This window comes from Budorcas taxicolor, chromosome 3 (genome assembly GCF_023091745.1).
Source record: "Budorcas taxicolor isolate Tak-1 chromosome 3, Takin1.1, whole genome shotgun sequence".
Taxonomy (NCBI): Eukaryota; Metazoa; Chordata; class Mammalia; order Artiodactyla; family Bovidae; genus Budorcas; species Budorcas taxicolor.
Window position 1 is genome coordinate 34,602,075 of NC_068912.1, and position 124,201 is coordinate 34,726,275.

Consider the following 124,201-nt stretch of genomic DNA (forward strand, 5'->3'; position numbering starts at 1 on the left):
GAACTGAACAGGAAGTTATTGATATTTCTCCTAGCAGTCTTGATTCCAGCTTGTGCTTCTTCGAGCCCAGCGTTTCTCATGATGTACTCTGTATATAAGTTAAATAAGCAGGGTGACAAGATACAGCCTTGACGTACTCCTTTTCTTATTTGGAACCAGTCTGTTGTTCCATGTCCAGTTCTAACTGTTGTTTCCTGACCTGCATATAGGTTTCTCAAGAGGCTGGTCACGTGGTCCGGTATTGCACTCTTTCAGAATTTTCCACTGAACTGAACAGGAAGTTGCTGTTGCTGTACTTGTGCAACAAGGAAGAACCATTTAAAAATGGTCAGGGAGGGCTGCCTGGACATGGGGAACTTTGACCCTGCCTCTCCCTTGTTCAAACTGGAGCGAGGTGTCAACTCTCCCGTCACTGTGTATCATCCCTGTGCTCAGTCGCTCAGTCCTGTCTGACTCCTTGCGACCCCATGGACTGTAGCCTGCTGGGCTCCTCTATCATGGGATTTTCCAGGCAACAATACTGGAGACGGTTGCCATTTCCTCCTCCAGGGGATCTTCCCGACCCAGGGATCAAACCCACGTCTCTTGTGTCTCTTTCATTTGCAGGCAGATTCTTTATCACTGCACCACCTGGGAAGCCCCCGTATCAAATTGAGAAAGCCTCAATTTCTCTGTTTCTCCAATACCCGTTGAGGCTCTGTGGTTCTTAATTAAATGTCTTCTTTAAGTATTAGACCAAGTCCTTAGTATCTTCTTGCCTGGTTACCGGACAATGTGTTTCACTTCACACATTCACCCCTTCCACTCCTCCAGTCCCAGTTTCAAGCTTGGTCATGTTACTGCTTATTTGATACCCTGGGACCCAGTACAGTATATGGCTGAATTCATGTCAGTGAACTGCAGCACTCCCGTGTAATTATTTATTCACTATTGCATCCCAGTGGGTGAGTCAGGGAGGGTTTCACAGTGGAGTTACTTTGAAAACTGGATGGGGGTCTATCAGGTGAAAAGGAAAGCAAAAGCAGAGGCATATGTCAAGGCAGGGAAGTAGGCCAGAGCTTATGACTGAGGAGCAGTGGAAAATGCAGTGTGGTTAGAGAGGCATATGTCAAGGCTGGGAGGTACGACAGCGCTTGTAACTGAGGAACAGTGAAAATTTCAATGTGGTTAGAGTGTATGGTGTAGAATAGGTGATGCTAGTGGTAAAGAACCCGCCTGCCAGTGCAGGAGATGTAAGAGATGCTGGTTCCATCCCTGGGTTGGGAAGATACCCTGGAGCAGGGGATGTCAACCCACTCCAATATCCTTCCCTAGAGAATCCCATGGATAGAGGAGCCTGGCAGGCTATAGTCCATAGGGTCACAAAGAGTCAGACACGACTTAAGGGCCTTAGCACAAGCACACACAGAGTATAAGTGTGTACAGTTAGGGACCATGTATACCATATTACTAAATCTGTTCCTCACCTATTATAGTGGGGCTAGTGCCTGCCTCTAGGCCTGTTCTGAGAACCAGGTGGGCAATGTTATGAAAGAACTTAGTTCAGGCTTGATACGTAGAGATGTCTAATTTATGCGCGTTTCCTTTCCTATTTTCCTTCTTAGTTTAGATTTTGGACTTCCCTTGTGATTCAGTGGTTAAGAATTTCCCTGCCAATGCAGGGGACATGGGTTCAATCCAGGAAGAGTCCACATGCCGCAGAGCAAGTAAGGCTGTGAGCCACGACGGCTGAGCCCATGAGCCCTAGACCCCGTGCTCTGCAACAAAGCAGCCACTGCGGGAAGAAACCTGAGTTCACCAGCTGGAGAGTAGACCCTGCTCCCTGCAACTAGAGGAGGCCTGCATGCAGTAGTGAAGACCCAGTGCAGCCAAAAATGAATGCAATTTAAGAGTTTAGATGTTATCCCATAAGCAGGGGTAACATTTAAAATATTTAAATATTTAGGGAATTCCCTGGCAGTCCGGTGATTAAGACTTCCTTACTCTCACTGCCAAGGGCCTGGGTCTGATCCCTGAGTGGGGAACTAAGATCCCACAGGCTGCATGGTGTAGCAAAATTTAATTAACTAGCTAGCCACCTGTATAACCCAGGTTTCCCTGGTAGCTCAGTGGTAAAGAATCCACCTGCAATGCCAGACGGAGGAGGCAATGGCACCCCACTCCAGTACTCTTGCCTGGAAAATCCCATGGACAGAGGAGCCTGGTGAGCTGTAGTCCATGGGGTTGCACAAAGTCGGACACAACTGAAGAGACTTAGCAGCAGCAGCAGCAGCAATGCCGGAGACAAGGGTTTGATCCCTGGGTTAGGAAGATCCCATGCAGTAGGAAATGGCAACCCACTCCAGTATTCTTGCCTGGAAAATCCCATGGAGAGAGGAGCCCGTAGGGCTATACAGTCCATGGGGTCACAAAGAGTCAGGCATGACTTAGTGACTAAACAATAACAATACCCAGGTACCACCCAGTCAAAACAAATGTGGGTCACAACCAACCAACTGAGGGAATTCTTTCTAGGGACTAAGTGCCCTCAACTGGAGTAAAGGAAAGCACGGAAGCAGGAAAATCCAGCTGCACTGGGAAATGGTGGGTCCTTGATGTCCTCTAGGATTTTATCCACATCTAGTCCATGATAATCAATATCATACCCAAATAAGCTAATTTCACCTGTCTTTGTAGGCACATTGCTATGTGGCTGGCCTCAGTGCCACCCAAGAGAAAACTGAACTGGAGGGGAATGGAACTGACATGCTCAGCGTTCCATGTTAACTCTCTTTTCGATCCTCACCCAGTCTTGGGAGGTAAGGCATTCTCAAGTGTGTTTTATTGTTGTGGAAACTGAGGCTTTGATGGGTGGCTGATTCCTCAGCAGGTGGTGAGGTGCTTGTAGCAGAGGTCCCTCTTGCTCCCAAGTGTGCTCTCTTCTCTGTCACTCTGGGGTTCCAGAGTCCTCCTTTTCAGCTTAAGTTTTAAGGGCATTTACCATTTCTCACTCACTCATCCAGCCATCAAACCTGTTTAAGAAAAACAACTGAAAGGTATATTTTTATTTCACAAAAAAAGTGTGATGCGTGATACCCATCCTCTAACAAACTACAAACTTTTGGAATACAGAGTAAAAAGGAGATCCAATCAGTCTTGATGAGATAAAAATTTGGTTTCACAAAGTTGAAAAATCCATTACAAAGTCTCTGTTGTATAAATATAGTCTGTCTTGTCTTCAACGTAGAGTGAGACCAAAAAAAAAAAAGTTTTGTTGGCATAAGAAATCCCCTGGTCCTTTAATACACCAGTCTTCATTTGTACTCTCAGCCAAATACAAGTGACATCTACATGATAAGAGTTACATGTGTATTCTTGGACTCTAGGTAACTAAATGGAATTTAATATTTTATCTCCTGAGCCCACTCTCCCTCCCCTAAAAGCTTGTGCAAAACACTATAGTCTTGGTTTACTAAAGATTTTTCCCGTGTAAAATAACATGTGTGTGTTCTAAATTTGACTATGGGAATAGGTGTACAATTCTGTGAGTATACTAAAATCTGTTGAATTGTATGTTTTAAATGAGTGAATTGCATGGAATTTGAATTATACCTCAATAGAGCTATTAAAAAATATCTATCATTTCTAAGTTGCTAAGGGAGCAACAGATGACCATTATAGCATATCTCAGGAGTTCCTGGCAGGATGCAGGGAATATTTGCAGAATCGGTACACTAAGGGATATAGAAAGGAGATTTTTGAAGTATTATGATTAAGCCAGTGGAGTTTGAGGTTGCTCTAGGATCACTCGGTTTCAAGATGTCAGAATAAGGAAATCAATGGGGTAGGTATTTTTTTCTGATTGATTCTAGCACAGTCTGTGTACCTTCTGTGGCCTTTGTCACAAAATAAAAGCAGATGCCCGGGGCATTGTTGAGACTCTGGAAAACTTTAGGCTGGCACGCAGAAGCTGACTATCTGCCTCCATTGAGAGAAATTCCACCATGGCCACAGGTTCTGAGAGCCTGAGTCCCACAGGAGGAGGAAGAAATTAGATACCAAAGAAAAGCTTCTAGATTTATTGACTCAAAGGGACTGCCTGCATTCGGTGATGCTGTTTCTGGCCAGAAGTCACAGCAGGGTTCCAGTTCTCACAGACCCTTCTATAAGACCATTGCCAGGGCAGCAGGGGCGGGTCATTGTGCAGCAGACAAACCATTTACAAGTGTCATCTCCAAGCTGGTCACCAAATGGCCATTTGAAGACAGGCACAAACCATGGGCAACTGGGCCCTTGAACCAGGACGTCATTCTAGCCAAATAGTGAGGGGAGGAGAATTGCCATTGGTCGAAAGAAAAAGAGAACTGAAACTCTTGCTCTGGTTTTACCATTCTAGTTGAAGTTCATCACTTACACTTGTTGTGAAAGTCGAGAAAAGGGGCAAAGAGGCCATTCACTTTACTCACCTGTAAGAACGATGCTAGCAGAAGGTGGGGCCAGAAGTCATTTTCATTTTTTAGCACACAAAGCAAAGGAGAACACAAGCAGGAAAGACAGGGGCTTGAAAGTGCGAGGGTTCCCAGTTTGGTGAACACCTTGTTTAACTCCTCCAGCGTTTCCTCCTTGAAAACTGATCTGGATTTACTTACTGCTGGGGCACAGGCTAGAAGTCCATGCCTTCTTGGCCAGCCTACAGGTTGTTTGTTCTGTGGCCGAGCAGATGAACTAAGCTTAGAAGCAGGCACCATGGCCGCCCCAGGTCCAGCCCATTGTGGGCTGGTTTTCCAGTGTGGCCCCATTAAAACCTTGACCTGCTTGTGTTCTTCCAAAATATAATATGCGTGTTCCCTAATATGGTCCAAGCCTTTAGGTATGGGGTGCTCAAGGATGAGGAATTTTCCCCACTGGCAATGTTGTCATTTTTGGGTAAAAGCAAATAGAGAATAAAGCTAGAACATCTGAGGTTGGGGCTTACCTGGTTCCCTTTAGTGTCATATGGAGATGGTGGGAGGTTTAAAATATGAAAAACAAAAAGGCAGTGCTAGGGGGAGAAGAGATCCATCAGGGCTTTGGGCATTTTCTCGACAAACTTTTTCCTTTGGCTCCAGTGAGAACAGTTAGAGCTTACTCAAGAAAAGGGAATGAAGTACCCAGTTTAAAAAACAAAATAAAACCTTCCTTTATTGCCTCTTTGTGCTTATCAGGCCTTTTCTTACCCAGGGCTTACTCATCTGGCCCCCAGCCTGTCCATTATACCAGTTGGAGCCAGTTATCCAGGAGAGATGAATCCAGGCAACCAGGAAGATGGATGGTCCATCAGGGGATGCCAATACCCTCCTCACCCAGCCTCTCTCCCAAAGAGATCATGAGCTGAGGGCAATGATCAGGAGAAACTCCTGGCTGCTTCTGCCCTGAAATAAGAAGACAGCGGGAGCCATTTCTATACGTAAAAAGAGAGGAATACTTTTGTCCCAGAGCAATAAGAAATATGAGCAGATGAAGCTATGGCTCTGGCGGCTGGTCCATTTTGGGAAACAAGATGCAAGCAAGGGAGTAATATATAAACAAAGTGTGGGTATATTTGGCAGGTTTGAGGCAAGCAGAAAGGAAGGTTTGGATACTCTATAAAAAGAAAACAAAGATCTGGAATTCAAACTTCTTCTGATAAGGCCACGACGAAGAGATTTCCAGCAGTGGGTGCTGCAGGAGGGTGGCACCCACGTTGCCACAGGCTTGCAAGGTGATGTGCCCAGGTGAGGAGGCAGGTGAGGCAGGGCAGTGTCCCTCACAGGTCCATGTCTGGGCCTCCTGAGGATGTCTTCAGTGGCACCGAGTCAAACCCATCAGGAGTCCTCTGAAAGAGAGATGGTGACAGGAGCTGGCTGCTGCACATGGGCAAGTTTGGGGAACAAAGGAGAGAAATGGAAGAGGCAACAGAAAGAACCCTCCTGAAATTCCTGCTTTCAGTGGCTCCGTGGAAACAGGAACATAAGATAGCCTCTATTCCTCTTGCTCCCTTCAGTCAGTCAGAGGATGAGAAATATCTTTAAACCCCTTGTTTTGCATCTTTGTTGAATTCTAGAAGTTCCAGAAAGACCTAAGCGTCCCAGGGTAAACTATTCTCCCATTGGTTAAACAAAAAGCATTCAAGGTCTAAGGAGGCCAAGGGAGTTACCCTGGAAGGTCAGCACAAAGGGAATGAGATTCGGCCAAGTAAACACCTACCCACCTTCCTTTCCTTTTCTGTTGCCACCCTCTCCACCCAGGTTGGATAAATTGGTCAGGGCAGCAGTGAACTGTGGGTGCTGGCAGAGTGGGGCTGCAGAGGGCGATGACGCTGGAGGAATTACTCGAATGCTCTCTGCTTGCCCCAGGCCCAGCGACACTGTGGTCTGTCTTATGTTTATGAGCTTCAGACTCATTCAGCCACACATACAGAGTCAGCTCTCCCAGTTCAGAACTGTTCAAGAGTGAACAACTTAGATGAAGCTGTAACTCAGCCTCCAAAGGACAGGGGCCTGACACCCAGGAGACAGGACCCTCCATTGGCCAAAGGAGAGCCTCACTTCTACCAGAAGTTGACCCTAGAGGTCATCCCTTCCCCTCCCTCCAAAATACAAAAAGGTTTTTGGTTTATTGTTTTGTTTTGGTTTGGGGGGGATGGAGGGTGATTCTGAACCGCATGGGTGGTTCAGTACTCCTTCTGGAAGTTAAAAGGCCCAAACAGCCCATCCACTGGAGTGCATGTTGGCAGAGAAGGAGCCTTGTGCAGAGCAGTCCTGGGCCTCAGGGGAAAAAAGTATTTGTGTGAAAATACAGAAGACAGAAGCCAGGATTCTCAAGGCGGGAGGATAGAAGAGTATGGAGGGTAGAGAGCAGAACAGTGGTCCCTAAACAGTCGGGGGTCTCAGTGCCCTAGGACTGATGTCTTCTCCTGGCCTCCAAGGTGACCTCAGTGCACTGGCCACCCTCCCTACCTTGGAGGTAAATGATTTGATCTTCCCAAAGAGTGACTTTTTGCTGGTAAAGATGAGGTCATCCTCCACATCCTCGCCTTCCATGATGGCACAGCTGTCAGCGGCTGGCAGGTCACAGTCCTTGAGGGTAGCATTCATCACCAGCTTGGAGTACTTGTACTCTAGCCTATGAAACAAGCGAATGGGGAAGACAAGACACCAAACTGTAATAAAAGGAAAAGGAGAAAAGTTGGGCTAAAAGGAGATATTTCCTTGCCATGGGTGATGGAACTGAAACATAGCAAAATGGTGGTAGGCTGGGGATTTGGCTAGGAAATCTGATTCCCAAGTCAGGGATCTTTTCCCTTAAGTCTAGGTGTTTCTATGATTTCAAAGCTGAACAGAAACCAGGAAACGGTAAAAGCATTTTTATCATTAATAATAGCAAATTAAGAATTTTCTTTGCATTTCTTTTGAGATCTAACAGCTTTTCATAGACTGCCATGTGGTACCATCCCTGTTTAGGAGTTAAGATGCATACGTGTGTGCTGAGTCACTTCAGTTGTGTCTGACTCTTTGTGACCCCATGGACTGTAGACCATCAGGCTCCCTTGTCCATGGGATTCTCCAGGCAAGAATCCTGGAGTGGGTTGCCATGCCCTCCTCCAGGGGATCTTCCTGGAGGAACTGAACCCATGTCTCCTGCATAGCAGGCAGATTCTTTACTGCTGAGCCACTGCGGAAGCCCTGAGGAGTCACCATAACCAAGGCACATACTGGATGAGCGGCTCAACAAGCCTCTGGCCAGAGTCACAGGGACTGTAAGGTGAGGTGAAGTCACTCAGTCATGTCCGACTCTTTGTGACCTCGTGGACTGTAACCTACTAGGCTCCTCCGTCCATGGGATTCTCCAGGCAAGAATACTGGAGTGGGTTGCCATTTTCTTCTCCAGGGGATCTTCCCGACCCAGGGATCAAACCCGGGTCTCCCGCATTGCAGGCAGATGCTTTAACCTCTGAGCCACCAGGGACCAAAGAGCAGCCCTGTGAATTTATACTCTCAGATACTCTCCTCCCAGCTCAACAATCCAGCCTTGGCCATCCCCAAACCCATCACGTACTTTTGATTCTTTTTCCAAAAGTAGCAGGTCAAGACGGTGAGCAGGATGGCGGTGCAGGTGCCTGCGGAGATGCCCACTTTCAGCCAGAAGTCTATTGTTTTGCAGATGGTGACTCTCTGCTCAGGCAGGGAGATGCCACCAGAGCACAGCTTTGGTTCTCGCCACACGTAAGTAGTCTTCTGTTGGGGAGAAAAACGAGGAACTCAGATATCACACTCACCTGTCTTCTGGGAAGTCCCCAAGCAGAGACACCTACCTGGATGCCAGCCACGCAGCTGCTGACGATAGCATGGTAATCGGCAGTTGAGCAGAGGGGGCAAGCGGCCACGCTCTCCCACAGGAAGTGGAAGTTACAGCCATCACAGGTCCCATCGGAGCACTTGCTAACAGAGCAGAAAGGAGACTTGAGCGCGTGCGCTGGACCAACAGTCTAATAACAGGAAGATCTGGCTGGAGTCCTATCATTTCATAAATTGCCTGATCCGTCTTCTCCTTGTCAGACTGTCAGTTCCATCGTGACCCTTCAAACTAGTTCTTCGCCTTCGTTTTGCTCTCTGATTTCCCTGATGATAAGAGGCCTTTCCAGCCTTCATCGGGGCCCCCACCCTCTGCCCGTATGTTTCTCCCAACATCAGATGAGAACTCATGTAAGCTGTCTGAGCTCTAGCACAGCTGCCCAACTAACCCCTCAGAAGCTCCTGTTCTCCCCATGGACATGGGACATTTTGCAAAAGTCACTTTTTTCTTTCATTTTAAAGTTTTTATTTTCTACTGGGGTATAGCTGATTAACAATGTTGTGAGAGTTTCCGGTGAACAGTGAAGGGACTCAGCCATACATGTACGTGTATCCATTCTCCCCCAAACTCCATCCAGGCTGCCACATAACATTGAGCAGAGTTCCCTGTGCTGTGCAGTAGGACCTTGTTGTTTATCCATTTTAAATACAGCAGTGTGTAGAGCTTCCTGTGGAGGGTTGGGTGTGAGGGGCCAGTGTTTGGGAATGAACTTCAGGTCACTGCTGCCTGCAATGTACTTTACTGTAATGTTTGCAACAAGAGTAGTGACCATACATTTTAACACCACTGCTGGGTCACAGTGTGCCCCTTGGCTCCCCATCTCCCTGATCAGCATTGCCTAGCACAGCATTTTCCAAACCATCTTCCTTAAGACATGGGTACCCTCAAGATGTCAGTGTTAAGTGAAAAGAGGAAGGTAGGGGGGAAGGTGGTGGTTGTTGTTTAGTTGATAAGTCATGTCTGATTCTATCACAACCCCATGGACTGTGGCCCACTAGTCTCCTCTCTCCATGGGGTATCCCAGGCAAGAGTACTGCAGTGTGTTGCCATTTCCTTCTCCAGGGGATCTTCCTGGAGGATAGAACTCTCATCTCCTTCATTGGCAGGCAGATTCTTTACCACTGAGCCACGAGGGAAGCCTGGGGCTTCCTGTAATCAAATTAGTTCAAGAGTCCTTGATTTAGTGCCCTTGGCTATTAAATTCAAAATTGGGTCTTTCAGCTGTAGATTCTTAGGATTCCCTAAACTTTACTAATTTGATAATAAGAAGGATCTCTTATCTCATTGAAGAAAGTAGGGAAAACCACTAGATCATTCAGGTATGACCTAAATCAAATTCCATATGATTATACAGTGGAAGTGAGAAATAGATTTAAGGGACTAGATCTGATAGATAGAGTGTCTGATGAACTATGGATGGAGGTTCGTGACATTGTACAGGAGACGGGGATCAAGACCATCCCCAAGAAAAAGAAATGCAAAAAAGCAAAATGGCTGTCTGGGGAGGCCATATAAGTAGCTGTGAAAAGAAGAGAGGCGAAAAGCAAAGGAGAAAAGGAAAGATATAAGGATCTGAATGGAGAGTTCCAAAGAATAGCAAGGAGAGATAAGAAAGCCTTCCTCAGCAGTCAATGCAAAGAAATAGAGGAAAACAACAGAATGGGAAAGACTAGAGATCTCTTCAAGAAAATTAGAGATACCAAGGGAACACTTCATGCAAAGATGGGCTCGATAAAGGACAGAAATGGTATGGACCTAATAGAAGCAGAAGATATTAAGAAGAGGTGGCAAGAATACATAGAAGAACTGCACAAAAAAGATCTTCATGACCCAGATAATCATGATGGTGTGATCACTCACCTAGAGCCAGACATCCTGGAGTGTGAAGTCAAGTGGGCCTTAGAAAGCATCACTATGAACAAAGCTAGTGGAGGTGATGGAATGCCATTGAGCTATTTCAAATCCTGAAAGATGATGCTGTGAAAGTGCTGCACTCAATATGCCAGCAAATTTGGAAAACTCAGCAGTGGCCACAGGACTGGAAAAGGTCAGTTTTCATTCCAATCCCAAAGAAAGGCGATGCCAAAGAATGCTCAAACTACTGCACAATTGCACTCATCTCACATGCTAGTAAAGTAATGCTCAAAATTCTCCAAGCTAGGCTTCAGCAATACATGAACCGTGAACTTCCAGATGTTCAAGATGGTTTTAGAAAAGGCAGAGGAACCAGAGATCAAATTGCCAACATCCGCTGGATCATGGAAAAAGCAAGAGAGTTCCAGAAAAACATCTATTTCTGCTTTATTGACTATGCCAAAGCCTTTGACTGTGTGGATCACAATAAACTGTGGAAAATTCTGAAAGAGATGGGAATACCGGACCACCTGACCTCCCTCTTGAGAAATCTGTATGCAGTTCAGGAAGCAACAGTTAGAACTGGACATGGAACAACAGACTGGTTCCAAATAGGAAAAGGAGGATATCAAGGCTGTATATTGTCACCTGCTTATTTAACTTACATGCAGAGTACATCATGAGAAACGCTGGGCTGGAAAAAGCACAAGCTGGAATCAAGATTGCTGGGAGAAATATCACTAACCTCAGATATGCAGATGACACCACCCTTATGGCAGAAAGTGAAGAGGAGCTAAAAAGCCTCTTGATGAAAGTGAAAGAAGAGAGTGAAAAAGTTGGCTTAAAGCTCAACATTCAGAAAACGAAGATCATGGCATCTGGTCCCATCACTTCTTGGGAAATAGATGGGGAAACAGTGGAAACAGTGTCAGACTTTATTTTTGGGGGCTCCAAAATCATTGCAGATGGTGACTGCAGCCATGAAATTAAAAGACGCTTATTCCTTGGGATAAAAGTTATGACCAACCTAGATAGCTATTCAAAAGCAGAGACATTACTTTGCCAACAAAGGTCTGTCTAGTCAAGGCTATGGTTTTTCCAGTGGTATGGATGTATGGATGTGAGAGTTGGACTGTGAAGAAAGCTGAGTGCTGAGGAACTGATGCTTTTGAACTGTGGTGTTGGAGAAGACTCTTGAGAGTCCCTTGGACTGCAAGGAGATCCAACCAGTCCATTCTGAAGGAGATCAGTCCTGGGTGTTCTTTGGAAGGACTGATGCTGAGGCTGAAACTCCAATACTTTGGCCACCTCATGCAAAGATCTGACTCATTGGAAAAGACTCTGATGCTGGGAGGGATTGGGGGCAGGAGGAGAAGGGGACAAGAGGATGAGATGGCTGGATGGCATCACTGACTCGATGGACATGAGTTTGAGTGAACTCTGGGAGCTGGTGATGGACAGGGAGGCTTGGCGTGCTGCAATTCATGGGGTTGCAAAGAGTCGGACACGACTGAATGACTGAACTGAACTGAACTGATTATCTCATTGAGCTTCCCTGGTGGCTCAGATGGTAAAGCACCCGGCTGCAGTGTGCGAGACCCTGCCGGGGTCCATCCCTGAGTTGGGAAGATCCTTTGGAGGAGGGTATGCCAACCCACTCAAGTATTCTTGCCTGGAGAGTCCCCATGGACAGAAGAGCCTGGTGGGCTACAGTCCATGGGGTCACAAAGAGTGACTGAGCAACTAAACACATTATCTCATTATCTCCAGTCTCATTACCTCATTTAATCCTCATAACAACCCCCTGAAGGAATTTATTATCATCCTCATTTTGCAAATAAAGAAGAGGCCTAGAGAAGATAAGAACTATGTCCATAACAGAGCCGGCAAGTATAGGAGGGGAATTGAATCTGGCCCTCAGCCCTAGCCGTTAGTCACTCTGCTACACAGCTGCCCACACACTCTAGACAGTGAGGATAGCTTCTGCTCTTCTGCTCCTTCCTTGACATCTAAAGATCGAGTGTTTGGAACCACGACTGTGTCCCCAAGAGCCCATTAATGGAGCGCAGACGATTTTCTCTTTTGCTCGTCTTCGGTAATCTCTGTTTGGTCCTTGGGATGGAGTGATGCCAAGGAAGGGAGGCTGTATCACATCCCTTTACCTTGGCAGTGACAGACTTCCAGGAGCAGGCTTGAGGGGGCTGCATCTGACTCGGATGGTGGTTGACCTCCCAGAGCTGCAAGACTGGGTCACATCATTGGACCTGCAGAGCAAACAGCCCCCATGGGGGAAAGAGTCACTCACTGGTGCCGTTGGAGAGCTGCTAAGTGAAGTTAGCATGGAGCAGATGCCTGGCTGGGGAAGTCTGGTCTGACACATAGGAGAGAGTGGGGGTCAGGTAGATCTGGTCAAGGGGAAATGCACTGGTCTAGGAAACGCCGTGCTGTGCTCAGTTGCTCAGTCATGTCTGACTCTTTAGCGACCTCATGGACTATTGCCCATCAGGCTCCTCTGTCCATGGGATTTCCCAGGCAAGAGGACTGGAGTGGGTTGCCATGCCCTCCTCCAGGGCATCTTCCCCACCCCGGGATCAAACCTGTTGTCTTCTGTGTCTCCTGCATTGCAGGTGGACTGTTTGCCACTGAGCCACCGGGGAAGCACTAGGAAAGGCTAGCAGATGCATTAAGATTGGAATCTCCTTAGGCGGGAGGGGTTGTCCACCCCAGATCATCCAATATTCCTCACTGCCACCAGGGGCACACCTGCCCCAGTAATACCCAAGTAGCTGGGCTGGGGAACTCTCAGCCTTTAGAGCTCTCTGCTGGGCGGGTCTGCTAGACCTTGTTCTGGCTTGATAAGCAGTAGGTGGCTAAAGACGGAGGGACGCCACAGAGATTGTGGAGAAGCCCTGGGTTTCACTTGCATTAGCCTGGCCTCTCATTTTCACCTATAAAAGAAGATCACGTCCGGTATTCCCAGGGACTCCGGGTGGAAAAGTTCAGCTGGGGAGGTGATGCCATCCAGAATCATATCTGTTGTCACCCCTGCCAAATTAGAGCTCCTAATTAGTTCTCACTAGTAGCACTTAGCTGGCAACCACTTTAGTTCTTCCAATACCTGTTCACATCCCACCTTCCTTCATCTCATCACATCCCTGAGTGGCTCAGGAGAGGGCAAACCAAAGGTTTATCAGTGGCCCCAGGGGCCCTTGGTACCCCCGGATGGAGTAGGAAACAGAGGTCAGGAGGTTGGGCCCCTCACCTGGGGCCTTTTAGCTTAGAGTCTGGGAGCCTCACTCACTCTTCACACAGACACACACTCAAACAGGTGAGAAAGATGGAGGTACTCACCGATAAGCCGGTCTGCGAGGCTGACAGGCTGCGAGGACACCCCGGCCTTGTAGCCTGTCACCTCTGGGGGAATGATGACCGCCTGGCACACGTAGGCTGTGATGGGTTTGGAGAAACCGGACTCACCCTCGGGGATCCGGAGGTCGGTGACATTGTCAGTGCACACAGACATTTTCTTACCCTGGGCAGGGGGGTGCAGGAGGAAGTGGGAGGGAATGTGTGGTCACAGAAGAAATCCCTAAAGGGAACAGGGAACAGTTTCTCCACGTTTAAAACTTTAGCCTTCTAAGAGCATGCTGCAGTGGAATGATTCATCCCCGTGCTAATTACAAGACAGATTTTAAAAGATAAAAAAAGCTAAGAATAAGGCCTGGGTGTCCTCGTTTCTGGAACTCTGGCCCAGAGATCCCCAGTCTTTTATTTCCTTGGAATCACCTGGAGCCCCTTATGAGCAGTGTTGGGATGGTGGCAAACTGATTGGCAGATCTAATCTAGCAGCCTACCAGTTAAGGGCTTTCCTTATCCTAGTCAGATTTCTAGGCAGATCCTGAAATGTGTAACTGATCTCATGAAATTGATTTGGGCATCTGGCCTGCTTCCCATTCACTCTCCGTGTCTTCCATGGAGCTGTGATTCTACCATACTTATCTTGGGAGAGGAAATGGCAACCCACTCCAGCATTGTTGCCTGGAAAATTCCATGGACAGAGGAGCCTGGTGGGCTACAGTCCATGGGGTCACAAAGAGTCAGATAAGACTGAGTGACTAACACTTTCTTTTCTTATCTTGGGAGGACTTTCCAGAGTGTCCTGGGGGTTAAAACAAACCCCATAACCAGCCCTCTTCCTGCCTTGAGGTAGAACATCTTAGGACCAATTGGAACCTATTCTATTTAAAAATATTTATCAGCAGAAGAAAGACTGCTTCTCCGCCAGTCCGTAACAACGCAAACTCTATAGAGTAGAACTCAGGAGAACAGTGGGAACTGGACTCCTTGTTTGAGAGTTTGTAATAGAAGAAATATTGAGATATTTTTCCTTCAAAATCCTTTAAATTTATAGATGAATTATAATTTGTTTGCTAATATAAGGTCACTTGTTCAATATTTTAAATTGAAGTGGACTAAGCATTATAATGCAGGATTTTCAAAATGATAAATTTAATTAGAAATAGACCCAAGTTGCTAAATCTGGTGTCTTACTTCCTTTTCAAGATTGTAAGAATCAGAAAAGGAACATGAGAACAGAAAGGTATCTTTACATTATATAAGAATAAGCAAAGAAAATAAAACTCACAGACTCTCCAAATTTCCATCTTTTCTCTCCCAACTCACCCAACGAAACTTTTGCTACATGGGGCTTGCTTTAATTAGTCTCCAGTTCCCAAGTTATCACTAACTGTCACTTCAGAGCCTTTCTTTTAACTTCTTCAAAGACTTTTTAAAAACAGGACAGAGACATTTGTCTCTAATCTTTCACAGATAGTTTATTTCTTGGCATGTTCTCTCTATAAACACAAACCAGCTATTTTGCATGTTGCAGAAGATGGGTAGAAGCTGTGTGGTGTAAAGGCCTTACCTCTACATAGAGTCACAGATTAAATGTTCAAGATGCTGTTTATTTTGCAACATTTGAAACTAACTTTCCAACCTCTGAACATGGCTTGTTAGTAATTTAGTCAAGTGCAGTGGTGGTGTGATTACCCTTTACAAATATTTCCTCCTTTTAAATTTGTATCCAGAATATTTGCGGCATCTTGAAATGCTAATGGTAACATGTAGTGTCAGCAAAGATACATGTAGATGAAATTATGAGTAGTTTATTTTATCCAGCTTCTAGAAAACAAAAGACAGGTGTCATGATTTCTGAAGACTACTTTTTTAAGGAAAAAAATCTCCTGCATAGTTTTTTTTTTAATTGAAGTATCGTTGATGTATGAGTATAGTTTTTATATAATCATTTTATATAATGGAATAAAGGTCATTTTATATATATTTTATATATCATTTTATATATATTTTATATATCATTTTATATAAGGGAATAAGGTCAGGGAGGAGTTAATGTACACCTTATTCTACTTTATTTAAGTAATTAACTTATTTTGGCTGTGCTGTGCGGCTTGTGGGATCTTAGTTCCCTGACCAGGGACCAAACCCAGGCCCCAGCAGGAAACACACCAAGTCTTACCCACTGGACCGCCAGGGAATTCCCCACACATTATTTAATTTAATTTATTTCTTAATTCCCCTCATCTGATTTCAAATACGTTCATTTTCCTAAATGTTTATAATCCAAATGATCTGATTTTAGAGGAGAAAGTCCTCAGGAAGAATAATAACCATTTGAAAATCTCTGAATCTGCCCCATCCGCTGCTATCTGAACCTCCTATGTCCTCTGGCCTCTGATTCGCTGGCGCCCCCCTTTCTGTTCTCACGCTGTCTGTCCTATACAGCTTACCTGATTTCCGCAGAGACTGAGGGTAAAGTGGTGGAAGTATTTCAGTCCTTTGGAAGTGAAGCTTGGCCCTCCAGCCAGAGAGATGGTCTTTTCCAAAGCCGAGAAGTTGTACTCGAAAGTCCTGGTTGGAGTGCTGACTGAGAAGGTGCAGTCGCTGTAGCACAGAGAGTGTATCTGAGGGGAGAGGGGCCATCAGGCTGGCAGGGCCTCGAAGGGGCCCTGGAGAGCGGTGCTAGTCACCCCAGCCTGGTCCAGCCCAGGCAGGGTGAGAGAAGAGGAAGCGTGGATTAGGGGTGGGCATTGAAAGATGCGAAAGAGGAGCGAGGGAGGCTGTGTACATCTTGCCATGCCAGTATTAGCACATATATGATGTATGAACCTCTCATTTTCCAGTGGGTAGTCGGATCAGATTCTGTACCTTGTTCCTATGCCTAGATTATAAAACTCCCTCAAGAAACAAGATAGCCCTTCTTATGTTTAAGCAGAAACTCACCTAGAGCCAGACATCCTGGGATGTGAAGTCAAGTGGGCCTTAGAAAGCATCACTATGAACAAAGCTAGTGGAGGTGATGGAATTCCAGTGGAGCTATTTCAAATCCTAAAAGATGATGCTGTGAAAGTGCTGCACTCAATATGCCAGCAAATTTAGAAAACTGAGCAGTGGCCACAGGACTGGAAAAGGTCAGTTTTCATTCCAATCCCAAAGTTAGGCAAAGCGAAAGAATGCTCAAACTACTGCACAATTGCACTCATCTCACACACTAGCAAAGTAATGCTCAAAATTCTCCAAGCCAGGCTTCAGCAATACATGAACTGTGAACTTCCAGATGTTCAAGGTGGTTTTAGAAAAGGCAGAGGAACCAGAGATCAAATTGTCAACATCCACTGGATCATCAAAAAAGCAAGAGAATTTCAGAAAAACATCTATTTCTGTTTTATTGACTGTGCCAAAGCCTTTGACTGTGTGGATCACAATAAACTGTGGAAAATTCTGAAAGAGATGGGAATACCAGGCCACCTGACCTGCCTCTTGAGAAATCTGTATGCAGTTCAGGAAGCAACAGTTAGAACTGGACATGGAACAACAGACTGGTTCCAAATAAGAAAAAGAGTATGTCAAGGCTGTATATTGTCACCTAGCTTATTTAACTTACATGCAGAGTACATCATGAGAAATGCTGGGCTGGATGAAGCACAAGCTGGAATCAAGATTGCTGGGACAAATATCACTAACTTCAGATATGCAGATGACACCATCCTTATGGCAGAAAGTGAAGAACTAAAGAGCCTCTTGATGAAAGTGAAAGAGGAGAGTGAAAAAGTTGGCTTAAAGCTCAACATTCAGAAAACGAAGATCATGGCATCTGGTCCCATCACTTCATGGGAAACAGATGGGGAAACAGTGGAAACAGTGTCAGACTTTAATTTTTTGGGCTCCAAAATCACTGCAGACAGTGACTGTAGCCATGAAATTAAAAGACGCTTATTCCTTGGGAGAAAAGTTATGACCAACCTAGACAGCATATTAAAAAGCAGAGACATTACTTTGCCAACAAAGGTCTGTCTAGTCAAGGCTATGGTTTTTCCTGTGGTCATGTATGGATGTGAGAGTTGGACAATAAAGAAAGCTGAACACCGAAGAATTGATGCTTCTGAACTGTGGTGTTGGAGAAGACTCTTGAGAGTCCCTTGGACTGCAAGGAGATCCAACCAGTCCATCTTAAAGGAAATCAGTCCTGTATATTCATTGGAAGGACTGATGTTGAAACCGAAACTCCAATACTTTGGCCACCTGATGCAAAGAGCTAACTCATTTGAAAAGACCTTGATGCTGGGAAAGATTGAAGGTGGGAGGAGAAGGGGACGAGAGAGGATGAGGTGGTTGGATGGCATCACTGACTCAATGGACATGAGTTTGAATAACTCCAGGAGTTGGTGAACTCCTTCCCTAGTGGCTCAGAGGGTAAAGCGTCCGCCTGCAATGCGGGAGACCTGGGTTCGATTCCTGGGTCGGGAAGATCCCCTGGAGAAGGAAATGGCAATCCACTCCAGTACTATTGCCTGGAAAATCCCATGGACAGAGGAGCCTGGTAGGCTACAGTCCATGGGGTCGCAAAGATTTGGACACAACTGAGCGACTTCACTTTCCAGGAGTTGGTGATGGACAGGGAGGCCCAGGAGTGCTGCAGTCCCTGGGGTAGCAAAGAGTCGGATACGACTGAGTGACTGAACTGAACTGAACTGAACTGAAGTGAAGTGGAAGAAGGGTGCCCAGGATAGCAGAAGAGAAACTACAAGTCTGTCCACCCTCCCCCACTTAAAATTCACTGACCTCCAGATTCCTTTTTCCAAGTCTCTTTATAGGAAACTGAAACATAAACCCCTTTCTTGGTCATTTTAAGGTCAATCCCTCCCTTTACAGCAGAAGAGGCTGCGGGGAGGAAGTCTGTGGCAAGAGTCCAGGGTGTCCCAGTAAGGTTGCCTGAGATCTGCAGAACGGCTGCACTTGCTGCACAGCTAAACTGAGCAACGTCTGCAGACTGCGTAGTGTCTTACAAATGTGTGGTCACAGGGTTGTGATCAGTAAAATACAAGCTCACTGAAAAGCATTAATGTATAACTAAGAACTTCTGGTCATAGGATTCACTTTCTCAGATTCAGAAAATGCATGGGCCAACAGCACTGCTGTTTCACTTTAGAAGAAAGCCCTGGGAGAGGAGGCAGCAATGACAGGTAACTACATGTCCCAGCAAAGGTGGGTTACCATTCCAAGAAGGGGGGCAAATTCCCTCGATAACAAGCTGGAATGAAGTAGGCTGAATTTGAGCCACAAGTCCCAAGACTGCTTCCCTTTCGGTCTCTGCACAGATGCTAAATAACCCTCTGGACCAGAGGGCCACAGATTTCCATTACCCATCACCTGAAGATGAGACTTGTCGATGACTGAGACCCAGACCCTGAAAACCAACCAGTACAAGCTGAGAACTCTCCATCTATGGTCACAAACTGGATGGGTTTCCTCTGGGACTCTAACCTGGGAGTGTACTAGGGGGAGTTTGGATATCAGCCCCTTAGGAACGCCACCCAGGACCTGGCACTATCTGAGCTGGCCCATTCAGAGACGCAAAGTTAGGCTCCTTAGCCAACTACTGGCACCTTGTTGCTCCTGGTCCCTGGACCACAGGGCATGCAGGCCTGAGCACCATAAGGCTGGTGGGCTTTCAGGATCGTGTTAGGAGGACAGGAGTGGCAAGTTCCTGAATCCCGATCAATATAGTAGCCAGCAGGACAAGAGGTGCATGAGGAGCCCATGTCAGAGGCTTCCAGGGCACACGGACGGCAGTAGGAAGCCACCCCGTCCATGACATTGGTGACGTTGATGGAGTAGATCTTGGCGACATCACTGGTATACTTTCTTCCCTGGAAACAAAGACACAAGAGGAGAGTGAGCTTGGCCTGCCTTGGCCTGAGAAGGAGCAATTGAGTGCTCTGGAAATAACAGAATATGACTTAATCTTTTTTATCCTGTGATACTTGAGAAAAATCTTTAGAAGCACCCTGTTCTTTTTACTCACCTAACATCATGAGAAACGCTGGACTAGAAGAAACACAAGCTGGAATCAAGATTGCCGGGAGAAATATCAATAACCTCAGATATGCAGATGGCACCACCCTTATGGCAGAAAGTGAAGAGGAACTAAAAAGCCTCTTGATGAAAGTGAAAGAGGAGAGTGAAAAAGTTGGCTTAAAGCTCAACATTCAGAAAACAAAGATCATGGCATCCAGTCCCATCACTTCATGGGAAGTAGATGGGGAAACAGTGGAAACAGTATCAGACTTTATTTTTTGGGGCTCCAAAATCACTGCAGATGGTGACTGCAGCCATGAAATTAAAAGATGCTTACTCCTTGGAAGAAAAGTTATGACCATCCTAGATAGTGTATTAAAAAGCAGAGACATTACTTTGCCGACTAAGGTCCGTCTAGTCAAGGCTATGGTTTGTCCTGTGGTCATGTATGGATGTGAGAGTTGGACTGTGAAGAAGGCTGAGCACCGAAGAATTGATGCTTTTGAACTGTGGTGTTGGAGAAGACTCTTGAGAGTCCCTTGGACTGCAAGGAGATCCAACCAGTCCATTCTGAAGGAGATCAGCCCTGGGATTTCTTTGGACGGAATGATGCTAAAGCTGAAACTCCAGTACTTTGGCCACCTCATGTGAAGAGTTGACTCATTGGAAAAGACTTTGATGCTGGGAGGGATTGGGGGCAGGAGGAGAAGGGGACGACAGAGGATGAGATGGCTGGATGGCATCACTGACTTGATGGACGTGAGTCTGAGTGAACTCCAGGAGTTGGTGATGGACAAGGAGGCCTGGCGTGCTGCGATTCATGGGGTTGCAAAGAGTCGGACACGACTGAGCGACTGAACTGAACTGAACAGTATCTTTTAATGTGCATTTTTTGCCATTTTAAAGTAAGGACTGAACAATTTAGATGATGTATAAAAATATTCAGTACATGGGGAAATATGTAGTAGGTATTTATATTTTTTAAAAAGCAGATTTTTTCCCCTTATAAAAGAAAAAAAAGTATTTATAGTGAAATAAAGATGGTATAGAAGACACTCCATATGCTAACTATGTTATCTCTGAGCAGTGGGATTATGGGTGGTTTTCTTCTTTTTGCTTTTTTTTTTTTTTTGCTTATTTCTAAGTTTTCTTCCAGTGAACTTACATTACTTTGAGTTAAGATAAAACCAGAGTTATTATTATTAAAGCAAGAATAGGACTGAACAGGGTACACCAGGTCAGGTACCACATATATCCTATCCTCAGGATAGGTCTGAGGAGGGACAGGTGATTTTAGGAGTTTCCAGGGTCATTTGGACAAGGCTGGATGCTCCTCAGGGGCTGGCACAGGCAGTCCTCTGCTTGACTCCTTACAAGTCTTCTAATCACTGGATTCTGAAACTTGACCACATGCTTAAGCTAAGGTAGGAATTGTTCCAGGTTAGGAGGTCTCTCTGGGTGCTGAGCACTGAGGAAGGGGAGGAGCTTACTGTCTCATGGAAAGTTGTCCTCTGGAAGGCCCAGGTGAAGCTCATGGTAGCATTCTCCTCGATGATGTAGGTATAGGACTGTTTGCCTTTAGAACCTTTCCACGTCTCCACGGGACTGTTGGTCCTAGAATTCACACCCTGAACCCAAGACAGACAAATGAAGAAGGCATGATGGCTGGGCAACTGTGGGGAGAGGGTGCCCATACCACTGTTATCCTGGGGGCCATCACAGTGGCCTAGACCCATATTAAATGGTGCAATCCCTGACAAATAGTTGGGCTCCTTGTCTGCAAAATCACTGTAAGCAGGGGTGTCAGTTATGTTGATGCATCAACAGGGCAGAGGGGCCAACCTTCCTGGAAGCCCCAAAGCAGACAAAGGAAGGAAAACATACCACCATGAAGTAGAGCTCGCAGTTCACAGAACAGATGGTCTCAAAGACAAACGTGATCCTGGCCACCTCTTTGTTCTCTGTGTCTGCCATCACTGACTGTGGAGGTCTGTGGGGCAGAAATCAAAAGTCGGTTCCAGGGGCCAGACAGTGCTTAGTGAAGAGAGCAGATGGCAGCAAAGGGTCTGCTGGGGGACAGGACTAAGTTCTGAGTATGTTGGAAAGAACATGAATTAAATCCAATCCTATCATCCTAGCTGTCTGACCTTGATCTAGCCAAACTGTTATCTTTCTTATCTGTAAAAAGGTGATAATATCTTTCCTATTTACCTCCCATCATTATGCGTGCTAAGTCGCTTCAGTCATGTTCGACTCTTTGTGACGCTATGGACTGTAGCCTGCCAGGCTCCTCTGTCCATGGGATTCTCTAGGCAAGATACTGGAGTGGGTTGCCATGCCCTCCTTCAGGGGATCTTCCCAACCCAGGGATTGAAGGTCTCGCATTTCCTGCATTGGCAGGTGGGTTCTTTACCACTAGTGCCATTGGGAAGCCCATCACTGTGGTGTGATCCAAAGGCATAACAGATGTGGAAGTACTTTCTAAAATGCTGAATAGCCTCCCTAGCAGAGTGTGGGCTCCAGACCCACTGAATTAGAATCTGCAGCTTAACGCGATCCCCAGGTGATCCATGTGCATATTAGTGTTGAAGAAGGACCACCAGCATAAGACATCAATTGTCTACACTCACTCAGCAGTTCAAACCCCCTCCCCATCCCCACCTGAACTGTGGGGGTTTTGCCCTGGTCAAATGAGCAGGTACTTCGATTCATAGCTTTTTTAGCAAAGTTCTCAGTCTGGTCCTTCTTTGGGGAAAGAGACAGCCATGTCTGATAGGTGGGGATGGCAGGGTGGGGCGAGTGGGGTTAGAAAGTGCTTTACTGCTATAACCATATTTGCAAATTGGAAAGTATTTTGGTGAGTGTTATCTCCCAAAAGTCTAAGAAGTTTGCTTCCCTCAGAAACATAAGATATAGCTGTTCAGCTCTGAGAAATGTAAAGGAAGGGAAGGGAAACTATTACCTTTCAAGCAAGTACTGTGGCTGAGCACTGTGCCCAGGATAGAAGGAGGGAGCTTGAAGGAGGGAATGGAAAAGCCAGATTGGCGATAGGGATGCTGATTCAGTGGTTCCCCCTCATCTTTAAAGCACATACAGGCAGAAGAGTTCACTTGGGCTTTGAAAACCCATTTGTAGCTTTCTTTTTGGCTTTGGGCATGTGATTGACTTCTGAGGACCTCCAGTTCCCAGCTACTGTCCACTCGGTGGTGTGAACTGATGGGCTGGAGTTAGGCCAGAGTCACAGACTGTCAATCCCTTTCTTTTACAGACAAGGAGCCCAAAGCCTAAAGGGGCACAGTGGCTTTCCCAAGTTCACCAAGCCAGTAAGTGGCAAAATTCAAGTGTCCTGTCTTTAGTCCAGTTTTCATTACACTGTACCACTCTGCCTGTAGTGGCTTTTTAAATGGCAAACAAATCGCTCATTATCCTAAGTGTTCTTGGGAGGTGGGGATAAAGGCCATGGTTTTTCCAGTGGTCATGTATGGATGTGAGAGTTGGACTGTGAAGAAAGCTGTGCGCCGAAGAATTGATGCTATTGAACTGTGGTGTTGGAGAAGACTCTTGAGAGTCCCTTGGACTGCAAGGAGATCCAACCAGTCCATTCTGAAGGAGATCAGCCCTGGGATTTCTCTGGAAGGAATGATGCTAAAGCTGAAACTCCAGTACTTTGGACACCTCATGCGAAGAGTTGACTCATTGGAAAAGACTCTGATGCTGGGACGGATTTGGGGCAGGAGGAGAAGGGGACGACAGAGGATGAGATGGCTGGATGGCATCATGGACTCGATGGACGTGAGTTTGAGTGAACTCCGGGAGTTGGTGATGGACAGGGAGGCCTGGCGTGCTGCGATTCATGGAGTTGCAGAGAGTCGGACACGACTGAGCGACTGAAATGACTGACTGATAACAATAAAAGCCATCCCTCCCAGGGACTTCACTGGTGGTCCAGTGGTTAAGAATCCACCTTGCAATACAGGGGACACAGTTAGGTCTTTGGGAACTAAGATCCCACGTATTGTGGAGCCACTGAGCCCACATGCTGCAGCGACTGGAGCCCAGGCGCCTCAGCCAGAGAGTCTGTGCACCAGAATGAGAGATCCCACGTGCTGCAACTAAGACCCAATGCAGCCAAACCAATCAATCAATAAAACCAGTCTTCTTGTCCCATTGAAAGATGAACTATCTATGGGCATTTCTGGCCCTATTTTTTTTGCTTTACAGGTTTTAAAATCTTATTTGATGCTTTGAGGAGGAAGAATTTGAATAGAATGTGGCCAAATGGTAGGAAAAGCTAGAAGGTATGGCAGAGCAGTAGGTAATCAATGTGGGCAGCAACTAAGAATGTGTCAGCATTCAGGTTAACTTGATCAGACCATTACTGTGGTCTCCTCTGTTCTTTTCTTGTTTTTTAGACTGTTTCTTTTTATTTTTAATTTTTAAAATTTTTATTTGTTTATTAATTTTGGCTGGACCTTACAGCATGTGGGATCTTAGTTCCCTAACCAGGGAATTGAACCTGTATCCCCTGCATTGGAAATGCAGAGTCTTAACCACTGGACCCCCAGGAAGTCTTGTTCCGTTCTCTGTTCTGGACTGACACTTCTGCACACCAGAAGCCCTCTCATCTACAACACTCCAAGCTATGGGGGACTTGGATGTGGCCAAGGGTGGCGTGGTTTCCCCTTAGCTTTGTGCTCCTCACCTGAATCCTGGCACGACCAGGGTGAGAATCATGAAGTCATTGTCTGAAGCTCCAACAGCTGAATAAATGTGATCACCGGCCACCTCCCAGCCTGGAAAAGGAGAAGGATATGAGTTAGTGTCCAGTGGTCTCAAGTGCAGGGCAAATGTGCACCCAGATGACACTCTGGAAGAAAAATAACACCATCCTTTGAGGCATCCAGAACCATCACCCAACACAAACCATGTTACTTATCAGGCTGCTGCTGCTGCTGCTAAGTCACTTCAGTCGAGTCCGACTCTGTGCGACCCCATAGACTGCAGCCCACTAGGCTCCTCTGTCTCTGGGATTCTCCAGGCAAGAACACTGGAGTGGGTTGCCATTTCCTTCTCCAATGCATGAAAGTGAAAAGCGAAAGTGAAGTCGCTCAGTCGTGTGCGACTCTTAGTGACCCCATGGACTGCAGCCCACCAGGCTCCTCCGTCCGTGGGATTCTCCAGGCAAGAGTACTGGAGGGGGGTGCCATTGCCTTCTCCGACTTATCAGGCTACTTTGGTCAAAAACTCTGAAACTCTCAGAGCAAGACCTCTGCAGGTGTGTATTGTTTCTAGTTCTGTCTCTAAAGCTAAAGTTTGCAGAATATATGTTCTTTGTCCATGGGGAGTGGAGCATTCAAGGGAGTGTGAGCACGATCAGCTCATTTTTTCTCTAGACACCACTGTTATGAAGAACTGTGAGCTAGGAAGAACCCCTTTGGCAGGGCAGCTAGCTGAGAGCTCATGGTGGGGGGAGGTAGTTACCTGTCATGCCCTTGTACTCAAAGTTGATCCCGCTGAGGACGGTCGTCTCCATGTTCGTGGGCAGCGTGTTCCACCATTTGTATTCAAATCCCACAGCAGGTTCGGTCCCTGCTGGGCAGTGGCTACAATCTGGGGGAGCCGCAAGATCCACGCATTCAGCAGAAAGGCTGCAGCCACCCTGACTGGAGCTGTTGTTGCACAGACAAGTGGCAACAGTGGTGGGCAGCCCCCCAGAGGTGTTGCTGAGCACAGTGAACAGCAACCTGACTCAAAAACATTCTGACAATGTGTTTAGCAAACTTGGGGTGTAAAGGCTGACCCTTCATTCCATATCCCAGTACCCTACCTGCCCATCAGATTATTAATTTCAAAGCTTAAGTGTATCTTCGAGTCTAATACATAGAGTTCGTATTATTTGTCACACTGTCATCAGCAAATGCCTTCACATTAATAGGTATATAGATCCCCCCAGCTCCTCTCCTGCAAATTCTGATTGTGTCAAGGTGGCCATCCCAGCTCCCCAAACCTTCTAGCTATCATCCCTGCCACATGCTGGAAGCCTCTGCTGTGAGGAGTGTGCCCCTTCAGGCTTGAGTCACATTCGCAGTTGGAATGAGGAGGGAGGCAGGCAGTTCTCAGGTGGACCCACAGGCAGGGCCCGTGCCGACCTCTGTTCTGAATATGGTCCTCAGAGGTGGCCTGGCCCTTATTGCCTCCCTCGGAAGGACATGGTGTGAGTTCAGCTGACATGCTGGGTGCCCATGTGGCCCACCCGTATGTGTGGCATGGGAATGGAGTGGGGCAGGGAGAGGGATGGGAGAGGGGCTACCGGAGCCGTTGGAGTAAGAGCCATAAGGACAGGGCTCGCAGGTGCTACTGTTGGTCTTGAAGAAGCCTGGGTTGCAGGGTGGGCAGCTGGTCTTCATGCCAGAGGCGGGCAGCTTCACTGCGCCCTCCAGATCCTCGCCGCAGATTTTTGGCTGGGCCCATTTGTACATGAGCTGCGTCTGCAGAAACAGAGCCTGTCTCAGCCTGCTGTGTGGCATTAGCACATCTTTAGGAAGTTGCCTTGAGGATGGGGGGATTCTGGGTGCTAATGAAAGCTCCAGCAGGGTGGGGAACTTGGTTTGGGTCACCAGTGTATCCTAGGCACATTGCTTAGCACCTGGCACATGGTCATGCTCAGTAAATATCTGCTGAACGAATGGACTGGGATGAAGAGAGATAGGCCTGTGTGTTGGATGGGAAGAGGAGACCAGTTTCCTCCAGAGAAAGCCCTAATTCCAGTGTAGAATCTTGTTATTAATACTAAAATGTCACAGGAAAAGCAGCTGGTGAAAATCCCAGAACACAAAAAGGCATGGAGTGGAAGTGGCTTAGGTAACCCCTAGGGGAATAGAGGACGGCTCAGGTGTCCCAATTTGTCTTCGAAGTACTTTCTTTGCTTTTTCACTTATTCAGTAGACATCTATAGAAAGTCTAATAAAACATGTGACTCAGAGATGAAGGACGTGGCCTGTGCCCTCAGGGAGCTAGCTCACCGTCTAGCAAGGGCATTGCACTGCATTGCATGCGTGCCCAGTCGTGTCCAGCTCTTTGTGACACCATGGCCTGTAGCCCACCAGGCTCCTCTGTCCGTGGGATTTGCCAGGCAAGAATACTGCAGTGGGTTGCCATTTCCTTCTCAAGGGGATTTTCCTGACCCAGGGATTGAACCCAAGTCAAGAATCTGCACTGCAGGCAGATTCTTTACTGCTTGAGCCACTGGGGAAGTACCCTAGCAAGGGCACCGTAATACCAATCCCCCAAGGGGGTATGAACCCTGTGTTCTCTGGGACATAGAGGCAAGAGCAATGAGGCTGGTTAAAGAGTACAAACTTCCAGTTATAAGATCAAAAAATTCTGGGGATCTAAGGTACAGGTGATTAGAGTTAGCATGATGATTAGAGTTAATAATGCTGTATTATATACTTGAGAGCTATTAAGAGAGTAGACATTAAACATTCTCACCACAAAAAAGAAATGGTAATTATGTGCCCTGATGGTAGTTAGCTAGCTCTATGTTGGTTATCATCTTGCATTACATAAGTGTATCAAATCAACTGGTACACCTTAAACTTCCACAATGATATGTGTCAATTATATCTCAAAAAACCTGAGGGAAAAAGGCAAGAGAACTGATCAGCCTCCAAGTCAGTGAACAAGAGAAGCACTGTATCTGTCACTTACTAGGACCATCCCTAGTCTTTCGATGGAGGCATTAGCTAGAGAAGAGCAGATGAACTGCAGGAGGCCCCTGGTGAGTCAGGGGTGAGGTTGGGCAATGTCAGGCTTCCTGTGTAGTCCTTGGGCAAGAGACAAAAGGATTGCATTGAGGTGATGATGCAAATGCGCTATGTATAGTACCATATATGTAAGAAGTTGGGTGAACAAGGCATCAGTCCATTTTATTCAGGATAAGGTCTTGACAATGTCTTGAAAGGGCCTCATGTTGCCTTCATTGAAGACGAGCCCTGGGCTGTCCTTGTGTCCCTGCTCAGCTCAGCCTTTCTCTGTGCAAAGAGCAGTCAGTGACCAGAGACCCAGACTAGTGACCCAACTTCATCTCACCCAGCTCGTCTCCTTGAGTCTTGTAGAGAGAAGGGTCTGGGGAGCTGGACGATTTGGGCCACCTCCTGGAGCCGCACACTCAGCAGCCCCAGTGGATCAGCGATCCCAGTCCCCGAGAAACCACTGAGGCACCGCAAAGGCCATAAAGGCAATCACAGGAGTCCTTTGATTTTAAAATACAGCTTAAGAAACAAAGTGAAATTCCGAGACTGAGCAGAACCAGCGTGGGCCTGCGGGCCGACACTTCCATAAGACACCCCCGGTGACCATGTCTACTGCAGGGTTCCTCCCTGAGCTGTGCTGTGGCTGGGCTGCAAGGTGGGAGCACCGGCTCTGGTCCCACTCATCTATAGGCCCCCAAGGCGATCAGGGAATGGCAGACACCCAGGCTTGCAAGCATCAGAGCACACTGTGGATCTAGAAGTCCTTTGCCTGTACCAGGAGGGAAAAGAATGGGGCAGAAGAAGCAAAGACAGCCACAATCAACCACATATCCTGGAGGGAGAAGATGAGCAGGATTGTCCTCTTAATTAGTGGGTCAACTGAGACCAAGAAAATGACAGTAATTCCTTACAAGGTCATGAAGAACACCAGACACTTCAGAACTGGGACTAAGGTACACCTGATAGGATTAATCATTTTGCTTGGCTGCTGGGGAAGGGGATTTTGCTCAAAAAATGAGAATGGGGCCAGCCAGTACACAGGCGGTAAGAGATAACTATAAGAACAATCGCCATTAAGGACCAGACTTCATCCCACACTTCATTAGCAGAAAGAGAATTCAGCCAGCCGTCCAGCCAGCAAACACGTATGCATCCTAATAGCCAACCACATGCTTAGTGCTGAATGATGCAGAATTCCCCACTCCTGTCTTCTTGGGAGGTTCTAGTTCAGGGATACAGACAGGACAGTTCATCCAGAATTGCTGATCTAAGGCAGACCCCACCACTTGCGCCCCTGAGCCATCCCTGCTCACTTCCTCAAAGTTTCCAGGCACTTGCCTGCCTCCTCCACACCTGCTGCATTCCCTGCCTGGGGAGCAGTCTGGCTCTTCTCCACCTGACTCAGGTCTCTGCTTAGAGAGGTCATCCTTACCCTCTCTAAGCAGAAATAGAGACCGAGATGCAGAGAAGCAGAGAGCAAGTGTATGCATACCAAGGGGGAAAGAGAAGAGGGGAAGAATTGAAAGTGTGGGATTTACATATGCATCCTACTGATACTATGTATACAATAGATCACTAATGAGAACAGACTGTATAGCTCAAGGACCTCCACTCAGTGCTCTGTGATGACCTAAGTGGGAAGGTAATCCAAAAAAGAGGGATTCTTTATCTGTTTCTGGTTTATCTGTTGTCTCTCCCCTCACTCGCTCCCCGACAGAAATTAAGTGCCCTGAGAGTGGATGTTTCCTCGGCTCTGTGAACTGCTGCATACCTAGTGCCCAGCACAGGACCTGGCTGTACACAGGAACTAATGACCTCCTCTGAAAGACCTGCCTTGGCCCCACCCTCCAACCTGGTCACTCCTCTTCCTGGTTCCCCCAGTGCCCTGCATACAGTCAGGCCCATCTTTCTCCTCCCCACCATTTCTCTTCCCCATCAGCTTTCTCCTCCCCACCATCTTTCTCCTCTCCTCCTCAGGGCAGAAGCCCATCTTATTCATCTTGGGTTCCCTGACTGGAGTACAGGGCAACAGCTGATACTCAGAAATGCCCGCTGACTCACTGGTGGAGCAGAGTACAAAGGAAAGTCTTTCTGAGGCAGAAAGCCTGCGGGGGAGAGACAGAATAAATCAGGCGGTTCTCCGGTGAGCCAGGAAGCAGGAATCACCCCCTATACCAGCATACAAGAGCAGCGCCGAGGGGACAAGTCTGATGAGAAAGAAGAAATAAGTACGTATGGACAGGCAGTCATTGCCCAGGGAATGAAGCGAATGGAAGAAACCAAGCAAAATGAAAGCATTTTTAAAAAGCAGAACATATGTGAGTGAGCAGTGGAACAAAGGTAGCAAAAACAGTTCCTGGCCTGAAAATGAGTGAGGCCGTGTTATTTTGCCTCCCCACTGGCCCCGGGGTCACTGCAGAGGTCTGGGGGGTTTTCTCAGGTGACAGCTTCACTGACTGCAGAGCTGCAAATCTGGCAAAGCACAAGGGGCAGGCAAAGGGGTCCCAAGACCGTGCTACCCACCTCTCCATTGGCATCACAGGCCGTGTGAGTGTAGAAGTAATCTTTATCTGTGCAGGCTGGCCGTGCTTTGCAGGTGGAGGATCCTTTCTCTAAATGGCAGAAGCAAGGACAAATATTTGAAGTGAAGAAAGCAGAGCTCTTGACCACTTGCACATGATGCTATAACACCCCAGACCCCGGGGTGAAGCACAGCACAGATCTTGCAGAAAGTAGACGGTGCTGCACACACACCTTCCCTTTGCCCGAGTGGCTTCATTTCCAGTCCCTGAAGACCTGTTCAGATATCTGCTTTGCTTCCCTCCCTGATGCTGATGAGAAACCAGTGGGCCCGCACTGTGGAGCAGGGCAGGGGAGGCGGGCTGGCCAGAGGACCAGTGAGGGGGAAGGTGGCCAGAAGGAGCATCTGCAGATTTCTTACCACCAGCCCTGTTCCCTGGAACCTGCCATCTTCCAGGTGCCTCAGAACCCTGACTGTGTGGGTGGTTTTTCTACTCCTAAAGGGTTGAAGCAAAACATAGGAAAGCTTAGGACAGTGTCTCTGAATTTTCTCTTAATGTGTGCCTAGAATGAAGGCCCCCCACGGCTGCATCTCCCCTTCTCCATTCAACCATCCTACACAAATAAAGTGATGGTTTAATCCCACTCTTTCCACTTTCTTCACATCGCTCTCTTTAAGCCTTGACCTGGACTTAATGAAAAATGTTATGAACTATCATTTTATTTACTTTACTTTCTGTGTGTTCTCATATCTAGGTTGGTTTTGCTTTAACCCTATGAACCCTCGGATTGAAACAACTGTTTCAATGAATCCCTCTTTATTTTTTAAATGGTGATGGTAAACTTTATTTTAAAATATTATTTATTATTTGGTTGTGCCAAGTCTTAGCTGTGGCACGCAGGATCTTTAGTTGCGGCATGTGGGATCTAGTTCCCTGACCGGGGATCGAACCCAGGCCTCCTGCATTTCGAGCACAGAGTCTTAGACACTCGACCACTAGAGAAGTCCCTGAATCCCTCTTTAAATCAATGGATTTTACCTTTTCTTGAATTACAAATACTATTCAGAGTTTGAAAAAAAAGAACTGCTTTCCTGTATCCTAAATATACCTAATTCATACAATTTTTTAAATTAATTAATTTTAATTGGAGGCTAATTACTTTACAATATTGTAGTGGTTTGTGCCATACATTCACATGAATCAGCCATGGGTGTACATATGTTCCCCATCCTGACCCCCCCTCTCACCTCCCTCCCCAACCCATCCCTCAGGGTCATCCCAGTGCACCGGCCCTGAGCACCTTGTCTCACGCATTAAACCTGGACTGGCGATCTATTTCACATATGATAATATACATGTTTCAGTGCTATTCTGTCAAATCATCCCACCCTCGCCCTCTCCCACAGAGCCCCAAAGTCTGTTCTTTACATCTGTGTCTCTTTTGCTGTCTCGCATATAGGGTCATTGTTACCACCTTTCTAAATTCCATATATATGCGTTAATATACTGTATTGGTGTTTTTCTTTCTGACTTACTTCACTCTGTATAATAGGCTCCAGTTTCATCCACCTCATTAGAACTGATTCAAATGCATTCTTTTTAATGGCTGAGTAGTACTCCATTGTGTACATGTACCACAGCTTTCTTATCCATTCATCTGCTGATGGACATCTAGGTTGCTTCCGTGTCCTGGCTATTATAAACAGTGCTGCAATGAACTGGGGTACACGTGTCTCCTTCAATTCTGGTTTCCTCAGTATGTTTGCCCAGCAGTGGGACTGCTGGGCTGTATGGCAGCTCTATTTCCAGTTTTTCGAGGAATCTCTACACTGTTCTCCATAGTGGCTGTACTAGTTTGCATTCCTACCAACAGTGTAAGAAGGTTCCCTTTTCTCCGCATCCTCTAATTCATACAATTTTTAAAAGATTTCCAGGGAATTCACTTTCTCCAGAGTGAAAACCACTGCTTTGTAGAGTGCCAGGACAATATTGCTCTGACTGCTACTGTCCCTGGTATGACTGCTGTGTCGCCTGCAGGTAAGCAGGTGACAATGGTGAGACCTTCCCTCTATATATTGCTTGACGAGCATTTTAGTAGAATGGAATGAGATTTTTAAGTCAGACAGATCTGGATTTGGATCCTGCGTAATCACTTAGTAGCTGTATCACTTCTGGCAAGTTACTTAACCTCTTTGAACCTTTATGCTCTCAACCTGTACAGCAAGAGTAACATCTGTCTTGCTGGAATCAGCATATACCTGACACATTGTAAGAAGGAACTTGCTAAATGCTGGTAACTATTATCACCTGGATTTATAAGAAGTTTTTTATTTGGTAACCATCATGGGACTTTTAATAAGGATTGAAGTTTCCCTTCTTTCCAGTTAAGGCTTATTTCTCAACTGGCCCTTTCTTCCCAAGGCAACAAATGAGTTGCTAGATCTGAGAATCTCCTATTACTATGTCATTGGTCTGCACTGGGGCCTCTTCTGTCCCCGTCTTGTTATACTGAGTGAGAGGAAGCTACTGGCTGAGAAGCAGCTGGGGTCTTCTGAGCTCATTTACTCGGTTAATAAGCAAGGGCCTATTTCAACATAAGGGGATCCAGGGACTCCTGGTTTTGACAGACCCGGCCAGGAGAAATTTGGGGGGAGATGCTGAAAACAAATCAGTTCCCAGGACCTTGCAAATTAGATTTAACAAATTGCAAGTTACATGTTAGAAAGTGTGTTCCACATAAGCACCTTTCTCTGCTTGTCAAATATTTATTCAAACTGACACCCCAGCTCCAGGTTTCAGCAAAAATGGTCCAGCTGTTTACACATTGACAACTGCTAGACTGGTTTTAATAAATGATTAACCCAAATGCTGAGCCGGACCTCACTTTTCTAGCTCAGGTTTCATCAAAGTGTTAAAACTGGGGACTGGTCAAGTTTGAAAGATTGGCCTAGATGTTTGGTGAGGAAATGAAAAGTGATTCCTGTAGGATTGCTACTGCTAAGTTACTTCAGTCGTGTCCGACTCTGTGCGACCCCACAGACAGCAGCCCACCAGGCTCCCCTCGTCCCTGGGATTCTCCAGGCAAGAACACTGGAGTGGGTTCCTGTAGGATTGGCCCTGGGCAAAACTGTATGAAGATAAAGTTTATTTTGGGGGGCTTCACCTGCTCTTTTTGCATCTTCTTCCCTCCTCCAGAAGTACAACCTTCTCATTCTGATCCTTTTTATCCAAAGAAAACATTTCCCCTGACCATTTAAGTACCTAATGAACACAAAACTCAGCTCTGACCCCAGCACAGACTCTGGGCAAATCCCTAACCTCTCTATTGTTGTTTAGTTGCTAAGTCATGTTTGACTCTTTGCGACCCCATTGACGGTAGCCTGCCAGGCTCCTCTGTCCATGGGATTTTCTAGGCAAGAATAGTGGAATAGGTTGCCATTTCCTTCTCCAGGGGATCTTCTGACTCAGGGATCAAACCTGAGTTTCCTGAATTGGCAGGCAGTTTCTTTAGCATTGGACTTCCCTGGTGGCTCAGACAGTAAAGCATCTGTCTACAATGCGGGAGAGCCGGGTTCGATCCCTGGGTTGGGAAGATCCCCTGGAGAAGGAAATGGCAATCCACTCCAGGACTATTGCCTGGAAAATCCCATGGACAGAGGAGCCTGGTAGGCTACAGCCCATGGGGTCACAAAGAGTCAGACACGACTGAGCGACTTCACTTTCACTTTCTTTACCACGGAGCCACCAGGGAACCTTTCTGAGCTTCTGTTTATTCATTTGTAAATGAGGAAGTCATTCCTGCACTGTGCTATGAGTAATAAATGAGATCGTTTTGTAAACTGTAAAGTGCTGTACCAGTGACTTATTATTGTTACCTATACCCAGAGTGTTGTCACAGTAGAAGACTGCTGGGACAGGCCTTAATGCAAATGAATAAATAAAACTAGTTCTTACTACATGCCAGACAGTGTTCTAAATTCTTTGCTTTCACCAATCCACAGAATGACACTATGAGGCAGATACAATTATTATCATTCCCATTCTAGAGGTGAGAAAACTGAGGCTCAGGCAAGTGACTTGCCCAAGGTGGCACAGCTAGTAAGTGGTGGAGCAGGGATTTGGCCTGTAATGATTTTGTTCTTGGAGCCCATGCTCTGAAACACTATGTTATTCTACTAGGAAATGAGTCCCTAGTATTGAACATAACACAAAGGAATTAACCCTAGTTATGAAATTTAAGCTATCAGTAACAAAGACACTTTTCATCAAAGCTTTGTCCTTGACATCTCCACCCCCATCCACTCCTCCTCACTCTAGGTCCTGGATATGGCCAATGGCGCCTGCTGAAAGAAATCTGATTGTGTTCTCTGTCTCCAGCTTTTCCTTTCCTCATAGCTTTTCCAAATGGCAACCAGTGTGGACTTCAAAAGTACAAGCCAGATTATGTCATTCTCCAGTTTTAAGTTCTTTAATGTCTTCCACTGCTGATAGGATTCTGTGGCAGTGGCACAGAAGGGTTCATCCATAACCTGTTCCCTGCCTCCCTATTAGCCTTCGATGCTAATTCTCTCCAAGTAAGCTCCAGTGATGCTGAGTTACTCCTGGATCCCTGAGCCTTCTGGCCGTGGCTCCTTCCAGAACATCCTGCCTCCATCAAATCACCAACTCATCTTTCAAAACAGTTATCTTTCGAGGCCACACCTAATGCAGCCTTTCCTCCCTCCCCAGAGAGGACTGACTTCTCCCCTTTTGCTTCCACCACACATTACACTTAACACTCCTATTTCAGCACCTCCTGTACCGAGGAATTACTATACTTAGTGTTTTTTTTCAACCACGTTTCCATTTTTGACATAAGCTGGAGGGCAGGTTCCAGCTCTAACCCCAGCCCAAGCCCTGAGCACTCGGAATATATTTACAAATGAAAGACTAGCTGGTCACAGGGCCTCCTGTCACTCCCTTCATGCACATTCCACCATAGGCTCTCATCATACTCTACATTTTTGAAATCTCCCACTGACTCTGTATTCTGGAAGAATCAAGTCCCCAAGAAATTCAGTGCTCTTTGTACCCCTGAGTTGGACATATTCTTCATAGTAAAAACTCACTTTCCAGTCAAAGGGGTAGATTGAGAAATCAATGGCAAAAGAAGACTAGATGGCACGAATATAAACTCCCAAAGTCATACTTTCATAACAGCTCTGTGGATACACATCCATTTACATAGCATTGATCAAAACACCCATAGGCATTTTTTCTAGAACCACCTTGCCCTTCAAATCCTGTACCACAGTGGGGCTGGAAAGGGAGCTGGAAAAAATGACTAACAAAGGCTGCTATTGTCAGAGCAGGGAAGAGAAATAAGAAATTCAAGTGAAAAAACAGGAATTTAGACTTAAAGATAAAAACTTCCCCTAAGAGCTAAATATCTCTGTTGTTGCTGAAACCTACACTCATTGGGCAAGATCTGAGTAGATAAATAGGACTTTTGTTTTAGGATTGGTGTAGAAATAAGCAGTTCACAAGGTCAGTGGCTGGTCTTGGCTGAGCAAACATGTACTGTAATGCATGTGTGAAGGGTGGGTGTGTCTGTGTAAAGACGGGGGGAGGTCTGCTTACGAGAGGGCCTTGAGCTCAGTTTATGTATATTGTTTAGTTCCTAAGATGTGTCTGACTCTTTTGCCACCCCATGGACAATAGCCCACCAGGCTCCTCTGTCCATGGGATTTCCCAGGCAAGAAGACTGGAGTGGGTTGCCATTTCCTTCTCCAGGGGATCTGCCCAAGCCAGGGATCAAACCTGCATCTCCTGCCTTGGCAGACAGGTTCTTTACCACTGAGCCATCAGGGGAGCCTGGATTTGTATATAGTTCTGTGTGAAAAAGGAAAACTGGAATAGTTATGAGCATTTGCAGGGGAAGGGAGAGGACTCTTTCTCTCTCCCTATCTGTTTTGTTTCAGAACCTGCCTTGGAGATTGGTCCCTGGGCTATTGTCTGAGCACAGGGCCCTCTGGGGACACTGCCCATCTTATACCAGATCCCTGCTGCTCCCAAGATCCTCTCAAGTAGCCAGGTTCTATTTCTCAAGTTGGGCTGCTTCAGGAAGTTATCCAGGGACTGCAGAAATAGGCTGCTATTCGCTGTCATCTTATCTTCCTTAAGAGGAGTGGTTTTCAAACTATGTTCCAAGGAACCCTGGATTTTTTGACAAGGCCCGCTTTAAATTCAGCGGATGCTTTGAGTTCAGTGGATAAAAGATTATAGCTTCTTGCTTTCAAAATGTTTTACACATCAATACAACCTCATGGCTCTTCTAAATTAACTGATAATAATTGTTATAAATTTAAAAACATAAATTTATACCTCTTTATCTACTGTATATAATATTTATAATCTTATTTAAGGTTTTATTAAAAAACAAAAAACAATTGCAACCCCTTTCCCTAGCTTTTCTAATTCCTCTAATTCTGAGCTGCTTTTTCTTTTTGCTATGGTACCCTGCACTTTTTGCTGTCTAATATATAATACACTTTATTACATACTTATTATTTAGTTATTATAGTTATTACTTATTCCATTTACATTCCAGGATGTAAATTCTATGAAGACAGAAAGTGAAAATGTTAGTCGCTCATTTGTGTCCGACTCTTTGCGACCCCATGGACTATAGCCTGCCAGGCTCCTTGTCCATGTAATTCTCCGAAAGAATACTGGAGTGGGCTGCCATTCCCTTCTCCAGAGGCTCTTCCTGACCCAGGAATCGAACCCAGGTCTCCTGCATTGCAAGCAGATACTTTACTAACTGAGCTACCAGGGAAGAGCATGAAGACAGGGATCCTTGTCTAATTTGTTTACTGATGTATTCCAAACACCCAGAATAAGGCCTGGCAGATAGTAGTGGCTTGATAAATACTTATTGAATGATTTCATTTCAAGAGTAATTGGTGGATTAGCCAGGCCCTTCCAGGGCCCAGAAAGCAAGGGCTCTAGAAGAATCATCTTCAGCTTGGCCGAAAGGATGGCTCCACTTCCTGTTCACCTCTGTATATATGTTGGTACCTCCCCCCGACTCCACCCTACCCCACTCCCCCCACGCCCCGACTCCCCCTACCCCAACCCCCCAATGCTCCCGAAACACCAAACTCTTCCTGCCCTCACCTGAATATTTGTCAGGGTCACACTGGTGGCAGGAAGTTTCTCCCTTATTGGAATAAAAATTGGCTGGGCATAGTTTGCAGGAAGAGGAGCCCTGCTGGTCTGCGTACGTGCCAGGTTTGCAGGGGAAGCATTCTGAAGTGTAGGCCACCCCTGGGGAGGAAGAACAACATAGAAAGGCAAGGATTGAGCCTGGAGACTGAGGGCCGTGGGGACTAACCCCACCCTCCCTGCAGAAGTCAGCATCAGACCCCAGACCCAATCCTACCATCTACAATCCGTACCTGTTATGGCAATGTTTCTCACCAGCACGGGCTTGGAGACTTTGGACCACACTGAGAAGGCTGTGGTTCTCCAGTAGAGGACGTTGTTGCCTCGATTTAGCTCGACCTAAAAACCACAAACAGCAGAGTTCCCTCACAGAGACAGATGCTGCTGGTCCATTGCATCAGCCTCCTGGGGGGACCCCTCCTGTTGCAGCCTGCAAGGCAGCTCCTGTTCTGCTCCTCTCCCTCCGCCTCCTCAGCATTGCCTTTCTGCCCCCTTGGCTCAGTTCCTCTCTCCTTCGAAGCCTCCTCCTCCAACTCTCTCAATGTCCTCTCTCTTGAACCCTCAATCACATATATCATGAGCATTTCTGCGGTGAGATCAACGAAGGGACCTGAACATACTGACAACAGCAAGGCGGAATCTCCCTCCTTTTTCTTCTCTGGTTCTGTTTATCCATGCCCAGCCCCAGGAAACTGGGCCCTTTAAACCTGCAGAGCTCTGGTCCTTGGGGTCAAGCCAGAGGAGCAAGTCAGTTCACATCCATATTATGCCAACTCATGAGAAGAGAAACTACAGCATCCTCATGTTGTCAGGCTCCTGCCCTCCAAGGACAGAAGGGTGGAGGCCCAGACTGGGAGGAAGAGGCCTTTGTCCTTGGTCCCTTTTCTGGGGTCTCTAGGGAGAGGCCCTTGGTCCCTTTTCTAGGGTCTCTAGGAAGAAGGCTGCTCTGATACTCACACTGTGAAATTCCCATCCTCTCTCTGTGGTTTTCATCCACCTGGAGTCATCTGCATTGGGCTGGCACTGGTCATTCTGAACCTGAGGCAGCAGGAATTTGAGATCAGAGTCTTAGCTTTCTAAGGAAACAAGTGTCTTACCCCCCAAAGCACCAGCCTTCCACAGGGCCCCTCTTATGGGAGAAAGACAGCTCAGAACTCATGAGCCTTGAAGTAGGGCAGGAGCTAGTTACACACACAGGATGTCAGTACATTGACACTAAAGAAATTTTGCAGAACTCAGAGCTATTTTCATGCCAGAACACAGGAAAGCACCTAGGACTCTCCCAGATTGTACTGTTCCCCACCAGGGTCCTCTGACTTCCATCTTTTCTTTAACTCTTGAAGCTTCAGCTCATTTTGACTGCAGTTCTCTCCAGAGGGAAAAACGACTGTGAAAATTTCCCAAGCAGGACTGTGTGTGATTTCTGTAAATGCATCTGAGCCTTATAGGGTCTTTACCTCCCACCTTCCCACCTCCCCCCACCTCCCTGCCCCCCAGCCAGGGGCTTACAAAAAACTCGAAGATGATGCTGGAGTCTGGGTAGTAGTATTCAAAGTTAACAGTGCCAGACTGCTTCAGGTTGACGGCATACATCAGCGTGGCCGTGCACTCGTCTGTGTTGGAGGCGATATAGTCTCCCAGTGGAACCCACTTGGACCTGTGAGGAAATAGGAGCCAAGGTCACAGTCAGGAGGCCAGCCCACCAGGGCTTGCGCGATCTCAGATCTCATGTCCTGCTAGGTCTCTGCAGAATTTCAGACCGGTGATTCATAAGCAGAAGCTTACACGTGAAAATGCTCAGTGAAGCATGACCTCTAGGTCAAGGAGCCTGGAGGTACAGCCAAGAGGAAGTCAGGTAGGTGCACTCCCGCATTATACGGAACTACCCAGAAGATAGACGGCGGGCAATATTGTTCAGGTGAGGAGTGGGGGGTGTGGGGGTAGATAACATTTATTGGTTGCTTATTATCTCCCAGATGATGAACTACATATTTTGTGTTCATGATTTCTTTTTATCAGTAAGAGGAAGTGCAATTTTGTCCCCATTTAATGGATATAAATCTGAGGCTTGTTGAGTGTCTTGCCCAATATAACACAGCCACCAAGTGACAGGGCTGAGATTCAAACCCAGGTCTGCCTAATTCAAAGTTGTCAAAGAAAGTAGATAAAGCTGTTTTGTAGAATTCAGAAATCTATCCAGTCTAATCCATCTGTGTTTTGTTTGTTTGGGTTGTTTGTTTGTTTGTTTTTAATGTCCACTTTTAGATGCTACTAGGAGAAGGCAATGGCACCCCACTCCAGTACTCTTGCCTGGAAAACCCCATGGACGGAGGAGCCTGGTAGGGCTGCAGTCCATGGGGTCGCTAAGAGTCAGACACGACTGAGCGACTTCACTTTCACTTTTCACTTTCATGCATTGGAGAAGAAAATGGCAACCCACTCCAGTATTTTTGACTGGAGAATCCCAGGGATGGGGGAGCCTGGTGGGCTGCCGTCTATGGGGTCGTACAGAGTTGGACACGACTGAAGCGACTTAGCAGCAGCAGCAGCAGCAGGAACTGGTTTTATGGGAAGGGGGAAGGGAGAAGGCATGTTGATTTTATTTTCTAAGTATCTCTATTCTGTCTACCCTACCCAAGGGCTCTTTGTTTTCTCCCCCACATACCCTTCAGCTATGAATCAATCCCAGCCCACCTCCTGGCATCGTCTTGCCTCCTCCAGTCCCTTCTCTACAATGTGGCTGGAGGGAGCGTCCAGAACGAAAATCAGCCCATATCACTCCCCTGCCTGACACTGTGGCTGTGTTGCCCCTGGCTGCACTCAGTCTGTGGCTCCCTGTTGCCCTCGGGATAGTTTACAAACCCCTCACCCACTCGCTATACTCACCCTACAGAATTTCTTTCAATTGCTCTGTGAAATTTTCTCTCACCTCTGGGTCTTCCCATGCACTGTTCTCTCCTTCTACAAACTTCCTCCTCCCTCCACCTATTGAATTCCTCCTCATGTCTCAAAATAAATGTCACCTAATCTGAGAAGTCCTCCTTGACCTGCCTGTGCTACGTGTGCACTCAGCTCTTACTGCTTCCCTCTCATGATCACAGTTCAGTTCAGTTCAGTCGCTCAGTCGTGTCCGACTCTTTGCCACCCCATGAACCACAGCACACCAGGCCTCCCTGTCCATCACCAACTCCCGGAGTCCACCCAAACCCATGTCCATTGAGTCGGTGATGCCATCCAGCCATCTCATCCTCTGTTGTCCCCTTCTCTTCCTGTCTTCGATCTTTCTCAGCATCAGGGTCTTTTCCAACGAGTCAGCTCTTCGCATCAGGTGGCCAAAGTATTGGAGTTTCAGCTTCAACATCAGTCCTTCCAATGAACACCCAGGACTGATCTCCTTTAGGATGGACTGGTTGGATCTCCTTGCAGTCCAAGGGACTCTCAAGAGTCTTCTCCAGCACCACAGTTCAAAAGCATCAATTCTTTGGTGCTCAGCTTTCTTCACAGTCCAACTCTCACATCCATACATGACCACTGGAAAAACCATAGCCTTGACTAGATGGACCTTTGTTGACAAAGTAATGTCTCTGCTTTTTAATATGCTGTCTAGGTTGGTCATAACTTTCCTTCCACGGAGTAAAATCCTATTGTATTTTATTTAAATATGTGAAATATCCAAGACCTGCCACCTTGCTTAAGAAATGCAACACAGGGATTTCTCTGGTGGTCCAGTGGTTAAGAATTCACCTCCCAATGCAGGTGATATGGGTTGGATCCCTGGTCAGGGAACTAAGATCCCACATGCTGCAGAGCAACTAAGCCCATACTCCACAACTACTGAGCCCATGAGCTCTGGAGCCCTTGCGCCACAACTAGAGAGTCAGTGGGGCACAATGAAAGATCCCACATGACCCAGTGAAGATTCTGTGTGCCACATCTAAGACCCAATGCAGCCAAATAAACAAACAAGTATTTTTAAAAAGAAATAAAGGCAACACGGTGGAAGCCTTCATGTTCCCCTAGCTAGTGTCAACCCCATCTACGCGTCACACAAGCTTTTTCCAATGCAAAGTAACCACTTTCTGGAATTTGGTGCTTAATAGCCCCATGTAGTTCTCTGCCCTTTACTAATCGTGTATGTATCTCTCGACAACATACAGTATGATATTGCTTTGCATATTTTTAAACTTGTGTAAATGGTATCATACTCATGGATTCTGAAACTTGCTTTTCTTTTTTTTTTTTGAAACTTGCTTTTCTTTCTTCAACATGTATAGTGATCATGGGATTCATCGATATTCACACATGAATAAAAGCTCTTCCTTCAGTTTCACTAGTACATAAGATTGCTTTCTATGGTTCACCCACATTTATTTATGTGCTACTTGTTGATGGGCACTTAGGTTGTTTCCAAATTTTTGCTTTGTGCACACTTTTAGGAACATTCTTGCTGGTCTCCTCCTACACGTGTCTGAGTAGAAAGCCTGGTGGAGGGGAGGGTCAGGGGTAGAACCACTGGGTCACAGGGTTTGTGAACCTCCAACTTTACCAGCTACAGTGTGTGATGCCCCAGAGTAGCTGTTATCAACTACACCCACCTGCAGAAAACTCCTGCAACCTCCCCACATTTAGAATGGTCAGATTTTACATGTTGCTAGTATGATATGATAGAACATGGTGTCTCCCTGGGCTTTAAATCTTCTTTCCTTGATTGTTAATGAGGTTGAACATTTTATCTCATCTCTTCGGATCACACTTTAATTCTTCTTGAATTGCTTATCTTTCTGCCTGGCTTGTCAATGCTGTGAGGGCAGAGACCAAACTTCATTTGCTCACTTCTGTGTCATTAGCACCAAGCTATGGATCTGGCACGAGAGAGGGACTCAGGGCATTAAACAGATGAGTGTAAGAGATGGTGATCAAAGACAACTGTGCCACTTCACCATTCTGCCTGAGACCAAACCTGGTCGCCAATGACTAACAATGACCAGTTGAGGTTCCCAGTCCTCATCACCAACTCAATGGGCATGAGTCTGAGCAAGCTTCAGGAGATGGTGAAGGACAGGGAAGCCTGGCGGGCTGCAGTCCATGGGGTCGCAAAAAGTCGGACATGACTGAGTGACTGAACAATGACAAGGGAACCTCAGATTAGTTCACTGTTTTCCCCCCGTGTTTGTCAGAATAATATGGTACTTCCAGCTCTTCAACAGTTAGTGTTATTCTCAAGTGAAGACATATCCAAAATGCCTCAGCTGAGCTCATTCAAGATACCCAGCTAGCCTAACGGTATTGATTTCTCCTTGTTAAAAGAGACAGCACTTAAAGCTGATGTGCTCCATGGCATCAGCTATAAATAACTCCTGAAGGTGGATGAATAATTAAAAGGATGCCATAAATGGGTTACATTTGCAAAATGCATTACAATTCTGACTTTTGTCAGAGCTGTTCCTAGTGAAGATCATTTCATGTTTAATAATAACAATCTGTCTTGATTGATTTCTAATGCCAGGAATTGCTCCAAATCTTTCCAAGTATCATCTCATTTCCGCCTTGCATGCATACATGCTAAGTTACTTCAGTCGTGTCTGACTCTGTGATGCTATGGACTATAGTCCACCAGGCTCCTCTGTCCATGGGACTTCCCAGGCAAGAATACTGGAGTAGGTTGCCATTTCCTCCTCCAGGGGATTTTCCCAACCAAGAGACTGAACGACGTGTCTTCTTGTGTCTCCTGCATTGTAGACTTATCCTTTACCATTGACCCATTGGGGAAGCCCTCTGACTCGTAATACTGAACCCTAAAATAACATAAACATTGGGCTGTTAAAAGACCTGCTGCCTGGCTCAGACAATGGTGTTTCTAGGATATTTAAGTATAGGAATGGGAGACATTGCTCTAACCTTTAAAAATTCAGGTGTAATACAGTTAATTTTTTTTATCCTTTTGATTGGGTATGAGAGAAACTTTCATGTACTTTTCTCCTATATTCTTTGTCAATATTTAACAAAGAGTAGTGGGCGATTGTCTTTTAATTCCATGCAACACCCACCCCCCCCACTTTTCCTCTCTAAGACCTAAGGATTGTCTTGAACACACTAAATGTTATTTGAAAGCGGCAGCATGGGGCAGTGGAAAGCTTGGGACTGAGGATGAATTCTAGTCTCCCCAGTTGTAAGCTGGATAACAAAGGACAAGTCAGTTAACTTCTCTGAGCCTCCAGTTCCAAATCTGTGTAATGGGGACAACAAAACCTGTTTCACCCTCACAAGGGTTCTCGTAAGGATTAGAAAAAATAATGTATGCAAAGCATCTAGAATAGTGCCTGAACCAAGGTACATCATTTCTTATCCTTAGAGTTAAATATGTAAAGGATAAGGATAAGGGCAGCTCACACATTCTGTAAGCACCTTGGGTTGAGTTTTTCAATTACTGAAAAGATCCTCTTCTGAGTTGGAAAATTCTCTGGTCACCAGGGTCTCAAAGGGTTTGGAACATCTCAGCCATGACTGACCAAAGCTCTGGTCCTACTTTATCTCCCCAAACTCGTAAACTCAGGATTAGGAGACCAGATTTAGAAGTTGACACCAAAGCCAGGAAGATACTCGAGGCTTTGCACATCGTGTTGCAATCAAATTAAGGAAGTGTTTTGGCTGATCCAAAATTCCATGGTAGAATTGGATTTTGTCCTAAACAGACTGGGCCATATGACCCTTGTCCATCTTATCAATGTCTATTTCCTGGTGGTTTTCACCTGTCACAAGTGCTTATCAGTTGCTGGTAAGCTTAGGGCAGTAAGGCTGGGCTGAGGTGGGCATCACACATCCAGCAGTCCAGTCCTGCTCCAGTCCTCACCCCAAGGAGAAGGAGAGGAGGCTGTGGAGTGCTCTCTGCAGCCCCTTCCCCAGCATGGGGAGCAGGGAGGTAAAGGAGGTGAGGGGCTAAGGGGGAGGAGCAGGGGGAGAGGGGCGACTCACAAAGTACAGTTTTCGGTGGACTCCAAGGTGCTGTCCTCAATCTCCATGTTGGTTGACAGGCTGGCAAAGCCATGGGGCAGTTCATCCCACTCATCGAACCGGATGCCTGTGCCAAGGGAGTAGCGGCCCTCAGCACACGGCTTACACGACTGGTCCTTCATGTCCAGAAACTCCCCGGCTTTGCAAGAGAAGGCTGGAACACAACAGCGGGGACAAGGGCAGGTGGTGAGGCTGTTGCCACCTAGAAGTGGGCGGGTGTGGGCATCCTAGAGGGAGGAGCAGAGGATGGAGACCCAAGGGTTTCACACACTGACTTAGAGCCATGGTGCATCGTCTATGACCCCACTTGTATGGACTGTCCAGAACAGGCAAATCCATGGAGACAGAAAGTAGATCTGGGGCACCAGGGACTTGGGGGAAGGGCATGGGGAGAGACGGCTAATGGATATGAAGTTTCTTTCTGGGGTGATAAAAATATTCTGAGATTAGATAGTGGCGATAATTATGTAATTCTGTGAATATTCTAAAAACCACCGAATTTTAAAACTTACAGGGGTGAATCATCATCACCCCATACAGGGGTGATTTATCTATTGGCTGTGCCATATGGCTTAGTTTCTCCACCAGGGATTGAACCTGGGGCATGGCAATGAAGGAATGGAGTCCTAACCACTGGGCTGCCAAGGAATTCCAAAAGCCGTTATTAACGACAACAGAAAAGATGAAGGACCTTGTTGCAGGACTTCGGGCCGTTATTCTCATTTCCTGAGGGGTACCCTCTGCCATTTTGAGAGCTCTCCAGTAAAAGAGGGTACTAGAGTCTCTCGCTCTAACCTCTCTGAAGGGTGCCTGGCCTTTCGGCCTTGGATGTCCTGTTGTCTCTGGCCTCTGTCTTCTCCTTTCTGGTCCCACTGCCACCATGCTAGTTGGGATTATTGTGATCTGTTAGGTGAGCTCAACCACTGCAATGTCCTCCTAACTAATTGCCTATTGCTTGTTTTTGCTCATTCTGTGGTCAGAAGTACCTTTCTAAAATACTGATACATACTTATTTCTTTTTAAAATTTATTTATGTTTGGCTGCACTGGGTCTTTATCTCTTTGGCCATGAGCCGGGCCAACTCTTCTAGTTGTGGTGCATGGATTCTCATTACAGTGGCTTCTCTTGTTGCAGAGCATGGGGTCCAGGCAAGCAGACTTCAGTAGTTGAAGTGCAAGGGCTCGGTAGTTGGGGTGTACAGGCTTAGTTGCCTTGCAGCATGTGGGATCTTCCCAGTCCAGGAACTGAACCCATGACCCCTGCTTTGGCAGGTGGATTCCTAACCACTGAACCACCAGAGAAGCCCATACTATTATTTCTGTTATTTAAAAGATAATCAGGCACCACCCACCAACTTTTGGTTATAGACTTAAGCTCTCAACCTGGCATTCAAAGTCTTTTACAATTTTCCCCCAACCTAACCCCAACTGGCTTAATCTCGCACCCCAGACCCTTCTCCCCCGACTCCCATCCATCCCCTCCCTGTGTTGTCTCCACCTCAGGCCACATGCTCTTCTCTGAATGTGTCTGATGTTCTCCCAACTCCAGGCTTTTGCTTGAGTGGTTCTCCCAGCTGTTTCTGATCCCTAAGCATCCATAAGGCCCATTCTTTTCACCTCATATAACACATCATATTGATGTGTGCCTCCTACCAGGCTCTGAGCTCCTCCAGGCATGGTGGCTCAGCAACCAGCCACAGCAGGACCTCCACTAAGGTTTGCTGAAAAAATGAATGGATAAACGGATATCTGCTCCTCCCACCAGACTGTATGCTTCTGAAGGCAGAGGCTGTGCCTTATTTATCTTTGTGATGCACATCGCAGGTGCACATATTAAGAACATTGGCCAAGTTTACTGAAGATGGCCCATTTGTTTCTGTTAGTCACACCTCTGTTCTACTCAGATCTTAGCAATATCCATTCACTGATTTAACAAGTATTTATTTGCTTACCCACTGAATCAGGCACTAGGCTAAGGATATTTTAGATTTTAAAAGCCCTCAATCTCCTTTCCAAATCTTCAAAGATTCCTCGATTCTAGTCAAAGATTTCTTGATCCTTTATTGTTAAAAATAAAAAATATTTTGGTTTTGCCTTTTCTAAAAGGAACGGCACAGGGGAAATAGCTGCTAGGGATAGGAAAGTTGTAGCTACAGAGTCCTAGAGGAGGGAATGGGAGCTGCAGGCAAGTCACTGCCTTTCCGGTTGCATGGTCAGCTCCCCAGTCAGGGAACATTCTTGTTCCCTGAAGTGATGCCCAGTGCATTTTAAAGATCTGTCTCTGCAGAAATTTATCTTTTCTGGCTTCCTTTTCAAGAACAACTGCAAATCACAATCTTTCCTAATGAGTGACTGTGGCTGGAGAGTGTAGGCTGGAGAGAAATGCACAGACCAGAAAAGAAGATGTATGCAGAGAAAAGTATCTACGTGACACACAGCCGGCATGATTTTTACTTTATACTGTGATGGCATTTACATTTGAAAAGAAAAAGAAACTGAGATTCCCATCCATGAAATAGCACTTCTGCACCGAATCTCGGGATTTGGTGGATGGAGAGGCAGGGGTGGGGAGATCTGATTCCTCGAGGCAGCCGCACTGTCAGGAGGGGCCTAGCTCGGATGGTAGGAGGCTTGGGGCAGAGGCCAAAGCTGAGAGGCAGGACTGCTTACAGCACTCGGTGCCCTTGACGGGGTCGGGGAGGCTGGTACACAGGCCTGGGGTGTGCGGCACGGCGACCCTCCACCTGGAACCTGTGCTGTCACACGCGGTGTACTCATAGTGGTACTCAGACTGCAGGGGAGAGAAGGGGCAGAGCATGCGTTAGCATCCGTCAGGCATGAACAGCTTCCCACCTGCTTCCTGTCCAGCACAAAGGCTACTGACACTCACCATCACTGTAATGGGCCCTGGGCCCCAGGGGAGGGGGTTGCAGCAGGGAGGGGCAAGGCATTGTGGAGCTGAAATGATCCTTATCAAGAACAGACAGGACCTATATGGCCATGTGGATCCTTCCTCTCCACCGGCCATGGTCTAGTCCCTAGAACTGCGCCCCCCGAGCCCCGCTTTTCCATGTCTCTCTGCTGCTGTGTATAAATAATGTCCTGTTAGGCCAGAGCAGTGTGAGAAGGCGACTAAAGAACAGGCTAGAAACAGGGGGATTTTTCCTTGTCCCAAACTGCAGAATTTACAAACAGGAACTGGCCCATGAAAAATTACAAAGGATTGTCACAAAAGCTGTATTTCTATTTCCCTGCATTCTTCATGCTGTCTTTTGCCCTGAAAAAACTATGAATTCCTGCCTCAAATTTTATGAAAACATCATATTTAGCCCAGGCAGATGATGGGTTCTCATCACATCAGCCTGCTGCTGCTGCTGCTAAGTTGCTTCAGTCGTGTCCGACTCTGTGCGACCCCATAGACGGCAGCCCACCAGGCTCCCCCATCCCTGGGATTCTCCAGGCAAGAATACTGGAGTGGGTTGCCATTTCCTTCTCCAATGCATGAAAGTGAAAAGTGAAAGTGAAGTCGCTCAGTCATGTCTGACTCTTTGCGACCCCATGGACTGTATTCACACCTAATTTCTCTGTGCAGTGAAAACTCATAGTTCACCTAATCTAAGAATAAACTGAGTAACAACAACAACACAGCCAAATCAAGCATGTTAAATAAAACAAGAAGCACCGCAACAAAAATCACAGAAAGCACTACTTGGGAAAAGAAAGCACAATAGCTGTGGCAAATACTCAAAACATTTCTTACTCTTTTAAATCTTGTCACAAACAACAGGCCACAAAATTAATGTGATTTTGGCTTTGACAAGCATTTCACAATCCTCACTTAACCCAAAACTATATTCAAGCCCTAAAGTACTTTGTATTATTGTATCCATAAGAAAAATAGAATTAATGTCCTCCTTCTACCCATATGGAAGGATGATTGCACATAAATGCAATGTAGGGAGTGGAGCTGGGGCTAAAACTGAGACAGTTTGAAGTGGGCCAACCTAAGAATTCATCAGAATCAAAAGGAGAAATCTGTACTTTTTGGAAGGGGTAAATAGACTGCATTTCATCTCTTCTAAGATGCATATTTCTTTCACATTTTAACACCTATGAAATCAAGTCGTGGCTTATACCCAACACAATAAGGAAGCACTGTGTCATGTTTTGATTGATGGGGTTTTCCTTTCTTTTTGGGACATAAAAACTGGTGTGCCTTACAAGCTATGTTACTCCAGACTTGTGGATATGTGGTAAACATTGCATTTGACCTGTACTGTAAGAAACTTAGGGTAATGAGAGAAACATTTTAGAGCTCCATTTCTATTGTCTTCTATTATAAATATTTACCAAATATCTATTGTCTGCCCAGCGCTTAGAGGTACTAGAGGTTGTGCCCAGCATGACTCAGGACAGCAAAGTGTAAACCGGGCATTTTTATCCAGAGGGAGAAGATGCAAAGGAGAAGGAGGAGCTGGGGGAATTGCGAGTCTAATTTAGGATGAGAAGCTTTGACTTTAGATTAGATGTCAGTGTCATCTAGGAAAGAAAGAACACCTGGGTGGGAATTCTTTTTGCCCTTGGGCTACCATCACTCTGAGTCTCTTTTTTCTTTTAATTCCACTCTTTTCTTTATCCCAGAGGACTCTGAGGATGAATAAGGAAACTACACATTTTCAATTTCAGGTCTAAAAATGATATTCTCCAAAGGATTTTGCTGCAAGAAGAGGGGTAAGATCCACAGTATGTAAATTACATAGAATTGAGTGAACCAGGGAGAAAAGATTCGATGTTCTGCCTGTGAACGTAATTATGCCTGTCATTTGCATAGTGCTTTTACACCATTTCATTTGATCTTCAAACTCCCCAGAAGGCAAGCAGAGCAGGGGGTGTTTCCTCCATTGCACAGATGACAAAACACTCCCCATGGGGTGAAATGGCTTGTCCAAGGTCACACAGAGCTAGAACCCAGGCCTTCCTACCAGGAATCCTTCACTCTCGGGGTCCCATCAAACACAGTCTCGCGCTGGGCCAAATTTAACAGCCAAATCTAAAAATTAAATAAGACAGTATTGGTTGTCTGCCAGCAGCCAGGCTCTCTTCTGAGGCCTGATAATTAGTGTTAAAACATCGAATCTGTTCGAGCAGATCATTTCAGTCACTCTGACTGCTTCTGGCCTGTTGGAGACTGGAGAGCCACGTCTGCCTCCGCGTCGTCTTTCATTTGGTGTCCCTTGTGTCCCACTCGGGTGGGAGGTTTGCTGGGAAAATGGTGGTTCTGGGCCTTAGAAAATTTCCCTTCAATATGTGCTAATTTACTTCATGTCCCTTGGGGATATTCACACCATCCAACGCAGGTGGCTCTGCTGCAGCTGTTTCAGATCTGCGCTATAGTTGATCTCACCATCCAAGACGTCGGCTTAGATGGAGATATAATTGGCAGGACTCCTCAATTATATTCAGAGTTTTATGAACAAATCAATTCCCCAACACAACCTCAGTTTACCTAGTGACCTGACTTGGAAAGCATACGGTCTGCATAGTATGCAGATTCACAAAGGAGACACATGCATACATTTTTTAAAACATAGAATTTAATCTTTCTTTTCTTAATTTGGCTTTTTAGAAAAAAATCATTTAAAAATTAAAAATTTTATTTTATATTTGGCAGCACTGCAGAGCATGTGGGATCTTAGTTCCTCGACCAGGGAGCAAATCCACGCTCCCTGCAGTGGAGGCACTGAGTCTTAACCTCTGGACCACCAGGGAGTTACCAGGAGACACTCAAATAGATCTCATTCGTACATCCAGCATATAATTCTTTGCTCTCCCTAGGCACAATGACATGACATGTCCCCAAGTCACAATTTTAAATGGGACACAGGAGGAACATATGACCTAGCTGCCTAGAAGTAACCTTTGCCAAAGCAGAGCTGAAAAGACAGAGATGGCCAGCTACAACTGTCTGAGGGACAAGCTCTAGGTGATTAGGGGGTGGCGAGGTCTAGTGTTTCACTGGCCTTTCTGACAGGGAATTTCTCCATCCGGACTGGCTGAGGACACTGGCAACAGCTGGCCCAGATTAACTAGAGAATCCAAGGACTGCTCCCCAAACAGGCCTCCAGGGGTTAACATCGGGGGTACAGCCCAGGCTGTTAAGGTCCTGGGGCCATGAGAGCTCAGTGAGCTGCTAAAACAAGCAGTCAGAGAGACTAAGAACAAACGGCTCAGCTGGACATTCGACGCTCTGGGCCTCAGTCTTCTCATTTGTAAAATGAGGAAGTTGGACTTAGGTGATTTCAAACTTCTAAGATTCCTTCCAGTTCCAACACCTTATTATTTCACAGTTGCTATGTGTATGAAAATCTGTTTTTCTTTCCATCTTTCCTGCTCTTCCTTCAAAATGGCACGTCTCAGTTTTTAAAGTAATTATCAAAGTAAGAAATGTTAATTGTAGAAACTATGAAAATACAGGCTAGAATTAAAAAGAGAATTAAAATCTTCCATAAGCCTACCAAGCAGAGATCAATACTTCTAATGTTTTATTACATTTCTTTACAGATTTTTTTTTAATATGTGCACATGCATTTATTGGGGCTTCCCAGGTGGAGCTAGTGGTAAAGAACCCGCCTGCCAGTGCGGGTAGATGTAACAGACACGGGTTCGATCCCTGGGTCAGGAAGATCCCCTGGAGAAGGAAATGGCAACCCACTCCAGTATTCTTGCCTGGAGAATCCCATGGACTGACAGCCTGGTAGGCTACAGTCCATGCGGTCTCAAGAGTTGGGCATGACCTAGCAATTAAGCCACCATAGCTGAAATCATACAATATATGCATTTACTGATTTGCCTGCTTTTGGCTGTGCTGAGTCTTCGTCGCTTTGCATAGGCTTTCTCCAGCTGTGGCGAGCAGGGACTGCTCTTCATTGCGGCATGAGCGTTTCTCCTGCTGTGGCACACGGGCTTGAGGACCTGTGGGCTTCAGCAGTTGCTGCACACAGATTAGCTGCTCTGCAGCACATGGAATCTTCCCGAAACAAGGACTGAACCTGTATGCCCTGCATCGACAGGCGATTCTTATCCACTGAGCCACCAGGGAAGTCCATGCATATGCATTTTTAAAACAAAATGAAGATCCCATGATATGTAGTTTCTTCCTCTGACTTTTTTTTTTTTTTGACATTTTAGGTCACGAGCATGCTCTTGTGTCTTTAAGGTTGCACCACAGTTGCTCTAACCATTCTCCTGTTGTGGGTCATTGAGTTTTGTCCAATTTTTCCTTACTTTAGATAGCACTACAATGAAGCTTTATGTGTATCTTTGATTATTTCCTTTGGAGAGATTCCCAGAAGTGGAATTACTAGGGTAAAGAGTATGAGTTTCTTTAAGGTTTTTGACCAGGGAGGGAGATTTCTAAGTCTTTTTTAATTTCTTCACTTCTTATTATAATAAAATTCAAATGTATATTTTAAAAAGACAGAATATGATGACCCCCAGGTACCTACCACCCAGCTTCTGTACTTATAGTTTCTGCTGTTCCTGTTTATTTACTTTCACCCACTCTTCCCCACTGAAAGTTGTTGTTAGTTTTTCTAGCTTTATTTATTTTTAGGGAAAAATTATATACATTGAAGTGTACAAATCTTGTTCAGTTTGGATAAATGGATCCACTTGAGTAAAACAATGACAAGCTAAGAATCACTGCCCAGAGACTGCTGGCCAGAAAGGTAACCACTTGGCCACTGCCCCTGCCTTACACCCCAACCCCCTCACTGCCCAGAGACAGGACAGCCAGAGCCAAGCGGAGTCTCAGATCCTGAGTCTTAAGGTCACTGAGCCTGTGCTACACAAAGTCACAGCCACCAAGGAAGCAGGGAATCAACATGACTTGGGTTTGTCTTGGCTGGGACAGGGCCTGAGTCAAGAAACAGGTTCTTAAGTAAACCTGGATTCTGACTTGGGGTCTGGAAGAGGCCCCTCCCCTTCTTCCGCCAGCTGCAGGTTCAGCCCCTTCTCTTCTCAGCATCCCTGAAAGGCAGATACTTTGGGGGAGAATGTCAAGATGGGGGCGGGGTGCCCCAGGCAAACACCTGAGCTGGTACAGTGGGGTCAATAGGTATTTGTTGGTACAGTGCAAATGCCTCTTTGCTGAGAAAGCCTGTGATGCGGACAGGAGCAGATCCCATTAAACAATCCTGACTGCCGAGGAGAGACCAGCCCTTCCCTGGAAGGGAGGAGAGAGCTCTGCTTAGCACAGCACGAGGAGATCGTGGTGAAATGTCAGAACTGAACAGCAGTGCCCCCAAAGAGACTTTCTCTGTGGCCCAGCCCCAGCTGAATGGCTTCCAGAACTGTTTGTTCTTTCTGCTCTGGAGTGCTCTCATTCAGATTCTGGGTGGAAGGTCTGCTAACACTCAGGGACTCAGCGACCTTGACCTTGTAGGACCTTTTCGATTGTTCTCTGTCAGACTGGAGAGACTCCCTCTTTGCTCCTTTCTCTCCCTCCTTCCCACCCTCTTAAGACTGCTGGCTCAGTAGCAGTGTCTCCTGGGTCCTCAAGTGTGAAAGTGATAGTCGCTCAGCTGTGTCTGACTCTTTGAGACCCCATGGACTGTAGCCTCTGTCCATGGAATTCTTCAGGCAAGAATACTGGAGTGGGTAGCCATTCCCTTCTCCAGGGGATTGAACTTGGGTCTCCCTGGGTCTCCTGCATTGCAAGCAAATTCTTTACCTTCTGAACCACCAAGAAAGCCCTGGGTCCTAAAAAAGAAGTGAAAGTGTTAGTCACTCAGTCATGTCCGACTCTTTTCGACCACATGGACTGTACTGTAGCCCACCAGGCTCCTCTGTCCATGGATCCAGTTTGGAGTAGGTTGCCATTTCCTTCTCCAGGGGATCTTCCCAACCCAAAGATCGAACCTGGGTCTCCCACATCACAGGCAGATTCTTTACCATCTGAGCCTAAAGGTCTAGACATATCCAGCCCTCGACCTCTGGTGGCTGATCCGTCAAATCATCACAACCACCTGAAGATTATGTTAAAAATACAGATTCCTAAAAAAAACAAAAACAAACAAAAACAGATTCCTGGGCTGTACTCTAAAGATTCTGATTCTCCGCTAAATCCTTTTCTCCTTTCAACTCACTCTTCTATGGAGACTTAAAAAATTATCTCATCAGGAAGCAAATCATATAAGTACATCTCATACAAGATGGGAGAGGTCCCTTAATCTAGGATCCTGGACTATTTTCCCTATACAACCAGATTCAGAATTTTAGATATATGCATTTTTCTGGATATAGTTTTCATCAGATCCTCTAAGGAGTCTGTTATTCATCCTTGCACACACAGAAAAAATCATTAAAATCTGTAATAATGCAATCATAGCTTTTAAATGGCTTAATATTTTACCCCCAAAACAAGCTGTTCACTTTTTAAATACCTTAACCCAGGGACTTTCAAATTCTGCTCCAGAATCTAGGGGTGTAGAGAGCCAGACCCTTCAGAAGTGAGTGAGGATTCCTCACTTTAAGAGAACAAAGTTTTATTTAAAATCTCTTTTACATGTTTATTCTTCTCAGTTAAGTTTTTTAAGTTAGACTGTCAATTTTTATTAAAAGAAATTCTCCTAGAATTTTGAGCAGAATTGCATTGAACCTATAGGTAAATTTTGGGAGGTTTGATATCTTGACTATATTGAGTTTTCCAGACCATGAACACAGTATATCTATTCATTTATTTAATTTTTCTCAGCAGTATTTTGTCGTTTTCCATTTATTGATCTTGCAACTATTTTGTTAAATTTATTCCTAAGTAATTTAAGGTTTTGTTTAAATTAAAATTTCCACATCCCAAAAAGTTTTACACCAGTCTTTACTTGAAAGAGCAAATCCCTGAAGGTGAAACTGCATGCATGAAGCAGAGTTTCACTGAGTTAAGGCTGCATTTTGGTCTTCCTTTAATCACCTTATGCAGTCAGTGGTTTCCTCTTACCTACAAGCAATACCCTCTCTCTCCCAGAGCAGGCACCAGCTGACAGACCCCAAGCAGGCTGACCCCTGCCCACTGTCCTCAATCCATGTGCTGTTGCCTAGCAACATGATGCCAGGAGCCCCGGGACTCCCAGGAGTATGGGGGAGCCCTGGCCTTATGCTGCCCCTTCTTTCAGCACTTTCTATTCAACTCTGGATTTATAGAGTCCATTTTGATCAAAAACAGCAGAGATGGTGCTTGATCTCTCCAATGCGACCTGCCTTGCTGGTTTGGCCATGGACACATCACAGAAAGCATACACGGGGTCTCTACACCCAGCTGGGGCACTTTGTGGCACCATGCTCTAGGCCAGACAGGCCTCTGACCTCACCATCTAACCTGTCTGTTACTAAGCTGCCTGTCCACTTTGGGCACAGCCTTGGTCTGGAGCTCTTGGGAGACAGGACTGGTATGGTGCTAACAGCTGCCACAGGTATGAGCACCCACGCACCAGGCTCTGGGCTGAGCACTTTACATGCATCTTCCTTTTAGTCCCCACAAGCCCCCAATACTACCCCTACTGCCTCAACCTCCCTGTTCACAATTATAATTCAGTCCCACTGATCCTCAAAGCCTGAATGACTTGTGCTTCCATAGTACATATCACCTTCAAACACACGTTATAACTTACAGTTATGCATTATGTTCATTGTCATTTCTGCCCCTGCCCTCACTCCAGATCAGATGTAAACTCCGGAAGAACCGGGATCTCTGTTTTTGTTCACTGATGTAGCCCGAGAGCCCAGAAGAGTTCCTGATGCATAGCAGCTACCAATAAGTATTTGTTGAGCGATTGAATTGAGGGCAAAAAGCATGCCTTGAGAGCAGCTGTGGAGCTAGGCAGGCACTCAAGATCACAATCAAAAGATCTAGACTCTCTGCTTGCCACCCCACACTAAACAATTATGACTAGTTATTAAGTCTCCACATACCACAGGTCCCTCCCAAAATAGAACAGGGATGCCAACACTCTGCTTAGATGACTAACGGAATCCCCCTAAACTGAGTAACATCAAACTGTCAAGACAACTAGGAGATCAGGTTCAGGAACACTTTTTGTAAACTGGTTAAAAAAGAAGCAGCAGCCAGCTACTGCTATGACCTAGCTTGGAGGGGGCATATGGAAGGGGCAGCCAGGCCCTCCTCTGCTCTTTCTGGCAACAGGACAGGGAGAAAGGAGTCAGGTCACATTTCTAGCCTAATAGCTATGTGTCAGCAGCAGTTAGATTCTCCTCTGTTCTGCTGATGTTTACCACCTGCCCTGACTCACCCTCTTCTCTGATCCCAGTCTACTCGTACATATGAAACAACATCTGTCCTTTTTCCACTTTTTCTCCCCAGAAACTTCCCCAAAGCTAATCTCCAAGAGAAAGGCTGGCCATTGACATTTATGACACTTAGTAACTGTGGCCAGTCCATCAGCTGCAGCAGGCTTTTCATATGGCTGGTGAATATCCCTAGGATTGAAATGGCTTTGTAGCCGGGAAACAAAATGTCCCTTTATAAATTCTAATCCCTTTCTGGTAAGTGAGAGTTTGGTACACACATCTGTCTACAAAGTAGGGCTTTATGAGATTGTATTTTCAAAGGTGTACCTTTCTTGGTTTTTAATGAGGTCAAAGTGTTCCATTAAATGTTTTCACCTGAGCTTTTAATCACACATGAAAAAATCAGGTCAACTAGGTCCTGGCCTGTGCAAAACTCTCCAAGGACAGCTTGGTGTTTGGATGTGCTAGCTGGTTAGGACGGAGAGCTTGAACCTGGAGGACGGACCTCTAGCCTAGAGAACAAGGCCAACAGACAAGGCTTCTGTAACTCCAGTGGAAGAAATATATGTGAGCAACAGCACAATCTCCTAGTACACTGTTTCTCAAACTCTTACTCATTAGCCATTAGTCATCACCTTCCTTATCCCCAGCCCTTGGTAACTACAAATCTACTTTCTATCTTTCTGGATTTACCTATTCTGGACATTTCCTACAAGTGGAATCATACAATATGTGGCCTTTTCTATCTGACTTCTTCTACTTAGCATAACGTTTCCAAGATTCATCCATGTTGTAGGGTGTATCAGTACTTAATATTATGGTTCAATAATGTTCCATTATATGGATATGCCACATTTTCTTTACCCATTCATCAGTTGATGAATATTTGTATTGTTTCTACTTTTGGTGGCTAGGTGATAAAGAATCTGCCTGCAATGCAGGAGATGTGGGCAGATGTGAGTTCGATCCCTGGGTCAGGAAGATATCCTGGCAAAAGTAGATGGTAACCCACTCCAGCATTCCTGCCTAGAAAATCCCAATTCATGAGGTTGCAAAAGAACTGGACACAACTGGGCAACTTAACAACAACAATGCTGTTAGGAATATTCATGAATAAGTTTTTGTGTGCACGTATGTTTTCAATCACTTGGGAACATACTTAGCAGTGGAGTTGCTGGGTCAAATGGTAACTCTATGCCTAACTTTTTGATGAATTACCAAACTGTCTTCCACAGTGGTTGCATCATTTAATAGTCCCCCTAGAAGTGTATGACGGAGAAGGCAATGGCAACCCACTCCAGTACTCTTGCCTAGAAAATCCCAAGGGCAGAGGAGTCTGGTAGGCTGCAGTCCATGGGGTCGCTGGGAGTCGGACACGACTGAACAACTTCCCTTTCATTTTTCCCTTTCATTCATTGGAGAAGGAAATGGCAACCCACTCCAGTGTTCTTGCCTGGAGAATCCCAGGGACGGAGGAGCCTGGTGGGCTGCCGTCTATGGGGTCTCACAGAGTCGGACACGACTGAAGCGACTTAGCAGCAGCAGAAGTGTATGAAGGTTCATAGCCACACCAGTGGCACTGTGGCCACACCAGAAGCTTCATGGCCACATCAGTGGCTCACTTTCTCTTTTAGGTGGATCCTCCACTACCGCCTGACAATCCTATTTCCATCTGGACCACATCCAGCTGTGTGCTAGAGTTCGTCTGAGCTCATGAGAACTGACTAGGCTCATCTCTTCCCAACTCCACTCTTCCCAACTCCATGCCCAGTGACACTGGTAACTTGAAACTGGCTATGATGAGAGTATTCATACCACTGCAGTCAGCAAACACTAAAAAGTAGGACTGCCCTTCCCTCCCTAGAGAGTCAGTTGTTAAATATTTACCAGCACACCACTAACAGCATCCACTTATTCCAAACTCCATAGCTTTCTCTGACTTGCTCTTATCTTCAGTTTGTAAATCCACCCATCCCTACACATCCTCTACTTCAATTAAAATCCTAGCCTTTTCTAAGGTTCAGTTCAACTCTCTTACATAAAGCTATTTATGTAGTTTCAGTTGCCTTCATGGACTGATGACTCCAAGTTTTTATCTAGAGCTCAGCTCTTACGCTTGGGCTCCCAATCCTTATTTGTAACCGCTTATGCAGGATTCCTCAGGGACATCAGATCCAACTTTTATTTTTTTAATTAATTAATTTATTTTAATTGGAGGCTAATTACTTTACAATATTGTAGTGGTTTTTGCCATACATTGACCTGAATCAGCCATGGGTGTACATGTGTTCCCCATCCTGAACCCCCCTCCTACCTCCCTCCCCATCCCATCCCTCTGGGTCATCCCAGTGCACCAGCCCTGAGCACCCTGTCTCATGCACCGAACCTGAACTGGCGAGATCCAACTTTTTTTTTTTCCCAGCTGTTATTTTATTTTTTATTTTATTTATTTATTTAAAATTTAAAAATATAAATTTATTTATTTTAATTGAAGGTTAATTACTTTACAATATTGTACTGGTTTTGTCATACATCAACATGAATCCGCCACAGGTATACACGTGTTCCCCATCCTGAACCCCCCTCCCTCCTCCATCCCCGTACCATCCCTCTGGGTCATCTCAGTGCACCAGCTCCAAGCATCCAGTATCATGCATCGAACCTGGACTGGCGACTCGTTTCATATATGATATTATACATGTTTCAATGCCATTCTCCCAAATCATCCCACCCTCGCCCTCTCCCGCAGAGTCCAAAAGTCTGTTCTATACGTCTGTGTCTCTTTTGCTGTCTCACATACAGGGTTATCATTACCATCTTTCTAAATTCCATATATATGTGTTAGTATACTGTATTGGTGTTTTTCTTTCTGGCTTACTTCACTCTGGATAATAGGCTCCAGTTTCATCCACCTCATTAGCACTGATTCAAATGTATTCTTTTTAATGGCTGAGTAATACTCCATTGTGTACATGTACCACAGCTCTCTTATCCATTCACCTGCTGATGGACATCTAGGTTGCTTCCGTGTCCTGGCTATTATAAACAGGGCTGCGATGAACACTGGGGTATGCGTGTCTCTTTCAATTCTGGTTTCCTCGGTGTGTATGGCCGGCAGTGGGATTGCTGGGTCATAGAGATCCATCTGTTAAAAACAGTTCTCAGACGCTCTCCCCACTGCTGCTCTGTATCTAACTGAATTATACTATCATCTGCTTCGTGGTGGCAATACTGATCTTCAGCATGTTGTTGTTGTTGTTAAATTAATTTTTATTGGAGCATGGTTGATTTACAGTTATGTTTCTTCTGTACAGCAAGCGAATCAGTTATATACATCTACTCTTTTTAGATTCTTTTCCTGTGTAGATCATTACAGAGTACTGAGTAGAATTCCCCGTGCTATAGAGTGCTTATTATCTATTTTATATATGGTACTGTGTATATATCAATCCCAATCTCCCAATTTATCCCTCTCCCCTTTCCCCTTGGTAACCATACATTTGTTTTCTACATCTGTGACTCTATGTCTTTTTGTAAATATGTCCATACCTTAGGTCCCACGTATAAGCAATATCATATGATGCTTGTCTTTCTCTGACTTGCTTCGTTCAGTATGACTAACTCTAGGTCCATCCATGTTGCTGCAAATGGCATTATTTTGTTTGTTTTCATCCCTGTGTAATATTTCATAGTGTATTTATGCACCACATCTTTATCCATTCCTCTGTCAATGGGCATTTAGGTTGATTCCATGTTCTGGCTATTGTAAACTGCTGCAATGAACATTGAGGTGCATGTATCTTTTCAAATTATGATTTTCTCCAGATACACGCCAAGGAGTGGGATTGCTGGATCATTAGGAAGCTCTATTTTTAGTTTTTTAAGGGACCACTATACTGTTCTCCATAGTCACTGTACCAATTTACATTCCCACCAACAATGTAGGAGGGTTCTCTTTTTTCCCACACCCTCTCCAGCATTCACTGTTTGTAGATTTTTTGATGATGGCCATTCTGACCGGTATGGGGTGACATCTCATTGCTGTTATATTTGCATTTCTCTAATGATTAGTGATGCTGGGCATCTCTTCATGTGCTTGTTGGCCATCTGTATATCTTCTTTGGAGAAATGTCTATTTAGAAATGCCATTTTTTGGATTGGGTTGTTTGATATTGATTGGGTTGTTTTTTTGATATTGAGCTGCATAAACTGTTGTATATTTTGAAGATTAATCCTAGGTTGGTAACTTCATTTGCAAATATTTTCTCCCATTCTATGTGTTGTCTTTTCATCTTGTTTATGGTTTCCTTTGCTGTGCAAAACCTTTTTAGCTTAATTAGCTCCCATTTGTTTATTTTTGTTATTTTTAATACTCTAGGAGTTGGGTCAAAAAAGATCCTGCTGCGATTTATGTCAGGGAGTGTTCTGCCTATGTTTTCCTCTAAGAGTTTCAGAATGTCCAGTCTTACATTTAGATCTTTAATCTATTTTGAGTTTATTTTTGTGTATGATGTTAGAAAATGTCCTAATTTGATTCTTTTGCGTGTAGCTGTCCAGTTTTCCCGGCACTACCTATTGAAGAAATTGTCTTTTATCCATTGTATATTCTTGCCTTCTTTGTCACAGATTAGGTGACTATAGGTGCATAGGTTTATCTCTGGACTCTTTAGGATTTTTTGAATAACACTTTCTCTTCATTCATTTTATCTAGCTAGCAATTTATATTAGATTGATAAGTAATGTTTATATATTTATAAATATACATTTTACCTGATGTGTTATAGAAAGTATACTTGAACAGCTTAAATATTTAGTTTTGCTTATTTCTTTAAAATATTTGAACAAATATTTCTTTAAAAAATTAAATACCCATCTTGGCACGATCCTTTTGCTCTCATATTGACGCTGTTACATTCAGCATCTCTTCAAGCCAGGAACCATGTCCTTGACACCTTTTTCTCTCAGGTCCTGTGTATAATCACTGACACCCTATCTATTTTCTGCCTCCAAAATATTTCTTGAATCAGTTCCCCTGTCTCCACCCACACTGCTGCTCAGGGAAGTGAACTTCTTGCCTAGAGGAGCCTCCTCATTGCTCTCCCAGGCTTTGCTCCCTCCTCTTCTTCAAGCCACCATCTAGACTACAGCCAGAGTGACCCATCTGAAATGCAAATCAGATTGAATCATTGCCCCAGTGTTGCCCTCAGAGTTGGCCCCAGATTCTTTGCCAGGTTTACAAGGGCCTTCACTTCCAGGCCCCTGCTTACTTCTCCAACCATCTCTCTCCTTATACTGCCATAACACTTTGAGATGGAGCCTTCCTTACCTGAAAGTAATTCGATTAAAAATATTCACTACGAATATGGTGAAGGGATACAAACATCATCAAGGCAGTCCTGGCATTTACAGGGACCACTGCATCCGGCTGAGTGAGTTGTGCGCTGCACAACCCCAGGCAATGCTGTTCACAGGACAGTCTGCTAAGGAACTAGAGAATAAAATACGTGCACCAAAGTAAGAATACTATACATATATACAGACATATGGTGTCAGGGAGAAAGCGACAGCTGAGAAATAGCGTGCTCTAAGAATCTAAAACAGAAAGCGACAGCTGAGAAATAGCATGCTCTAAGAATCTAAAACAGAAGTGCCTTCTTCAGTGCTTCCTAGCTTTCTTTTTACCTCCAATCCATGTCTCTAATCTGGTTTATAGTATCTGGCATTCAGTCCCAATCTGAATAATTAAAATGAAAGGAACCCCATCATAACTTGCATGTGATACTCTGATTTTGTGACCAGCATGGGCTGTGAGCCTTCTCCTGCTTCTGATTTGATCCTCTTAGACTCAGGTTTGCCTTTGTGTCCTTTGTGTGCCCCCGTGCTACAGGCTACCCCAGGAGTGCAAATTAACTTCAGCAGCAAGTCTGAAGGGAGCAGGGATCACTTCCTGGCAGGAGAACTAGGTGGTGGGAGTCAGGGGGGCGAGGGACATTAACTCTTTATTCTGTATCCCTTTCTAACTTCTTGAGTGGACTACCATGTGGATGAATGACCTACTCAAAAAATTAAATCCAGTTTTTTGTTGGTTTGTTTGTTTTTACGTTAACGCCTCCCTTTGAGAGACGTTGGGTTTTTTGTTGTTGTTTTGGTTTTTGACAGGATTCTTAGAATGGAGATGTAGGGAGGACTTGGCAGGGGAGGCTGAGGCCACATTTTCCCACCTGGGCAGGGGCTGACGCTGTAATTGTGTTTCTCAGATGACTCTGACCCGTAGGAAAATGTTCTTTAGAGGTAAAATTAGGAAATCAGGAAGTCTCAGCCCGCAGGCGGAGGGAGGGTGACAGAAGCAGTTTCTCTTATGTTTGACGTGTTTGGTGTGTCTTACCCAAGGGTCTTAGCAGCTATGGGCACTGTGAGTGCTGAGAACCAGAGAGGCTGGTGAAGTCTTAAAGTTAAGCACTGGACCACAAGGAAAGCCCTTGGGCAGGTGGTTTTAGAAAAGACTGCCAGCAGTTGACCAAGTTTCTGCCCCCACAGACTTCAGTCCCTGTCACATTAAGCTGGAATCAAGTCACCCCAGGCCTCCATTAACTTAATCTTCATTCTAGAAATAACTGCTGCTGTTGCTGCTGCTGCTGCTGCTAAGTCGCTTCAATCGTGCCCAACTCTATGCGACCCCAGAGACGGCCGCCCACCGGGCTCCCCCATCCCTGGGATTCTCCAGGCAAGAATACTGGAGTGGGTTGCCATTTCCTTTTCCAGTGCATGAAAGTGAAAAGTGAAAGTGAAGTCGCTCAGTCGTGTCCGACTCTTAGTGACCCCATGGACTGCAGCCCACCAGGCTCCTCCGTCCATTGGATTTTCCAGGCAAGAGTACTAAGAAATCAGAAAAGTCTGTTCACATGTGAAGGGAGAGAATGCAGATCTTTCTTGGGTGTCCTTAAGAGCTTTTGAATTGCTATTTATGTGGCTGTATTACCTGTTCAGAAAAATAAATTAAAAAAAATTTTTTAGTGGATCACCCTGCTATTGTCACTGACTCCTTCAGAGTGGCCTGGGTTTATAATTGATCCCCAAGTAAAAGGGTCAGAAGAGAGCCTTGTACTGTCTCCTCTGATCCCTCAGAATGCCCTGCCTCACCTTATTCACCACACCCATCCCTCCAGTCCAGGAAGCACCCTTTCCCAGGCCTTCAGGAGACAATCTCGATCCCTCTAAGAAGTGAGACCTCCACTCTTCATACCCCTTATGGGGCAATGATCGTCAGTTGCCTTGTTCTGTTGTTACTTCTCAGTTCTCCAGTCCCAAGTGGAAGGTAAATTCTCTGACTCATTTCTGTGTGACAATCCCTAAATAACTGTGTTTTGCCTGCAACAGACACTCCACAGGTACTTTGGAAAATGTCATGTTGTTGTAACTTGAAGTGAAGTGTGCTAATCCAGACTCCAAGCTGGGGGGGACATCTCTGATTGCCCTGAGAGATGGTTAGAGCAGTTGGTTAACAGAGATTCGAAAGACCTGGAGGCGGAGGTATGTACTCTTCAAATTATTTAGCAATAATTATACTAAAATCATTACTTTATTTTATTTAGTTTAAAAACCTTTTATTATTAGCATGTGTATTTAAACATTCAAATAAGGAGCTTCTCTGGTGGTCCAGTGGTGAATAATCTGACTTCCAATGCAGGGGACTCAGGTTCACTGCCTTGTCAGGGAACTAAGACTCCCACATGCCTCAGGACGGTTAAGCCCACACTCCACAACTAGAGAAAACCTGTGCGTGGCAACAAAGATCCTGTGTGCCAAAGAAGATCCAGTATGCTGAAACTAAGATCCGATGCAGCCCATCAATAAACATTTTTAGAAAAATAAGAATTCGAGTAAAGATGTGTGGGATAGAAAGTAAACGCCCTCCTCGCCTTTTCTCACTGCACCCACGAATGCTGCCATTTGTCCTTCACCTGTGTCAGTCTGCTGGGGCTACTGTAACAAGGCACCCCTAGTGGTGTGGCTGAAACCACAGAGATCCATTCTCTCACAGCTCTAGAGGCTAGAAGCCGGAAATCAAGGTGGCAGCAGGGTTGATTCCTTCCAAGTTGAGAGGGAGACCCTGTTCTGAGCCTCTCCCGCCAGCAGTCGTCGGAGTTCTTCGGTTCATGGCAGCAGAACCCCAGTCTTCATGTAGTGTTCTCCCTGTGTGTGTCTGAGTCCAAATTTCCTCTTTTCATAAGGACATCAGTCATATTGGATTAGGGCCCAACCTAAATGACCTCATCTGAGCTTTACATCTGCAAAGACCCTATTTCCAAATAAGTTATATTGTGAGGTGATAAGGCTTCCCTGGTGGCTCAGATGGTAAAGAATCTGCCTGCAATGAAGGAGAGCCAGGTTCGATCCCTGGGTTGGAAAGATTCCCTGGAGGAGGAAATGGCAACCCACTCCAGTATTCTTGCCATGGACAGAGGAGCCTAGCACGCTACAGTCCATGGGGCTGCAAAGATTCCGGGGGTTGCAAAGAGCTCAGACACAACTGAGCAACTAATACTTTCACTTTTCACTTTCAGAGTACTCAGGAGGTGCTCTAAGGTACATATGGATTTTTGGAGGACACCAGTCAACTCACAACAGTGCCCATACTTCACATGTTCCATCTAGACAAGGAAAAACTCACAGCTCTAGGTTCCATGTTATGAAATTTGAGAAATTTCCCTTTTTGGACAAAAAAAAGTAGAAGCAGAATTATGTTGCCCCTTGCAAGGGATATAAAATTAATGCTTACTATGCTTCTCTCATGGTCCTCAGATTTTGTGAATTTCTCTCTTTAATCTTCACAACCACTCAAAATTCCTTGACATCAAAGACTGTCCCATCTGAAGTCATGTCCCCACTGTGCAGCTTAGAATCTGGTGCTGCAGCAGTCGTAAACAAATATTTGTTGAGTCAGTGAACTCTGTGGGGTAGATGTTACTGCTTCCATTTTAAGGATGAAGAGCCCAGTGCAAAGATCTCAAGTACATCCCCCAAAGTCACACAGCTGATAAGGAAGCTGAAGGTTTAGACTCAAGCCCAAGCCAGCCTTTCTTCGAAGCTCTTGTCACTTCCATTAAACTTAAGCCATTAGTTCTTTAAGTATATTTGTAGGATTGGCAGCCCCAGCAGCACCTGGGAACTTTTTTTTTTTGAAAGTCGCTCAGTTGTGTCTGACTCCTTGTGATCCCATGGCCTATATAGTCCATGGAATTCTCCAGGCCAGAATACTGGAGTGGGTAGACATTCCCTTCTCCAGGGGATCTTCCCAACCCAGGGATTGAACCCAGGTCTCCTGCATTGCAAGCAGATTGTTTACCAGCTGAGCCACAAGGGAACTTGCTAGAAATGCTAATTCTTAGGCCTTATCACAGAATCACAACCTCATGGATGGGGCCAGCAACCTGGGTTTTAGCAAGCTCTCCAGGTGACCCATTGCAGTTTGGCAGCCTCTGCACTAAACCAGGAAGTGGCTTAGAGAAGTCAAGAGTGGGTGTGGACTTAGAGATTGACTTGGTCTTTTTTTTTTTTTTGAGTCACCGAAGCAGTTCCAGGATTTCCAGAAACCTGGCCTTCAATTCCAACCATTGTTATTTTTTGATGCTGAAAAATTACTTTATGCCACTATTTTTAGAAAGGAAGGAGGAGAGAGAGAAGAATGCCCAGAGGTAAGTATTCAAATCTGAACTCTTTCTTCCAATTCCTTTCCTCTGCTGGAAATGATGAGACACCCTGGGAGAAGTTCAGATGAAAACACCAGGAGAACTCTCAAGTTCATTTCAGCTCTTCCACCCAGAAAAGAGCCCTGACATCTCGAGCATAAAGCTGGTAAGATGCTTTGAAAGCTGCCAAAGGACTTCCAAGTTGGAATGAAGTAATGATGAAGGTGGAATCAGCTCAGCTTTGTAGAATTCATCCGCACAGTCGTGAAAGAAGAGACCAGAGCAGCAGGTGCGGTTTCTGGCTGAGCAGACATCCATTTCTTATCAGTAAACTAACAGGAGAGGGTCATAAAAGCCAGGTGTTCACTGGGCAGAGGATCGGGACTCAGGAACGCTTTGCAAGAATGACCTTGTTCTTAAAGAATGGCATTTTTCTTCTTGAGGGGCTTGATGGCAGAAGGAGGTGGCAGCCAGATGGCAATGGGAGGGGAAAGGCCTGGGGCTCTGTGAGGTGAAGGCCTGTGTAAGGACCACACCAGGGTTCTGGCGCTGGGCTGTGCCTGGAGAAGGTTCGGGGGCTTTGCGGCTAAAGCAAGAGGAGGGAACAGCGCTCCTGCCTCACCAGTTCTCTTCTCCTTTGGGAAAATGTAATTCTATCCACCATGAAAATGGGAGGTGGGTTGGGGGGAGGGGAGCTGGAGGAAAGGACAGGATCTAAAGCAGAAGGCTCAACTTCAAGCCTTTTGCCTAAGTTCACTTTCTTGGGTGGCTTCTGCTACAAGGTAGAAAATGAAATGCTCCTTGACGTGCTACTAAGATTGAGATGAGCATTCCTCTGGCGCCTCCCACAGTGCCCCCACCCCAGGGCCAGGCATCTGACGAGCCAGAGGCTCTGTTACACAGTCATTTCCAAAGGCTCCCCTGGGCCAGCCTGGGGCACCACCACGGGGAACAGAGTCCACGTCACCACCTCTTGCTTTGCCAAAGCAGAAATGGCCCGAGTCCAAGAGTGAAATTTGGTGGAAGAAATTAAGGCATTTCAGGAAGACCTCAGATGATCCTTCTGCTTTTTTAGCAGTCACAGGAGGAAATAGGACAAATCTTCCAACTTCTTTATTTTTAGACCTACTGATAAACAAACTGTCTCACTTTTTCTTCCACTCTGAGCTGTGCCAAGTTCTCTAATGGTTAATAGATAGTAATTAAACATCAAGTTCCCTGCTATTTCAATTTGAGACCAAAAGAAATTATTCTGGCTTAAAAGCTAAGATTCTCATTCTCTCTCTCTTCCTGCTCAAGTCAAACCCCCTAATACGTGCTGTCATTACAACACGTACCTTTCCTTGGTACCACCTGTAATTTTATCTCTGTGATGATTTCATATATTTATCAATATGTACAATATAAGGGATTTCTATTTCATATATCCATGCTTTGTGTTGCACCACGTGCTCAGTCACGTCCGATTCCCTGTGACCCCACAGGCTGTAGCTCACCAGGCTCCTCTGTCCATAGGATTCTCCAGGCAAGAATACTGAGTGGGTTGCCATTTCCTTCTCCAGGGGATCTTCCTGACCCAGGGATTGAACCGAAGTACCCTATGTCTCCTGCATTGCAGGCGAGTTCTTTACCTGCTGAGCCATCAGGGAAGCCCATTTATATATATATATATATATATATATATATATATATATATATATATATACATATACATATAAACAGTACCTGCCACATAGTGAATCTGTGATAAAATTTGTTGAAGGGCTGAATGCACTGAATGAATGAGTTCATACATACATACAACTCTTTTCTCTGGTTCAGTTTTTTTCTGTTTTCCAAAACATATATCTAAGCATATTACTATGCTGCTCGAAAGATTTCTCCAGTGTATTCAGAATCAAGTTCAATCTTTTTCCTTAACACAATCTTATTCCATAAAAGCCTTCAAGACTGGCCTCAATCTGCCTTCCCATTCCCTTTCCTCTTCCTTCCACTAAAGCCACCTTAGATAACCTGAAATTCCCCCATACAAGCCCTGCACATTCCCACCTCCTGGCCTCAGATGCTCTTCCCCACGATCTGCCAAAGATCTACTCTATACTGGGAGGGTGGGGGTGGGCTAAGCTTTGAGATGGTCCCTCAGATGCCACCAGTATTCCCTTAAAGCCTTTTCTGATTTCTTCTATTTCCTTCTGATAGTGCAAACACAAAGCTCTTTGTTTATATTCAGTTCTGTCTCTTATATATGTGCATCCTATTTACGGACATATTCTCTCTTTCCCACTAAACTGTAAACTCCATGAGGGCAAGCACCGGCCACTTCATTCCACATTCCTAGCTGCAAGCACACTGCCTGACACATTGGGAGTACTCAAAATGATTACTGTATTAATAAGTAATAATAATAATATGTAGATTTTAGAACATTAAATGTAGGAACAGCTAATGGAATGAATGATTTCATGATATACTGTGATGTGGCAGTTTTAAAATATGTCCACATATTCTCTGATGTTTCTCCCTTCAAGAGGAAGGCAGAGCTTAATTCTCCTCCCCTGGGTACGGGCTGGACCCGGTGACTTGCTTCTAATAAACAGAAGATGGCAAAAGGGATGGTATATGACTTGTGATATTAAGTCATAAGGGGTGTTGTGGCTTCTTCCTTGTTCTCTCTCTGATTACCTGCTCTGGCAGATGCTGGCTGCCCTGTCATAAGGCACTCAAGCAGCCCTATGGAGGGATCCATGTGCAAGGAACTGACTCCTGCCGATAGGCCCTTGAGTGACTCATCTTGGAAGCTTATCTTTAAGTTCCAAACTAGCTCTTAGGTGACTGCAACCCTGGTCGAGATCTTGATGGTAACCTCATGACAGACTCTGAGTCAGAATCTCCTGCTAAGCTGTTCCAAAATTCCTGACCCACAGAAACTGTGAGAATAAATGTTTGTTATTTTAAGCCACGAAATTTTGGGATAGGGGCTTCCCTGTGGCTCGGTGGTAAAGAATCTGCATGCCGATACAGGAGACATGGGTTCAACCCCTTATCTGTGAAGATTCCGCATCCTGTGGAGCAACTAAGCCCGTGCACCACAGCTTCTGAGCCTGTACCCTAGTGCCAGGAACCGCAGCTACTGCAGCCCAGGCACCCTAGAGCCTGTGCTCCTCAACGAGAGAAGCCACCGCAGTGAGATGCCCATGCACTGCAACTAGAGAGTAGCCCCCGATTGCTGCAACCAGAGAAAAGCCTGGGTAGCAACAAGAGCCAGCACAGCCAAAGTAAGTAAATAACCAAATAGCATTTAAATAAAGAACTTTAGGGTAACTTATTATAAGGCTATTGCTTGATAATAGATAACAGATACTATATGTACTTATCCATCCCCCCCCACCAAAAAAGATTATGGTTTTTAATTCTTGTTGGATCAAAGGAGCTTCCTGATTTTACAAGGTTAATGTAAAACCTTGAGCACTCCCAATGTGTAAGGCACTATGTGAAAATACTGACACGCTGTTCTCTCCACTGATAGACCCTACTACATCTTCAGTTCTTACCTAATTTTACCACATCTTTGAAGCACTCCTTGATTCTCTCACTGCTTTTGTGAAGTTCTCCTTAATCACTCCAGCCCGCATTGAAATAACCTGTTTATACTTTGGCCCTTGATAAGCACTCGAATTCCCACCTGTGGAGTCCCTACTATGTGCTAGTGTACCAGGCTGAATGGTGTCCCTTCAAAATTTGTATCTATCTGAAGCCTCAGGATGTGTAAATCTCTTTTAAAAAGTTTATTTGGCCACAGTGGGTCTTTGTTGCTGCATGCGGGCTTTCTCTAGTTGCAGCAAGTGGGGGCTACTTTCTTGCTGGGGGGCGTGGGCTCTAGGTCACATGGGCTCAGTAGTTATGGCATACGGGCTTAGTTCCCCTGAGGCATGTGGAATCTTCCCAAACCAGGGACTGAACCTGTGTCCTCTGCATTGGCAGGTGGATTCTCAACCGCTGGACCACCAGGGAAGTCCAGAATAGTATCTTGTTTAAATATAGTCTTTGCAGGTATAATTATTAATAGATCAGATGAGGCCATATGAGATTAGCAGTAGTTTAGTCACTAAGTCATGTCTGACTCTTGTGACCCCGTGGACTGTAGCCTGCCAGGCTCCTCTGTTCATGGGCTTCTCCAGGCAAGAATACTGGAGTGGGTTGCCATGCCCTCCTCCAGGTGATCTTCCCAACCCAGGGACTGAATCCAGGTCTCCTGCATTGCAGGCAGATTCTTTACCAACTAAGCTACAAGGGAAGCCCATTATTGTATTAGGGTGGGCCCTAAATTCAATGCTGCTGCTGCTGCTAAGTCGCTTCAGTCGTATCCGACTCTGTGTGACCCCATAGATGGCAGTCCATCAGGCTCTCCCGTCCCTGGGATTCTCCAGGCAAGAACACTGGAGTGGGTTGCCATTTCCTTCTCCAATGCATGAAAGTGAAAAGTGAAAGTGAAGTCGCTCAGTTGTGTCCGACTCTTAGCGACCCCATGGACTGCAGCCTACTAGGCTCCTCCGTCCATGGGATTTTCCAGGCAAGAGTACTGGAGTGAGTCGCCAGTGCCTTCTCTGTCAATTCAATGACTGATGTCCTTATAAGAAGGCCTTGTGAAGACAGAGAGAGTCACGCAGGGAGAAGGCCATGTGATGATTCAGGCAAAGACTGGTGGGATGCAGCTGCAAAGTCATGGCCCGCCAAGGATTTCTGGAAACCACCAACAGCTGGGAAGGGGCAAGGCAAAACTGTGCCCTAGAGCCATCCAAGAGAGCATGGCGCAGCTGACTCTCTGATTTCAGACTTCTAGCCTCCAGAACTGTGAGGAAATACATTTCAGCTGGTTTAAAGCATCCAGCGTGAGACTTCCCAGGTGGTTAAGACTCCATGTTCCCAATGCAGGGGGTCCAGGTTTGATCCCTGGTCAGGGAACTAGATCCTGCATGCAACTAAGACCTGGAACAGTCAAATAAATAAATATTTTTTAAAAAATAAAACATTCAGCATGTGGTACTTTGTTACTGCAGCCCTAGCAAACTAACACAGTTAGTTAATGTTCAAATCTTCTTTTCTCATTTTCACAACAATCCTTCATGTTAAATACGATTAGCTTCTTTAATGAACGAGTCCCATCGCCATGAAAATTTCACCTGGGCTATGAACCTGTGCTCTGCCCACTGTTCCGTCTTACGTGGCCTCCCTCCATCATGCACTAGATATCTATTTGTAATCGCTTGTTACTTTAAAGGTTGTATGTGTGTCAACGTGAGCCTCATATCGTATAATACGTCTACATCTCTTTTTTAGTCCATTATGTCCAATAAATTTGATGAACACATTATTTTAGATTTCAGTAGGTTGAAATTTTAAATACAAGAGAAAAGAATAAGTCTTTGGTGTGGAAAGCATGACAATGACCTCCTCTTTCACTTTCATCAAGAGGCTTTTTAGTTCCTCTGCACTTTCTGCCATAAGGGTGGTATCATCTGCATATCTGAAGTTAGTGATATTTCTCCCGGCAATCTTGATTCCAGCTTGTGTTTCTTCCAGTCCAGCGTTTCTCATGATGTACTCTGCATATAAGTTAAATAAGCAAGATGACAATATACAGCCTTGACGTCCTCCTTTTCCTATTTAGAACCAGTCTGTTGTTCCATGTCCAGTTCTAACTGTTGCTTCCTGACCCACATACAGGTTTCTCAAGAGGCAGGTCAGGTGGTCTGGTATTCCCATCTCTTTCAGAATTTTCCACAGTTTCTTGTGATCCACACAGTCAAAGGCTTTGGCATAGTCAATAAAGCAGAAATAGATGTTTTTCTGGAACTCTCTTGCTTTTTCCACGATCCAGCAGATGTTGGCAATTTGATCTCTGGTTCCTCTGCCTTTTCTAAAACCAGCTTGAACATCTGGAAGTTCACAGTTCAAGTATTGCTAAAGCCTGGCTTGGAGAATTTTGAGACTTACTTTACTAGCATGTGAGATGAGTGCAATTGTGTGGTAGTTTGAGCATTCTTTGGCGTTGCCTTTCTTTAGGATTGGAATGAAAACTGACCTTTTCTAGTCCTGTGGCCACTGCTGAGTTTTCCAAATTTGCTGGCATATTGAGTGCAGCACTTTCACAGCATCAACTTTCAGGCTTTGAAATAGCTCCACTGGAATTCCATCACCTCCACTAGCTTTGTTCGTAGTGATACTTTCTAAGGCCCACTTGACTTCACACTCCAGGATGTCTGGCTCTAGGTGAGTGATCACACCATCATGATTATCTGGGTCGTGAAGCTCTTTTTTGTACAGTTTTTCTGTGTATTCTTGCCACCTCCTCTTAATATCTTCTGCTTCTGTTAGGTCCATACCATTTCTGTCCTTTATCGAGCCCAGCTTTGCATGAAATGTTCCCTTGGTATCTTGAATTTTCTTGAAGAGATCTCTAGTCTTTCCCATTCTGTTGTTTTCCTCTTTCTTTGAGTTGATCGCTGAGGCTTTCTTATCTCTCCTTGCTATTCTTTGAAACTCTGCATTCAGATCCTTATATCTTTCCTTTTCTCCTTCGCTTTTTGCTTCTCTTCTTTTCACAGCTATTTGTAAGGCCTCCCCAGACAGCCATTTTGCTTTTTTGCATTTCTTTTTCTTGGGAATGGTCTTGATCCTTGTCTCCTGTACAATGTCACAAACCTCTGTCCATAGTTCATCAGGCACTCTGTCTATCAGATCTAGTCCCTTAAATCTATTTCTCACTTCCACTGTATAATCATAAGGGATTTGATTTAGGTCATACCTGAATGGTCTAGTGGTCCCTACTTTCCTCAATTTAAGTCTGAATTTGGCAATAAGGAGTTCATGATCTGAGCCACAGTCAGCTCCTGGTCTTGTTTTTGCTGACTATATAGAGCTTCTCCATCTTTGGCTGCAAAGAATATATCCAGTCTGATTTTGGTGTTGACCATCTGGTGATGTCCATGTGTAGAGTCTTCTCTTGTGTTGTTGAAAGAGGGTGTTTGCTATGACCAATGCGTTCTCTTGGCAAAACTCTTATTAGCCTTTGCCCTGCTTCATTCCATACTCCAAGGCCAAATTTGCCTGTTACTCCAGGTGTTTCTTGACTTCCTACTTTTGCATTCCAGTCCCCTATAATGAAACGGACATCTTTTTTGGGTGTTAGTTCTAAAAGGTCTTGTAGGTCTTCATAGAACCATTCAACTTCAGCTTCTTCAGCATTACTGGTTGGGGCATAGGCTTGGATTACCGTGATATTGAATGGTCATGTGTGGATGTGAGAGTTGGACTGTGAAGAAAGCTGAGCACTGAAGAATTGATGCTTTTGAACTGTGGTGTTGGAGAAGACTCTGGAGACTCCCTTGGACTGCAAGGAGATCCAACCAGTCCATTCTAAAGGAGATCAGTCCTGGGTGTTCTTTGGAAGGAATGATGCTAAAGCTGAAACTCCAGTACTTTGGCCACCTCATGTGAAGAGTTGACTCACTGGAAAAAACCCTGATGCTGGGAGGGATTGGGGGCAGGAGGAGAAGGGGACGACAGAGGATGAGATGGCTGGATGGCATCACTGACTCAATGGACGTGAGTTTGAGTGAACTCCGGGAGTTGGTGATGGACAGGGAGGCCTGGTGTGCTGCGATTCATGGGGTCGCAAAGAGTCAGACACAACTGAGCGACTGAATTGAACTGAAGGGTGTCACCTTTATCTGCTCATGCTCATTTATGTCCCTGTCCTTCAGTTACTCATCTCACCAACATGAGAATGTATAAGCAATTTCTGTATTAAAGAGATAATCATACATAAATATGTCTCTACATGGGAAAAATGAGCTGGTGAATGCAAGAATCAGGAGTAGTCTCTTAGATAATCCAGGTCTAAAACCCTGTCTGTTCTTTTTAAAATATGACCTTTCCTCCCACAGTTCTTGGTTTTCTTCTGATGTTCTGCTAACCTGTTATTTATTTTCTGTTTAGGCACAGCTCCTTCTTTTTACAGATGATTTACACAGCTGAATTAATATTTGTAAGTGAGGCTCTGGCCCTAATCTTTTAAAATTTCTTTACAAGGAAAATAAGTTGATCCATTAACTGAAAATGTAAGGAGTATGGGGTGGAAGGTGGGAGGAAGGTTCAAGAGGGAGGGGACACATGTATAGCTATAGATGATACATGTTGATGTATGACAGAAACCAACACAATATTGTAAGGTGATTATCCTTCAATTAAAAATAAATAAATGCACTGAACATCTAGTCTGTGGGTAGCACAGGGCTTAACATGCTGACTTTTCCCAAGTGCTATCCTGAGCCAAGGGCTTCCCTGGTGGCTTGGTGGTAAAGAATCTGCCTGCAATGCCAGAGACGTTTGATCCCTGGGTTGAGAAGATCCCCTGGAGAAAAAAATGGTAACCTACTCCAGTATGCTTGCCTGGATAATCCCAGGACAGAGGAGACTGGTGGGCTACAGTCCATGGGGTCACAAAGAGTCGGACACGACTTAGCGACTAAACAACGCCAATCCGGAGCCAGAGCCATCCTTACGAGAATTTGAACAAAGTCAGATGAACAGATACAACTCATCCTCCCTTTATCTTTTCTCTTAGCGGCTAATTAGCCACTCTTATTGTCAGATGATTGGAGCTGGAGGGCGAGGTAATCAATTTCAAGCATAAAATTAGCCAATTTCAGTTTTCTTTTGAACTCAGAAACAGCTTTCCTTTATTGTTCAACACGGGGTAAGAAGAGGGATGCTCCAGTTAGCATGCAGGCTTATTATATTAAAGTCTGATCATTTTTTTTTGTATTTTATTTTGTATCATCAGTAAGAATCAGATAATCGCAACCAGTTAATCAGGCCTATGAAACGCAATTTATTCATTTATTTTTCGTGCTGCATAGTTCTATGGGTCTTTTAAAAAGTGCCTTTAATGGTACATGACAAATTGAAGAAGAAAAATAGGTGATAAAGGAATTTGAACAGTGGAGAGCCTAGAAAGTATGAAAAATATATTTTCTTTCAGCGGCTGTCAAGCGCTAAGTATAATTATCTGTTCTGTGCTTTATCTGCTGTCACATAGAAGGAAAGCTTAAGAAGAAATGTGACAAATGGAACAACTTTTATCACTTACTGGAGGTACAATACAGACTGAGAAAAAGCTATGAGTTGGATCAACTTCTTTTCAGGAGATTTGGCAAAATTAGCATCAGGCCCGGCTGTGCTGCCCAGGACCAGCTGCCAGCTTGGTGAGGCCAATAGGCTCTCCAGCAGGGCCCTCCAGGTGTCTGTGATTCCCGGGTGAGAATGAACTCTGACTGCCTTCCTCACAGCCAAAGCCTCCCTCCTCCTCCATCAGCTGCAGATGGAGGAGCCTCATGCTCTTTGAAAATCCATGCTGCCAACTTGACACACATCAGTCGAAGTGTTAAAACACTTGGACTATTTGAACCATGATTTCTACTTTTAAGAATTTATCTACCAACAGACTCAAACAAGTATGCATCAGGAGGATGTTCACCGCAGCACTCTTGCCACAGACGCAGCTGGAATCAACCTATTCACCAAGTTTCTGTTTCAATAAATCACGATACACACATACAATGAATCACAGTAGAACTACAGTGATGAAAACAGTAAAATAAAGAATAAGACAAATATTTTGATCTGATTTGTACAGAAAGGGCAAAAGAGAAGCCAGATGTGCTTGAATAGGCGAAAAACATTTTGAGAAGAATATATTTAAGCAAGTGTTGACAGAGGTGAGCCTTTGGGGATTTGCAGGTGGGAGGGGAAGCTTGGACTTCTTAGCTTATAGCCACAGCACAATTTGGATTGTTAGCTAGGACAGGCAGGGAATAGCAATGGTGATTAAGAGCTCAGCCGCCGAATTCCTGCTCTTTTAGGACAGCAGCCAAGTCACCTTGGGCAGGCTACCCTCTCTATGCCTTAGTTTCATCATCTGTAAAATGGGGATTCATTCAGGAAACTTTTTGAGTATTTACTACATGGCAGGCACTGGAAATATAGAAGTGAATAAAATATACAGGAGGAACTTCCCTAGTAGTCTAGTGGTTAAGAACTCACCTGTTAGTGCAGGGGCCACAGGTTTGATCCCTGGTCTGGGAAGATCCCATGTGCTGCAGGCAACTAAAGCCCCTGTGCCACACCTAAGCCCCTGTGCCAGAACTGCTGGGGGCAGTGCACCAGAGCCCGAGCTCCACAACAAGAGAAGCCCCCGCAATGTGAAGCCCACTCACCACCGTGAAGGGTAACCTCTACTCTGCACAACTAGAGAAAGCCCGAGTACAACCAAAAATAAACCCCAAATGATACCAAGAATAAAATAAACAAGACATACAAGAATATCAGCCCTCATAGACTTCACATCTTGTCAAAAGAAATGGACAATTAAAATACATATATGTATGTATATGCACAGCTTCCCAGGTGGAGCAGCAGTAAAGAATCCTCTTGCCAATGCAGGAGATGCAAGAGACGCAGGTTCTACCCCTGGGTCAGTAAGATCCACTGGAGGAGGAAATGGCAACCCACTCCCGTTTTCTTGCTTGGAGAACTCCACGGACAAAGGAGCCTGGTGGGCTACAGCCCACAGCGTTGCAAAGAGTCAGACACGACTGAGCAGGCATGTACACATGTATATGCACACATACATATATAAGTAAAATATCTGTGAGATAGTAAAGAGTGCTCTGGAGAAAAATAAAGCAGGAAAGAGGAGATAAATAAACGTGTGGGGGAGGGGGAAGGGGTAGAGTGTTAATATGACCTACCTCATAGAGACTCAGTGAGTTAGTGAATGTCGGTCACTTACAACACTCAATAAGTGTGAATTGGTATTATTGTTATGAGCATATATTACTTTAACTTGTAAAAGTGAAAGGGTTGACAATAGGGATTAGCCAAGGTAGGTAGTTCATTCAATTCCTCATTAAAATGATGCCATTCAAGACCATCTAATGATTTAGAATAATGTTCCCATTATGTTTTTTAAAAGCAGATCATAAAACAGTAAGAAGCCATAGGGACAGAGTAAAGGGATAACATAGGTGATTATATAGTTAATCCCACTAGGGGATTGTCAGTGGAGAAAATATGGGAGACCCCTGTTAGTTAACGATTACTCAAGAGATTAACCACAAAACCAGGCAGGCTTAGTAACAAAACCATGCAATGGAAGCAGGAGGCGAGCTGCAAACAATAAGACGATGGCGGCATGAGAGCCGCATCTGCCCAGGAGCTCACTAAGTTCACGGTCCCGAGGACATGCTCTCTGCACACATGGAAGACAGTAACGTGTGGACCTAGCTTGACCACGAGGGACAAGAAGACTCCCCTGCTCAATCTGGAGGAAAAGCTGGTGATGGAGGCATGACATCTACTCAAGAAAGGCAAAGAAGTTCTTCTCTCCCTCCCCACTTTTCCTTTGATTATAAAACTGTAGCCCAGTAAGTTCCTGGGGTGTGGCATCTCTCGCCTACCTGCTTGTAAGCCTCACAAGCATCCTATTCTAATAAATCACTTCTTATCTATCACTTTGCCTCTCATTGAATTCTTTTCTGCACTGAGACATAAATTGTGGTATGGAAGTTCTTTAGAGCCCCTGAAACAATGCCAAACGGTTTCAGAAGCACAACATTTACTAAGCACTTACTCTATGCTATGCCTTTTGTAAAGCACTTTAAGCATTATCTTGCCTAATCCTCCCACCAACCCACTCAACTCCTTTGATCAGTTGCCAAATTCTCTAACCTTTACCTTCAGCATGTTTTTCATATCTATGTCTTTCTTTTTTTTTAATTATTATTTTAAACTTTTTATTTTGTATTGGGGTATAGCCGATTAACAATGTTGTGAGAGTTTCATGTGGATAACGAAGGGATTCAGCCATTCATATACATGTATCCATTCTTCCCCAAACTCCCCTCCCACCCAGGCTGCCACATAACTGAGCAGAGTTCCCTGTGCTTTACAATAGGTCCTTGTTGGTTATCCATTTTAAATACAGCAGTGTGTACATGTTGATCTCAAATTCCCTAGCTATCCCTTCTCCCTGTCCTTCTACTCCCTCAACCATACGTCTGTTCTCTAAGTCTATGAGTCTATTTCTGTTTTGTAAGTAAGTTCATTTGTATCATATCTTTTTATATTCTGCATATAAGGGATCTCATAGGATGTTTCTGCATCTCTAACTTACTCCACTCAGCATGACAATCTCTAGGTCCATCCAAGTTGCTGAAAATGGTATTATTCCATTCTTTTTGATGGGTGAGTAATATTCCATTGTACATATATACTGCATCTTCTTTACCCATTCCTCTGTTGATGGACATTAAGATGCTTCCATGTCTTGACTACTGTAAATAGTACTACAATGAACATCTATGTCTTTCTATTTATCCCACTGCCCCCATCCTAGTTCAGTTCCTTTGTTAGCTCCTCCTTGACCTTTGCAAGAGTTTTTGAATTAGTCTCCTTGCTCATATCTCTCTGCTCTCACTTTTTGGCTTACCTCAACCTTGCTTTATTTAATTTATTTTTTTTTTAAGATTTATGGACCATTTTAAAAAGTCTTTATTGAACTTGTTACAATAGTGCTTCTGTTTTATGTTTTGGCTTTTTAGCCACAAGGCAAGTGGGATCTTAGCTCCCTCATCAGGGATCAAATCCATACCCCTGCAATGGAAGGTGAAGTCTTAACCACTGGACCACCAGGGAAGCCCCAACCTTATTTGCTTTATACTCAAGCTAATCCACTATCTCTGCTAGAAATCAATTCTTCACTTAGTGTCCCAGTTTCCAGCTTTGAGTTCTATCGTACCCCGTACCTACTCCACCTTTCAGCCACGTGGTTTACTTGCAATTCTCAGGATCTTTTCCTCCGACCCTTCTATCTAAAAAGCACTCTCTCCCTCTCTCTCTCCATCTCTGCCCGCTGACATTCTACTGATTATTTCAGAAGCAGGTCAAGTGCCAGCTGTTCAAATATGCTTTTTTTCTTTTCCTGTAAAACTCTAGATTGCCACCCCTGCATTGCTCACCACATGTTGACCCCATGTCGTCATTTATATGCCATTGCTTGCGGGCTTACCTGTCTTGCCAATCAATATTTCTGAAGTACCTATGACACGTCAAGGGTATACACTAGGCATTTTATATGTGTTGTCCTATTTAATCCTCACAACAGCCTTGTGAGATACCTGCTACCGTCTTGATTTTAGAGATCAGGAATCTGAAGCTGTCAGAAGTTAATTAACTTGCTTGAAGTAGCATCCTCACTAAGTGGCAGACTCATCACCATCCATTTACCAAAGTTTATTTCAATCTGCGTCTGCCAGATTCCGAAGCCCTGTGGGCTCTTCAACACAGAATGGGAAATCCCTTTGGGGGCAATTAGCACTGAAGCCTCAGGACAAGACCGATCTGGGAAAGGCAGCTTTCTCCTCCTCTCTCATTTGATTTAGATTCATTGTGCTATAGGAAATGCTCTTTTGGCTCTCAGTGCTGAGACCAGGCTAGCACCGGGCTGAAAAATGATTCATGAGGACAAACAGCACCCAGGATGTTTAGTTCCACTGGTGACCCTGGTTCTTTTAAAATTGTGAAAGGAACACCAAGCCCCAGCACATGTATAGCAACCTAGCACTCCCAGCTCTCTGCTGCCTCAGTTGAGGCTTTACACTCAACCTCTTTATTCCCTGATTCAGTCCAGATGGATGCCTCGAGTTTCAGAAACAGCATTGTTGTCATTGGACTTGGCCTTGGCTGGTAAGAGTACTTGACTCACAATAAATTCACACGAAGATTAAGAACAGGGAAGAGTTAGTCTACCCTGAATTGGTTTTTCACCATTTAGGATTGGAAGCCCCCAAAACTTGTTGGGTCAGTTCATACTGTCAAACAAAGAACATTATAATAATGGGTTTATTCCCTTCCTTATGGTTTTGGAGTCGAGGGTGTTCAGCAGCCACTGTTTGCTCAAGAAGAGTGTAAACAAGACTTGCTGACGCCTGTGGCCAATGAACGGGACTCCTAAGCCACTTTCACTCCGGCATGGGGTGTGGATCTAATGGTAAAGAAGCTGAATGGGAAAGGGGGTTAGGTAACTTGAATTTGTGTTTTAACTCTATTTTCTCTTTCAGTCCTCAAAGCAATCTTTTTTGAGTTGGGCGTTACTGAAATACCCATTCTACAGATCTAAAAACTGGGTAGTAAGTAACAGGCAGGAACTGGAACCTGCCTGTTGAGTATGTTGAGCTCCATAGCTTTCCACTGCCCTCAGTTTATGCTCTTGGCAAGGCTTTTTGCTTAGGCAAATGTCAATCATTTTAAAAGGACTAAAGGCAAAATTTGTACACAAGTTAGAGCTCTCAGATATCTGTATTCTTCCCTCCCTATGAAGCAAGATGATACAATGTGTTTAATTTCTTAAATGTCTCATATTTTCCAAAGATCTCAACAGGAAGTGGTAGTTGAACTGTAAGATTCTTACCTTCCACTCAGGGGACTCCAATGTTGGATTCTTAGGCAAGTGACTTTGTTGGTGGAACTGGTTATCTTGATTGGTTAGACCACAGATCACCAAGGCCAGTAAGCCACATTCACTGACAAAATCATCCTGTTCCCAGCCATCTTTAAAACAGGTCATGAAGCAGCTGAGTGAAATATGGATGATCCAGGGCAGGACATTGCCGGGACTGACACAAGTTACCAAAATTTCCATTGGTAAATTTTGGAGTGACTGGAGTCACTCATTCACATTCATGAGTAAAGTCAAGTATATTTATTCACACAAAAAAACCTCTTTCCCCACCCTCGCATTTCTTCATGATCTGTTGTGTTGGAGATAGCCTAATAGAATGTTGTTGTTTAGTCACTAAGTTGTGTCCAACTCTTTGCAACCCCATGGACTGTAGCCCACCAGACGCCTCTGTCCATAGGCTTTCCCAGGCAAGAATACTGGAGTGGGTTGCCATTTCTTTCTCCAGGGGATCTCCCTGACCCAGGGACTGAACCTGTGTCTCCTGCTTGGCAGGCAGATTCTTTACCACTGAGCTACGCTGGAAGCTAAATGGTTAGAAAACCTTCATAATAATACATTTCCATATGGGATGGGGTTGTTGTTGCTAATCAGTAGTTAATACTGACAACTTATAAATATTTCAAACTTTCAAAATCTTAGCCAAGTATGACACCTCAAATTAATTAAACAGGGCTAGACTCTTAATGTATTATGAAGTTTTTCACATTTCTATAGTTAACAGTAATTTTTATTTTGCCTCCCCCCATGCCCTTCATGTAGTTCTTGTAAATATGTTGTTGCTGCCTCTGCCATATGGTTAAAAAAAGTTACTCAAAACACAACAAATTACTGTTATTTCAATACTATAGAAACTACTGAGTTTCATTACCCCTCCATACCTTTTTGTATCCCTCCAAAAGAATGTTCAAAGGCATTTTTGGTTGGGAGACATTCACTACTTATTCTCTGAATTATGTTGGCAACATTTTAGAAACACTTGAAAAAGACTTGCGACATATGTTAGCAAAAGTCCAGAGAAGGAAAGCAGAGATTGGCAGGAAGCAAGATGTTAAGGAACTCAACAGTCTGACCAAAGGTGGGTCATGCTCTGTCAGGTACACTGAGGAAAGCATACTGGGGGAGGCAAGCTATAAACAGGATCCAGACTTAGCAGCCCACAAGGCAACCAGATGCTGACTACCCAAGGGTCCCTCTCGCAGACCTCCCACCTTTACCTGCCTTCCCTGAAGCCACGATACAATCACAGATATTCCCACTTCCATCCATTACTTTCCTCTAGCCTTCCAAACTCCTTTCTTACCCCACTTCTCCCCTTTCCCACTTTCTATTTTGCCCCTCTGTACATAATCTTTTGTTTTCAACCACTTTTAAGGTAATTTCATTTCAGCTGGGAAACAACTCCTGTCTTCTTCCCTCGTTCCAAGCCCAGGGATTCGAGTCCCTCCTGAGCTCCTTGGAGCTGGGACCTTTCCCGAGCTCAGCAGTCCAAGCTGTGAGGGTGATCTATTCTGTGAGTCCTCCAACGGGGTGGCCCCTCCATGACGCCAGTCTGCTCCTCTTCCTTTTTCCCCCTATCCCCAAAGAACCTAAACTCCGTGCCCTCTGAAACTGTCTGTGTCTAAGTCGCCAAGATCTCCGCCGGGATCCAAGATTTTTTTGACCTAAGTGGGGTCGGGTCGGGGAGGACAGTACCTCTTTGCAGGAGTGAAGCTCCGGTCCCGCTCCCTGAGTCACCTGGAAGGCGGTCCCAACCCAGAGTAGCAGCCGCAGAAGCCGGAGTGTGCGCGGCTCAGTTCTTCCCCTGCCTCTGGCAGAGGGATGGAGGCTGTGGCCAGGCTCAGCCATAGTGTTGTTCCGAGCGAGCGACAGCAGCGGCTCAGGTGCTGCGGCTGCAGCTACTGCTGGCAGAGGCGGAAAAAAAGGGGAGGGAGATTCACAGGGGGCAGGATGTAAGGGGCTGGGCTCGCTTCAGTCACCTCCCTGCGGCTACGCCAAGGCCGCCCATCCTTCCTCCTCCCTCCTTTCTCTTATCCTCCTCCTACCCACGTCGCCTTGGCAACCGCCTCCTCTTTCCCTTCGCGCGGGTGGGGCAGGGACCACGAGCTCCTCTGCCGCTCACCTGCCGGTCGCCATGGCAGCCGCCGCCGCTAGCGTGCGCGGCGCAAAAATGCACGCGCCCAGGGTCCGCAACCGGCCCAGCAGGCGCGCACAAGGCTCGTGCAAAGAACGCGGTGGAAACAACCTCCAAGCCATCACTACCAAATTCATTATTTCGGGCCATCGGATACCTACGAGCATCACTAATTTTGCAGACGTGGCGTTCTACATATACTTATTAAGCATCTTGTTAAAAGCAACAGAAAAATGACCGCTATGATGTCTCTCCTCCAGGGATTATAGCCTGGAAGACTGGCCCGGGTAGGTGTTACCTACTGTAACAGCTGCTTCTGGAGGTCTTATTTCCACCACACCAAACCCATTTGTGAATTTACAACCAGTCCTATGCGAAACCCTGGGACTCACATAGTCAAGCCGAGTTTAAGCAAGGAGAGTTTGCCTTAGCTGGGCAATTTTCCAAACACGCCTGGACTCTTCTGTCATCGCTCTGAGAAATCCTTTCGTAAGATTCCAAGCAGAAGGACATTTCAGGGCTGGCTATCTTTTATGAATTCTTTCCTAAACTGAAGTCTTTTGCAGAAGATCTGTAAGATGGGAGGCTAGCGTTTTTCACTGACGGCTCGCGAGTGCAAATCCAGGGCTCCCGAGTACACTCGGCGGCTCTTTCCCCTCTGTGTTCCCAGTAGCTTCTTCCCGAGGGGCCTCCCGCGTTAGACCGCCAGGTGGCGCCCTTCTCGGAGGGAATTCGCCTTAGTCACAGAAGGCCGAGCAGTTGCCTGGCAACTGAAATTGGGCGTTCCAAACAATTGGGACCCGGGCTCCTCCGCGTGCTAGGTTGTGTGCGGCTGCGCGGGTCTCTCATCCCTCTTAAAAGCGCCTCGCTCGGTGTTTTATCATGCCTCTCATCCGAGACCCTTTCCAGAACCCTGCGTTGGATAAAGATGATTCCTACTTGGGAAAGTCGCGGGCTTCCAAGGTACTGAGGTTTCTTAGGCAGGTACCCAGTAAGGTCGACCTCACTCTTCTGTCGGCCTGACCGGAAGAAGTGGTAACTTAACCCTGGTGAGGACACTGAGTCAGGTACCGGAGAGGTCTGTTTTCTGCCTACCTCCATGATCCCATATTCAGGTCTCCCCACCTTTCACAGGTGCTTTTGAGCAGAGGGAAGTGGCGCTCTAGTCCAGAGGAACAAGGGGCACTTGCGGACTTAAGCAATGATTGTTATGGCGGGCCTTGCACAGGCCCAGATTCCACCAAGCAACGCTTTGCCCTATTTGGGAAACTCTTCTATGAAGAGACGTGAGGTGTATAGAGTGGGAAAGAGGTATCAAACACCAGGTCATGCTTTATGCATCTGTCTTTGATTCATGTTGGAATGTGTTTGTGTATATATGCGTGTTTCATGATGATCCAGGAGGAGTAATGGACCCTAAAGCAGTGATGCAGGGGGTGGCGGTAAGATGCGAAGGGCAGGACTGATGGGGCTTTGTGGCTGACTGGATATGGGCCCAAGAGAGTGGCCCATCTAGGAGGGCTCCTAGGTTTCTGAGGGCTTAGCTGATACCATTTACTGAATGAGGTGTCCGGGAAAAGCAGGTTTGGGGAGAATGACGTTGAGATCAGTGATGTTGCTGTTGGTTTTGGTGCCTGTGGGACACTTCTGTGGAGACGAAGAGTAGACAGCATGGTTAGGGGTGCGGGTTGACGGTGTGTGGAAGCCACGGTATTCATAGAGTGGTACTTGAAGCCAAAGGAGGGAATGAGCTCACCCAGTGAACGTGAGAGTCAGAAAGGCAGAAATGAAACCCTTGGAGAATCCCACTTAGGGGCAGAGAGAGAAACAGAGCGGAGAAGGAAGCTGAGAAATAATAGCCAGATGCAGAAGAAAAACCAGGAGGAGCTAGACCCATGCAGGATGGAGAGAACATTTCGTGGAATCAGAGTTATGGCGCCAGAAACCACCGAGGTCAGATAAGATCAGCTCTGGAAATGATCCATTTGACCTAACCACAAAGGTCATTAGCAAGAGTAGTTTCAGTGGATGCTTGAGGCAGAGGTCAGACTGTATTGGAATGGAAAGGGGACGGAAAGGGGGTGGGAGAGAAAGTGGAGAGTAGTATGTGTTGACTCTTAAGGAGGGAGCCAGACAGTGACGAAAGGATGAGATGCTGGGTACAGGAGATGCCAGGATAGCACAGGTCCCTAAAATACCAGGAAGGGCTGGGTTCAGGAAGGAAGAGTTATTCTTGAATAAAAGGGACTTCCCTTTCTCTGAAGTGAAAGGAAAATGGATAGTGAAGATGGCAGCTCATGCTTGACAGGCCTGATTTTCTCAGTGAAAGACCATCTCACCCTTCTGCTTATAGAGATGATGAGGCTTATGCAGCCTTGGAGGACTGGAAGAGCTACCTGTGCTTGCATCATATGTAATATTCCCATCTCCTTTTCATCTTTCTTGGTGATTACATAGTGCCTGGTCCACACCATTCAATTAACGCCTGATTGAGCTGAGTCACACAGCACTGTGTCATATACCGGGGATGAAGAAGGTTCCAACATCAGATAGGATGAATGAGAGTTCTACTAGGTTGTAGTTGTACTTACTGGAATTCAGTCATTGATTCAATTAGCATCTCATTTTAGAACACCATGTTTTAGGTCACTGTGCTGGGTACTGGGGACACAGTGGTGAGCAACATGGCATTTTACATGTAATGAAGAAATCAGCTATGTGCTTTTGATATTCATACTTGTGGGGTTTTAATGAGAGAACCGAACATTCAATGAATTTTTTGACATTCCCTCAGAAACAATGACCCTTCCTTCCTTACTGAAAATTTTTTCTCACCTGTCTAGACACTGTTCTCTCCTGATTCTCCTCTCCCTATTCTCTTGTCTCTGATTGCCCCCAGCCAACCCCATTATAATATTGTGCAGTCCTCATGAACCACCTCTTCCTTTTTAGTCAGATTCTTTTTGGGAGGCTTCAGCTGTTACTCCAACAACTGCATATTGTGTTAGAATATCTTACCTCTTCTTCAAACTCAGGACTTCTGAACCTGAGCTCCTCTTGCCTGTCTGCTCCCCATCCTTCACTTCATGTCCCACTTCACCCCATTCCCTGTCTTCCCAGCCCATTTCTGTCAGTTCTAAGAGAAAACTTAGGGGGGTCAAAAGGCTGGGAGGCTTGCCCCATATCATCCTTCTCATTTAGATGTCTTGATTCAATTAAAATGGAATGGCAGGAGGGGATGGATGTCACTGATGCTACCACATCGGCAAGGCCTTCGGTAACCAGGTGTGGGTGTGGTTTCTTTTGCAGAAACTGCCATATAAGAACCCAACTCACCTTGCTCAGCAACAGGAACCCTGGTGTCGACTCAGCTCAACTCCCACAATTACCTCCATGAAACGGGATGTTTGTTTTTTTTATTCAGAGGTACCTAGCATTGAAATGATATTTCTCATTATATCCACTTAGGACTAATGACTATTCTTTTTGAAAGGCAGTCTGCCCCTGACTGCTTTAGCAGTTTTATCTTGCCCCCAATCCAAGATCCTATCAAATCTAAAACCAAATACCAACTTATCAGGCCTCTCTGGGAAGGCAAAAGGCTTGAGTTTTGCTGCAGTTAATTATTTGGAGCAAATCATTTTCTCACTAGACTTCTCATTATAACCATGAATGAGGTAAGGCCCATTAAGCTCAAGAGGTTCCCATGTCTCCAGGAGAGCTTTCCACTCCTTAGACTTAAGCATGAGACAGTTCTGTATGGACAAGATTTAAGAGGTCAGCATGTACAGTAATTTGGTGTGTAAAGAGCTGGTGGGTCTCAGGCCCCAAAAGGGTTCACTGTGCTTTGGGAGAAGAGTAGAACCCAATAGAACCCAACTAGAATGGGTGCACAGTGGCAAGTTAACCCTGAGGGGGTTGGCTTCCTCTGTAGATACCGAAGGATGACCTGGATTTCCGCTTAGCGGCCTTGTACAACCACCACACAGGGACATTCAAGAATAAGAGTGAGATACTCACACACCAGGAGACCATCCAGGATACCCACGGGTAAGTGGTGGAGGCAGAGCCTCTCCCTAAGAACAATGCCATCCAATTAAGTAAGGTAAACTGTCACCTGGGAAATAATGGATAGGTTCCTATTTGTATAGATTTTTGCATTTTTTTACTTCTGTAATACAATTTCTGTGGGTTTCTTTTTTCTAAAATGAAGATCTTCCAAAATTATGCTCATCTGTATAATAAAACATTTGGTTAATTCAAGAGGCTAGAAAGGGCCTTTGGTTGCTATATTTTTGAGGTTGCATGCAACTCCTTCCCTCCTTACCTTCTTCTCTTGATTGATTGCATTCTCCCCTATTCTTCCCACATCATCTTCCAGAATCAAGACCCAATTCCCTGGAGAATTTTTGCCCCCTCCCCAACCATCCCCCATCACTTCCAGAGCTAACATCAGACACTGGATCAACCCTAAGAAGGAGTCTATTCACAGCATACAGGGATCCATAGGTAAGGGTTAGAAGACTGAGGCATGGGAGGCAGATGGGTGGTGCAAGTTTTTCTCAATGGACACAGGAATCAGGGGGTTGAGGTGGCTGGCTATTAGGGAACATGAAGGATAACTGAATCTGACACATATCAGACTAATCCAGGGGACATACTGACTATAGGGCCAGGAAATGAATTCCGTTTCAGAGCCTCTGCCTTAGCCTTAGGTCTATAATGGACAAGAATTTTCAGCAAAGGACAGAAGCCTGGGAAAAGACCTATAGCTACCTCCCATCAGTCTTCTGTGCTTCCCCAGCTGTTAGAACCTTCTCCACGGTCCTCATGAAAGTGTAGGTGACAAATTCCCAGAAGAGGCGACAGATCGTAAATTCACAGCCCATTCCTCCTTCTTTTCTCCACAGTGTCCCCTCACACTGCAGCCACCAATGGAGGGTACTCCCGAAAGAATGATGGTGGCTTCTTCTCCACCTAAGTGTTGACAGGCCCCTGGAACATCCCGCCGACCACCTCCATTAAATAGATTTGTGTAAGTTGAAGCCTGGAGTATCTGTTATCTGCGGACTACAAGTTGCCACTTGACTACTCTTAAAATATGGAAGTTTCTCAACTTCTAGAAACTAATCCTATTGGGCAATATTTGCAATTCGGAGTCGTCCTGCCGAAAAGATAAGGATTTAGGACAGAACAGCACTGCTTTTGGCAGGAGACAGGTATTCACATTTTGTAAACTGGAGTCATTCCAACCATACAGATATATAGCCATTCAACCTTTCTTGAAAACTTTTTATGTCAGGTGCTGAGCTAATTGTTAGGGAGACAAGAATGGGCATTATCCATTCTCTCAATGAACTTAGAGACACTAACTTTAGTAGCTCTTTGTAGCATTAATATTTATGCAGAGGTCACACTTAACAGATTTCAGACCTTCTGGATTTAGTCATTTTCTGGGCTCTCCTTCTCCATGAGAGCTCAGTCTCCCTGGTCCTTCTTCCTTTCCATTGTTCATTCTCTTAACTCTGCTGTCTCCTTGCCTGGGAGTCAATTCTTTTTTCGTTGCCTAGATTTATAGCCCCTGATTCTTAGAAACAGAGCTTAACAATCTGATCCTAGGGTCTGAATGTACCTAAAAACTAATGCATTAATGTGGTTCCTAAAATTACAAGCCACTCACAGGAACCTGCTGTCAGAATGAGCAAGAAATGACAGACCCTTTAGAATATTGTACAATTAAGTTCCCATTTCTAAACTTGGACAGCATATGCACTGTTGAATAAATCAGACATGAAAGGCTTCCATTTGGTACTCAAATGCAGGGTCCTTAAATTCCACCAAACTAACAGTCCCTCTTCTACAGAGATACTCCAGTTTATTCATAGTGTTTACTGCTAAGTGGCAATATTTTCAGTTCTCATTATTTAGAAGGGCTGAAAGTAGCAGAGAGGGGTGCCTCTCTGGATAATCACCTCATGCGAGTTGATATTGAACATCAAAAAATTTATTACTGTGATCCATGCATGGAGGCTTTAAATAATCCTGATTTCTAGACCACTCTGATAATTATAATTCAGTAAATCTGGTGTGGGTCCCTGGAATCTGAATTCTTACAAGCTTTCCAAGTTCTCTTATGGATATATACACACAGATTGTTGTTTAGTCACTAAATTATGTCCTACTCTTTCCCACCCCATGTACTGTAGCCCACCAGGCACCTCTGTCCATGGGATTCTTCAGGGAAAAATACTGGAGTGGGTTGCCATTTCCTTCTCCAGGGGATCTTCTCAACCCAGGGATCGAATCTGAGGCTCCTGCACTGCAGACGAATTCTTTACCACTGAGCCACTTGGGAAGCCCTTATATACACAGGCTCAGAAGGTAAAGCATCTGCCTGCAATGCAGGAGACCTGGGTTCGATCCCTGGGTCAGGAATACCCCTGGAGAAGGAAATGGCAACCCATTCCAGTACTCTTGCCTGGAAAATCCCATGAACAGAGAAGCTGGTAGATTATATTCCATGGGATAGCAAAGAGTCGGACACGACTGAGCGACTTCACTTCACTTCAGACATGCGTATACATCTACATGCCTTCACGGGCAGGCGCTGTATAGTGTCTTTAGACAGAGGGCACCAGTGTTGGTATCACACGCCGAGTCATGATGACAAGGCGGGCTTAAAGAAAGAAGGGAAAAAAAAAGGCACCTAGAAAAGTAAAACTGCAGCAGAGAACAAGGTCTCTGTCCCCTTTCAGCTTCGGCGCCTGCGGGCGGGGCAACGGCTAGTTCGACGGCCCGCCAAAGACCCCAGCCCGCTATCAACTATTGACACGTTATCCCCAACGCCACGGGCGGGCGTGCCCTGGGGCCAGGCTCAGATCAGAATCGCCTCGATAATCAATGGCGCGGGACAAGCCCGGCCTCGTCTATCTGATCAATTCATCACTTCTGAGCGCCGGGCCCCACAGGACCGGCTCCGGAACCTCCGGGGCCACGGCGTTGCCACCGCCCAAGGGGCCTCGCTGCACAGCGCCCCGAGGAAGGGCTTCGCAGGAGGGAAGCTTTTCATTTCGGGTCGGCCCGGCGGGGCTGGAGTCCCAACCCGATCAAATAAGATCAACGTGTAGGCCGGGGGAGGGGTGCAGGGGCGGGCACACGCTCTCACACATTCACGCACCCACTCAGACATTCACGCATCCACTCACACACTCGGCCTACACGCGCACTCCCCCCCCCCCCCCCCCCCCCCCCCGCGCACACACACACACACACAACACCACAAAGCAATTCACAGCAACCTCACTTCCATCCCGCTCTCCCTCCGGTGAAGGAGCGGAAGTTCGCACCCACTTTTATAGCCCCCGGCCCCTGAGACTTCTGGGAGGAACCACCAAGCACCGGCCCTCTCCGACTGTGCACTTTGCTGCCCTCACGTGGTTCGGAGGGGAACCAAGGGCCCTGGTTCAGTTCAGTTCAGTCGCTCAGTCGTGTCCAACCCCATGGACTGCAGCACGCCAGACTTCCCTGTCCATCACCAACTCCCGGAGCTTACTCAAACTCATGTCCATTGAGTCGGTGATGCCATACAACTATCTCGTCCTCTGTTGTCCCCTTCTCCTCTAGTCTTCAATCTTTCCCAGCATCAGGGTTTTTTCAAATGAGTCAGTTCTTCGGATCAGGTGGCCAAAATATTGGAGTTTCAGCTTCAGCATCAGTCCTTCCAATGAATATTTGGGATTGATTTCCTTTAGGATTGACTGGTTGGATCTCCTTGCTGTCCAAGGGACTCTCAAGAGCCATAGTTCAAAAGCATCAATTTTTTGGCGCTCAGCTTTCTTTATAGTCCAACTCTCACATCCATACATGACTGGAAAAGCCATAGCTTGGACTAGACAGACCTTTGTTGGCAAAGTAATGTCTCTGCTTTTTTTTTTCTTCTGCTTTTTAATATGCTGTCTAGGTTGGTCATAATTTTTCTTCCAAGGAGCAAGCATCTTTTAATTTCATGGCTGCAATCACCATCTACAGTGATTTTGGAGCCCCCCTCCCCACCCCAAATAGTCCACCACTGTTTCCACTGTTTCCCCATCTGTTTCCCATGAAGTGATGGACCTAGATGCAATGATCTTCGTTTTCTGAATGTTGAGTTTTAAGCCAACTTTTTCACTCTCCTCTTTCACTTTCATCAAGAGGCTTTTTAGTTCCTCTTCACTTTCTGCCATAAGGGTGGTGTCATCTGCATGTCTGAGGTTATTGGTATTTCTCCCGGTAATCTTGATTCCAGGATGTGCTTCATCTAGTCCAGCATTTCTCATGATGTACTCTGCATATAAGTTAAATAAGCACCGTGACAATATACAGCCTTAACAGTACTCCTTCCCCAATTTGGAACCAGTCTGTTCTTCCATGACCAGTTCTAACTGTTGCTTCCTGACCTGCCTACAGATTTCTCAGGAGGCAGCAATGTGTGTGGATCTCTTTCAGAATTTTTCAGTTTGTTGTGATCCACACAGTCAAAGGCTTTGGCATAGTCAATAAAGCAGAAATAGATGTTTTTCTGGAACTCTCTTGCTTTTTCAATGATCCAATAGATGTTGGCAATTTGATCTCTGGTTCCTCTGCCTTTTCTAAAACCAGCTTGAACACCTGGAAGTTCATGGTTCACGTATTGCTGAAGCCTGGCTTGGAGAATTTTGAGCATTATTTTAATAGCATATGAGACGAGTGCAATAGTGCGGTAGTTTGAGCATTCTTTGACTTTGCCTTTTTGGGGGATTGGAATGAAAACTGGCCTTTTCCAGTCCTGTGGCCACTGCTGAGTTTTCCAAATTTGCTGGCATATTGAGTGCAGCACTTTCACAGCATCATCTTTCAGGCTTTGAAATAGCTCCACTGGAATTCCATCACCTCCACTAGCTTTGTTCATAGTGATGCTTTCTAAGGCCCACTTGACTTCACATTCCAGGATGTCTGGCTCTGGGTGAGTGATCACACCATCGTGATTATCTGGGTCATGAAGACCTTTTTGTACAGTTCTTCTGTGTATTCTTGCCACCTCTTCTTAATATCTTCTGCTTCTGTTAGGTCCATACCGTTTCTGTCCTTTATCAAGCCCATTTTGCATGAAATGCTCCCTTGGTATCTTTAATTTTCTCGAAGAGATCTCTAGTCTTTCCCATTCTGTTGTTTTCCTCTATTTTTTTTGCATTGATCGCTGAGGAAGTCTTTCTTATCTCTCCTTGCTATTCTTTGAAACTGCATTCGGATGCTTATATCTTTCCTTTTCTCCCTTGCTTTTCACTTCTCTTCTTTTCACAGCTATTTGTAATCCCTTAGTATTTCTAATATTCTTGAAGAGATCTCTATTCTTTCCCATTCTGTTGTTTTCCTCTATTTCTTTGCATTGATTGCTGAGGAAGGCTTTCTTATCTCTCCTTGCTATCCTTTGGAACTCTGCATTCAAATGGGTATATCTTTCCTTTTCTCCTTTGAGCCCTGCTAAGGCAGGACAAATTCCCAGAATGCTGAATTATATTTGCCTTTGAATCTTTGTGTGACATATTTATAACCATATCTATAGTTTTTCTTTGATCTTTGATCCAAGTTCTGGATAGAAGATGATATAACCTCAGGATCCCTCTAGGTGAATGAGTTCTGATCATTCCAACACCAGCTTTCCCAGGATCTCCTCCCAAGGGAGAAGGCAGACATCATTTTACCAAAAGAAAAGGGTGAGAATAGATGACTTAAGTTCAAGGAATAAGTGGTTAGAATATCTAATGAGTAAAGGAAGGAAGGCATATCCCTGTCCACACAAAGCCCTCTGCTACCCTTCACTTGCTTTTACTTAATTTCATACCCACTAAAATGTTTCATCCTCTAGCATCAGTGAAAAAAAGGAATTATTACGTAAATTACAATTAGTTCCTTACACATCAGAGTATAATGTCTCAGTTACTTCCTTCTCCATTTTCAGTGACATGTATGTGAAGGGAGAAGATAAATCAGAATTTTGTGAAGTTATCATTTGTGACAGTCCCATCATGCACTTGGAATAAACAAATAGGGGGAAAGTATCCACTGTATGTGTCAGAAGCCCCAAAAATTTCTAGGTATGTGGCTGGATAACCTGAAAACCTCATTTCACAGAAGAAATTTAATGACTGGTAATGGCAGTTGACACTTGTATTTTAATAGCAGTAGTAGGTAAAATATATTGGGAGATGCTATCTATATTACTTAATATCACTCAAAATGTATTAATATATTTGCTTATATATATGTGTAATATATAACTGGTATAAACACATATATATAGTATATATATACATATATATTTATAGGCTTCCCAGGTGGCACAGTAGTAAAGAATCTGCCTGCCAATCCAAAGCAAGAGACTCAGGTTCAATCCCTGAGATGGAAAGATCCCCTGGAGTAGGAAATGGCAACCTGCTCCAGTATTCTTGCCTGGAAAATTCCACGGACAGAGGAGGCTGGCAGGCTATAGTCCATGGAGTCACAAAGTTGGACATGACTGAGCAAATATACACGTGTGTATATATTATTATACACACGTGTGTATAACCTCAGGGATCCTGAGGTTATATTTATACGCACACGTGTGTATATACATACGCACACGTGTATATACATACGCACACGTGTATATACATACGCACACATGTATATACATACGCACACGTGTGTATATACATATGCACACATATATGTGTGTATACAAATATACACACTATGTATATATAAACACATATAAATATATATGCATATACACACACACACACCCTCAAAGGAGAAAGCTATACCTTCATTGATTCTGAACTATATCATACATACATCACACATTCAATGACCATCACATGGGGTTAACAGGACTGATAATATTCACTAATGCAAACTAACAGGTATACTATGGGCAGAACCCAGGAGAGTATTAAACAAAGTTCAACAATTCAGTATGCATGTGACAAAAATGGACAAAAACGGTAGGGAAAGATTTTATTTTCAAGGACTCTGCAGACAATGATGAATAAAAAATTTTATTTCAACTATAAAAAGCTGACTTCATTCCACCCTGGCATACAACATTTATGGTGATGCCCGTTTGAATCTGAGGCAATACTGCTATCCCCATTCTTCCACCCCTAAAAGACTCTCTTAGAGGAACAACTTCCTACAATTTTCAGTCAAAAATTTATGACACATCAATCAATGTAATGAATAAAACAAGTTTTTGCTTATCTGCTTATAAAAAGAAATGAAACAAGCTGTGTATTTGTTTCTTGCTGTAAATTACCTTCACTTTTTGGTATATTCTGGTATGAAAACATCTCAAAATATAACAATTCAAGAGTTTAGGTCAAGATGACCCACCCAGGAAGCTGTAAAATTTGATTTGAACTGTGAAATGGAACTAGTTTAAAAATGAAGAAGCTCTAAGTTATTAGCCCTATTAGGAAACAAAAGTCATTAAAGCTACAAAATAACAAGTGCAAAACATGCTGAACCTGTATTTCCAGGGAGTGACATTCCTATTGGCCAACAGGTTCCAAATTGACACCCACAAGGTGTAACTCTTCTGTTCCACTAGCTTTCCTTTCTCGTGTGAAAAAGTCTCAGAAATGACAATGAAAATATAGGAATCATTGAAATTTACCCTGTAGACCAATTCTGGAGATAACAGCCACAACACTGAGATGATTAGACATGTAGTGTTTACTTGATGACTTTCTATACTTTTAGGAACCCTCAAAGCACTAAACTGAGTGTTTCAGAATCTAAACTTCCTAGCAGCTTTTGTTCTTTTGGAATAAGACAAAAGACAATTTACTACCACAAAGGGATCAACCACAGCCAACTTGTCCATAGTCAAGTTTTACTTTAATGAGCAATTCAACGGGTAGACCTATGTCTATGCTTGCTCTTTACAATAATTTAATTTTAGATCAATTTTTTTTAAGAGAAATTCTAGGCTTCATAAACACAACAGTTAATCCTTTTGTGGATATAAGAAGGAGGGAATGGAGAAGTCTTCCCTTCAAATGTAAGAGTCATCTAAAACTATTTGCTCAGGAGTTCCCATACTCCATGGAAAAGTTCATCTGTCAATCTCAATTGGAAACCTGGGTTTTCCTTTACTTTAGAAGACACTCTCATTTTATTCATGGATTGTATGAACTGTACAAACATGCATATGAGTGCCATCAATTTCTCATTAAAATTTCTAATGTTCTTATAATTTCTAAGAGACAGCTAAAGAGTACTGCAACATGAACAAAATTTAAAATGAGCCAAAAAACACAAGTAATTGAAAATTGCCATAATAACCCAGATTTAAACAAAAAATAAGTTTGTATCTTGGGTAACATGAAAAAACTTCCATCTAACATCACAATAAATTCTAGATGACTTTACTAGTATATGAATTAATATACTAGATGTATTTATTTCTTCTATCCCAACTGCAAATATATTAAATAATTATTTCTTCGATAGTTTCTCTTTCCCTTGGTGGTGGCATTTAAAACTGAGCAACAGTATTTAGCACTCAGTCATTTATAAAAAATTTTTAAAGTTTTAGGAAAATAGCAACAGTTTCCATATACCATTTGAAGGGGTAAAGTTTCCTTTTGGAAATATTGCTGAATGGAACATTGTTTCTTGTCTAAATCACTCCTTTCAGGTCTCACCACAGACAGATAATTTCCAAATCTTATGTAGGCCCAGACTCTTTTGGCAAAACTCCTGAGCTACCTACCAGCACACAGCAGAGCTATTTTCACTGTTTCTTTTTGCAGTGAGGATCTTGCCTCTCTCCTATGTTCCCAGGTGGGTATATGAAAGATAAATTTCCAAAGCCAAAAAATGTCTTGGCATTGTTTAACTACTATTTCCCACTCAGCCTCCCAACCCCACCCTCCCAGCCCTCCTGCAATTTATCACATCCAAATAAAACAGTAAAAATAAAAGTCAATTCTTAAAAATTCTCTCTCTTACCAAGAAGTTTGAACACAGCCTATATCCTCCCCTAATGAGCCTCAGTTTGAAAAGATCCCGATTGAGGGGCTGAAGAACAAAATAGGTAACAGTTTTTAAGCAGGAGGTAAGGAATCGTATCACCGAGGGGAGTAATTTATCTGGACATTATATGCTCTCTGCTGAGGACTGATTTACACGCAGGTCAAAGGAAGTTTGCTTTCTGTGGCCCCCGAAGCATAAATAATGTTTGTGATCATGAGGAGTTTTCCCCACAGAAAGTAGGGGCAGATGCTGTGGTGTCATCCTGGGGACTTTGACGATTTTAGCTGAGCTTTCCTATGCTGGGCCCAGGCTCCCGACAGGCTCTTCACCTTCGTCCCCTTGGCTGGCGGATGATGAAATGGATGCTTCAGAATTCATTTTATAAACAGGACGTAGAAGGCCATCACAACGCAGGCGATTGCCACAGCAGCATGCAGCCTGGTTCCAATGACAGCAGCTAGCAGGAAATAGTAAAAAGAGAAAAGGAATCACACCTTGCCCTTTATATAAGTCCTCGCTTTCAAGGTGCTATTTTGAAATCTTTAGTCACAGATGAATCAACCCATCCAGGAATGTATTTAACTACTACTCAGGACTTCCTTGGTGGTCCAGTGGTTAAGAATCTGCCTTGCAATGCAGGGGACTTGGGTTCGATCCCTGGTGGAGGAATTAAAATCCCACATGCTGTGGGGCAATTAAACCCATGCACCGAAACTACTGAGCCCGTGTGCCACAACTCTCATTACATAACTAAAAATCGACTCAGCAAATTAATAGAACTGGAGAGTCTCTGAGCTGCAACTCACATGACACAACCAGGACTTGACTCAGCAAATTAATAAGTAAATAAAAATATTTTTTTTAAAAAAATAAGTACTACCCTTAAGGCCTAGGTTTTATATGAATATATCATTAGTTTAAATTTTGCCCTATTTTGAAAAAAGATTTAGGTAAATAAGATTCCAGATGAAGCTGCCCAAAATAAAAAGTAAAAAAGCATCTGAGTTAATAAAATCAATGCTTTAAAAAAATTCTCCAATATATTCTTCCAGAAATTCGGGGGAAAAAAAAAAAAAAACTTTTTACTGGGAAAATATTACTCCCAACAATTCCAGTCTAGTCTAAAATTGTTTAAATTATACACTTTCATGCCACGGAGAATACTAAAATTACTTTGTAGCTAAAACAAACAATTACATAAAAGTTGAACCAAATACAATCCCAGCCTGTCCCACCTTCACTTTGCAGCACCTCACTGTCCAGAGATGGCAACCTCCTCTCCCTGAACAGATATGATCTTACCTTTGTAAAACACACCCCAAACTCCCTTCTTTTCTGAGAGCAGCCAGGTTTTGAGACGAGGTACTTTCTTGAAGTAGGCACAGGTGCAAACAAACAGCAAACCAAACACCAGAATCCCATCCAAAGAATACACTGTTACAGAAAGAGAAGAAAGCCGTGGGTGCTAATCCAGCTTGGGACAAGCAATGCCACTGGAGAACACAACGTGACATAATACCAAGGTGGTGACCTCAGCTGCAGTGCCAGCTCTGACAAGAGGGAGCCAAGGTCCTGGGACTAACAAGGTTACCTTTTTGTCCCCTCAAATCATGGAGACATGCCCCTTACAAAGATCTCACTGCCTTCTTCCCTCTCCTTTCAAGAACTGCAAGTTCTGAGAAGAGTGTGCCAGTTAATGTGGAATCAGCCTGCCAGGAATGGCCAGTGTGGGCAACATGTTGAGAGAAGTATAAGAATCCTTGGTGCCTGAGCTGAGAGACTGAAATGTGCTCTTACTAGAAATCACTCATGTGATAAAGAAGTGCTAGATATTTAGCCAAGTCTTTCAGAGCTTCATCTGTGGGTAGAGAATATGATAAAGCAAAAGCTTAATGGAAACTGCAAGAGTTAGAAATCATATGACTACAATTTTCATGTATTTTATCTTATACTTCATGCATCATACCCTACTTACTTACTAAATTTCGGCCAGAGCAACAGATTCTTGAGAACAACTAAGCAAAAAAAAAAAAAAAAAAAAAAATCTGAGGCTTCATCGTGGTGGAACAAGTGTGAGAAAAAAGCTTTGAACACATACTTCTAGTTCTTACATATGTAACCTGAGCTATGTCTGGTAAGCACAATGAATCATCTAAGTGGAAAAAAAAAACAATCAGACCACAAAAGGGGGAAGGGTGACTAAAATTTATTCATTAATTACTATGTGTTCAATTGCTTCCTTATTTCTCAGTTCAGATGACTTTTTCCTCTAAGTGATGACCCTTCCTGTACTGTGTCTAGTAACCTTAGACCTCTGACTGCCCAGAAAACTTCAAAAGAATATTTGACACAACCAGCATCTCCCAGTTCTGGACCACTCTATCTTCCTCTCTCCCTCCAGTAAAACTATCTCACAGCTAGATGTCACACAGCAACGGTCCAGTAAATTAATACATATACCAAGTTTTTAGGATGAACAATACCTTTACCTGCTAATCATCTCCTCCTGTAAGTTTTTGCAAAGCCAAAAGTCACGAGGTGAATTGAATGTTCAGTATCAGGCTTACGGAAAAGGTACTTTTTGAGAAATACTCTCCTATGCCCCTCTAATCATACTGTCTAAGAGGCCTTGTCATCTTTTTTCCAGTAAGATGGACCCTAAAGAACACAAAGGCCTCGTTTCCTGTCCTTCGCTGGAATGTGGAAATCGTGTCTATATAATCGTGTTCGAAGAGGCCTACAAAATTAGGTCAGATAAACAGGGTGGCAACTGCCACAACTTCAGAACAGGCAGTAACCAACCCTTGCAACTTTCGCTACAGTCTCCAGATGGGATCGCCCAGGCAAGACTTTAGAATCAAAAGAAAGCTTTCTGGCATTTTAACAAAATAATAACTTTTTTTTTTTTTTTTAGGATTCACGTTCACCCCCCAAACTGTGGGCCTTAAAAACACTATATGATTTCTTGGTCCTCCCAAGATGCCTACTATCCGAAAGCATGAGAAAACAGAGGGCTGTGAGGAGGATTCTCTCATTTCCCTGGTGCTACAGCGATAGCTCGGGCTTCCCTGGTGGCTCAGACAGTAAAGACTCTGCCTGCAATGTGGGAGACCTGGGTTCAATCCCTGGCTTGGGAAGATCCCCTGGAGAAGGGAAAGGCTACCCACTCCAGTATTCTGGCCTGGAGAATTCCATGGACTGTATATTCCATGGGGTTGCAAAGAATCGGACACGACTGAGCGACTTTCACTTCACAGCAATAGCTCAACCAGGACTGGCCTCGCGAAATGGCCTGCAAGGGCCAAAACGAACTTTTAGAAGAGAGAAGGGAAAACACAGGCTAGGGACCAAGGACTCGGGGTGTGGGCAACAAGAGGCATTGGGGGTTCTAGATGGGCACGCGACGGGGGAACTCGCGGAGTAGTATAGGAAACGAGTTAGGGACACGGAGAGGCCAAAGGGAGGACTCCGATGGGAGGGGGCGGGGAGAACGGCCACGTCAATCGCGGCTCCGCCCGCCACGTTTTCCCTAGTGTACTGGACTCCCATCCTTTGCTCTGGGCATTGGTTCTCACCGTTCGTCATGGCGGTTGGGCCCGGTCCTGGATAGGGAGTCCGGGGGGGTCAGGGGCGGTAGCGGCGAAGACCAGGGGAACCCAGCTCCCACTTGACACTTCCCGATCCGGGCCGCGGCGACGGGCAGCCGCCGTAGTACGCCGGCGCAAGGGAAGGGAGACGAGCGCCAAACGCAATCAGGCGTGGCTAGGAGATTGCCGAGCTGGGGGAACCTGCGTGGGTGGAGCTCGCAAGAAAAGGTGTGGGTGAGAAGAAAGCTGTCCAGAAGGCGTCCTTCGTGGCCATGGTAAACAATATCTTCTGGGTGCCCCTGCAGATTTAGTGCTGGGGCTAATCTGACCTGTTCCCGTCGTTGTGTTTGAAAAGGTAAAGTGAAAGAAACTGAAGTCGCTCAGTCGTGTCGGACTCTGCGACCCTATGGACTGTAGCCTACCAGGCTCCTCCGTCCATGGGATTTTCCAGGCGAGAGTACTGAAGTGGGTTGCCATTTCCTTCTCCAGGGGATCCTCCCGACCCAGGGATCGAACCCGGGTCTCTTGCACTGTAGGCAGACGCTTTACCGTCCGAGCCGGAAAAGGTGAAGGCTTGCAGTTTTGCACTTTATTTTGCGCTGTGGCAGCTGCTCCGGTTGTGTGTGTGCATCAGCCCACCTGCAATGGAGAAGTCTCTCAAGCTTCCACGTAAGGGAACGCAGACAACTGGGGTCCTGAGGCGACGCCTGCAGCCTGTGGGACTGCGCTTGCTGCGCGGATCGTTCTTACTTCGTATGGAAATCTGGATAATGAGGCTGCACCTGAACTTTGAAATGAAATTAGAAACCTTATAACAAAAACAAGTTGCGTATTTCATGTGCTGAAGCTCCCCGTTGTCGGGAAACATTTTGGTAATTAACGGTTTGTATGAATTTTTCCTTAAACTATCAGGATGGTCTCGTTACCTCCTGTATTTAGATAAAGTGGGGCCACCTAGGCCACTTTAGCCAGGAAACGGCGATATTGGGGCAGCCTTTCTCACACTTTCACAACTTGACGAAAAATACTTTCAGTTTAACGGTGGCGCAGAACGGAGGAGACAGAGCTACAGATCCCGTTTTCTGCACTGAGATCCTTAATTCCACACAACTCGATCTTCTTTATTAGAGTCAAGGCGAAAGTGCGACTGAATCATTCGAGGTTGAAATTGTAAGGTTACAGCTGGTGCGCGGTTGTCAAAAGTCCTAGAGACCCTCTGCCCCTCTTGCTGCAGTGCCATCTGCTGGCTGCGACCTGCTTGGTTACGGCGAAGAAAAGCTACCAAAGCCTCCTAGGAGCTGGAGTAGAGGGGCAAGTCAAAAAAGGCCTGTTGGAGGACAGACTTCTTGTGAAAATGTGCTTAAATGCAGAAACAAAGGAACAAAAAATGAAGACGACATACAGAACAAATAAGACAAAACAAATGATTTTGTGCCCATACACACAGACAAATGACCCTGCCCCAAAGAACTGCTAAGGACTACTCGAAAGCAAAACAAAACTGAAAAGTCCCTGATTGTCTTGGCCTTTGAACTTTTCATCAACAGTTATCTAAAACAGTATCAGCACTGTCATCACTGGCCACAAAACTGTTAGTTCCCTACACCAAAGCTGGATAAAAGCCCCAAACTATTCTATATTCTAAACAAATTCATGTTCACTAACTTAGACAGAACCATATAGTTCATCTTCATCTTGAAAAATTCTCCTTTGTTACATACTATGGAATTGTGCTGTTCTCCTTGACCTGCAACTTCGTTGTTCTCTTTCAGTTCAGTTCAGTTCAGTCGCTCAGTCGTGTCCGACTCTTTGCAACCCCATGAGCTGCAGCACGCCAGGCCTCCCTGTCCAACACCAACTCCCAGAGTCCACCCAAACCCATGTCCATTGAGTCGGTGATGCCATCCAACCATCTCACCCTCTGTTGTCCCCTTCTCCTCCTGCCCTCAATCTTTCCCAGCACCAGGGTCTTTTCAAATGAGTCAGTTCTTCGCATCAGGGGGCCAAAGTATTGGAGTTTCAGCTTCAACATCAGTCCTTCCAGTGAACACCCAGGACTGATCTTTAGGATGGACTGGTTGAATCTCCTTGCAGTCCAAGGGACTCTCAAGAGTCTTCTCTTTACCCAGATTCTTTTTTCCATGTAAATGTAGATATTCCTAAGATACTCACACCCTGTTTTTCTCACTATTAATTCTTACTTGGTGACTTATTCTGTTCCACGGCTTCAACTATCACCTCTGTGTAGAGTTTTGTTTTGTGTTTCATTTTTGTGTTTTTTTGTCACTTGGCACAACTGGGCTCTCTGCAATGAAAGCGTGGACTCCTAAACCACTGCACTGCCAGGGAATTCCCTGTATAGAGGTCTTAAGTTGATGTCCTATCCAAGTTCCAGTCCTACATTTCTAGCAGATTTTCTTCTGACATCTGAAATGTTGAAAGTCAAACTTGCCCAGTTCTGACTTTCCTGTTTCTATGATTAATATTCCTTTTTCCCCTAATCACTGACTTTAGAATTTGTAAATTATCTTTAAATCAGTTAACTCCTCTCCCCCCACAAAATGTTGTTCCGACTGCCCACTTTTCAATTCTACATCCTTCGCTATAGTGGATGTTATCATTTCAGTCTTTAAGCATCAATTAAATCCTCATAACAGTGAAAACTTACATTTGTATAACATTTTTGACCTTTTTGAAGCAAACACACCTTGTCACAATATTTAATCCTCACAACTGTTATCACCCCTATTTTGGAGATAATCTATCCTCACAACTGTTATCACCCCTATTTTGGAGATAATCTAAGGCTTAGGGTAAGGAGTTAACTGATTTAAAGATAATTTACAAATTCTAAAGTCAGTGATTAGGGAAAAAGGAATATTAATCATAGAAACAGGAAAGTCAGAACGGGGCAAGTTTGACTTTCAACATTTCAGATGTCAGAAGAAAATCTGCTAGAAATGTAGGACTGAAACTTGGATAGGACATCAACTTAAGACCTCTATACAGGGAATTCCCTGGCAGTGCAGTGGTTTAGGAGTCCACGCTTTCATTGCAGAGAGCCCAGTTGTGCCAAGTGAGATCTGAACAATAATTCTGGCTGGTCTTCTGAACTCAGAACTAGAAAATTTTGCTTCAAACCATGACTGTGGTTTCCTTGAACAGCAGCCTCTGCCTCCTGAATATGTATCTAGCTCCTTACCCTGCTATTCAACACCTTCCTGTATGCGGACTTCAAGTTGCAGCTGTGAAAAGACTTGTTCTGTGTTCTTCAGATGTACTCATTGCTGTCATATTTTTGCTCATGATATCTATTCTTTTGGAGGTAACTTCATCTCATTTTTCACTGATGGAACACCACTCCAACTCTGAAAGATACGTCTTTTTTTCCCAGTCACTCTCAGAGTTTAAGAACAAAGTTTTAGGATAAAGAAATCATAGTTGAAGAACTAGGAAGGGTAATTAGTTGTTTACTTATTTCAAAGGACAGTGATATTCCACAGCATCTTACTGTGTCTTTTTTTCCCACGTGTCTCTGTTTTTCTTTCCTACCCTTTCTTCCCACTCTTACATTTATTTCCTTCCTTCCTTCTCCCTCCACCATATTTTTTCTTTTCCATACTCAAAAACATGTTCTATCTTTTTTATTGACTAAAATGAGCCTCACCAGATTTTTATTTCAAAATTAGTTATACCAAGAATTTTATATTTTTTAAAATTATATTCTGCTTTCTCTCTGTAAAATTGGGTTATAATGATTGCTCCTTTCTAGGGTTATTGAAGGATTAAACAAACTACTGTTTACAACAATACGTGGCATGAAATATGTTCTCCATAAGTGTTAGGTATTACTGTTGTTCTTTGGTTTAAAAAATAATTATGCTTGTCTACTCTGTGTTGGGCACTTTGCTAAATTTTACAAGAATAGAGGCAAAAAAAAAAATGGGTCTCTGCCCTCAGGAAACCAAATATATTTGGGAAGATAGATGAATAAACACATTTTAGTGGAGCACAGACATTGTACATGAAAAGACATTATCTTTGATCTTCACAACTGCTTTGCAGAATAGTTATTCAGTGAGAAATCTGAGGCTCAAAGAAGGCACATGAGTGAGGTCACAGAGCTAATCTGTCTAACTTCAAAGTTCCCTTCCCCTTGTTATCATACTGACTCACATTAGGATGCTGTCCACTGATTCAGATCTTTAACGATCATGTTCCAAGCATTACTGTTTCTGTTGTCCTGAAAAGTCCCAAAGTCTCATGCTGAAGTCTAGGTCACTGGCTCTTGCAGCTCAAATGCAAGGAATAAATAGAGCCCCACTGCCTGGGGACTCAATTCAGACAGTCCTTCGTCAGTTCATTTCAGCCTGCACTGGAGGACAAGCAGTTGTTGCCAAAGACCTGTCAGTCAAGAACAGTGGCCTATTTGTTAAGACTGTTGCAGTGCCTGTGGCGAACACTAATCAGTCCTGGGGACCATGACTGTGGCATTCTGGTTTAACCAAAGAGTAAGTCCAGTCCCAAAGGCATAGCTTGTAACAATAGCTTCATTTGAATCACAACATATTTGAGAAGGGATGTCAAACAGGCATTAATTTATGCTTCAAATATTTGTTCTGGAGCTTCTAAGTCTAAGGAATGTGAGAGCCTTTGGGAGCTCAAAGGTGAATAAGAAACAGACTCTGCTTTTAATAAGTTTTAAGATTTAGTGTATGAGACAAGCTGTGTGTATAAGTAATCAGAAAATACAGTAGAAGTATTGAAGGAAAATGAAAAGTGCTGTGGGAGTGTAAGGAAGTGCTTTCAGCTGGAGAGCTTGAGGGAGGAACAGACAGTTTAGCTGGACTTGAAAGGCACGTAGCATTTCAATAGAAAAGAAAGGTAGCCTAGTGGGAAAGTAGTGTAAGCAGAGCTTTGAAGATGGGCCAAGTTAGGGGCACAGCACCCTTTTCCCTTCCTCTTTCACTGCCTAACTCCAAACATCTCTCAGGTCTCAGCTCAAACATTATTTGCACAGGGGAGGCTTTGCTGACCTTCTTGGGTCCCTTTTCCCCATCATAAGTTTCTAAAGCATACAGTACCTATTTCGTTCATGTCTCCCTCCTATACCATAAGGTTCATGAACCCGGAACTGTGGTATTTATATTATCGTTTTTGCCACAGTCCTAATAAAGTGCTATTCATCACTTGGTAAATATTTGTTGCATGAATAACTGACAGTGGCCTTGTGGAACTGGATTATAGAGTTTGTGAAGGTAATGCTGAAAAATAACATTGCAGCAGGTATTTATTGTGAAAAATCCACATATAAGTAGACCCACACAGTTCAAACCTATGTTGTTCAAGGGTCAGCTGCATCTTCTTCATCTTTATTCTTCTTTTATCTTTTGTTGCCTGGTAGACCATTTCTTTTCTCTTTGTCCCTTGAAGTCTGTTTCTGAGGACCTACCCAATGCCTCCCTTCTCTCACTTTTGTTTCTGTACAGTGTCTAACTATCACTGCTGTGTTGATGTCCCCCATGCCATTTTCTTAGTCCTGATTTCTCTGTGGATTTCCAGACCTGCACCTCCATTTGCCTACAGGACACCTTTGGACTTAAGTTCAGAGTGAATTCATTTCCTCCCCTCCCCAGTTGCTTTTCCATTTTACTTTCCAATTCATATTAATAGCGTTCCGTCTGGATATAAACCTCTCTCTCCATAGCTCTCAGATTGATTCAGGTGCAAAGTCCTGTGAATTCTATTCCTAAAATTCCTCCATCTTAATTCAGGTTCTAATCAGCTCTCATCCTAGGTGGTCTCCCTGCTAACATGATTTCTTTTTTAAAGATGGGTTATGTGACTCTTCTGCTTAACAATTTCTCAGGGACTCTGCACTTTGAATGAAGTTCAGTCTCGGAAGAGAACATTCAAGGCCACTCACAAACTCACACTCCAGTTTCCTTCCAGCCTCATTTTCTGCATCTCCACCCAACAACTTGACTCTGGCAACCCACCTGAAACATCTTGTAGAAGTACACCTTGCCTTTTCACTCTCTGGGCTTTTTTTCTTTTAAAAATTTATTTGTTTTTCACACTTTAAACTTTTTGTTTTGTATTGGGGTGTAGCCGATTAACAATGTTGTGGTAGTTTCAGGTGAACAGTGAAAGGGACTCAGCCATACATATACATGTATCCTCCAAATACCCTCGCATCCAGGCTGGCATATAACAGTGAACAGAGTTCCATGTGCTGTAGGTCCTTGTTGGTTATCCATTTTAAATATAGCAGTGTGTACGTGACCTTCCCAGAGTCCCTAACTATCCCTTCTCCCCAGCAACCATAAGTTCTAAGTTTGTGAGTCTCTTTCTGTTTTGTAAGTTCATTTGTATCATTTCTTTTTAGATTCCACATATAAGGGATGTAAAAGGATATTTCTCCTCTGTCTGACTTATTTCACTCAGCATAACACTCTAGGTCCATCCATGTTGCTGCAAATGGCATTATTTCATTCTTTTTAATGGCTGAGGAATATTCTGTTGTGTATATGTACCGTATCTTTATCCATTTTTCTGTCGATGGACATTTAGATTGCTTTCATGCCTTGGCTATTGTAAGCAGTGCTGCAATGAACACTGGGCTGAATGTATCCTTTTGGATCATATTTTTCTCCAGATGTATGCCCAGGAGTGGGATTGCAGGGTCATATGGAAGTCTGGGCTTTATTTCTGCTCTATTCACAACACTGAATTTTTCCCCTTTACATTTTGGATCTCAGGCTGAGAATGCTGGCTTATTCACACTGCACTGTTGATGACATAGTATTGTAATTGACTCTGCCCAAAAGTCCTCACTTGTCATGTGTCTTATGTATTCTCTTTATCCCTATTCTCATTTCTCCTCCCCTGCAACTGTTGCAGGAAGGGGGACCCCTTCCAGGGCCCGAAACTGGGCTCTAGTCTAACACTTGGAAATAATTGTCTGAGGAGACATGTACTGACAAAGCAAGACAAACCCTTCATTGGGAAAGGGTGCCCAGGCAGACAGCAGTAGGGTAAGGGAACCCAGGAGAACTGCTCTGCCACTGTGGTTCAGACTGTGGTTCATTCTGGGGTTTTATATTGATGGGATTAGTTTCCGGGTTGTCTTTAGCCAATCATTCTGACTCAGAGTCCTTCCTGGTGGTGCACACATTACTCAGCCAAGATAGACGCCAGTGGGAAGGATTCTGGGAAGTGGTTGGACACGTGGTGTCTCCTTTTGACCTTTCCCGAACTCTTCCGGTTGTTGGTGGCTTATTAGTTCCGTGTTCCTTGGCAGGACCTCCTGTCGTAAGACAACTCATGCAAATGGTTACTAGGGTGCCTGGCCAGGTGGGTGGTTTCCATCAGTGTGCTTCCCCTAACACAACCTTTCTAATGTATTTGATGTCTATGCTTTTTTTATGTGATCCTATAAAAATATGTATTTTGTGTATGTATGTGTGTGTTTGGTCTTTTGTTATACTCTTATTGTATTTCTTACGTTTTGAATTTAGCAGTATATTTCTAAGCTCTATCTATGTTGCTAGTCTATTGCTTCTGATTGTTGCATAGTATGCCTTGGTGCACATCCAGCACATTTTACCTATCCATTTCCCTCATAGTGAACACTGTGGATATTTTATACATGATTCCCTGGACAAAGCCAGTGTTTCATCAATACTTCACATACCAGTTCTCAACCCTTTCAGACCCAACAATCCTTCTTAAACAAAAAACAGAATATCTCCTTTATTATTCTAAATGAAATTCACAATTAATATAACTTACTGTGGTAGGCAAGGAGATCCAACCAGTCCATTCTAAAGGAGATCAGTCCTGGGTGTTCTTTGGAAGGAATGATGCTAAAGCTGAAGCTCCAGTACTTTGGCCACCTCATGCGAAGAGTTGACTCATTGGAAAAGACTCTGATGCTGGGAGGGATTGGGGGCAGGAGGAGAAGGGGACGACAGAGGATGAGATGGCTGGATGGCATCACCAACTCGATGGACGTGAGTCTGAGTGAACTCCGGGAGTTGGTGATGGACAGGGAGGCCTGGCGTGCTGCGATTCATGGGGTCGCAAAAGGTCGGACACGACTGAGCGACTGAACTGAACTGTGGTAGGCAGCCTCTCAGATGTTTGCCTCCTGCTAGTTGCATCCTTGTGTAATCCCCTCTTCTTGAGTGTGGGCTGCACTTATCAACTTCTAGTGAATAGCATAGAAGAGATGGAATGTCATTTCCAAGGTTAGGTTAGGTTACCAAAAAACTGTAGTCCTGGGTGTTCTTCCTGGTTCTCTCCCTCACCTGCTCTGAGAGAAGCCAGCTGCCGTGTTGTCAGCTACCCTAGAAAGCTGACATGGCAAGGAATGGAGGGAGGGCTCTGGTGATAGCCAGTGAGGAACTGAGGTCCTTAATCTGACAAACTGAAGTAACTGAATCCTGTTGACAACAATGTGCGTGATTTTGGAAGTGGATCCTTCCCCATCAATACTTCAGATCAGACTGAGGCCCAACCAACACCTTGACTGCAACATAAGGACCTTGAGCCAGAGGCATCCATCCGAATTGCATTCAGATTCCTGACCCACAGAAACTGTGTGATAAATGGTCACTGTTTCAAACCAAGTTTGGGGATAATTTGTTTCACAGTAATAACTAACCTAACTACCCACATAACTACAAAACTACAAAATGTAATGTCCTCACTATTATGTAAAGGTAAAATAAAGATAGTAAATTATAATAATATGTGTTTCAATAGGGTTTCCCAGCTGGCTCAGTGGTAAAGAATCCACCTATCAATGCAAAAGATGCGGGTTCAATCCCTGGGTCGCGAAGACCTCCTGAAGGAGGAAATGGCTACCTGCTCCAGTCTTCTTCCCTGGAAAATCCCATGGACAGAGGAGCCTGGTGGGCTAAAGTCCATGGGGTTGCACAGAGTCGGACATAACTGAGTAACTAACACTTTCCCTTTTTTTCAGTGTCAGACCCCACTGATCAAGGGGTCAGTCCTACAAGAGTGCTCCTAACTTTAGATGTCAATGGATAGTCATAGGGCCCCAGGCTACCCACAACTTCTGTCTGACCTGGCTAAAAATCAGGGTCTTCCATGACCTCCTCCCCCTTGGATTTGGTTATTTCCTAGAACAACTCACAAAATTCAGGGAAACACAAGGGTATCATAAAGGATACAGATGAGGAGACACATGGGGCAAGGTCTGGGAGGGTCCTGAGCACAGAGCTTCTGCCTCCATGAAGTTGGGGGTGCACCATCCTCCAGGCAAGTGGATGTGTTCCACAACCTGGACACTCTCAGAACCTCCTACTACTGGAACTGTGGTGCTTTATGCAGGTATGATTAATTACTAATTCTATTTCTAGTTCCTATCTCCTCCTCTGGAGAGGGCTGACAATTCCAAGCTTCTAATCATGGCTTGGTTTTTCTGGTGACCAGTTCCCATCCAAGAGCCATCCAGGAGCCCACCCAGAGTTGCCTCATTATAACAAAAGAAGCTCCTAATGCTGTTATGACTTAGGAATTTACAAGGATTTTAGTAGCCCTGTGTGTGTGTGTGTGTGTGTGTTGAGGGATTGTAGAGTGGATGTCAAAGACCAGCTCTAGAACAGAACTGTCCTAGTGCTCTTCCTTGTTGTTCAGTTGCTAAGTCATATCCAACTCTTGGTGACCCTATGCACTGCAGCACATCAAGCCTCCCTGTCTGCTCTTATCACCTAACAAATTACAAGCATTTTACGTGCTCTGGGCCAGGAAAGCAGGTGGAGGAGGGAGAAGGAGGTCTGGGCAGAGACCAATATATATACTTTCTGCTATCTCATAGTTGCATTTCAGGAAAATTCAATGTACCTTAAAAGCATAGGAAAATGCTTTGTATTTATATATTGACAAAGTTATGTTCCAGACCTAGCTAATTATGAGCAGAGTTTTTTTTTTAAATTCATGGGGATGTTTAGCAGGACATTCAGAAATACTGTATTGTGAAGCAATTTTTCCCTGCATGACATCATCTCTTGTATCCCTAACTTTAGCCTTCTAATGCCCATGGTTTTCCCAAGCACTGTTCTGTTTAAAAAGAACAACAAACAAGCCCATAAAAATTAAATCTTCAGTCTAAGGGGAGATAACACTTCCTTGAGAACTGGTAGCAAAGTACAATATCCTCAATAACCAAAAAAGAGTTTGGCAATAAATCATGTGTGTGATAGTTGCTCAGTTGTGTCCAACCCCATGGACTGTAGCCTTACAAATAGCTGTGAAAAGAATAGAAGTGAAAAGCAGGGGCAAAAAGGAAAGATATACCCATTTGAATGCAGAGTTCCAAAGGATAGCAAGGAGAGATAAGAAGGCCTTTCTCAGCGATCAATACAAAGAAATAGAGGAAAACAACAGAATGGGAAAGACTAGAGATCTCTTCAAGAAAATTAGAGACAACAAGGGAACACTTCATGCAAAGATTGGCTCAATAACGGACAGAAATGGTATGGACCTGACAGAAGCAGAAGATATTAAGAAGAGGTGGCAAGAATACATAGAAGAACTGTACAAAAAAGATCTTCATGACCCGGATAATCACAGTGGTATGATCACTCACCTAGAGCCAGACATCCTGGAATGTGAAGTCAAGTGGGCCTTAGAAAGCATCACTATGAACAAAGCTAGTGGAGGTGATGGCATTCCAGTTGAGCGATTTCAAATCCGAAAAGATGATGCTGTGAAAGTGCTGCACTCAATACGCCAGCAAATTTGGAAGACTCGGCAATGGCCACAGGACTGGAAAAGGTCAGTTTTCATTCCAATCCCAAAGAAAGGCAATGCCAAAGAATGCTAAAACTACCACACAATTGTACTCATCTCACACGCTAGTAAAGTAAGTCTCAAAATTCTCCAAGCCAGGCTTCAGCAATACGTGAACCATGAACTTCCAGATGTTCAAGCTGGTTTTAGAAAAGGCAGAGGAACCAGAGATCAAATTGCCAACATCTGTTGGATCATGGAAAAAGCAAGAAAGTTCCAGAAAAACATCGATTTCTGCTTTATTGACTATGCCAAAGCCTTTGACTGTGTGTGTGGATCACAAAAAACTGAAAAATTCTGAAAGAGATGGGAATACCAGACCACCTGACCTGCCTCTTGAGAAATTTGTATGCAGGTCAGGAAGCGACAGTTAGAACTAGACATGGAACAACAGACTGGTTCCAAATAGGAAAAGGAGTACGTCAAGGCTGTAATATTGTCCTCCTGCTTATTTAACTTATATGCAGAGTACATCATGAGAAACGCTGGGCTGGAAGAAGCACAAGCTGGAATCAAGATTGCTGGGAGAAATATAAATAACCTCAGATATGCAGATGACACCACCCTTATGGCAGAAAGTGAAGAGGAACTAAAAAGCCTCTTGATGAAAGTGAAAGAGGAGTGTGAAAAAGTTGGCTTAAAGCTCAACATTCAGAAAACTAAGATCATGGCATCCGGTCCCATCATTTCATGGCAAATAGATGTGGAAACACTGGCTGACTTTATTTTTTGGGGCCCCAAAATCACTGCAGATGGTGATTGCAGCCATGAAATTAAAAGACGCTTACTCCTTGGAAGGAAAGTTATGACCAACCTAGACAGCATATTAAAAAGCAGAGACATAATTTTGTGAACAAAGGTTCGTCTAGTCAAGGCTATGGTTTTTCCAGTAGTCGTGTATGGATGTGAGAGTTGGACTATAAAGAAAGCTGAGCGCCAAAGAATTGATGCTTTTGAACTGTGGTGTTGGAGAAGACTCTCTTGAGAGTCCCGTGGACTGTAAGGAGAAGTCCATCCTTAGGGAGATCAGTCCTGGCTGTTCATTGGAAGGACTGATGTTGAAGCTGAAACTCCAATACTTTGGCCCCCTGATGTGAAGGGCTGACTCATTTGGAAAGACCCTGATGCTGCGAAAGATTGAGGGCAGGAGAAGGGTACGACAGAGGATGAGATGGCTGGATGGCATCACCGACTCAATGGACATGAGTTTGGGTAAACTCCGGGAGTTAGTGATGGACAGGGAGGCCTGGCGTGCTCTAGTTCATGGGGTCGCAAAGAGTCGGACACGACTGAGCGACTGAACTGAACTGGACTGCAGCCCGCCAGGCTCCTTTGTCCTTGGGATTTCCCAGGCAAGAATACTGGAGTGGTTTGCCATTTCCTTCTCCAAGGGATCTTCCCTACACAGAGATCGGACCCAGGTCTTCCATTGAAAGCAGATTCTTTACCATCTGAGTCACCAGGGAAGCCCTGGCAATAAATCATAGTGGAACTCTAAGTTGTTCAAATTGTTTAAATTCAGCCCTGTCTAGCCCCTCAATGATCCAAAGCTTCACAGTACCGAATCAGGAAGCGGTGATCTGATACGCAGAAGCAAGTTCAAGGTGACAACGAGATACACGCCATCTCGCTCATCCCTTTTCTATGCTAATATTTAATTCCTACTTTCCGAGACTTTATCCTTCGCTGTTCAGGTTTCACCGCTGGACGGGACGTGCTTTTTCCTCTTCCACAGGACGGGTTCCGCTAGGCCCCGCCCCGGCCCCTCTCGTCACCGGAAATGAGGCAGCGGAAGTAGTAAAACGCTCTCCGAGGGAGGCGGGCGCGCAGTGGAGGCGGCTGGCTGGTGGGATGGCAGATGAAGAAGAGGATCCCACCGTGAGTGACCGCCTCTGTTCCAACCTACTTTTTAATTTACTACCTCGAGCACAGTAGCGGAAGCACAGTGGAGAATTGGATTTCTTTACCTCAGTGATTCTGCCGAGAGAATCGAGGGCTTCTCCCCTTTTAGTAAGCGGGGCAGGAGGAGTAGGTGGCTCCCCGCCCTTTACCTTTGGTTCATATTTGCCAGATACCCTTTGAATCACCTAGAGAATCATCAGGGGGCAAAGCTAGTATTAGTTAGGGCTCATTATGCAACAACAATTCAAGTGCTAAGAAAACTGTACACTTTACTGTAAAGTAGTGGAAAAATAATGGACTCAAGTCACTGAGCAAGTAATTGAGCCTCAGTTTTCATGTCATAAAATAGGCTTAAGGTTTACTTGAGGAAAGTTCTTAGCACTGTGTAGGAAATGCTTAACAAATACTAGTTTTGCTTGCTTTCATTCAATATCAACTCTGTTAATAGTAAAACTATCTAGAAATAGGCCAACTTAGTTTAAAAAAAAGAACGTATGGTCGTTGGAACTCCCCCAGGAGAAGCAGTACGATTGTTAGGGGCATTGCAGAAGCCACTCCTGCGTGAGAGATAGTTTTAATGCCCCCAAAATGCTAAAGTTTCATTGTTTTTTGCTACTTGCTTTAGGCTTTCTGGCATGATACTGGTGTTGAAGATGTGAAAAAAAATGCTAATTATTAAAATGTCAGAAGCAGTGTTTGACATGTCTATACATTTTAACTTTCAGTTTGAGGAAGAAAATGAAGAAATTGGAGGAGGTGCAGAAGGTGGACAGGGTAAAAGAAAGAGACTTTTTTCTAAAGAATGTAAGTAGTACTTGACAATGATTTTTTTTTGTACTTGACAACTATTTTTAAATAGTTTCCTTGTAGGGACACTATTCTCAGACTTCCATATAAATTCTGTTTAACCTGTGATTCATAGATAGTAATGATCCTAACCCCAATTTATATATTTATATATATGTATGTATATATGGGCTCACACAGACATATGTTTTTAAATTTTTTAAGTAAATACATGTGATCGGTGTTTCAATTCAGGTCCTAAGTAAGAACGTACCTCCGTTACTTTACCTGTTCCTTACCTTTCATCAGTTGGAGCAGGGACTCCTTTGACTGTAAGCCAAAGGTTCTGTTGGACCCTGAACAGGTCTGAGGGTAGGAATTAAGTTGGGACTTTGAACTAAGGCAATGGACAAGGCAGGAAGATGGTGAACAGTGTGAGGCAGTCCAGTGGCATGGAGATCATAAAGTTTTGGGTCTGTTCTCCTCCTTCAGTAGACGGGTTTGACCTTTTGTGGCAGTGGCAAGAGGAGCTGATTCTACTACTGATGATTCAGGCCAGCCCCGGAAAGGCACCATGAGAACATGCTCTCCATCTTCCAGTCCTGGTCCTTTATACATAGTTATGGCTGAGTGTAGATCAGGCAACACATGGAACACTTGGTTTACTTATGCCAGTTCCGACATAAGCAGTTCCTAAATGCTCTTGAAACTACAGAGTCAAGTAGTTTGGTTTTTTTAAGCCATTCAAATCCTTTCCTATATCTCAATTTCTCACCTAAAGTTGACTGCTCATTATTCCATTTCTGATGTTATTTACTCCATTCGTATATGGTTTTACTTCTTATGGAGACTTCCCTGTAGCTCAAACAGTGAAGAATCTGCCTGCGAGGCAAGAGACCAGGGTTCGATCCCTTGGTTGGAAAGTTCCTCTGGAGGAGGGAATGGCACTCCACTCCAGTATTCTTCCCTGGAGAATTTCATGGACAGAGAAACCTGGCGGGCTACAGTCCTTGGGGTCGCAAAGAGTCGACACGACTGAGTGACTAACACAGTTACTTCTTAGGTAGGCATAAGAGGATTACTGCACCAGAGCATCGCAGAGTGATGTTTGCATACTTCTTACCAGAGCCTTTGTTCCACTTGGATTTCTTTATTTTTATGATGACAAGAATTCGGAATCTTCTCAGCTGTTTCTTTGTCTTACCTGAATTTTCATGTATCTTGACCAAGATCTGTTCTTCTAGACATTCTTTGTTTTAAAAAAATTTTTTGCTAATATAACACAAGATTTCAAAGCATTCACTTCTCTATTTGTTTATGTCTTTACAGACTCTTTAACCAAATACGGTTTACATGCTTCCTATCTAATAGGTTTTTCCTTTTCCAGTGAAGTATGTTTCCCTACTGATGAATTCTCCCCATCACAATGTTAATGACAGAGTATTTTCCTCAAAATATTTAAGAGAAAATATTAAATTTATAGTGGAGAATCCAGTCCTGGCAGATGTTACTTTAGTCAGGTGATCAAAGTTAGTATCACCAGTAATATATGTTGACATTAGGTACTCCTAATATGGTGCGTTAAGGGGTCCATCATCACTCTGATTCCCTTCTAGTAATGCATAAGCACAACCTAATCATGAGGACACATCAGATAAACCGAAGCTGAAGGACACGCTACAAGATAACTGACCAGTATTCTTCAGAAGTGTCAAGGTTGTAAAAGACAAGGAGAGTTTGAGGAACTGTTACAGAACAGAGGAAACTAAGGAGACACAACAACTAGTGTGGGATCCTGGAACAGAAAAAGTACAGTAGTGGGAAAACTGGTACAATCTGAGAAGTTCTGTACTTGTACCAGTGTTAATTTCTTAGTTTTGATAAATGTCTTTGGTTGTGTAAGATGTTAACATAAGGGGAAACTGGATATAGGGATTCTGGAACTCCATGCTATTTTTGCAGCCCTTTAAATCTGAAATGATCTTAAAAAAATTTTTTTTCCAGAATCCCAAAAAAGTGAGAAGGGAGAAAATATTGCCTCTTGTGTTTGTTTTCTCCCTCCTGTATCTAAACCTGAAGATTCTTGCAAGGATAAACCCTCCAGGGCACTTCTCTATCCCAGACTGGCTTCTGGGTCATCCCTTTCTTTTCTCCTTTCTTTTCTTCCACGGGCCTGGTCTGCTTTCTTCTTAGTTCTGCCTGCTTTTGCTTCTCCTAAGTAGGAATTACTCTTATTACTCTTTTTTTTTTTTAGGAATTATTCTTAATGTACTCCTTCCTACTTTTAGAAGTGTTCTAGGAGTCCCTTCCTTTTTTTTTGCTTTCTTTTGTTGTTTATATATTTGCTGGCTCTTTGTTGCTGCACGCTGGATCTTTAGGTGCAGCATGTGGGATCTAGTTCCCTGACCAGGGATGAAATCTGGGCCCCCTGCATTGGGAGCGTGGAGTGTCTTAGTCACTGGACCACCAGGGAATTCCCCCCCACCTTTTTTAAATATAAAACTTACAGTGAATTATACTAATCTTTACTGAACAGCTTGATGAATTTTATATATACTTATAACCAGCAGTCAGATCAAAATAGAAAACATTTCTAACATGACAGAATTTCTTAGTATTTACATACCCTTTAGGGCTTCCCTGGTGGCTCAGATGGTAAAGAGTCTGCCTGCAATGAGGAGACCTGGGTTCAATCCCTGGGTTGGGAAGGTCCCCTGGAGGAGGGCATGGCAACCCCCTCCAGTATTCTTGCCTGGAGAATTCGCATGGATAGAGGAGCCTGGCAGGCTACAATCCATGGGGTTGCAAAGAGTTGGACATGACTGAGCAACTAAGCACACAACACATACGCATATATACCATACCCCTTTGAGAATCTGATACAAATTGATTCTTCCAGAAAAAGTGCACACACAAATAATGTATAAAATTTTTCCATATAATTTCAGTAGGGTTCCAGGACTTCTCAAAGGTTGTCTGTGGACTGATTGGGAATTTATAGACTATAGGATAAGAACCCATATGGATCCTATCTGCCCTAAATTGCTAAGAAATGTAACTGTTTTGGGTAGGAGTATAGACTCTGGAGCCAGATCCTCTGAGTTTAAATTCAAGTTCAGTGTCACTAGCTGTGTGACCTTGGGTAAATTACTTAACTTTGTGCCTCAATTTTCTCATCTGTATATAATGGGGATAATAGTGGTTTCTGTTTCAAAGAATTGTCATGAGGATTAAATGAGCTTACAACAATGGCTGGCACGTAGTAAGGGGTATGTAAATGGTTGGGGCAAAGACTTGAATTACTGTGATATTGAATGGTTTGCCTTGGAAACAAACCAAGATCATTCTATTGTTTTTGAGCTTGCACCCAAGTACTGCATTTTGGACTCTTTTGTTGATTATGAGGGCTTCTCAATTTCTTCTATGGCATTCTTGCCCACAGTAGTAGATATAATGGTCATCTGAATTAAATTCGCCCTTTCCCGTCCATTTTAGTTCACTGGTTCCTAAGATGTTGGTGTTTACTCTTTGCCACCTCCTGCTTCACCACGTCCAGTTTACCTTGATTCATGGACCTAGCACTCCACGTTCCTATGCAATACTGTTCTTTACAACATTGGATTTTACTTTCATCACCAGACACATCCACAACTGAGTGTTGTTTCCACCTTGGCCCAGCTGCTTCATTCTTTCTGAAGCTATTAGTAGTTGTCTCCCCAAGTAGCATATTGGATACCTTCCAACCTGGGGGACTCATCTTTCGGTGTGATATCTTTTTTGCCTTTTTATACAATTCATAGGATTCTCAATGGCAAGTATACTGTGGTAGTTTGCTTTTCTTTCCTCCACTGGATCACATTTTGTCAGAACTCTCCACTATGACCCATCCATCTTGCGTGGTCCTGTGTGCATGACTCAGCTTTATTGAGGTATAAAAGCCCTTTTACCATGAGAAGACAGTGATCCATGAAGGGGTTTACCTATTAGCAGTTACTTTTATTACTGCGTATTATACTTTTCTTCTCTTTTGCGTTTTCTATGAAGCCTAAAAGGGCTTCGCTGGCAGTTGCTTTGATCCAGGGAATAAAATGTCAAGATTCTGTATTATAAGCTCTTGCTTTCTCCTTTTGATTAACCAGTTCTTCCTGTAAGAAGGTAATTGGAGCTTTCTCTTATGTCCTCTTCCTTATAGTTGTATCATAAAGGATTTTGCCTTCTTTTTTCCAGCCCTCCTCCCCCCCCAAACATAGCTAAACCATTGCTACTCACCCTTTTCCTGCCAAGAAGTTTCCTACTTAAAGGTATTCTGGGGTTGTTGATGAGTAGATAATAGAGGTTAGGGAAGAATATTGATATCAGGGTTCAGTAGCTAGGTGAGAAGGGGAGTTTCTACCTAGGGAAGGCTAGGTAAGAACAGTTGGTTATGAGCTAGTGATTAATACCTTTCACACCAAAATTCATACTTGGAGACAACAAATATAATGTAAATATACTTTTATACCAATATCTTCTATACCTTGGTTCAATTCTAATATGAAAAAAGTATAAGTCAAGTTCTTTTAAGTAAACAAAAATGATTGTTCTTTTTACAGTACGGTGTATGATGTATGGGTTTGGAGATGACCAGAATCCTTATACTGAATCAGTAGATATTCTTGAAGACCTTGTCATAGAGTTCATCACTGAAATGGTAAGACTTTTTTTTTTTAATTGGTCTTCGTTAACTGAGGAATGGATTTGAAATTCTAACTTTTAGAATAGAACTGTGACATACTTTTGAAAAACTATTTGAGTGCCTGTTTTGTGGAAGTTTCTGGTTACCGTTTATCATTAAGGATGGAGAGAGATATACATGTATATATATGGGTATACGGAGTTTGGCTGTGTTCAGTTCCTGTGAATTTTTACCCTTTGTTTTGGATTATTTCCTTCATAAAGAATAATAGAAGTAAAATTACTGGGTCAGAGAGTATGCATTTTAAAAAATCTTTTTTTGCTTATATTAAATTTAGAAAGTATTATTAAATTTATTTTATATATGCTTATATTAAATTTAGAAAGTATTAAAGAGTGCCCAGAAGAAAATAGAAAGCTATAACCCTTCTACCAAGGGATAACTGATGCTGAGATTTTTGTGAATATTCTTTTGTCTTTTTACACGTTTTAAAACTTTACAAAATTGAAATCATGTAGTACATACAATCATAGAGCCTGCTTTCCCTGTGTCACTGCATAATACTTTTAATATTTTTGATGGCTTCATAATATTAATTGGCTAGATGTACTCAAATTTGTTCAATGCCTTATTAAATATTTAGTTTCTTTTTTTTCAGTCATTAGAAATAATGCTGCAAGGAGTTTTTGGTTTTACACAGTATGATTATGTAATCATAGGGGATGAGATTTGTCTAAAGAAAAGCCACCAATATTTATTAGCTACCAAGATGGACACAAAGTTTAAATGAAGTGGGTGGTTACAGAGAAATTACAAAATCATTTTATACAAATGAAGATCAACTATATGTATATCAAAATACAAAAAGAAGCATCTATGGATTTGATAGTTTTAATGACTTTAGTGTGAAAAATGTCTATCAAGCACTGAAACATTGCTAATAATGGTAGAAGTGGACAAAGAACATTAATAGACAATTCACAAATGAATAGCTATAATAATTAGAAGAGAAGGCTTCAAACTCACCAGCATTATAGTTAAAAAAATAAAATGTTAGATTTTTGAAAAATTAATTGAATTTAATATGTTTCTTTGTAATAGACTCATAAGGCAATGTCAATTGGAAGACAAGGTCGGGTACAAGTTGAAGATATCGTCTTCTTGATTCGAAAGGACCCAAGAAAGTTTGCTAGGGTTAAAGACTTGCTTACTATGAATGAAGAATTGAAACGCGCTAGAAAAGCATTTGATGAAGCAAACTATGGATCTTGACATCTTTTCTGAAGCTTCATTATGTTCTGGGGAAACCATACTTAATAACTGTATTTTCCACAGTAAGGCCCTGATACCTAACCATGTGAATGAAAAATGGAGAACCACGAAGTTTTCAGGCTTTATTTTCATGTTTTCAATTTTAGAGTGATATATGAGCCTTTAATTGCCTGCCATTATATTACCCTACTTGAATGACATATTAGATTTTAATGACCACATGTAAGTCAAAGTACCTTTGGTTTGCAAACCATTCAGTTTCTTCTGACTCTTGACCATCTCAATGATGAATTAATATTTATGTATACTTGTGCCATTGTAGGTTGTACTATAGCTGTTTAATGTGTGAAATCTAAATGGCACCTTTGACTTTGATAGCTAAGATGTGTTTCATATATTTCTAAAGCTTTTAGACCAAAGTAGTGTAAGTTATTAAAAGATGGTAAACTGGTTTGTGTTTCTTTTAAGGAGAAAACAATATTAGAAAATGCAGTCTTTTGTAGGAGTGTTTATTTGTCTTAAGATAATTTAATACTCTTCTTTAGATAATAAGAGTGATTTTTTTATTTTTTGAGAAACTAAGAATTTCCTATGAATGGTTCTGTGTTGAAAGACATACTGGTTAAAAAATCTTTGGGGTTTATAATATACTGTTTGTCAGATTTTAATAGAACTCATTTTCCCAGGTTAGATTAAAACTTCAGAAAGTGCTTTCAGTAGCAGGAATGGCATTGCTGAAAAGTTGATGGCAGGTAAGCATTTGGGGTAGTGTTTTATTAACATATTTGTTAGTATTTATTTATTCTGAAAATGTATACTTGACTAAAACCATGTGTGGCTATGGAAACCACTTTTGTAGTTCACAAATTTTGTGTGTATTTAGCTCATTGTATTATTCTTGCACTTAGCTGAAAGTAAGGATTAAAATTGCATTTAAAGGGATCACTGGATATTACTCCTTGTGAAACTGAATGTTTCGTGTGCCGCTTATAAGCATTGTCTATGAATCAGTATTTAGGAAGATTTCACTTTCTTAACCTATCAATGTAGAGAATAAAGTATGAAAAATTAAAAAGATTACTGCTTGAGTTTGACTATATGATTTATCAGCTTTTCTCTCCCTTATAATTCACTAAAAACTTTTTTTCTGTATTATTCTTGTAATGCTCCTGAATTGATTGTGAGATTCAGGATACCTGGCCTGATATTTTTATTTGAAAAAGCGAAAACCAGTTAAAAATCTACTTTAAACTGAAATCAAGATTGAGCGTGGAATAATAAAAGATCAGTATGTTACTATTTTTGCTAGTCAGAGTCTGCTTGACCCTGAAGAAGGACCTGGTGGTAACCGGCAGTAGTGGAGTTATACTGGGTGCCTGTATTAGTCAGCTTGGGCTCCCATAACAAAAATGTCAGACTGAGTGGCTGGCTTAAACAATGGAAATTTATGTTTTCACAGTTCTGAAGATTAGAAGTCTTGAGATCAGGGTGCCAATAGGTCAGGTACTGGTAAGGAGTCTTCCTGGACTGCAGATAGCTGAGAGAGACCTCTTCTGTTCCTCCCTGTTATAAGGCCACCAGTTCTGTGGGATAACGATTCCACCTTTATGACGTCATTTAACCTTAAGCACCATCTTAAAAGTCCTTTCTGCAGTCAGTTGGGGATTCAGTTCAGTTAAGTCGCTCAGTCATGTCCGACTCTTTGCTACCCTGTGAACCACAGCCTGCCAGGCCTCTCTGTCCATCACCAACTCTCAGAGTTTACCCAAACTGATGTCCATTCAGTCGGTGATGCCATCCAACCATCTCTTCTGTTGTCGCCTTCTCCTCCTGCCCTCAATCTTTCCCAGCATCAGGGTCTTTTCAAATGAGTCAGCCCTTTGCATCAGGTGGCCAAAGTATTGGAGTTTCAGCTTCAGCATAAGTCCTTCCAATGAAGACTCAGGACTGATCTCTGTTAGGATGAACTGGTTGGATCTCCTTGCAGTCCACGGGACTCTAAAGGGTCTTTTCCAACACCACAGTTCAAAAGCATCAATTCTTGGCGCTCAGCTTTCTTTATAGTCCAACTCACATCCATACATGACTACTGGAAAAACCATAGCCTTGACTAGACGGACCTTAGTCGGCAAAGTAATGTCTTTGCTTTTTAATATGCTGTCTAGGTTGGTCATAACTTTCCTTCCAAGGAGTAAGTGTCTTTTAATTTCACGGCTGCAGTCACCATCTGCAGTGATTTTGGAGCCCAGAAAAATAAAGTCTGACACTGTTTCCACTGTTTCCTCATCTATTTGCCATGAAGTGATGGGACCGGATGCCATGATCTTAGTTTTCTGAATGTTGAGTTTTAAGCCAACTTTTTCACTCTCCTCTTTCACTTTCATCAAGAGGCTCTTTAGTTCTTCTTCACTTTCTGCCATAAGGGTGGTATCATCTGCATATCTGAGGTGATTAATATTTCTCCTAGCAATCTTGATTCCAGCTTGTGCTTCTTCCAGCCCAGCGTTTCTCGTGATGTACTCTGCATATAAGTTAAATAAGCAGGGTGACAATATACAGCCTTGACATACTCCTTTTCTTATTTGGAACCAGTCTGTTGTTCCATGTCCAGTTCTAACTGTTGCTTCCTGACCTGCATACATGTTTTTCAAGAGGCAGGTCAGGTGGTCTGGTATTCCCATCTCTTTCAGAATTTTTCAGTTTTTTGTGATCCATACAGTCAAAGGCTTTGGCATAGTCAATAAAGCAGAAATAGATGTTTTTCTGGAACTCTTGCTTTTTTGATGATCCAGTGGGTGTTGGCAATTTGATCTCTGGTTCTTCTGCCTTCTCTAAATCCAACTTGAACATCTGGAAGTTCACGGTTCACATATTCCTGAAGCCTGGCATGGAGAATTTTGAGCATTACTTTACTAGAGTGTGAGATGAGTGCAATTGTGCGATAGTTGGAGCATTCTTTGGCATTGCCTTTCTTTGGGATTGGAATGAAAACTGACCTTTTCCATTCCTGTGGCCACTGCTGAGTTTTCCAAATTTGCTGGCAAATTGAGTGTAGCACTTTCAGAGCATCATCTTTCAGGATTTGAAATAGCTCCACTGGAATTCCATCACTTCCACTAGCTTTATTCGTAGTGATGTTTTCTAAGGCCCACTTGACTTCACATTCCAGGATGTCTGGCTCTAGGTGAGTGATCACACCATCGTGATTATCTGGGTCATGAAGACCTTTTTGTACAGTTCTTCTGTGTATTCTTGCCACCTCTTCTTAATATCTTCTGCTTCTATTAGGTCCATACCATTTCTGTCCTTTATCAAGCCTATCTTTGCCTGAAATGTTCCCTTGGTATCTCTAATTTTCTTGAAGAGATCTCTAGTCTTTCCCATTCTGTTCTTTTCCTCTATTTCTTTGCAATGATCACTGAAGAAGGCTTTCTTATCTCTCCTTGCGATTCTTTGGAACTCTGCATTCAGATGCTTATATCTTTCCTTTTCTCCTTTGCTTTTCGCTTCTCTTCTTTTCACAGCTCTTTGTAAGGCCTCCCCAGACAGCCATTTTGCTTTTTTGCATTTTTTTTCCATGGGGATGGTCTTGATCCCAGTCTCCTGTACAAGGTCATGAACCTCCGTCCATAGTTCATCAGGCACTCTATCTATCAGTTCTAGGCCCTTAAATCTATTTCTCACTTCCACTGTATAATCATAAGGGATTTGATTTAGGTCATACCTGAATGGTCTAGTGGTTTTCTCTACTTTCTTCAATTTAAGTCTGAATTTGGCAATAAGGAGTTCATGATCTGAGCCACAGTCAGCTCCCAGTCTTGTTTTTGTTGACTGTATAGAGCTCCATGTTTGGCTGCAAAGAATATAATCAATCTGATTTCAGTGTTGACCATCTGGCAATGTCCATGCATTGGGGATTAGGGGGATGCAATTTAGCTTATAGAAGTACCACTAGTCTTACTATTTTGCTAATAACCCTGGCATTAAGAAATTTTTTTATGAGAATTTGTATTAAAACTTTATAGGTTGTGAGTGTTAGGACTTAAAAATAACATAAGCAAGAAAGAATATTGGCTTATCCAATTGAAGAGAAAAAAAGGATGGAGTTGACTTCATTTTTCACTGGATATAAAAGCTTGAAGAGACTTATGACTCTGCCCATCTTTATCCTAATTTTGGTTTTACTCTCTTAGGGGCCTCAGTGTATCAAGGAATAAGATAGCCAGCAATTTTAGGGCTCCATCCGTACAACTCCTGATGAAGAGAATACTTTACTTCCAAATACAGAAGATTTCAAGCAAAGGGTGTGGTTGTCCTGGCTTTGGTCATTATTCTTCAGCTAGGAAGAAGTTGTGTTATAGCCTGGATCTCATGCCCTACCTCTTTGTGAAGAAGGGCTTAGAGGGGAACTGGGAGCTAGGTACTGCCATTAGCAAGAAAGGAAAAGAGAGATTGGGCAGATAGACATAACAAGTGTGCACTGACTTGATTCATGAGCTTGCTTATTAACTGAATTCTAACTGTAAGGCATTGTGGCTCTTTTTCAGTATATAGAGCTGCACTGTGTAATATGGTAGCCACCAGCCATAGGGGCTGTTTAGTCAATTAAAATTGAAATTAAAATTCCTCAGTTGGGAGAAAGAAATGGCAACCCTCTCCAGTATTCTTGCCTGGGAAATCCCATGGACAGAGGAGCTTGGTGGGCTACAGTCCATGGGGTTGCAAAGAGTTAGACTCAACTTAAGTGACTAGACAGCAGTAGCAGCAAGCCTTTAATAGCTCATTCACAGTTCATGCCACATGCAGATATGCATTTAATAAATGTTTTGATGAAAAAGGCAAAAAAAAAAAATCTGTTGCACTACTTATATTTCAAATGCTCAATAGCCCCATGGCTAGTGGCTACTGCACTGAACAGTGGTAATACATTTCATTACAGACAAATTTGGATAGTGCTGACCTATATAGCATTCTGGTGCACTCTCCTAAGTTAATTTACCTTTTTTTTAACTTACTATGAAAAACCTCAAGCATATACAAAATAGTATCTTGAGCCCTGAGCTTCAACAGTTAACCAACCTAATGTAATATCTTATCTTCTGGGAGGGGCAGTGTTACTTTAAAGCAAATCACAGGTACCATTGTGTCATTTCATGTATAAGTACTCCCGTATGTTTCTCTAAAAGGCTAAAAAAGCCCAAATGCTGTTTCGATACCCTAATAAAAATTAACCTTAATTCCTCAATATTCCAACTCATGCCCAATCAATCCCTGTTTAACTCTCCTCATTTGTCTCAAAATAGCTTTCAGTTGTATTAGTTTTCTATCGCTGCTGTAACAAGCAACTGCAAATACAGTGACAAGACAAATTCATTATCTTTTCAGCTTTCTAGGTCAGAAGTGTTTGACGTGGTCTTTACTGGGCTAAAATCAAAGTATCAGTGTGGCTGCGTTCTTTTCTGGATGTCTTAGAAGAGAATCTGTTCACTTGCCTTTTCCAGCTTTTAGAGGCTACATTCCTTGACTTACTGTCCTCTTCCATCTTCAAAGCTAGTAATGTTGCATCTCTCTGACCCTTCCATCGTCGTATCTCCCCTAATCCCCAGCTGGGAAAGATTCTCTGCTTTCAAGGACCCATGTGATTATATTGGACCTGCCTGGAGAGACCAGGCTACTCTCCTTATTTCAAGGCTTTGATCACAGCAAAATCTCTTTTACCATGTAACATTCCCAGATTCTGAGGATTAGCACATGGACATCTTTGGGGGGGCTATTACTCTGCCTACCACAGTTTCTTAGTAACAGGATCTAAACAGGGTGTCACGAATTGCATTTGGTGCCTATGTCTAAATTTCTTTTAATCTCTAATAGCTCTCCTCCCCCATTTTCTTTAAAGCGAAGCTCTTTAAAAAGGATTTATACCCTTTTTTTTTTAGTGAGCATGTTTATTAGTTGCTCAAGTAGAGTGTCTGAGAGCTAGCTATGATTCACTTGAAATTGTTGGTTTTACTGTAACCTGGTTTCCTTAGGTAAAAACTGAAATATTAATTCTAAGTGTAGAAATTTTAAAATGAGGGAAAGAGTTCACTTGGCCTCTCTCCACAATGGAGAGAGGTGCTGTCTGGAGAGTCATTTGGCTGCTTCCCGAGAGGCCTCAGGAGGTTACTTGGGAGAATGTATTGTAGCTGAGTTTGATTTGCAGCATGGCAGGCTTGGAAACTGATTTCATCAGCAAATAGAGAGCACATCCATCTCTTGGGGTGACTCAGACTCAAAGAAACCAAATTCATTAGACCATGGTTTGTAAATGGAGGCTAATTTACAGATCTAACCTAAAACTTG

The 124,201-nt window shown here is 44.1% G+C and overlaps 4 protein-coding genes and 1 non-coding gene across 5 annotated transcripts; 2 read left to right on the forward strand and 3 right to left on the reverse strand.

The window, feature by feature from the left end:
* Positions 1 to 5,764: 5,764 nt before the first annotated feature.
* Positions 5,765 to 81,492, reverse strand: ELAPOR1 (endosome-lysosome associated apoptosis and autophagy regulator 1). The gene is made up of 22 exons (XM_052637495.1): positions 81,340 to 81,492; positions 46,747 to 46,867; positions 44,039 to 44,231; positions 38,576 to 38,723; positions 38,024 to 38,104; positions 37,300 to 37,405; positions 37,019 to 37,168; positions 29,862 to 29,950; positions 25,895 to 26,072; positions 25,066 to 25,194; positions 24,287 to 24,377; positions 21,469 to 21,574; positions 21,075 to 21,212; positions 19,173 to 19,436; positions 16,017 to 16,190; positions 13,558 to 13,738; positions 13,155 to 13,251; positions 12,369 to 12,470; positions 8,312 to 8,438; positions 8,056 to 8,234; positions 6,957 to 7,122; positions 5,765 to 5,833 (listed from the first exon to the last, which is right to left on the reverse strand). Exons 1-22 carry the CDS (start codon positions 81,490 to 81,492, stop codon positions 5,765 to 5,767), a joined length of 3,042 nt encoding a protein of 1,013 aa, XP_052493455.1.
* A 1,168-nt stretch (positions 81,493 to 82,660) lies between these two features.
* On the forward strand, positions 82,661 to 86,794 carry CFAP276 (cilia and flagella associated protein 276). Its single transcript, XM_052638000.1, has 5 exons — positions 82,661 to 82,741; positions 85,088 to 85,204; positions 85,713 to 85,828; positions 86,160 to 86,287; positions 86,689 to 86,794. The coding sequence occupies exons 1-5, from the start codon at positions 82,661 to 82,663 to the stop codon at positions 86,757 to 86,759; spliced, it is 513 nt and encodes a 170-aa protein (XP_052493960.1). The 3' UTR covers positions 86,760 to 86,794.
* Positions 86,795 to 88,652: 1,858 nt separating this feature from the next.
* On the reverse strand, positions 88,653 to 89,108 carry LOC128045894 (small Cajal body-specific RNA 2). The gene has a single exon (XR_008199221.1). It is a non-coding gene; the product is annotated as a small Cajal body-specific RNA 2 (non-coding RNA).
* A 5,622-nt stretch (positions 89,109 to 94,730) lies between these two features.
* TMEM167B (transmembrane protein 167B) lies at positions 94,731 to 98,515 on the reverse strand. Its single transcript, XM_052637826.1, has 3 exons — positions 98,392 to 98,515; positions 96,119 to 96,250; positions 94,731 to 95,273 (listed from the first exon to the last, which is right to left on the reverse strand). Exons 1-3 carry the CDS (start codon positions 98,399 to 98,401, stop codon positions 95,191 to 95,193), a joined length of 225 nt encoding a protein of 74 aa, XP_052493786.1. The 5' UTR covers positions 98,402 to 98,515; the 3' UTR covers positions 94,731 to 95,190.
* A 12,560-nt stretch (positions 98,516 to 111,075) lies between these two features.
* On the forward strand, positions 111,076 to 118,888 carry TAF13 (TATA-box binding protein associated factor 13). Its single transcript, XM_052637759.1, has 4 exons — positions 111,076 to 111,102; positions 111,852 to 111,930; positions 116,505 to 116,602; positions 117,689 to 118,888. The coding sequence occupies exons 1-4, from the start codon at positions 111,076 to 111,078 to the stop codon at positions 117,857 to 117,859; spliced, it is 375 nt and encodes a 124-aa protein (XP_052493719.1). The 3' UTR covers positions 117,860 to 118,888.
* Positions 118,889 to 124,201: the final 5,313 nt, after the last annotated feature.

What these genes read in the sequence shown, in the direction of transcription:
- ELAPOR1 (XM_052637495.1), bottom strand. Translation starts at nt 81,492, where the DNA reads ATGGCTGAGCCTGGCCACAGCCTCCATCCCTCTGCCAGAGGCAGGGGA. An exon ending in AGCTTCACTCCTGCAAAGAG is followed by an intron (nt 46,868 to 81,339) that starts GTACTGTCCTCC and finishes TCTCCCCTGCAG; the next exon opens with TCTGAGTACCACTATGAGTA. An exon ending in GCATCATCTTCGAGTTTTTT is followed by an intron (nt 38,105 to 38,575) that starts GTAAGCCCCTGG and finishes CTGCTGCCTCAG; the next exon opens with GTTCAGAATGACCAGTGCCA.
- TAF13 (XM_052637759.1), top strand. Translation starts at nt 111,076, where the DNA reads ATGGCAGATGAAGAAGAGGATCCCACC. An exon ending in ATGAAGAAGAGGATCCCACC is followed by an intron (nt 111,103 to 111,851) that starts GTGAGTGACCGC and finishes TTTAACTTTCAG; the next exon opens with TTTGAGGAAGAAAATGAAGA. An exon ending in GAGACTTTTTTCTAAAGAAT is followed by an intron (nt 111,931 to 116,504) that starts GTAAGTAGTACT and finishes TTCTTTTTACAG; the next exon opens with TACGGTGTATGATGTATGGG.
- TMEM167B (XM_052637826.1), bottom strand. An exon ending in TTGGGGTGTGTTTTACAAAG is followed by an intron (nt 95,274 to 96,118) that starts GTAAGATCATAT and finishes ATTTCCTGCTAG; the next exon opens with CTGCTGTCATTGGAACCAGG.
- CFAP276 (XM_052638000.1), top strand. Translation starts at nt 82,661, where the DNA reads ATGCCTCTCATCCGAGACCCTTTCCAGAACCCTGCGTTGGATAAAGAT. An exon ending in GAAAGTCGCGGGCTTCCAAG is followed by an intron (nt 82,742 to 85,087) that starts GTACTGAGGTTT and finishes TTTCTTTTGCAG; the next exon opens with AAACTGCCATATAAGAACCC. An exon ending in ACCATCCAGGATACCCACGG is followed by an intron (nt 85,829 to 86,159) that starts GTAAGTGGTGGA and finishes ATCATCTTCCAG; the next exon opens with AATCAAGACCCAATTCCCTG.